This window comes from Falco rusticolus, chromosome 1 (genome assembly GCF_015220075.1).
Source record: "Falco rusticolus isolate bFalRus1 chromosome 1, bFalRus1.pri, whole genome shotgun sequence".
NCBI lineage: Eukaryota > Metazoa > Chordata > Aves > Falconiformes > Falconidae > Falco > Falco rusticolus.
The window spans coordinates 26,879,861-26,987,723 of NC_051187.1; the positions used below are offsets into that span (position 1 = coordinate 26,879,861).

Consider the following 107,863-nt stretch of genomic DNA (forward strand, 5'->3'; position numbering starts at 1 on the left):
TAACTTAAGACACCATCCTGAGCAAGGGCATTGCATTTCAGTCACTCCAACACAGGGTAAAGAAGGTTAAATACGTGTAGCAATGGCAGGCTTTAGAAGTTAAAGCTACAAGGAAAAAGAGATTTCCATCTTGGTAATAGTATGACTTCAATGAGTCTTAAAGATTCAGTCCTCTTTCTGATACTGAGTTTGCACAGGCAAAGTCTAGTTCTATTCCTCTGGCAAATATTCAGATATCCAACATTACCACTTAGAAAAAAAAAGGAGAAAGCTGTTGCAATGTGCATATACTCATGCATGCATGCATGTCATGCTCTGGAAAGCTGGCCAACACCTTGCAGTGACTGGAGAAAAATAATCCAACAGCAAAGCATGAACAATTTCTCAGAGACCTACACCTTTTAAGCCAAAAAGCACTTTCAGAGAAGCATATATAAGCAGGATTGAGCTCCAATAGGAGAGCAGCAGCCATAATACAGAAGTACCAGTTGAAAGCTGGCATCAGCCAACACGGACAGGCTGAAATTCCAGAAAATGTTTTCCAAATAATGCTGGCTATAAAAGTGACTACAAAGTTTGCACTGAAATGGGAGACAGCATCCTTCCGCACTGGAGTTGTGGGCGAGGATGCTGAGTAATGAGGATTTCTGTCCTCACGCGATGCACTAACATGACCTTCTCTTCCTCCAGTTGCCTATTTCTGGACAACTGAAGACAAATGAGTTTCCACACTGGACTGCAAAATGGCACATGACTGTGAGCTTGTTACCCCACAACATGGGTAAGATGTGACACACGGAGGTTGGACTGTGACCATGCTTGCATGTGTTGCAGCAGATTGGCATGGCTGGGGGGCTGACTGCCCAATACGCTTGTTTTTAAATCACTCCCCTCTGCTACTTGCTTGTTATCAACAAGGCTCCAGGCAGGGCTGTCTATCCTTTTCCCCTCTGCTACGTACACGCTCTCTTTGCACTCATTTAAGGAAGACATCAAGCCCTCAGTGCCTATTGGTTTCCTTCTAACAGGGAAACAGCAATGAAGCAAGGGGTGTGCGCATGTGTGTATACACATGCACGCATGCACAGCTACACAAGGCCAAAGCTGGCAACAGCATGGGAGTGATGCTGGCATTCCCAAGTATTCCACAGACTGGGTAGCAGCACTGTTTCCATCAGGCTTAAAGGAAAGTATCATTGTCATTCTAACCTCCCACCATCTGCAAACACCACTGCTACTAGTGCTTAACTTCCCTTTCACATCTCTAAGTAAGCCCCTTGCGGCAGTGCTGAGCTGAACCCAGGCCCCTCCAGCATCTCTCTGGGGACAGAAATAATCCAAAACCACTTGCTCCCCACAGTGAACAAAGGTCATTATTTTGACAAATTAGTTACATCTCTCTCAGTCAGCAACGGCGACTCTGAATTATTCAGCATGCATCTGTCTTTTTCCCTTACAAAAATGGCTTGTAAAGCAATAAGTGTATTTCAACTGAACCACTTCTTAAAGATTTAAGACAGTTTATGTTCACTCTAATGCCCCTTGAAGTCAATGGGAGTCTTTCATTTATTTTCATTTATTTAGTTTCATTAAATTTGCAGATGATGCCAAGCTGGGATGAGTTGTAAGTACTTTGGAAACCAGGATTAGAATTCAAAATTATCTTGATAGTGTAGAAAATGGTCTAAAAGAAACAGATGCAGTTCAAGAAAGGCAAGAGAAAAGTATAAAGTTTGATATAAAAAATTAAGTATAGGATGGGGAAAGACTGGCCTGGTGCCAGCAGTGAACAAAAGGATTTGAAGTAGAAAGGATCAGAAACTCTCCAACTCTAGGGATCACTGAGAACTGGAAGACAGCAGGATTAGCATCTGCAGTAATTTTTAAGACCTGCTTAGACAAATGACTGTCAGGAACGCTGTCCATAGCTGCTGGATGAATTGTTCATTTCAGCTCAGTTTGAAAATTTCAGCGATTTTTAAGCCATATATTCAGGTATGTAATATGCAACTTCTCCTGTCTGTTGTCCATGCATACTATCTACAGGAAATGCTGCTTTCAGCGTAGAAAGGGAAACAAGCATTCCATCTTTGTTCCTCAGATTCAATATTGATCACAAGAGCAAAAGCATGTCCTGATGTACTGGAAAATATATTTTGCACACTAACAGAGAACACAATGCAACCCATGTGAAAGCCACCACTTAAAGGTCTTCTGAATTTCTAAGACAGGAGACGAAAGCAGACTGCAGTGTTCAGCACCCTTTCTGATGACCTGGAGTGAACTAAAGTCTTTGTAGCAACATAATTTATGTTGCTAGAATGCAATTAAGTAAGTTTGCAGTACAAAAAGTAAATGTTACTTCATACTTCCTTCTTTCCTTATGAGATGTGATAAAATGCTAAATGTATTATTCTCACCTGTATTTGTAGCAACAATGGTGATAATTTACATTACTTTGTCAGGTATTCTGACCCACAAGACAAGCCATTGCCTGACAATTGATTGCATTTCATTAAATCAAGAAAATTCAAGGAAAAAACATATTAAAGAGATGGGAGCAAAGGCATACTGTTTTCCACATACAGCTCAACAAAGGTTTGATTTAAGACCAGTTGAATTATTATGGATCAAAACTGTTTCATTTCTGTGTCTTTCTTTGTTCTGTAAAATAACATAATAACAACAATGATGATGATGGTGAAAATTTTATATTTGAACTTTTCCTATTATCTAATAGTGTCTCAGCATTTTGCAACCAATAACACTTTGTAAAGCACATCATAGTGAAGTCTCAGTGTTTATGATGTAAACCATATGATGTCCATGTGTGCATTTTTTCATATAAATACGTATCTATATAGTATATATATTTTTCATATAAATACGTATCTGTATAGTATAGATATTATTATCCTCATTGTGCAAATGCCAGAATGAAATGTTTATGAAGCTTTCCGATGGTCCCAAAGTGCTGGAGAATGCTATCTGCAAATGCTATCTGGGGCTAGAAAGGAAGTCTTATTACTCTAAGGTTTGAGAATAACCAACCAGACCATGAAAGCCTGCTATACTTAGCATAAATAGGAAAGGCAGGCCACAGACTATCTCCTCTCACAGACATATTCTAGACAAAAGAAAAAAAATAATGAAACAAAATCCACACTCATGGAATAGATAAAAGTTCAGGTGAGGACAGAAGAGATGCAGCTTCTATTTCATATCTGCCCATAAAAGGTTTGTTTTCCGCTCACTTTGTTCATTTATTAATGTCTTATTCACAGCTGTTTAGACTGTCACAGGACAGTCTCTGATACAGAACTGCAGTTCCTGGTCATTGAGACTTGGTGCTGTTGGGAGATGTAGATCCTACATTAATATAAATGTACTAAAAGAGACATAATAAACATGGTAACAGTGAATGTCTGTCTCATGTCTATAGCTCTTACAATGAAGAAGACAACAGGGCAGATGTATAGGATTTAGGCTATGATGTGCTTGGGGCTAATAGCAAAGGAAAGACAGCTTTTAAAACACGCTGAGGGTCAGTGTAAGATTAGAAAAAAATTGGCTTTTCTCACCATCAACAAAGAGAATGCCAAATTGTGCTCTAGCTCTCAGCCTGTTGGGCCTGTTGCAGCTAGCAGGGTTATGCGGCAGTGCAGTCTAGGTGCCATTGGGTCTTCTGGTGAAGAGAGTTATCTTTGCTGCTAACCTGAGCCTACACGTCTCCTTAGCTTCCTTTCACCTTCAAAGAAATGACATGAGGAACACTTTCAATCAAACATTCAGAAGCTGATTTCAGTGAGGATGGGGAATCAAAGGTGGAGGATAATCTGAAAGCATTTTGTAAGATTTTAGCTGCTTGTTCCCCATTGACTCTTATAGGAGTCACACTGCTTTGCTCTTCCAAATGCTTTCACACTCTTTCCACACTTAAAAGCACTTGTACCATATATCTGTTTACTGTTAAATCGAGGTGAGTCCTGGACTATCTTCAAACAATCAACAAGAAAGAATAGCCAGACTATGAAAGAGACTCCACCGGAATATACACTGTCCTGTTGTGTTGGTGGGTCTTGCTTGTTCTCAGTGTTTAGGAACTGGTGATGTTAATAATAACTGCACAACTGATACAGAAGTCCTGGTGCAGCTGTATTTCACATTAAGACACCAGGGTACGGAAGCTACAGGAATGAGCAGATGTGGGTCTGTGTACTCAGTAGCTGGATCTCTTGCAGCTAACTCCTATTAAAAGCCTATGATGAACCCTGGACACTCGATGGAAGAACTGTACAAGTCAGCAGCTTGCCTCTCCCAGCCCAGGCTGGAAGAAGCAGAGCAGCTCCATGCCTGCATTCTGGATGTAGGCAACAAAGACATGAAGAGAAAACAGATGAAGCCATGAGGAAGTCTTTTAATCTGGATCTGCCCTTGTAATTGGAAAAATGGCCTAACTAGATAGCTAAATATTCCCGGTTTGCACATCAATGCAGGGGTTCTCAAAGACACTAGAAGGACCTGGGAACAGAGGCCCCAAATGATCAGATGTGGACATCAAATTCAGCTAGTTCATGCTGAAAATCCCCCTCTGGGAGTCAGGATTACACCACAGACAAAGGGTGGGTGACTACTCTTGTGTCTAGCTCATTACAGGTTTTAAACTCAGAAGCATAAGAAAGGGACTTTTGAAGACCTGGATTTGCATCGTTCTGCAGTACCCTGGAGAAATCTCCACCTCCTTTCAAAGACAGATATACCCACCTCCAAAGAAACCTTTATGAAAATATGTAACAGAATTGTTGAGCAGCAGTGTCACTTACTGATGCAGTGCTCAGAGACATGCTACATCTTCACTACTCCCTGAAAGAGTAGCTGCTGTTACTTACATATGAGCTGGCAGAAATAAACCTTCTAAAATAAAAGACCTCCTCTCAAAAATAGCACATACGGTATCGGGGAGCAGAAAGGGGAATTAGCAGAGTTCTACATTCAGTTATTGTTATTTATTTGAACGAGACAGGTGACAGAGCCTTAGTCCTGGACCATCTCTCATTCTGCTACAAATCACACAAATTCACAGCCACAAGCCTAAGACCAACAAATTATTACAACAAGCCTCAGGCACTGACTCCTCGTTCTTGACTGACTCATGCCTAAGTAAGCTTAGAATCAGAGCAGAGACATCTGTCCAAGGGATGCAGGCTGTTTTCTGAAAAGCAGTGCCTCCAGAAGTACTGCCACAGCACCGGCTGATCTTCAGCACTTCTCTTTGCAGGTACAGCTCAGGAGCAAGGAATAAAGCTGGCAAAGAAAGCGCATTTCATGAGGCTGGTGCTTTTTAGTACAGCAATGAGTATGCACATTTGTGAACTAGAGTAGAGGTCTGAGTCCCTCACATACACCTACTTGAAAGAACAGAGTAATTTTCCTTACTTTTTAGCAGGATGCCAAGATGACTTCTTTTCTTAAGCTTAAGAAATCCCCAGGAAGTTTAGTGGAAGTTTTTATAGCAAGGCTCTTCAGGAATTGCTAGTTCAGGAGTTAGGTGGATACATGGGTGTTTCACTTCTTTACAGGGAATGGAAGTAACACAACAGTGCAGCCTGTCAGATCTTCTCTGATATGTCACAGATAGACTTGCTCTTCTTTTGTAAAGACCTCATGGCCAAACCCCAGGAACACTCATGTATTCAGTGTCAATGCAGTGCCAGACATACTCAGCCTTTAGTGCTTCACTTGTACTGATTCGCAAGTTCCCCCACATAAGCGTACCCTGGCCTACCATGCAGACACCTGGAGCAGCTGGGCAGCTGCCCCATCTCCTCTCGGTTTCTAGACAACACGAAGAAACCGCACAGGTCCAACTGTATGCAGAGTTCCCTATATTAATGTCACTGGCAGCTCACGGTGGTTTCATCCTTCACACTCACCAGTGGGCTGAGTAGACAACTCATGATAAGGGCTAAATATTACTGCAATTGTACTGAGCTCAACCTGATACTGCAATTGCAACTGCTCATAAACTTACCCTGTTTTATTTATAACAGAGCAGAGACTGGGCTTATTTGGTATCTCTCGATAATCATCCACTTGTCATTGTGACTTCCAAGCAGCAGGTTGCAAAGTCCACTGGTGTCCCATCACTCTCCTCCCTTTTCCTGCTGGAAGCCCACCTATGCCATCACTCAGCTGTGCTCAATTTCAAGACCACCTATGAAAAAAGTTGCATTTATCTGATGATTGCCACTCATCCATTCTAAGGGAGAGTAAGGCTGAGAAAGAGGGAGCACTTCTTTGTGTGGTATGGCATTCTGTGGCCTCCACAAAGCCTTCTAAACTTCTCCAAGATTTATTTACTGTGAGATTTTTAGGTGAGTTATTTAACTCCTTATTTCCCAGTCAGGCGAATAAGGGTTGTCTGCATCAGGAAGACGCTATGAGAGGCTTGCTAAGATTATTCTGATTTTTTTTCAGACACCGAGGTGATCCTCACCATGCAAAATCATGTTATAGAAAGAGAAATGCTAATTACAGCAGATGTATAGTTGCCTCCCTGGGCTCCTCTGCTGTGTCTCACCCAGTCTCTGTGTATGTATATGCATATTTCAGTGGGCTGAGATACAGCAGTTAAGAGGAGGCTCCCAGATCCTTTTTATTTGTTTGAAAAGCAGGACTCCACTTAACAGAGGGAGAAGGAAAATGAAAGATGTAATATTTACAAAAGAACTATGATTGCTGCAAAATCTCAGTGTATAGTTGGTTATTCATGCCTACAGCACTGCTGGAGACAAAGCTGCACTTCAAGCTTCTTGGCTTCCATGGTTTTTTTCATAAAGCAGTACTAAAAAAGACTTGTTCTTTCACCCACAGATATTGAGAGGAGATCTTAGCGCAGTTTCATCTGGATCTTTGAGTCTTCCTCCCTCAGGCATGTAAAGACAAGGCAGATTATAATTTCTTTGCACTTACAGATAGATATGTGTGAATCCTGAAAGGCTTTCACAAGCTAAAATAAATCTTTCCACATTAGCAGACACTTAGATGGAGATGTCACTCACATGGCACCTGTGTATGTCCTACCTGCTTTTTATGTACAACACACCATCCACAGAAGTAGCCTGGCCAACTCATTTCACCAGCAGTGCTTTCTTCCAAATCCTCATAGCTGCCTAGCATGTGTATGTTGCTATTTAGGCTCTCTGGATTACAATTTCTCATTCCCATATCTATTTGTAAATCTTCTGGCAAAATTTCTGAGCAAAGATAATTTTCAAATGGATCTATGTAAGCTGCTTCCTCTTTTGCGCAGCTTCTTAATAGACTCTGTGTACTGCAGAAGCATGTTCCCTTGTAATGTTATTCCTCATAGAATTAAAAATTTCATCTACTTTAAGTAAATCTGGCTGCTTCAGCTAAAAGTTGTGTAGCCTTAGGGATTCTTTATCAGATGAGCAGATTATCTTTTTTAACACCTTGAGGTTTTGACTTTCATATCTTCCATGAAATCAATCTCCCTTTCATGATTTATATTTATGCCAATGGCCAATTTTATTAAAACTCTCTCTTCTGCTTTCTCAATTTCTCCTGTTATTCTTTTTTGGGCCTATAATATCATTTCAGTGGCTAACTCATAGGTTGTCACTTTACATTTACAAACTGAAAAATGAATGTGCATTATTTATTTTTATGAAAATCCATGATAGCTAACGCACTGATTCAATTTCTACCAAAAAGCTTTATGTTTGATTTCATTATAGCTGGCCTCTAAACTCCATCCCTACAAACAAACTTTTACATCTATATTTACATATTGGTGTCATTACAATTCTTTTATCTCCCTGTCCCAATGACTTCAGAAGCTATAATGGATTTAGGTGTGAGTTTGGTTAGCAACTGCTTTTTTCTGTATTTCAGGCTACATTTCACATGAAAGGAAAAAATATTACTCTAACAAATGAAAGACTTGATGTAACCCCAAAAAAGCCCTAGGCTAGCTAAATAAGTGTTTAGTGGAACAGACACTTAAGACTGGGAGACCATGGTGGTGCCCCGTTCCCTAGGAAGCTGGCATTCATTTTATCCCAGTTTATATCTTCATAACAAACCCACTCTCAGTAGTCTGCCTCTGTTTTACAATGATACCAGTGCAGGCAGAACTGGACTATTTTCAGCAGGCTTTTTCCTTATTTTCCTTCTTTGATGAGGAGGGAGTATCTCCAAGTATCATCAGAGGTATATTCAGGTCAGTTTTGGTCCCCTGGCTCTGGCCTACCTGCACTCCTGTCATGCTATCAAGAGGAAAGCAAACATATGAGGCTTTTCCACTTACAGATAACTGGTCAATGCAGTGTCAGCTTCTGACTGAGTTGGAGGTGTTCACATGTCATGGTTTAACCCCAGCCAGCAACCAAGCACCATGCAGCTGCTTGCTCACTCCCCCTCACCCAGAAGGAAGGATGGGAAGGAGAATCAGAAAGGAATGTAAAACTCAACAATGACCAGTGACCTTAAAACACATTGAAAACCTCAGCCTTACAATCTTTTTTTTTTTTTTCCTAATCCTTCACTGGATCCTTTTACTAAAAAAAAAAACAATAGAGGAAAAAACAGACCGGACAAAGATAATTATTACCAAATCTGGGGATGTCCATTGCAAAATAAGGGGTAACTTATGGCACTAAAGGATTGACATTGTCTTGACATAATGTATCAACCTCTGGCAAAGGCATATGATTAAACATAACTGTTTTTAACCTACAAGTCTGTAAACAGCTGATCATTTCACTCTTGACAGTGTGTAAAGCAGATAACTCATCTTTTGCTGATGAGTGAGTGGGAAAGAGACCAACCCCTTCCATGGTGGATCCCCCCTCCAGCAGCACAATAACAGCTTATTAATTTGTCTCCTGTGCTGTTAAGTCCTCTCCCAGCTAATGTGCTTCTGGGATCATCTTTATTCATGTCCCCTAGTAATTTCTGATCTATCTTTTCTACCGTTTTCCTGTGTTGGGCACACTTTATGACATTCAATGTCTTATTTTATGCACTCAAGTTTTCTGAGAGCCTTGACTGCAAGCAAACAACCAACCAGCCCATGAAGGCAACTCTTATCAGTAATTAGCCCTGCTGGAGATGAGATAATAACTGTCAGATCTGGATACTACAAAGTACAAGATGAGGTTACACGTACCTACGTACAGCTATCCTAGCAGCATGAGTTCCAAAGAAGTAAGTATCAATGCATGCAGCCCAGCTGAATCTACTTAGAGGAGAGACAGCAGGAGGTGAGATTAGACACACACATTGCTTAACCTGGGAACAAAGGGCAGAATTCGGAGAACTACTTGCCAAGGTCTTCAAAAATTAGTATAGTACATATACAACTGTATTGCCAAAGGGGCTGCTTCTTATCCTGTCTGCAGGCCTGTTTGAATTCCTTGTGATGAAATTCTCAGCCCTAGGGAAACAGTTGCTTTCAAGATTCGTTACAAGCTTAAAACTCAGCTCAGCATCATCAAAATGTGTGAAGAACTTTCAAGGAAACATGGGCTGACATGGCTGTGGCACTGAAACAGCTAAAATTGGCTCTGGCTGATCTTTGCTTTCACCATTAATCTGATGCCAAACTAAACCATCCAGCGATGGTTGGAGCTGTGCTTAGACACAGAAAAAAAACCAAAACAAAACCAATAAGGAATAAACTTTCTCTTCTTTTCATCAAATAAAGTGTAGAGCAATCCTATTACCTACACTGGGTTAACTCTGGATTTTCAGTGGCAGAAATGAGATCAAGTCATTAGCAGAAATTGCATGCATGCATATGAGACTGGCCCTGATTTTTTCTTTTAGTGACAGTTGAGTGCAATTAATGTAATGCTTACAGACAATGCATTAAACATACTTTAGTACACATCTATTGTGCCTTTAGATGCTTAGTCACCAGGGCAAATGATACTTTCCTTCATTACTGAAGTTTCACTTCTCCCTGTCTGGCTTTTTAGTAGAATGAAATGGAGCATGTAATAGAATGTCATGTTCACAGGTTTTGTTTTGATATCAGCTGCAGGTCTGCACAAAATCTCAAAGACTACAACAACTTTTCACAGGCTCCCAAATGCTGAAAGAAATTGCTGAAGGCACTCAAATCCTGAAGTCTAAAGAAGATGTCCTAAATTTACTCAAAAAAAATCCTTTACAGCTGCAAAATAATTGCCTACTTGCAAATGATCAGGTTATTTTTAATAGTTATTATATGGAAGAGATTATAGAAGTTGGGAGAAAACATCAGCTTTCTATAATACCCACCTGCTCTAAATACACAGTTACACTTTCAACTAAAACTGAAGAGCCATAAAGGCCAGTTTTTGTAGGTGATTAGGTTTCTAATTCCCAATTAAATTAATTGGGTTTGAATGCCCAAATAGCTTCAGAAATCAGGCTTATCATCCAATAACCAGTTAAACAAGGTGATGCTGCAAAACAAAGCTGAAACAGGAAAGCTGTTCAGCATTTCTATGGGTAGCTGATGTGGGAAAAGCAATAGCACTGGTGTCACCTACAAATACAACACGCATGCCAGTCTTAGAAAAGGCAATAGACAAGATCCTGTCACATGTAAAGCATAAGAACTACTACAGGTAAATATTTTTGTTAATAAACTGGACTCGGGTAACATCTTGTATTCTGAGATCTCAAAGCACTTTTCAGGTGTGTTTTACTTGTTTACTTTCTTAGCTCTTGGAAATCCTTCAGAAGTACTACATCAATTTTATAAGTAACTGCAAAGAGAACAAGTAAATGGGTAGCCAAAAGTCACTATGAAAAGCTAGGGAAGAGCTGAGAGCACAAGCCAGGACTATGTTGCACTCGACAGAATGAAACAATGCAAAAACATCTGCCTCGGAACATATTCACTCTTAGGTATTTAAGGATAGCAATTTTTAAAATTTGATTATGCCACACCAAAAACATCTCTGGAAAAGGACAAATTGATCTTTCATAGGATACATTTGCTCTGCCCAAGCTGACATAGCTCCCTAAGTGGAAGTTGAGCACTTCTGCAAATCTTAAATAAGGAACTGCAGCATCTAGACATGCAACCAATGGTGTTCATAAGACATTAGGATACCACTAGATGTTTTATTTTCTCAAAGCTGTCAGAAAAGTTTAGCAATGGGACTGATATAAGAAGGCTAAAAACTGGCAACCCAAAGGGTATAGTAAGGGCAGAAACACAAGAGAAAAATATTTAAGACACAGGAAGCACAGGAAAAAAGCAAAAGCAACAGCAACAGACAGTATGGAACAGCTGGATAGCCACTACAGGAGAACCACAGGTGTGAGAGACAAGGCTGAGTTAAGATGATTTGTGTGGGCTGCATATTCACGTCGCTGAACGTTAGTGACAACGGCAGTGACAACAGCAGCTAACAGAGTCAAGCACTGGAGAGAGGAGTCTATCCAAAGGTGGACACATCACTTCCCATCCCTTGTCTTTACGTTCATTTTCCTGCACATACATGGACGGGAAGAGAGACATGATAACCTGCTCTGTGGATACAGATATTTCACCATTACAGCAGTAGCAGGACACTGATCTGCAAGATTCCTTGCTGAATTCAGAACTGCTCTGGCCCGCACTCAGAAATTCAAGTTCCGCTCTGCATGGTACCAAGAAAACTTGTCACCCTCCAGATTTGTGTTTACGTTTCTTCTCTCCTTATTAATTAATCCTTGGTCTAGTAAATAGTGAGCATGATTATCAGCCTAAAGCAGAATAGAAAAATAATTTGAGAAGTACCCTGTCTCAGTGGATCAGCCACAAAGATCTGAAATTTACCTTGCCTAAGTCAATTCATTTAGCCTGTGGCCTGATGTACGAAGTCCTTGCCTTTTAAGCTTCAGGCAAAGAGGGTTACATGCTCGCCTCAAGAAGGTCCTAGAAATTAATGCAAAATGGTCCAGACAGTGGATGAAAGGGAAGAAATCTTCAGTCAGCAGACCTGCACAGACTCTGTTACATAAGAAATCTAGAAATATTTCTAAATCCTTACTCAGCCACTAATACTTTATCATGATGGTAATTTTTATGTGCTGTGATTAAGTTAAATTTAACAGGAGTGCTTCCTAAAAAGTCTGTGCTCTGCCCTAGTTAGGGTTGTGTTTATTATTAACAATCATAATGATGTTGCTTGGATAGTACATTTTATGTAAAGACCTCAATGCATTTATCAAGGATTTAGTGTTAATGCTCTTTATCTGTCAAGGTAATTCAGAACCATTATACATCTTATGTACGTGTCTATGCTGAGACAGATCAAATAAATGACATGCCAAAGATCACAACAGCACACCGATGTCACAGCTGAAAGCATATGCCAGAGCCCACGCTATAACCAGCACATTTCAATGCAGCATCTGTAAACCCATCCAATGGGTTATCCAATTGTTACCCAATCTTATTAAGGCAGAGGCAAATGAAATGAAAATCAAGTGTCACACACTGTATGTATACTGAGACCTAATTAGAATATGTAACGCCCCAGACCCCAGCCCAGGTTTAACCACTAGAGCATACTTCCTTTCTTCATTAGCAATGAAGAAGAGAGAACTCAACATGATTACCAGTTTGGCATCATGATGTCCTTCTGACCTCTTAGCCTCCCTAACACTCCCTTCTCCTTCATATATGTATGCCCTAAGTAAGCCCTTTGTTCTTCCAATTGCCTCTGAGAGCTCTAGGAGTCCTCCAAGTATCCCACAGCTAAGACTCATGATATTTCAGATTTGACCAGCAGTTTCTTGACTAACACCAAGATCACTAGCCTCATCTTCAGCTAATATTAACCAATATAGTACTGATACAGTCCCGAGATCTAGGCATATTAAGTCAGCTGAAAATATCATCATGTGTATTTTTATTTTAATAAGACCAATCCCTTCCATAGCTAACACAGTATCTGGGAAGTCCTGCAAATGATAAGCAAAAAATAATGTAGTGGCTATGCTGTATATGTCCAGAAAAATCTTAAATTGGGCTGAGAAGACAGTAACATATATGGCCTATCGTAACTTCTTACTGTGTGGTAACAAAGCAACACAGTTTTGTGTCATGATCTGGAGGATGGCTTAGAGCAGGCACAAAGAGCTATAAATACCATATCTTCTAAAAGAAAGCAGCAGACGCCACTAGAACTGAAGAACACGAAGTGCCTTAAAGCTAGAGGAACTTCTTAAGAGAAAGAATCACAATTTATAATCATTAATGCATGTCCATGTTTTGCAGACAGGTGCCATCGGATGATACAAGCCAAATGTACCTTTCCTTTATATGTATAACATGTGCTTCAGTCACATACTGCTGCCCTAGCCCAGCGGCAGAAAAAAATAATTTCCCTTTGTATTCAGCTTGTCTGTTCCTTACTTCCTCGGCACGTTTTTTCTAGACATCAGCCAGCCTCTTTTCATTGAGTTGATGGAGTGTTTCTCAATATGGGGATTCAGTGTTGGGTTTTGAAAGCAGCTGAAAACAGTAAGGTGATTTTGACATTCCTACATGGGTGTCTTTTGCTGTACAAATCTGACGCTCAGAAACATGTGAGCCACTTGAAGATCTTCTTCACTACAGTTTCTGAGCATATTCACTAGGAAGATACACAGGCACAGGGGCCAGGATAAGCCTTTTACATGGAGGGGATCAGACTAATGATGTGACAGCATGGGAATGCCTGTGCAAAGCTGTAATTTCACATGTCATTTAAGAGAATACACAACAGAAAGAAACACTCCTGGCCACCTCTCACCCCCAGCTACTGATTCCCACTCCAGTGTCACTTTCCCAGTGGTGGCATCTGAAATGAACTCGGTCAGGGAGCAACGAGCTGAGCAGGCAGACAGCTCATTCACCAAAAAAACCTGATTCATTTTCACTCATGTGCACTCATGGCCAGCAGAAAGACAGTGATGGCAGCTCTGTATCAGTTAATTTTAAACACTCGCACAATTACACCTTAGCAATTGTTTAACGTATTAGGGACATTAATTGGCTGGGTTCAGCAAATTATTAAATCTGCTCACTCAGATCCCCTTTGGCATCACGGTTTGGATATTGGTCAGATTTTGCCTCATTCTTTTAATGGATATAGAAATATTCCTCTCAATAAAGGAATGGAAACACTTAGAGAAAGAGATTATCATCCCTGGCTCTACAAGAACACATATTGTTTCCCATTAAACACAAAGAGACAGATTTCTGGGTATCTTCTATAGAATTGTGAGGAAGTCTCAATTCAGGAATTATGTGATTTTTTCCATTACAGAGAAGTATTGTATCTCATAAGCTTATAGTCTTTCATAAATATAAACTGTTGTCAACAGCAACTGCAGCAGTCACACTGGGATTTTCAGTATGGATGATTACAAAGAGGAAAACAGCTCCACAAAAACCTTGTTACTTCTCAATATTCACATCAGAATTATGAATTAGCAAAATATGAAAAAGAAAAATCCAGTAACTTCAACAGCTTTAGGTGAGTTTCAGATGATTCCTGGGAGATGCAGGATGGCTATATCAGTTCTACATTCAGAACTCATCTTTGCCATGCCTGCTCTTCATACCAGAGAGGGATTAAAATTGTTCCTGCTCCCTTTATAACCAACATCAACAGTACAGGGACTGAATTCAGGAGTTATTATTACAACTTTTTTTTTTTTTGATAGTGCATTTTTCTGAGTTTGTCCTGTCTCCGGATTACTAGAACAGATCAGAAAAAGTATTTTCTTTTTCACTGTGGCTTCATCCTAAAGTGAAAAGTTCAGAAAAAATCTATTATCAGGAATACTGAAACTGAGTGGAAATGACAGGACATGATTTCATCATTTTCTATCAAAAAGAAATGTTTAGACACCACAGAAAATAAAAACATTTATTTGCTGACTTAAATGTTTGTTTCAAGACAGATCAAAATTATTTGGGATGGAAAAAGGCAGTTCAGCTGGTGAGAGAAAGCACATTATATTGTGGAAAACCATGGCATTAACTCGATCTTCACCAAACCCTCAAGGCAGAGATTTTCTCATTATAAAATTCAGACCTACACAACCATATTCTATGTTAGCGTTCAATCTAGACAAAATCCCATTTGCTGATGGGAAAGTATTTTCTTTGAAATTGAACAAACTATGCTGACTACATCTGCTTTTTCCTTCTATTTGGATCCTCTGAACCCTGAGAGAGCAAAACCCATGTGACAACCTCAAAGAATGTGATACTGCACATTCTGGTTAGCTAGTTTAATAGAAACAGGAGCTTGCTCTTCCTTGTTCTTCCTCCTCCCCCACTTTGCTTTGCCCACACTGCAAGATGGTTTCTCCTCCTTCTGTCCTCCTTTCTCCCTCCACTAATTCACTGGAGCAAGCACCAGGAAAGCATGAATACTTGGCTCAAATCACTCTTAGCTTGTCTTAAGCTTGAGAGACCACAGGGAAAACGGGACTCTTCATACTCCCTTGTTTCAAACTTTTGTGTATCTTTGCAGTACCTCCATTTTGGGGGCCCATGCCTTTGACCTGCAGCTGTGTTTTCTTTTCCAGTTGAAAGCTGGAACTGAAAACTAGTGTAATCACACATACCTAAGGACGATTTGTAAAAAAATTATCAAATGGACTGCCACTAGCAATATGGTTGTGGAATCTGCAGCACTGTGAAACTGCCAACGCTAAACTAAGGAGCAGATAAAATCCTGGACTCCCAATTATCTTCTCCCTTTGAGTTTTACTCTGTCACTCCACTGACATTAGAAGACTTCCATTTTTCCCTGAAGTGCACCAGTGTAAGGAGGAAAAGAAACAGCTGTTAAAAGTTTAATGTTTTAAAACACTGCCTGCTTCAGGCTATTTAAAATGCTCTGACACTTCAGTTTTTGTAAAGTCTGTCACTTGATTAAAAATAAGTGATTTTACCACTGATAAAACCACACTAAGTGTTAATAGTCTGCAGTAATGTTTTACAAATTGCCAAGTTGCATTGTCATCCCCTCTTAGTACAACCCAAAAAGAACAGAACAAAGCAGCTACCCACCCGTCGCAATAACTTCCTATCACTTAGCTGTGGCTGGAGCAGTCTGGCTTTGCAACTCTACAGCTGCTTGATAAACAGCAAGCAGGGATAAAGCATTACTGCTTCACTGCTCACGCAGAGCCAGAAAGATGAGACTCTGCAGAGGACAAGCACAAATGCCTGGCAATCATCCCACAGCCAGAACTGGTTGCAGAGCTCTGGGAAATGGCAATTCAGAGCGAGAGGCCACGCTGTAACATCCTGCACTGCCTCTGCCTGTGGGACACTGCTCCACAGCTCTGTGGTCAGTCCTAGGATGTGCAAAGGAGACCAGAAGTAACAACTCCCCTTTCACACCATCTGCCTCAGGAGTTCGCTTGTAATACAGACACAAGTTAGTATGCCTGCTTCTCATTTGCATTCATACCTAAGCTCTAAGAAAAGTATACAATGCTCTAGAAGGAAATAAGCTAAACGTATTCTGTTAGAAAAGTATGCAATTTTGGATAACACACAGATTCTGAACACACAATTCACAGTATAATATTAAAAAAGGGGCAGAGGAACACTGTATCCTGTTCCCTGCATTGGCACCATTCATCATGCAACTTCTGGCAAGTGGCTTCTGGACAGAGCGGAGGATATATTGGAGCTAACTGATCAAACAAAATGAACTTAAAGGTGCTTTCATCTCAGGGCAACCAAAATGCAGATTTTCAATTAACTCATCAGTTTGAAAACCCAGAGCATTGGAAGAGACTTTTAGGCTTTGTTGAGCCTTGAAAAAATGGACATTTTGAAATGGCATTGTCTTTTCAAAATGAAGGATTAAAAGATGTTGATTTTTCCTTTCCCCTCATCCTTGATTTAAATCATCTTGAGAATTTAATCCACCTCATCAGTTCATCAAAAAAAGTCTGCTCACCAATCTCCCTCTTTTTCATGAGGTCATTAGGAGTTTTAGCATCTACCTCAGTGGTCAGAACTTCTTCATAGCACTTAGGAAACCCTCACCTTACCTTTTCTGTGTCTCAGATTCCTCATTTGTGAAACAGAGCCTATAACATGCCTCCATTTTTTAGCATGGTTACTCTGTCTTGGTGGACTGAATCATTTCGATAATGATCATTCAATAAAAATATTGTTTCAATGGACTAAATTATGTCCTGATTTATTCAACCGAGTTCATGTAGACACAGCCTGGCAGAAAACAAGTTGGTGTGGATTTTGGTCCAGCTCTTTAAAGTCTTTTGAAGTCTAAGATGAAAGAAGTGAGTAATAAATGTGGCTCCTGAAATTAAAAGAAGAATGAAGTATACTAATTCTGCAAGGAGAATGAGCTTAAGCTCATCATTAATCAACACCAAAAAAACAGGAGTAAAATCTAAGCCACGAAGACATAATCAATCTGTTAGATGCTACCTGACTGATGCACTGAAAAACAGCAACAGTAAAGGCACAATGTAACCTTAATCTTTATATTTCAATGAGCATTTTAAGCACACTTGTTCTTCTACTTTATATTCACCACCCTAATGCCCAGAGAACAGAATCTCTAATTACTGTTGCATGCTGAAAGCAGGCCAGTGATTATGTATCTTTATCTTCATTACATAAGATGTCTGAATAAGACTTGGTCTGAAACAGAGCAGGTAAACTGTAAACTTGAGGACACATTTTCAATTAAGATCTCACTTTAAACCGGCGACTCATTTTAATGCTGCTGAAACCTGCCTTCCTACTGCAGAAGAGTGAACTCTAGGGGGATGTTTACAGTAGCCCTGACTGTCTGACTAGCAATTTCCTATTTTGACATAGGGCCTACCATTAGCCTCACTGTGCAGCGGTGCATATATATATATATATATGAGTATATGAATATTAAATGCACAAGACTTTATTGGTATATTCATATACTTACAATTAATGACAGAGATACACTTAAGCAGTACTACCACTTTAACCTCTTTACCAGGGTTATAGCTGAGCATATTGTATACTAAACCACTACAGATTTGTATCAGACAAAACTATTGCACAAATATCCAATGAACATGCCAAATTATTCTTATAAACCAAAACTTCAGGAGACAAAACTGATCTTTTAAAATATCTTCCAAATTATATATTTGCTTTCAAATCTTTTTCCAGTTCTTTGGAAAAACTAAGAAGTTAGTTAATGAGTTAGCGAGTGAAGACTTAGTCCATTAAATTCCACAACACAAGGACCCCAAATAATTCCTTTCTGTTTTTAAATCTAGACCCAGTCCAAGATTTTGTTATATTTGGCAGATTTACCAGATTTGAAAGGGCTTCATAGAAGAAAAAATAAAATAAATAAATAAATAAATAAATAGAAATTCCCTATTAAGACAGACAGAAAGACACTATGAATCAGAAAACACCGTATACCTATTCAGATAAATAGAAATCCAAAGTAGTAGATTCTAAAAGGGAAACAAGAAAACGCTGGACTTTGAAACTGCTTGTGTTCATCTTGTGTGTAAGAAATTATCATGAAGAAATTACTTATAACAAGTCCAAGGAGTGTAAAAATTGCAAATTTTTGACAAAAAAACCCCAACTTGTTTAAAGATAGCTCAAGAAAGATAATTTAAGCCTATACTCAGCTCTACTCTTCAAATTCCCTATCCCAAGTTATCACTCCCTCTGTGACATAAAGGTACTAAACCTGCAGGTATGTCTCAAACTCTGAGCAGTTTCCCACGACAGTGCTTACACTCATCTTTGCCTATAATGGCAAAAAACCTCCACTAGGAAGAATCTGTTTCAGCTAATGGGGCCCAGGGAGGCTTGCTTTGGAGTGAAATACCACCTTCAGCTGTTTGAATCAAAATTACAATGAACTGATATAACAGGGAGAAAACTTAGCAATCCAGTCAACTTTACGCTAAGGCAAATTTCACAAAGGCCGAGTCCTCAATATGATGTAGTTCACAAAAGTTAATGGGATAACATGATTTCCAGCAGCTGGAGGGGTGGCATTTGTAATCATGTTGTGACATGCAGGTTATTTTAAAAAAATTCGATTTTAACTTCTATTTGTAGCCATGTCTCTCATTTCCTCTTCTCAAGTGACAGCCACAGCTGAGTTTGTGGAAAGATAAAAGCTGCTGTAGACAAGCCAACATTTCTGTCACTATGCTGGAGTACTTTCGACCATTATCTCCCACAATCACCACTGCTGACTGTGTCCTTCCACTATCATTAACAGGTGTTGACAGTTAACCAAAGAATATCCAGGACGTCTTACAAGCTTTTACTAGTAACACTGGTACAAGCTGAAAGCCTTCAAGAAGCAGCCATTTTCCTGATGGTCCTGCCTGACCCTAACATTTCAGTAATAAAAAGGCACTTAAAGGCGTGTCTGCAAGTTCTGTCCTCACCACTGGCTAGAAAAATACACACTGTGAGTCAAAACTAAGAGTAGCAGCATATTATTGCCTTCCATTTATCTTTCAAGGCAATTCAGGCTCTAGAGCTGTTATACAGAGTAATTCTACTGGCCAAGTGTCTTACCCAGTAGTTCCCAGTCCATGACTGCAGGCCATTATGTTTCCTGTGAGACACTCTAGTAGCAAATGTGACCAAAGAAAATTCCAAATTCAAAGCTAATGTTGTTTGCAATATACTACTGGGTCAGTACAAAGAAAAGACCCAGACTTTTGAGTCATACAGCTCCTGTTCCAATGTGGCAAACCAGAGTAACTACCTCTTTCTCAAAAAGATCAGTCACAGTCCCATCATCTTCCACAGAGATCACTTTGACAGGGACAGCCACTGTTTTCCCAGTTAGAATAGCTGTATTCAGGATCTCTGCTTCCTAAGAGACCAAAAAAAGCCCCCTTTAGTTATTATATATTGCTATTAATTCATTAGCACCACCTAGATTCAGTTGTACTTCAATTTCTAATGGCTATTCCAAGAACTGTTCAAGTGCACGTGTCAGAAAAGACCAATTTCCTGGAAGCAAACTCACAGTTTGGATTCAGGGCTGTTAAGATATTTGTCATGCCTTAATTACTGTTTCATGAATGCTCATGAAATGTCAGAGCAAATGAACACCCAAGGAATGTCCCTGCACCACATACACAAGATGTACCTTGCAATAGTGAAATCTCCATCCCGAGGAGCTCACTAATGAATGATCTTGCTGATCACATAAAAATAATGTCTTAAGTCTTGCTATTTTACCCACAAAACTGTTTTCTGAAAGATTTTTTTACAAATACTGAAATTCTATGATGCTATTGGACAAATACTGACAACATTTAGACCACAGAAATACTGTATAATTGTTAGGGCACAAGTTGGGATCGAGGGCAGTCAGAAATCCGCTTTGCCCCAGATCTCCTGGGTGATCATTTACAAGTCCCTGCAGTGGGTGGTGTCTTCTGCAATATGCACACTTTCTAACTTCCAGCCTGTGGACAGCCTGCACAGCAATAATAGCTGCTACAACAGCCCCATGATAGCACCTTAAACCATCTGACATGCAGGGTGTGCTCTTGCACAGCCTCTGACTGGACCTTTGGTTGGGTGCTCAGGCTGGCCATGTGTATGGAAGCCACTGTAAGAGGCAGGCTTTAGGCTGCACCACCATTCTGGTCCTGAGTAGGCGACTACATTCACCACAGGACTGTGAGGAATTGGACTGTCGCCAGGTCTTCTAGGACTTATCCTGGCTCTTGCTGGGAAATGGTGGGCAAGCACTTGTTCACAGCTGTTCCTTTACCTTTAAATAAGGTTCATGCAAAAGAAGGAAGGGTGCTGAGAAGGGCCCAGACTCTTTGAACTGAATGAGCTCTGCAGTGACCTGTGTCTCTGGTACATCACTATTGTGGTGATTATCGCAAAATGCATTCCTTCTGCTTGATTTACTACTTCTAATTTAGAAGAGCATGAGATTAAACAGTGCTCTTAGTTACCTGGGTGTCACATCAGTCTTCACACAGCAGATATCACTGGCATGAGATACACAGAGAGCAAAAACTGAGGCCTGAATCATTCCACTCCTAATTGCAAGATACTGCTCATTCCTGCAAGGGTCTCTGAGCTTTTCAGAACTGTGCCTGTGAATCGCAAACTATCCTGTAGAATACGAGGCTCTTTATTTCAGCTGGCTCTTGTGAAATAAAGGCTTCCAAAGCCCCCCAAGTGCTAACTTCTCATTATCTAAATAGCTCATGCTATGAGCCTCTGAGACTGACCTGATTTTACTTGTGGAAGACAACAAAGTGGGAGATTGAAACCAAGTTACCAGAAGATGATGACTCCCCCACTACCTCTTGAGCTATTGAGGAGAAGCTGAGATTTCTCTCATCTAAAGGCTACAGATAAAAAAGACCGTTTCCTACTACTTAAAGAAACAGAGACACTTTACTCAGACTCAAAGCAATATTTAAGAAAGAAAAAAACCCTCCTGATCTTTTGCTAGCTGCTTTGCTAATGTTGCTGCATCCTCATCACAATCTTTAGGGGAGGGTGAAATGAGTTTTCACAAAAAGAGAACCGAAGAAGAAAATCCCTCAGCACAAAACCCCTTCAGATATTTTGAAATTATAATTCATACAAAGGTGAGAATATCTGCCTGTACTGTAAGGCTGTTCTGTCTTGAGTGCACATTTGTTCTCAGTAGAGAATATATTATTCAGGCAACTGAGAACTCAGAAAGATTTGCAATTAAGTTTCCAGGTTCTTTTATTGTTTTCACATCTGGGCTTCCCAGCAAAGTTACTACATGCTGGTTATTTAGATACATTTGCCACTCTCCTGTAGGCTTCACATAGCTGCAAAATGGGGGTACCTTGACAGAATAAGTGCTTTTAAGCAACCACTATAATTACAGAATCCAGGCACTAGGTCCTGATTTTGCAAACACTTGGGCATGAATCTCATTTCATTGGGACTATGTCAGGCCATACCATACACCTAGCTACTTGCACCTTGTACCAAGCTGAAAAGACCTGCTGCCCCAAACAGGAACGGCCTCCTTCCTTCAGTTGATACATTACAGTATGACCCTTGCAATTACTTTACAAAGCAATAATAACCAAGCCTTTGAAACAGTGGTGATTAATGAGGTCTGCTTACCAACAGCAAATGTAATTTCCCCTGGTAAGAGCTAGTAACTGAGAATGATTCTCACAAGCTTCATGAATTTCTTTTGAAATTCTGAATTTTCCCAGTGCTACCTGTGGCTATTCTGAATACAGGCTGCACCCTAACATACCTGTTACCTGCCCCTTTATGGAAACGCATGCAAACCCAGGCTACCCAGTACACCAGTTGTTTCACTGTCACTAATCTGTTTTCCAGCTCAGATACCTTTTTAAAAGTGTGTGCATAGCACAACTAATCCACAGGGGATTTCTGCATGTCCAGAGTCTCAGCTGGCTTCAGAGCTCAGTAATATGGTCTCAGGTCCTGCCCAAGAGCTTTCTGTCTAGCTTTCTGGCTACAGTCTGACATACCTGCATTTAACCCAATTGTGCGACTAATCACAGTAACTTTAATGAGGGTACTTAAATACAAGGAGAGGAGTGTATTGATACCTGATGCTAAGCTAAGGAAGCAAATTCCTGTGCTGTCCCTATCCAAAATCAAAGAACCTGGATTCAAAGTTTTATAGTTTTTGTCTTTTTCCATGTTCTAGACCTATGTTCAGGAACAAAGTATTTCCAGAGCTGTGCGCTGTCCGTACCACCGCAATGCACAGCATGTAACAGTATTGCTGATTCTCAGGCAGTCATAAAAACCTCCAAAACAATTTTTGCCCTCTCTATCTCCAAAAGCAGTGAGGGAAGTTGGGGGCAACAAGTAATGGCTGGAGTTCATACAAATGTCTGTGCCGATCTTCCAACTTTCTGTCAGCAACTACTTGTTCAGGCCCAGGAAAACAAATCCACCCAATACCTCTCTAAAGCAAAATAAAGGCAAAGCAAGCTGGCAATGGCCCGAAGTTATGCTAATCTATACTAGAATAACTGAACTGTACATTCTGTTTGCAGAGTTTTCCATACCTGTACATGTATGGACTTGGAGGGTGACTTCTTTAGGCAGCTGGTTTGCACCTCACCCTTGAACATAGGGGCATATTAGCTATTTACACCAATTTACACAGCAGGGGCAGGGTAAAATGCTTCTTCAGTCATTTAATGGCTAGAAGGGGTTTAATGTTCCCCTGGTGAAAGCATATAGAAATTACTTCAGTTTGAGGAAACAAACACAATACTTATTAAGCTATACAGAGATTTATCATTCCTAGTCTCAGCATGAAAAAGTTATAAATCTAGTTACTGATTTAAAAGTGTTGCTTTTTGCTGCTAATGTGATTAAGGAATCTTCTGAAGAAATACTATCTCCTTTATCCGTAACTAACATAGATTATAGGAGATATGAAGTCAGAGCATTGCAAGATAGGAATAGTTATGGCTTTTGCAAAGATATAGCCAAATATTGTAATGGCTAAAAGTTGATTCCCTGAGAAGCTATTAAAAAAGATGTTGAATGTTCTGTAACTATTACATAGCATATCTCTATAATCTCACACACACACACACACACAAATAATAAAATGAAATAATAATCAGAGAAAAACAATTTTCTCTGTCTAATAGAAATAGAAGATCAGGTAATCTTTATTCTGAAATTGCTATCATGTTAAAAAAAATAGCAATACCTTTAAAGAAGATTCTGGGGTAAGCGTTCTTTGCCTACTGAAGAGATTCATATTGAATAACTGAGCATATTAAGCCCTCCAGCAGAAACATATTCAGAAGATGTACACAGTAAGCAGCTATTTAAGTAGAAATGCAGAAGTGAATACCTATTAATTTTTTCAATTTTAATTGGTAGCTTCCCTGCAATTTAATTTCCCTTCAGACATCTTTTGCCTCATAATTTCTGGGGTGAAAGCAAGGAATTTAACATCGTCTTTATAAATCTTAAGGAATTTCTTTTTCTTCCCCTAGTTCTTTCCGTATACACAATATTTCCTAATGTTTGCATTAATAATGACTTCTAGAAGAGATAAATAAATGACAAACTCATGCCTAGCTTTTTGTCCCCACATCAGATTTACGTGACAAAGTTTAGCACCAACTGTCCGCATTCTTTTCCAAAAGCACTTTAGCATGATTCAGCACATCATTTTAATGCTGAATCCCTGTTAGCCCTCACAAACTCCACAACACTACAAGCAGCAGAGAGCAAGGTGCTGGCTTGTTTTCACAAGACTTGCAGACATGATTCCTCAAAAGAACCTGGACTGATCAGCAGCTCAGTGTGCCCATGTGCTCCCCCCGCACCTTCTGCTTAAACAATAGCCACAGGTGGCGGTCCTGATGGCTGCAGCTGGCTGAAGCTGAACTCTGGGGAGACAGACAGCAACACAATAGCTAAGGGTCATAAATCTTGCTCAGCAGCTGAGGGCTAGTTGAGCATGCACCAACTGAAACAGGGCTGGTACGCAAATCCGACTACAAGTCGGTCACCTCACTCCATAAACAGTGGAGAGACCAGGGCCTGTTGAGCTCTCCTCTATGGCAGTGGGCTGCATACCAGGATCTCCCCTTGAATAGAGACGCCTCTCAAGGTCACTCCTCGTGGCCGAGAGAATCCTTATCGCATCAGATACTCGGTAAGCAAATTGGGAATAAAAGCACTGAAACTCTGAAATCTCAGCGAAGTGACAGAAAGGACTGACTGCGCAAACATAATCCTTTAGATGTAAACTGTCAACTGTGTCTGGGATTAAGTCTGGATCCAGCTGCACCTGCACTCCCCTCTGAGTAGGAGTTCAGAACACAAGGGGGTTCTTTCTGAACCTCATGACTCAACGGGAGAGTCTCCCTGACCATTTTATCTGACCCTGTCCTCTGTGCATTAAATGCTCAACTGTACCTTGCCATGGAATCTTGTTACATCGCCGTCACATTTACCACTGAACTCTGTTAACTCACTGTCTTGTATCAATAAAATACATCAATGCTTCTGTCTTGCTAGTGAAGTGCACCACTCCATCCACGACACTCATGCCCCTTCAGGAGAAGTACTTGTCCTACTACAATACACATGGTGGAAAAAATATTAAAAAGTCCCCACAACACTGTAATACATGCTCTATAAGCACAACAGATCTCCAGTTACATTTTTTATTATAGTAGTGGAATATATTTTTGCAGGCTAAATAGCAAACCTGTAAAATCAAACATTTTCCTTTCTGTTTTCAATAGGCTTCAATTGGCTTTTGGGTTTACTATGTACAGACTGCAATAGGGAAGAGAATAAAATTATCATTGAAATCTCCTGAAGTCCAGGGCATGCCATCAAATAAGAATGGATAGCTGCCTGAAAATCCATGCCATTTGGCACTCATGTAATATCCTATATTTTCCTCTTTTTTTTTCCTTTCTATTAATCAACCTTGTAAGGCATTAAACCAGCATACCACCTTGAATCTTTTCACTATTTTAAAAAGGCCTACATTTTCCTCCTCTTCAGCTAGCAGCCATCTTATTTTCTCATTATCAGAGAATCCATGCTTCAGTCATGCATAACTAATTTCAAATCTTATTTAGCATCAAGTCTCAGAATTAAGAAGCTAAGTAACAGCTGTTTAATTAACTCCTTAAGCTGATTAGAAAGCATTACAGAAATCCCCCCAAGGAAGAGTTTAACTGTCAAGAGAGCCTAAGGCCACATTAATGCTTCTGTTTAAATTTAGTAAGCTTCTAAACCAATAAAATCTAAATGCTTGACATCCTCATGGATGTGGTCAAATTCTGCTTTTTTCCTCATGTTACCACTGCAAGGACCGGAAACAAAACTAGCAACACAGAAAGGATTTCATAAGTCAGAAAGCAGCAGCTGAACAATAAAGCAAATAGATGAATCTCTCCCAAGGAGCTGCCGAGTTCACACTATCTAACACTTGATTATACTGGATTAGTACTCGATGCTGGAGTAAAGCTGAGCTTGCCCTTAAATGCAGAGTCTTCTCCCAGCTTCTGGTTGCAAGTGCAAAGGTTTGTTCATTGGTTCTTAAATCCACCTTTAATGATAAGATTATGGAAGCTGAAGTACAAGTTTTAGAAGCAGCTGGTAGAGCTAGATACATGGTGGCTCAGAGAAACTGAAAATGCTCCAAAGCAGATTTCCTCAGTTGTAGTACACTATTTTCAGAGCTCTGAGCTTGCAAAAAGCTTGAAATAAATAAAATATATTTCTAATTTCTTTATTTGCCCTGTGGTTTCCAAGCCTTTAGGATGCACTGAAAAAACCTGAAAAATTAGCTACAATTATCATAGGTCCAAAGGATTAAAAGAACTGTGGCCAGAATTAACACAAAATAATGTGTGAGTCCTTTAATATAAAGCATGCACAAGTTGAAATACTGCAAGTATGAGAAACGATGGTGAAACCTGAATGCAAAAATGTAAAAATACTGATATGAACTTCAAAGTTAGCTGTTTGGTTTAATGTGTGCACCTTTCATTCTGAAGAGTGAAATCTGAGGTCACTGGGAATGGGAGAGAGGAGAGGGATATAAAAGCAAATTAATCACATTTAATTTAAGCACTTGCTACTTAATCAGTTTCCTTTGTTCCTCAGTACAGGCAGGAGAGCTCCATAATCAGATGTGCTGAGAGAGCGTTAAAAAGGAGCATCAACAGAAACCCAAATTTGTGTTTCTCTGATTGTATCTACCTGCTGACTCCTAGTCTTCCACACAGCTGCTAGAGAGGGAAAAATGGATTATTTTCCACTATATTTTATATATTATTTCCACTATATTATTTTCACACTATAAAAATGTGATTGCAAAACCATTGTTTAGAAAGAAACGGGTGGCAGAATCAATGTCTAAATAAATTTTTCATTCTTTCTTCTTCAATCTGTGATGGATTGAGAAGTTTAGACTGTCATGCAATGGAGGTGACTTATCTTCAGCCACACTCTCACGCCTCCACTGGGGCAGAATTAGTGCTTATGGAGTGAGCAGACTTGGCAAGGATAAACAGTGAAACAAAACCTCATCTTCATATAAAGCACAGCAATCACAATTTTCCAGTCAAAAACAGAGATCAGCCAATGACTGGTTTACGCTCAAGGGAAAAAGCAATGGGATAATCACAGAGACTGACTGCCCCTCCTACTGTCACACACAAGGCATTCAGGAAAAATACCTAATTATATTTAATCTGAGAGTTAACTTCTGCAAAGCCTTTGAGCTATTTTGTATTCTTGGTAACAAACTTTCATCTCTGCATAGACAGAATCTATCAGTTCTAAGTCTGAGGGGGAGAAAAGAAAAGCTAAATATTTAAGACAGTGCTGTGTGTATTAAATAGGGAGAGAAGAGCAATATGACAGGTAGGTGTTACAAAGGAAAACTGCGATTATTAATAAGATGACCAGCAGTGAGAGGCTTCTCATTACACAGCCTGTGATGTTCAGTAGAAAGCTCAAGAAGGAAAGAAATACATCTTTGAGGCAAAATCCAGGTGCTACTGTAGCGGCCTTGGTGAAGTGAGGCTGCCGTTCAGGCTTGTAAATTCCCTTGTTTCACATTTGTATGTTGTTACGACTAGGCAATCCTGGTTTGTGGACAGTGCCAGGATGTAATTCCACGTCTTTAAGTAACAAAAAAGCCAGGAAATAAATTACCCAATTCAAAGAGAGAGAAAAATGCCTTTGCCTGTTGAAACACTTTCCTTACCTTTGTCTGTCTCATGTATCTAGACTGGAATTGCGCAAAACTAGGATCTTCTGTTTTGGGGGGTGGGGGTGTGTGTGTGTGTGGTATTTGTGTAGTGTCCATTCCATGGTTCAGATCTGAGGTCAAGCTTCTGAACCAGCTAACAATAGGTAACAGTTTTCTTGAAGGTGAAACATGTCCAACACAACGACAAATGCAAGAACAAAGTCAGGATGATAGATAGGACGTTGCCTCTGTTTTCGGTGCCAGCTGCTTTTTACAGCCCCGCTACTGTGATAAAGGCACACAAGGTTTTAATGTTCTTAACAGTGACTTCACAGAGCAGAACTGTGTCATTTTAAGCCTGTACCCTCTGCTAACGATTTCTGGGAGCAGGCAGCACACAGGCAAACTACCTAGAGAAGGTAATGAACTATTTAGCAATGGGACAGTTTGTAACGTTACCAGTAAGCTACCCAAGCCGTATGGGATCCCCTTTACACTCAGGTAGCTAAGGAGTCAAATCCTCCCATGGGAGTTTACTTTTTTCCAGCTGTAGAGTCAATGCAAATTTAAATTTGTCTCAGGTTTAAAATGACAAAGTCCCTTTACTGCTTTGATGTCTAACATTTAGGAATTGTGTTAGCATACCTTTGGCAAGCCCCCCTTTGCTGTTCTGGCGGTTTGCAGTGCTAAGTAGGCTAACATGATCCCACGGAACTGTCATGCACCTTCACTGCTTATCAAATTTGGTCAGAGAGCTATGAAGTCTGTGAATTGTCAGGGTGCGGTTCTTCAGAGAAATTGCTAATTAATTCACAGGCTCCAGACTGTAACTCCATGAAGCTGCATGTGCATGCTTGACTTTGGTCTCTAGACAGGCCGCTTTAGCTGATAGTCAACAAGGTTTATTCTTAAAATCAAACAAATAAACTTTGGGCAGATTTCTTCTCTGCTTTTCCTAAGCAGGCTGCCAGCACTTTTAGACATAATTGCAGGAGGGAAAGGCATGTCTGATTGTCAGAGGAAGACCTTTCAGAAAAGCAGAGCGGGGAGATCTGGCCTAAGGTACATGGATACACTGTGTCTGAGGCCACTGAATTGCTGAGACCAGGCAGACTGGTAGCGACATGTCATGCAAAATTAGCTAAACCCAATCAAAATTTCACACATGAGGTCAGTATCTCAGCTCCTGGATTGATGTACCAGCATGAAGCCTCCTTTGATTCTCAGGCCTGCAGTTAGGAAGCGTAATGCAGAGGTTTGGTGCCTGCAGGGTTTTGGAGCTCTGTAAGCAGTGGACTATGGGATGTAATGTAGGGGTTTCCAGCAAAAAAATTAAAGCTCTAGGATATCACTTCAAAGAAAAGATGCCAGTGAGACTCTAGCAATGCAATTTAGCAGAGTAAATATTTGGTGTGATGTGTAGCAGAGCCAGAACGAGTGGGTCAAACTGACTTCACTTTCATGGAGGGAAGCATTAAAAATCCCAGAACAAATCACTGGCCTTGTTCAACATGGTTTGGAGTTGTTTGGGTTTTTTTCTTTTCTTTCTTCCACAGCTTGCTGTTGTCATTCCCAGGCTCTATTCTGAGCTGCACATGAATCCTTCCTGTCTTCCACAACAGCTAACCCCCCGGTGCTTGGTGGTCTAAAGGGGATGCTAAGGGACATGGCTGGGGAACCCTTTCCCCATCTGCCATACAGCTCCTTGAGGCCTGGCCAACAAGGAGAGGATTAGAGCAACCCTTAGCATTCAGAAATATCCAGTAGAGAAATCTGACAGACTTTTTTCTGTCTTTCCAGAGCCAGAGCATGACAAAATGCACGTTGTTCCCTGCCTGCACACTCTGTTCCTCTGTCCCTCAGGCAGCCGCTGCTGCCCTGGGATGTGTGACGGGGCATGGCCAGGGCTCTGTACCACCACGCGCTCCCTCCTGCCCCAGTCCTCACTGTCTGCTCTGGCCACAGCCATCTTTCTGCACTGTCACAGCCAGCAGGTGACAAGTTGGGAGAAGCTGAGGCTGGGAAGGGTGGGAGATGGGAGCGGGAAGGAATCTGCAGCAAGGAATGGAGGAAGGGGACGGGAAAGCAGGGAGACTGTCACAGCTCCTCCTGGGAAGGTGGGCTGCTGGCTAAAGAAAGTACGGGAAAGGTGCTGTCCCCCCTTCACTTTGTTAACGGATACAGGACTTTGCAAATTTCTATATAATACATCACATGCAGCAAATGTTGCAATGGATGCTGGGCACAGCTGATAACTGAAGCTGTTGTTTTAGCAGAGATCTCCCTGCTCACATACGCTGCTCTTGCTGCTCTCATACTCCATCATGTGTTCTCTCCCTCCCACATAATCACATGTGGGATGAAGCCTGTTTCTGCACTGACCAGAACTATTTATACTATAGATTTGGAATGCATAAACAAGTCAATGATCACAGTAGCTACATCAACTTCCTTGGAAAAAATATTTCTAAGCACTAATCACAGAGGTATAAATGATGTGTTTTTATGTTACTGGGGAACAAGCTTTCTGTAAAAGGCTTCCCCAGACTCAGGCTGTGGGGGACTTGGGCCCTGCTGGAGTCCTCTGAAACAAGCAAAACAGATGGAACAAAAGGAAGTTCAATGTTTTCTTTTCTGAATAGGTTTAGATTTTCCCATTGTTGTACCAACAAACAAATGCACACCTAAAAACAACTTCAGTATCATCATGTAACGTGTGACAATACATCTGCCAAGTCTGTCTGGCAGTGCTTTACGCAGAATTTTGTTCATACTTGGAAGCCCTGCTGTAAAATATTCAATTACTTTCACATGCCAAACTATCACCATAAGTCTGGCTTGGAGACTCGTGTTTCCTTTGTCAGCCACATGTAGACACTGACCTACCTGAGGCCTGACTGATGTGGGCAGAAGCGCAGATGCTTCCTTATTACGGATATCCACAGTAGACTCTCCTCCTCTGCTGCTGCCTTGATGAGCACCAAATGCATAGCACCTCCTTAGTCTTTTAGACCTCAGGATCCTCATAACCCAGGCACACAATGCAAACGTCTCATTTTCACCTCATAATCTGTGATGTTTTTGCCCCATCTTACCTAGCTGCTCTATTATCTCCTACAATTTCCCCAGCTTTTAATGTCTACCAGTCACTTCCTTCACCAGAGACATCCACAGGGTCAGTTTCTTCACAACCCTCTTTAAAATTCAGCCCTGCCATAGTGACGATGGGATATTGCAGGTCTCGAAGAGACATATTTGTTCCTTTCCTCCCATCTCTCACAACTTTGGTTTAACTCTGTGAGATCAAGCAAGCCCTGTCAGCAAAACACGTAAATCAAGGTATACATATGGTGTTTATAAATACAGAGAAAGATTCAGTTCCCTCCACGTCTACAAAGTGCTTCTCTGAGAGGAATGCCACTTAGCGTTGTCTACAATAACAACAATCCTAATACATTTATCAACTCTAACTTCATTTTCACATCATTTTTAAAAGTTCTGCTCTCACCCTTGCCGTTTTCCAGAGGTAAAAGCGGGGAAGCAGCAAGCTTGGGAGAGTTGCTTAAGCCTCCACACAGAGCCACTGGCAAAGCCAGGAGCAATCCCTGGAGCGCTACCATGCCATTTCCCCTGCTGCACATGGAAAATCCTGATAGCAACATAGATGATGCACCAAGCATGGTGGGAAGACAAGGAGGAAATGATGCAGTGGACAATGAGAAAAGAGCAGATTTGCAAGGATGAAATCTGCCCCAATGTGGCAATTAATGTAAGCTCCCATGGCAGAGCCAGAGTTCAAGGGTCAAACTAGTTTTTTGTATTTCTAAAGAGAGAAAAGAGGGTTTGTAAGGAACAAAAGAACTCACGTTCTCCTGGTCACTGTGCAGAGGAGAAGTAACTGAGCTGCCCATTCAAAAGTTTCCTTAAAGACTGGCCTTTGGTAGTTTTCATAGCACGTTCATATTTAGGAATGTCAAGCAATAAGCAGACTGAGCTAAACTGGGACCATCCCAGGGGTCCTGGAAATCTGCCTCAAACCCAAGAATTCATTCATGAGCAGACTAACAGCAGAGCAGCGGGGAAGCCTGCAGCCAATGGGCTCTGCTGGGGTAGCAATTAGCTCTTCATTTGAGCTTTGAACAGAAACACAAAAATAAAAAAAAGGGACATTCAGAAAAAACACGATGTTCCAGCTCCCATATGGCAAATGGGGCCAAAGCCTGCTCTGAGACACGTGACCATGACATGTGCGAGGACATCATAACGCCCAGGACAGGATTTGGGTCACAGTATGTCCTTAGAAAAAATCCATGCAGTGACTGGATAAGGACACTGGTCCCTGCCTGTAGTGGTTGCAGAGGATGTACTACCCTCATGCCCCTGGGGGTAAACTTACCCATTCGCTGTTACCATTTGCTGAGAAGGGCATTAACACTGTATTTCTAGGAACAAAAGCAGGCAAGTGTCATTTATCCACATGTACCTTTGGTTAGAACACTGCCACACCTACAGCTGAGGAACCCAACACTTCATCTCTTTGCAAGAAAATGTAGATATTTTTTTTTCATATAACAAAGCAACCAAAATTATATTTCCAAGCACCTCCCTGATTACAGGTTCCATGCCCACAGAGGTATTTTGGTGCCTGGATTTCTGTGGCACTGCTGATTCAGAACCTTTTCTGTGTGACTAGCCTGTGACAACAACTACTGCCAGATCCTTTGCAGATATAAATGGGTGCAACTTTGCTGATCTTGAAGATATGCCAAGAAATTGATCCATACATTTATTACCTGTCATACATAAAGGCTATAGTGCTGGGCAGTGTAAGAATCTGAATGAAGATAAAATCTTTTTACGTCTGATGAAGCAGGCAGAGAAAGAAAGTAGTGAGTCTGCAAGCTCTGCTTTCATCATTTAGCTTTTGCGGATTTGTGACAAACTTTTTTCTGCAGGAATCTGAACTGATACACACTTACATAAGTAGTTAAAAATTAATACCAATTGGGAAATAAAATCCTTAACAGTACAACAGAAAAGCAATAAATTTTAAAAGTAGTGAGAGAGAAATATGATCAGAAATGCTTTACAATAGAAAAAAAATTAATAACAGAGAAAAAGAGTGGCTGGACATTTGTAAAGCTGGTTGTAGCAGATTGAAAACAGGGAATCCACAGAGCCATTAGAAAAAAGACATGAAGAGTCTTGTAATAATATCCTGGGGAACATGCATGCTGCAGATTCAATGCCTTTAAGATTATATTTTACATTCTGCAACTATTGTTTAATGTCTAATCCTTCTGGAACGATTGGTAGAGAACTTGCATTACTGTCAGTCCAATGTCCTCAAGAAAATAAATCTGGACTTGACATCAAATTACGTGTTTTGTACCCAGGACATTTGGAGTATTTTCCTAATCTGATGTATACAGAGATCTGAAGCCAATAATTCTTCTGATGTTGGTTTAAGAGTAACAGCCTCCTTTCCTTCTTTCAGCTTCTTCTCATTTTAAATACAAGAAAATAATCATATGAAAAAAGCACTATATTAAGAACTAGTCACTCTATAACAGTCATGCTGATAATAAATTCTGTTATTTGTAGTGTTAGATTACTAAAGGAGACTGTTTCCAAGGTCAAACATCTAGAAAGGCCTGGGACTCATACTGCATCTGATGACTTCAACAGCAAAATTCTCACCGATTTTAATGAGTGTAAACCTGACGACTAACAGACCATGTATCTTACTGACATATGATAGTCCATAACCTTAACAAAATGAGGAAAAAAAAATTATCTCAAGGTCCTAGCCTTTTTTTCTAAATTTTGAAAATTAAGAAAAATATGCTTGAGGGATGAGTTTTTTCCAGATAACTTGTTCAGACGTAAGTTTACAGTTAGGAAGGAAGGGAAAGGTACTGAACCTTTTATCAATAGTTTATAAAGCGCTTGATCTGATTAATAACTGCCTCCAGATGCCAACACTGAGCCTGGTGTGGCCATTTATCAGCTTGTTACCAGCTATACAGACTGCCTCTAGACAATCACTCCTGTGGGACCCAAGTCGATAAACGGCTGCAGTAGGTTAGGTACTGGTTTGTGACAAGCTTATTTTTTGGGTTAAAAAAGAAGAAAACCTTTAGATGACAGAATAAAAGCTTGGTTCTTCTTCAAGGTGCCACCAGACATAGGGGACTGAAATAATCTTACTTTTGCTTTTATTTGTTTGGCTTTCCTGTTTGCTCAAAATTTACTACAAGCTAGGGGCCCTGCAGTCAAAAGCTGCACAAATCTCCTGACGTACCTTGATAAAACGATAGTTTTGCTCAACAAAAGCCTGTTTTCAAGAATCACAGTTAGTGTGATGGCTTGCACTGACTTCAGTGAGATCTGGTTTGAGCAGAGTTGGTAACTTACGAGTGGTTAGATGGTAACCACAATCTCCCCATCATTCAATGCTGCTTTCATGCCTTTCTGCTTTCTACATTAGGAATTTCCCCCAATGTCCCCAGCACTTCAACTCCTTCTTCTTAAAAGCCAAATGAATCTTTTTGCTTTCCCTCTCTCTAGCCTCCTTCAACTATTTGTTGTTCACGTGTAGGACAGCTGAGAAGGGCCCCAAAAGGGCCATAAAGGTGATGCAAGAAAAGATGACTGAGAGAGGCTATAAGAGAGATCCATGCGATGGATGATCAGTAGTCTGGTGAAAGGGAGCCAAGACTGGAGATTCATAGTCTCGCACCACAAAAGGGGAAAGTCATCACATGGCAGGCATCAAAACAAACAGAAGACGATGTTTTTCCACATAATGTAGCTGATTGAGGAAGTTAATTGCCATGGAAAAGAGGAAAGTTTTCATGGACTGATCTCCATGACTATTTAAAAAGCAATTAAATAAATTAATGGAAGAAAGAACTAGATGCTGTGATACACACCCTTGAAAGCAGCTCACTTTGCTCTTAGATCACTCCACAGCATCTGCCATCAGCCACTGTTGGACACGGGGAAATGGATCAGAAAAACCTTTGGCCTTAGCCAGTGTGATTCTCTAGATAGAAACCATATTCTAGTTACTGTAACTGTACTTTAAAAGCAGAATTAAAACTTCTTCCCACAGAATTGTTCTTCTATTGTCTTACTTTCAGAAACTCATTTTATGGAGTTGAAGAATTGTACTGGTTAATGGAATGGATTTGGGCATTAGTGGAAAATACAAGCCCTCGATATCCAACATTAAATTATTCCTGATTAATTCTTTTATGGGCTTGGACTTGCAACTGATTTAATACTCTTGGATAATGACTTCTATTGTAACTGTGTCTTTGATTTTTAATTAACCTTACAAAGCTTCTAATTCAAATCTAATATTACCTTTGTCAACACTGTCAACTCTGTTTAGAGATTCTGTTCACATTAAACTCTCATGCTCAGACCTAAAAGTCTGCTTTTCTGTAACTGTGTGAACAGACTTCACATGAAGTTTATTTGTTCTACATAATCATCTACAAAAATGTCGTGTTCAGCATCCTGAACACTGCTGTCTGCCAAGTAACTGCATTGTCTTAGCACTACTGCTCTCATACCACCTCACCTAACTCACATGACTCCCCGATACCAACTTGGCAGGTCATGTCAGTAAGTCTCCTGATCTTTAGCTGCTTCACTGGAGCTACTGACATGGTTTAAGTTAGGACATGCACAGAGCTTCATCTGTTACTGGGGGCAAGAACTTCATCTCTGTTCCTGACCAATGAAAATCTGGAATAGCTCTCTCTGTAATACTTTATGATTGTGCTGAGATAATGACACTGATACAGTGATAAGTATGATAACTTTATTTTTGTTCTCTGGCCAGAGAGAAGCTTCTCCTGCAAGAGGCTTTATGACAAAAAATACCAGTAACCTACGGACTCCATTTGCTTGGGAGCAGATGAATTTTTGACAAGACTGTGTCCTGGCTGTAGCAGCATCACACATTTGTCGCAAGACTATGGGACAAGCCCAAGCACAACATTTTCAAATTTATGTGCCATTATTGACCTAAATCCATATTTATAGACCTAGTTAAGTGACTTTATTCCATTAAAATTCTATATAGGTGAGCTGCCTGGGAATTGTGTGTTCAGCATTTTCAGTGATCAAGCTGGATATGACTTTAGGTGTCATACTTGAGCCATTCACACCACAATTAGATCCTTGCTTTGAAAATGTCAGTTTTTCTACTTTAACTTCTTGTAATTAGATACACATTTGCCTATGGAGAGAAGATACTGACAGTACTTAAAAACTCCCTTGAAATCATTGTTTGGATAAAGGGTGAGACATAATATGTAAATTGCAAAGTGCCAGCATCACTTTGAAAACTCTCACTTTGTGACAAATTCTATCTGCACATGCATTTTTCAAACCCCAGCCCTGTTATGTTTCAGGGATCCCTTAAAATCTGTGCATTTTCTGCCTGCTGCTAGTCAGCCTGACTGTAGCACCTCTGCCACCCATCACTGTAATTTCTAGAACAGCTCGCAGGGTCACCCAGTACTCTCTTTTTATCTTGGGGGTCAAGCACACCCCACAGTGCTCCCAGGCCAGTAACAAGGATCTGAACTGAGTCCTGAATGATCATCTACCATTTGACAACTTGTTTCACTATTGCAGCATGACCAGAGAAGCTTCACAAGAGAGGCATGTGTCACTCTTTCCGACACAGACGGGTACGGGTCTGATACCACCCAACACAGCTGCTCTGACAGGCTGCCATCTCTTTCAGCCAGAAGTTAAACAGTCCCTGCAAAATCCCAAAAGCTGTCTTTCAAGTGGTTTCCATTTGACTCCAAAAGATACAAAATCTCCTTTTAATTAGTGTAAGGCTTAATGGAAAAGGTTGGTAAAGCTACCTATAACAAAATGGAATGCTTTTTTCATTACTTACCATTTCTACAAAGGTTCGCCTTAAGAGTATTAAACACTGTCCTGTTTGACCTGCTAGTTAAATACCAACTCTACAGAGCAAAAGCAATTGGCACCTCATCTTTTGCATTCACTATATTCAGCTCTACTAGATTTGGAAGGTTTTTCATACTAATTTTTAGGCCTTTCAGAGGACTGGGATTATACCGAAGGGCTTTTTTGCCTGTAATGCCTAATGCATTACATTAAATGGTATAGATTTTTATTTTAGGGAGGAAGAATTCACAGTTTTGTAATCAATGCCATATGCTGGGATTTTCCAGTCTACTTTGCTGTTTATGATACCATCTCTCTTACAGATAGAGGTTCAGAACAAGTTTAAGGAACAGGGCAGCAATTATCAAGTGTGTAAGCAAAGGAAGAAGAGGTGACCTAGACGCTGACTCCTATTTCAGCCACATATATCCTGAAAGGCCTGAGGAATTGTTATGAAGTCTAAGCTTCTCAATTCCCTGTGTTTAGCAGAAGGATCATAATTCCCTGGCCTTGTAGGGTATTATGTAACTGTAATGAAATTCACTGTGATGAGGCACATCTGAAAAATATGTATTTGATGACCTAAGTACGTAGGTGCTAGTGAAAGTCAATTCTCACAAATGTTAAACAGTTTCTGAGAATACATGAAGATCTGGCAGAATTTCTAGAGACTTTTTGAAGCTTTCAACTACTTTCCCATTAGGATTTCCAAAGGAGTTCAACTGAGAATCAAAAGCTTTGCAGAAAAACGTAACAAAACTGAGAACACAAGAATGATGTGCTGCTGCTCTGCCTCCACTGGCTGGCACCTCAATGAACTAAAATTGGGAACATCAGGTCTCAAGCTGTGCCCTGATTCTGCCCAGTCACTGAACTGCTTCTGCACCTGCCTGCATCCCAGCGAAAAGGTTAACGAAACCAAGAAAATGGAGCCTAAGAAAATAATTATGATGTGCTTGAGGAAATATGGAAATAACCATGAGCTGCTGCACGTAACAGACTTTTTGAAATCAAATTATTTGTATTCAAATATGTGCAAAATCAATGATCATTTTTGGTTTTGATCAGCTCAGCCTGTTCTTTGGGGAAATCAATTTGATGCTCTGGGTGTAAACATTCTTTCAAAATGCTTACCATAAAGCAATGTTTTCCTTCTGCTCTCCTTGGCACCAGAGCAATTTTGAAAGCATTCCCATTGATAACACAAACAAAACAGACAGACCACTTCATCAGAAGGATCAGAAATTGCAATCAGAGAAGTAACACTTAAAATACAATTTAATCTACATTCAACTCACCACCTGGTCTTTTCCAGGCCATGTGTGGGTGGTCTGCAGAGACTTTAAGAAGGAACAGATATATTTATGACTGCTAAAGACTACAGGTAGCTTTAGATAAAAGGTGGTTTGCTAAGCTACTGACCCAGACCAAAGTGAACGCAAAGATCAGTGCCAGAAGCTCATTTACAATGAACTGATTTACAAGTGTTGTATAGAGAGAGTTAACAGGAATGCCTTTGATTGTAACAGAAATAGGACTGCTTAAAATAATGTGTTGTTTCTGTGTGTAACTCTGAGATGAACCGACAGTCATTTGAAGTCCACACTGCTAACTCATCGTTGCTTGTTACCATGTTAAAAGCCTAGAAAGGTGAAGGAAGCAGGGATGGGATACCTGCCACCTCATTCAGACTCTAGGCACCACACAAATAATCATTTCATGCCTCTGTTACAAATGCCAGCTTCTTAAGGAAGGGCATGGTTGTTTCTCATCCAGCCCAAGGTGCTGGGGTGATTTAGCATCAAAGACATTTCATGAACTAGTGCCAGCCAGCGCATCGTGGTTTAACCCCAGCCAGCAACTAAGCCCCACACAATTGTTTGCTCACTACCCTCCCAGTGGGATGGGAGAGAGAGCTGGAAGAGTAAAAGTGAGAAAACTGGTGGGCTGAGATAAAGACAGTTTAATAGGTAAAGCAGAAGCCGCACACACAAGCAAAACAAAACAAGGAATCCATTCGCTACTTCCCATCAGCAGGCAGGCATTCAGCCATCTCCACGAAAGCAGGGCTCCATCATGCAAACACACAGTTGCTGTGGAACTGATATTCTTATCTTTCATATATGTAATTTCTTGGCTGTAACATTACATCAGTGCTTACTGCAAAACTGCTGACATGCCTTGAGCTGTCACAGCAGCATGAGGAAGGCAGTGACAGTTGCTGCGTGCAACAGTATGTGCTAGTCAGGGCTTTTAAAAACTGTAATTCACCTCTGCCTATGAAATCAAACAAAGCTTGCATATTTGCTGCAGCACCTTTACTTGTTCACACGAGATTTTCAAAGTTAGCGTGAATCCCAGGGGCATGCTTCTGCTCTCCACTTTTTGGGATTTCTTCATCTAGAGAGTGCAAACAGTATGGAGTTATCAGCAGGACTGAAAAAGCCAAGATGAGTTTGGTGTTAAATAGCAGGACGGGGGACACGCGATGTGGCAGGCTGACCCTGGCTGGCCACAGCCTGACTGCACAGCAGGGCCAGCCCTGAGACATCCCTCATCAGTGACTGGATTGCTCTCCGGTGGGAGTGGAGATGTCTCTACAACCTCTTAATAAAAGCACAGCTGTGCTGAAACAAGTCATCACTTAATGTACTCACCCGTCCACCTCCCAAATGAAGGTGTATAGGCAACATGTTTCTCTGGAAATGATGTGCTCAGGGCATCAGGTTTTCTTATCCCATCCTTTCATGGCATCACCTTTAAAAACCACCAAGAAAAGGTCAGTTGTGGTGTTGGCTTGGGAGATTCCCGTGCCTGCGGGAAGTCAGGAATTCACAGTAGTAAGTACCTCTTTGGACACAGACTTTCCTGACATGTCCCCCGCCTTCAGACATCTCCCAGGACCCCGAGCAGCATGTACAGGTGCAGGGAGGAAAAGAATGCCAGGGAACAGACCAGAGACACTGGGGGGAGGCAGCGGGTAGAAAAAAAGAAGAAAGCCTAAAAAGAGACAGATACAGATGAGAACAGAGATGTAAAGGGAAAACCAGCCCTGGGCTGCAAGACAGAGACGGAAGATGAAGAAAAGAGAAGTAGAGGGAGTAGGACAAAAGCAGAGAGAGTAAAAGAGAAGGGAACAGCAGAATGAGAGATAAAGGCAGAAGGGAAGAGGGAGCAGGACAGAAGAATAGGATGGAGAGCTAGGGAATCAAAACATGATGGGTTTGCATGGCAAGGTTTGGGGAGGAGGAGGAAGAGGAGGAGAAAGAAGAAGAAATGACGTGTGATCAACTGACAGCAGCTGTCGTTCCCCATCCCCTGCGGGGAAGAGACAGGGAAATCGGGAGTAAAGTTAAGCCCAGTAGAAGTGGGGGCTGGAGGGAAGGTGTTTTGAAGATTTGCTTTTCCTGCTCATTCTCCTGCTCTGACTTGACTGCTAATCAATCGCACTGATTTCCCCAGGTTAAGTCTGTTTTGCCCACGGAGGTAATAGCGGAGTGACCTCCCCATCCTTGTGCCGACTCGTGAGCTTTTTGTTACAGGGGGGGGAGCGGTAAGAGCAGCTTCGGTCCAGTCCGGATCCCCCGCCCCCCCCCCCCAAAATCACAGCAGCACAGGGAAGGGAAGGCGGGGCAGAGGAGGGGCAGGGGGGGCCTGGGACACACAAGAGGGGAGACAGGGTCCCACGGACCAGGACTCACCACAGCTCTCGCTTTTGGTACCGCTGTGAAAATGTTCAGACGCGTCTTTCCCCCTCTCTCCTCCCTCCCTCCCGCAGAACGCCGGCCGCTCGGCTCCCCCACCCCGGTAACCCCCGGGTGTCTCACAGCTCTTCCTCGCAAGACGCGGCCTCCCGGACACGGCGCGTCGCTCCCTCGCGCACCGGGGGCCGCCCCACCCCGCGGGTGACACACGGACCCCGCGGGTGACACACGGACCCCGCTGTGCACGCTGGCACCCGGCTGCTGCGGGCTGCGGGGCTGGTCCCCCCCCACCGCAGGGCTAGGCCCTCTGTGTCCGCAGCAGGAGGCAGCTGCTGGCCGCCCGCCCTCGGGTTCCTTCTCCTTCGCCTCTCCCCGGCCGGCCCAGCTCCTGCCCACACCGGGCCGTGCCCCCCGGTCCCCTCCCGCACCCGCGCCGCGTGGGGCGAGGCCGGGCAGGGACAACCCCCGCCAGCCCGAGGCGGCGCGACCCCGGCAGAGGGACAGAAGCACAAGTGACCGTGACCGGCGCCGCTCGGCCCTGCCCGGAGCCGCTCCTGCCGCAGGCCCTTCCGAGCGGCAGCGGGGGTCCGGCTGGCAGCGGGGGTCCGGCTGCCGCCGCCACGGCAGCGCCGGGGGCACCTGGGGCTGGGGCCCGGCTGCGGGGGCGATGCGGCTGCGGGGGCGATGCTGCAGCAGGGGCGATGCTGCAGCAGGGGCGATGCTGCAGCGGGGGCGATGCTGCAGCGGGGGCGATGCTGCAGCGGGGGCAGCGGCACGGGGCGAGCGGGGCCGCGGCAGACTCGAAGGGTCTGGCGAGCTGGCGAGGCGCCGGCGCCCGGGAGGCGGCCTCCTGCTTCCCCGCCTCCCTCCCCTCAACCCCCGGACCCTCCGGGGCCGCCCGCACCCGGCGCGCCGCCATGCTGCTCCTGCACCGCGCACGCCGCGGGCCCAGCAGTTCTGCGCGCCGAGCGCCAGTCGGCACCGTGCTCGGGGGGCGGCTGCGGCGGCTCCTCACTGGGCGGCAGCGACGGTACCGCAGTGCCGGTGCTGCGGGGCGGCAGCGGGGAGCCGGGCGGCGCCCGAGCTGCAGCACCGGCTACCTGCCGCTGGCGTTGTCACTAAGAGTGCGACCGTCGGAGACCTGCCGGCCTATAGAGGGCGACCTCCGGAGGACTATGTTCGGTTCTGCCCAGTCGGTCCGCTCGGCTGAGATCGGCTCTGTTCGGCTCGGTAGGGCTCTGCTCGGTTCGGCTCGGCTGAGATCGGCTCTGCTCTGTTCGGCTCGGCTCGACTGGGCTCGGCTCCTCTGTGGTCGGGTCGGATCGATTCGGCTCGGAACCGTTCGGCTAGGCTCGGCTCGTTCGGCTCCGCTCGGCTGAGATCGTTTGTGAGCGACTCTCTTCGGCTCGGCGGCAATCCACTCGTTTCGGCTGGGATCGGATCGGCTCCTTTCGGTTCGGATCGGTCGAGATCGATTCTATTCGGTGTGGCTCGATACTGTTCGACTGAGATCGGCTCTGCTCAGCTCCGTTCGACGCGGCTGGGATCGACTTGGCTCGGCTCCGTTCGACTCGGCTGAGATCGGCTCTGTTCGGCATAGCTCGGCTCCGTTCAGTAGGTCTCGGCCCGGCTCGCCTCGGCCGGGATCGGATCGTCCCTTTTCGGATCGGGTCCTACCGATTCTGTTCGGTTCTGCTCGTTTCGCTTCGGTTCGTATCCGATCGGCTTGGATCGGCTCGGATGAGATCGCCTCAGTTCGCTTTGGCTCGCTCGGCTCCCCTCGGCTCAGACCGTTTCTGTTCGGCTTGGCTGAAATGGTTTCGGTTGGAGTCGCTTCTGCTCGGCTCGGCTGGGATCTGTTGTCTACGGCTCGGCCGGGCCGGGCTCGGCGCAGTGCCAGGCCTCTGCGGTGTGACCGGGCTGCGGTGTGACCGGGCGGCGGGGCAGGGCAGCGGTGGCGGGACAAAGCCATCCCCCTGGGCGCAGGAAGGACAGCGGTATCGGTCTGCCCTGCCCGGGAGTGGCTGCCCGGCACGGGACTGGTGCCTCGGCCCACCCTTGCACCGGCACCGGGCAGGCTGCTAACGGTCCCCGGCTGCCGACCCCGAGCGCGCTCCCGCCGGTTCTGGGGGCTGGAAGGAGTGTTCCCCCCAGGCAGATGGGCACAGGTCCACGCGGGGCGTTCACCTTCCTCTGCAGCACTGAGCACAGCTTCTTGCCAGGGCTCCTCACGGCTGCTTCTGGCCAGCGGTTCCCTGCAGTTGCAGGACCAGGAGACCAGCTGTGCCCTCCATCCCTCCGCCTCTCTTCCCTGCGCCAGGCTGGCGGGGGAACCTCAAGGACATCTGTGCATTAGGTCACCTGGGGGTCCTCTGCCCTGTGCAGAACCTGGCCTGCCTGGGAAAGCTGTGGGCATGATGCTGCATCAGGCAGGAGCTGCCCCTTGCCGCCCGGCTGTGCACGCAGTACGAGTACCGCACTGGGCTCCTCTGCCAGAGCTGCTGTGTGCCCCAGTGACCACCCGCAGCTAAGGACCTGGCCTCTCAGATAGAGCACTGTCACTGATGGAAACATGAGTGAAATAAGAACTATGCCTTGTCACAACTGCTCCACATTTGAATAATAAGGTTTGTGCAATAGAAATTAGGAAGACCACACCAGTACATAACCCTGACTTACATCTGTGCAGGATGGAGGTGTGCTGCAATGCTCATGGGGCTCCTCCCGGGTTTTCTTTTGTGCTTCCCAGTAAAAATAGCTAGCTCTGCTTTGACAATGGTGTGAATCCAAGAGAGACCTATGGAAGTCTGACCTTGATCCTGCCTGCCTGGAGAACCTTTGGCACAGAGCACAGAAGACATGACCATCGGCCCCAGAGGGTGGGAGATTACAGGGTGACTGTGTGTGGTCTGGCCACAGTGGTAAAGGCAGTCCCAAGGTTTAAGAGCTTGTGAAACTGCCCTGGCCCTTCAAGTTGACTGACATGAACACCAGGATGAATTAAAGCAACATTGCTGGTGCTGTGAGTATCCAAAATACAAACAAGCCACTTTCTGAGCAGCACTTGCCCTTTCTTCTGGGATTACTCCAACAGCACATTTCTGAAAGATCAGCTGCATTTGCTGCCCTGTAACTCCAGTTTTCTAGGCCACGTCACTCCCCGTCCACGGGCTCCCTCTGCTGCTCACAACATTTTGGTGCTACTGCAGAGTCACCATCCCTGACAGCAGCACAAGCACAGGACACCATCTTTGGCCAGGGACAATGAAGCTCTGGAGTCCCAGTCCCCTTCATGCAATCCCTTGTGTTGGCCTTGTCTCCAGGCCCTAGGGCTCGCTCCTTAAATAGCTGCTCTATGTTACTGCCCTGCTCTGTCACTACTGTCACTCTTTAACACCCTTGGACACAGCTGGCCTCATCCTGCTGCTGGTAAACATCTGCAGCTTCTTCTCTGGGGGCTCCATGTTGTGGCTGTTCCTGACACTCACCCTCTGTAGAAAGTGCTGTAGAGATTGTGTGCCTGTGTCTATCTGCCTTGTTTCTAGGCTGGACCTACAAATGGGAACCACAACAATCATTTTGTTGGACTAAGCCAGGAGAAGCCCAGGGTCTGGTTGCACCTGACTCAGCTCTAGTGGGAAGGAGAAATCCCCTGGGGCCCAAGGCCAATTGCATTTGGCTCCTTCCTTTACCAAAACTAGGGAAACTACTTTTATCAGGAGCTATGCAGGGTTCAAGGAGGAAATCTCAAGTCTTTAGGCTTGCTCTGCACTTGCTACCCCTTTGCTGAGCCATATGATGATGTTGATGTGACATGGATGGCTGTGGTCCAGGGCAGACAGGCTGCAGCCTTGCCAGCAGAAGGACCAGACAGGGCTGCTCTGCTCCAGGTGGATCTGGCTGCACCAGGGCAGTTGGGGTTGGCCCCAGTTCTGTCCACGCTGGGAGTAATGCAGACACACATGCTGTGACTTGTTAGCCTTAGTCTGCAAATTAATGATTCACCTAGCACAATACAACACAAAGCTGTAGGTACCCAAACCTCCTCATCAGTTGTGGAGGCTCGCAGTCAGAGCCAACATGCACAATGTTAAGCAAACCTGAAGCATGCAGGAATTTTTTTTCTTGTCAGGCTGCTTTGGTCCTTCATGTCATTTCCAAAAAGATGAAAATACCATCACATGGTTTACTTTGGACAGCAAAAAAAGGGAAACTTTCCAGAAATGCCCCAACTGTGACCTTTTCTACTATCCAGCTTGCCAGCCCACATGATTTCAGCCAAGCCTCAACACATGCTGACAAGTGGGTCCCTGCTTCTGAGCTGCTGTTCCTTATGTTGTCGGTCAACCCAGGTCCTGCTGACTCATCACTTACCCGACCTTCACCTGGAAGTGCAGTGATATGTATCAGCCAGGTACTAGATCCTGCTTGCAGACCTGCTTCCTTCTAGGTAGTTCCCATAATTTAAAGGCAGGCATTCACCAGGGCAGTAAAACCAGCTGCCTCCCAGATACACAATGGCACTGAGAATTGCCTAGGGGTTCAGGGAAAACAGAAAATGGTGGGAATTTCCTCCTAGCATCAGTATCTGACCTCTTACAAAGAACTTGTGTGTGTTGGGGATGTTTTGGGGTAGTTTCCATCTTTGTTTTTCTTATGCCTTGGGTCTTTCTGTATTTTGTTCTAGCCATGGCTGTTTAACAGAGAGCATAGTTGGTTATTGCTGGAAGCCACTCCAGAAGCCCAGCACACCTCCTTGCTGAGGGTGGAGATTGTCTAGTCCCCAGCTCAAGCAAGGTCGCTTAGACCAGGCTGCCCAGGACCTTCAGGGTGTTCCTTAACCCTTGAGAAAGACCTCAAGGAGGTTGCACTCTCAGCTGGAGACCTGGGGCAGGAGAGGACTCCTGTGAGCTGCAGGACCTGCAGATGAACGTGGAGCCTGATCTGACTCCCCATCATCTCCGCAGCCAAGACCTTCACTGAAAATAGCTGATAGAGCCAGCCCAGCTTCTGCACTGAGAGCAATTGCAAGAGGGAAGATATTTCCCTCTCTTTAACCCCTTCCCCCATAAACTTATATTAGAAAATATATTCTAGAGGGATGGCCCTTTCCTTAAGGAGCTCCAGGTACATGCCACATCCCAACCTCAGCGCAGCCTCCCCAGGGTGTGGAGCTGGGCATGTGGGCCTGGCTGTGCAGGCAGAGTGTGCCCTACCTTTCCTCACCCAGGGTGGGCTGAGCACCCATGGACACCAGTGCAACTCTAGCCTGAATCACTGCTCTCCCATAGAACCAGGGCTGCAGGGCACCTGAAAGGCAAGCCCACCACCTTGGCCTCTTGTCCCAGGTGGCAGCCAGGGAGCAGACAGATGCCAAACAGCCTGACTCCATAAGCCAGTGCTGCTGGCTGATGGAAAGACTGAGCTCTGCTCCTGCCAGCCCAGTCTTTCTGATCCAGCAGGCTGGGGAAGAGGTGCTGGGGGCAATCCTGGCTGCTGTGTGCTGAGGGTGCCCACAGGAGTGTGACAGGGTGGACTTGGCATGGGGTCTCTGTTCCAAAAAAGGGGACCCAGGTAGGACAAAGATGTGACATGGAAGCATGGCTTGACCCAGGCTCTCCTATGTAGAGGCAGGTGACAGATGTGGTGGCACCCAGGCAGAGGCCATGTCAGCTGCCAGCTGGGGAGTACCAACCCACCGTATCTTGTCAGGGGATGGAGGGACTTGTGGGCAGAGTGGGCATTTCTTCCAGAGCCCAGTGCTCCCCCACTGCAGGCTCAGTGGTGCCCCAAGCACTGCAGCAGCACAGGCAGAGCAAGCCCTTGGCATCGCAGCCCTACGCTGGCCTTGCCTGCAACCTTGAGCCACATCAGCAGAGCCATGCGTGGGGCTGCATGGTGCTGCCATCAGGGCAGGCAGTGCAGGGCTCAGCCCCACACCCTGGCTGGCTGGACCCCAGCCTCACCTCAGCAGCCAGCAGCAGGGCAGAAGTCACCTGGTTAGACAGTGAGGTGCTGTGTGGCATGGGGCCAGCCATGCCCCCACCACCAGCTGCTTGGAGGGTGAAGGCCAAAGCACTGGGTGTCCCTCCTTGTCCCTTGTTAACTTCCAGACAAACCTAAACTGGATTCTGAGTCTGTGATGCACTCACACACTTGGCAGCCAAGGCTGCACTGTGCTGCTAGTGTGGGGCTCTCCCCGCGGGGCCCCCATGGGGCTGCAAGCACAGCCCTATAGCATGGGGCAGCCCCAAGTGTGCTGGGGGTGCAAGGGCACAGCCCGGGCATGGGGCAGCTCTAGGACACACTGGGAGTGCAATGGATAGCACAGTGCAGTGTGGCAGAGCCTGCAGCAGGACGCCAGTGTGGTTCCCAGTGGAGTGGCTCAAGGCTGGTTCTCTCCTGGGGCTGGGGTATCCCCTAGCAAAGCCCTTTCCCAGTGCTGGCATGCCAGCCCCCATCCCACTTGGTGAACAAAGCCTCCAGGGTGGAAATGTCCTTCCATGGGAAGGGGCCACACAAGCCTAGAGGTGGCCCCACAAGGTGACACAGCAGCTGGGAGATCTTTGTGACACCTCAGGTGATGTCATGGGTGGCACATACCAGCCATATCACAGCTGCAGAGTGGACTTTGCACTGTCTCTGGTGTTGGCCTCTGTCCACGCTGTTAGGGAAATCCTGATGAGGTAAAATAAGGCTCCACTGCTGAACCCTGTCTGCCAGCTCCTGGCTGCCCTGCAGCACTCCTGGGGGTGTGGGGCTCCACAAACTGTCCCCCCTGACCCTCTGACATGCAGAACCCCAGCAGGGCAGAGCATCATCCTGAGAAAGTAAATAAAGCCCAGGGTGGTTCTGGAAGCATGAGCTGCACCAGAGGAATCACAGAATCATGGAATGGTCAGGGTTGGAAGGGACCTCTAGAGATCCTCTAGTCCAAGGGTCCTCAAAATACGGCCCGCGGGCTGGATATGGCCCCCAGGGTCCTCAATCCAGCCCCCCAGTATTTACAGAACCCCTCCGCCCCCCCCCCCCCACCGCCGGGGGTTGTGGGGGGAAACCAAGCAGCCACAGATGACCTCCTGCCACTTCATCCGTGCGCCAGCCCCCTGTTTAAAAAGTTTGAGGACCCCTGCTCTAGTCCAACCCCCTGCTAAAGTAGGTTCACCTGGAGCAGGTTGCACGGAGTCGTGTCCAGGCTGATTTTGAATGTCTCCAGGGAAGGAGACTCCACAGCCTCTCTGGGCAGCCTGTCCCAGTGCGCTGTCACTCTCAAAGGAAATAAATTCTTCATACTTGGAAGGAACTTCTTGTTTTTCAATTTGTGCCCATTGTCCCTTGTCCTGTCACAGGTCACCACTGAAAAGAGCCAGGCCCCATTCTCAACACTCGCCCTTAGGATACTTTTATATATTGACAAGATCCCCTCTCAGTCTTCTCCAGGCTGAACAGCCCCAGTTCTCTCAGGCTTTCCTCACAAGGGAGATGCTCCAGTCCCTCCATCATCTTCATAGCCTTCGCTGGGCCCTCTCCAGTAGCTCTCTGTCTCTCTTGAACTGGGGAGCCCAGCACTGGACACAGCACTCCAGATGTGGCCTCACCAGGGCAGAGTAGAGGTGGAGGATCACCTCCCTCAACCTGCTGGCCACACTCCTCCACATGCCCCCCAGGATCCCATTGGCCGCCTTGGCCCCGAGGGCACACTGCTGGCCCATGGGCAACTGGCTACCCACCAGCATTCCCAGGTCCTTCTCCTCAGAGCTTCCCCCCAGCAGGCCAGCCCCAGCCTGTGCTGGTTCAGGGGGCTATTCCTCCCTGGGTGCAGGACCCTACACTGGCCTTTGCTGAACTTTGTGAGGTTTCTCTCAGCCAAACTCTCCAGCCTGCACAGGTCTGGCTGAACAGCAGCGCAGCCTCTGGTGCACCAGCCGCTCCTCCCAGTTCTGTATCATCTGCAGACTTGCTGGGGGCACTCTGTGCCTTCAGCCAGGTCGGTGATGAATAAGTTGAACAGGACTGGACCCACTACTGACCCTGGGGAACACCGTGAGATACAGGCCTCCAGGCAGGCTCTGCACTGCTGATAGCAGCCCTCTGAGCTCTGCCATTCTGCCAGGTCTCAACCCACCTCACTGTCCTCTCATGCAACCCACCCTTCCTGAGCTTACCTGTGAGGATGTTATGGGACACAGTGTCAAAAGCCTTGCTCAGGTCAAAGTAGACGACATCCACTGCTCTCCCCTCATCTACCCAGCCAGTCATTGCATCACAAAAGGCTATCAGGTTGGTCAGGTGTGATTTCCCCTTGGTGAATCCATGTTGACTGTTCCTGATGTCTTTCTTTTCCTCCACATTCTGCGAGATGACCTCCAGCATGAGCTGTTCCATCACTTTTCCAGGGATGGAAGTGTGGCTGCCTGGCTTGTAGTTACCTGGGTCTTCCCCCTTGCCCTTTTTTAAGACTGGAGTGACACTGGCTTTCCTCCTGTGCTCAGGCACCTCTCCTATTCTCCATGACCTTTCAAAGATGATGGAGACTGGTTTGGCCATAACACCTGCCAGGTCCCTCAGCGCTCAGGGGTGCATCCCATCAGGGCCCAATGGATTTGTGGGTGTCAGGTTTACTTAAGTGATCTCTAACCTGTTCCTCCCTGGCCAAGAGAAAGTCTGCCTTTCTGCAGACTTTCGCTCTTGCCTCCAGGCTCTGGGAAACCTGAAGGCCAGCCTTGGCAGTGAACACTGAAGCAATGAAAGCATTCAGCAACTCCACCTTCTCTGTATCCTTGATCAGCAGGGCACCCACCTCATTCAGCAGTGGGCCCACATTTTCCCTACTCATCCTTTTCCTGACAATGTACTTGAAGAAGTCCTTCTTGTTGTCCTTTACATCCTTCACCAGATTTAATTCCAAACAGACCAGTGCGTGGACAGAGGGTGCGCGGGACGGTGTGCCCGCGGCAGGGGGCAAACAGATACCGGGGTGCGGGGTGCTCAGGCGGAGCAGCCGGGGCAAGGGGCGCACGGGAGGCGGGTGCCCGGCTGGGAGGTCCCGGCTGTTGCCTCGCGGGGCGGGGCCGACGCGGCCCAATCAGCGCCGGGTGCGGACTTAGGCGGGGCGGGGCGGCGCGGGGCGCTACGTGACCTTCCTGGGCGGCACCGGCACCGGCACCGGCACCCTGTGGTGCGGAGCCGGAGACTCGGCGGGGAGCGCCAGCGAGCTGTGTACGGTCGCGGGCGGTCGCGCTGTATCCCGGCGGGCGGGCCGTGCTGCCCGCAGGTCTCTTCCGCGGCCCCGACCGGTGCTGCCGGGAGCACGACCGGTGCTCGGCACAGATCGCGGCGCTGCCCGCAACTATCATCTGCACATCGTCTCGCGCTGCGATGCCAGGTGCGCCGGCGGCCGGGCGGGAGGCAGTCATGGGGGGCTGCTGCGCTGCTCACCGCCTCCGGCCGCCCCGCAGGTTCCGGCAGTGCCTGCTGGCCCTCAGCGACACCGTTTCCAACATTATCGGCGTCACCTTCTTCAACCTGGTGGAGGTGTCGTGCTTCGTGCTGGAGGAGAGCGAGGCGTGTTTCCAGTGGCACTGGTGGGGAGGGTGAGTGTCCCAGGGGGTGCTTCCCCCCACCCCCCGCCTCAGCTTGCTGTTGCAGCCCTGTGGCTTGGTACTGTCTACTGCTGTGCAGCCCTGAGCATGCCCTGCCTGGCTGCAGGGGAGTGCAGCTTGATCACTGCAGGGCCTCATGGCTTGTGGTGTCCCCAGGTGTGAGCATTATGGTACAGTACCCTGGGCCAGGATGGTGCAGCAGAGTCGGTACCACTACAGCCTGCCCACGGAGGAGATGCACAGCCCTGCTGTGCAGCCCCCAGGCAAGGGAAGGAAGTCTTCTAGAGCAGGGCTAAAGCTGCTGCGACAGCGACTGGGGCAAAACTCCAAGCTCTGCCAGGCACGGAGACCTGCTACAGGCCAGCAGTCGTGGGGCCCAGGTATCTCGGCCCCCGCCATGGACAAAGCTGAGCCCACAACCAGGTACCTAGCAGCTAAGTGGGGGCTGGCGCGCAGCTCCGCAACAGCAATGACCATGTTGGAACAGGACCTTGCTGGAGGAAGGCGAGCACCAGGAGGAGCACAGCAAGGGGCTGGGGGCTCAGCACACCCTGCCTGCACGGCCTGCCCTCAAGATGGTACCATCCAATCCCACCCGGCCACAGAGCAGCATGGCACCACCCTGGTGTCTGCTGTGGGGGCACATGGGCAGCAGGGTGACTCTGTGCTGGGGGCAGAGTGTGCACCACAGCCAAGGTGTCCTGAGGCCTCAGCCTGCTGAGGTTGTGTGCTGGGGATGCCCCTCACTGCCCTGCTGTCCTCAAACCCAGGCAGCATCTGCAGGTGCTACAAGCACCTGGATAAGTGTGAGTACCAGATCACGCCCTGCCAGGTGAAGTACCAGCTGCATAACATGGACACCCAGACACTCTTCCACTGCAACTGCACTCACATGTCCAGAAGGAAAAGGCAGGGCTTTTCCCACCATCACAGGGCACTGTATGCAGATAGGTTGGGGTCAGATGAGGTGGGACCGCTCCCCCTCCTGTGCCTGCAGGCTGGCATGGTTCCTGTGCAGGGCAAGTAACCTAAGTGATGTGGAGGTGCCGGTCTTGGCTGACCACATTGCCATGGACTGCTTTGTTCTGGAGCCACCCACTGCCTGCAGCCTGGGTGAGGAGGGGTCACAGCACAAGTAAGTGTGGAGTGTCAAAGGTATGTGGCCTGTGTGGGACTTCCTACCCTACATGGGCAGGAGGGTATGCCCTGGCAGGGCTGGGTGCTGACCTGCAAGCTTCACATGAAGCTGGCATTGCAAGCACTACCCCCTGCCCTGCTGTGCCATGAGCAGGGCTGGCATGGAAGGCAGTGGATGCTAGTGCTGTGGTGTTAATGCTGATGCTGACAGCTTTGCTTCTCTGGCAGCTGTATCACAGCAACCCAGGCTGTGCTAGTACCTGCACAGCATCTCAAAAAGACCTTGAGGTGCTGGGGTCCTCTACATGTGACCTCCAAGGCTGAGCGTCTAGGCTGGAAGACACAGGACAGTGGTGGCACACTCTATAAGCGATGCCTGCAGCTGGCCTTGGAACAGAAGCTGGCCACTTGGCACCATGCAGTACCTCAATGACACCCAAAAAGCTCTGCCTTATGTGGGGAGGAAGACTTGCTGTGGAGCTGCATGATGTCTGGTCCTTGAGACAAAGGATGGCACTGAGCATGGCTGCTGGCATGAGTGTGTGGAGCTGGAAGGCCATAGCTGGAGTGGGTGGAGGCAGAGGAACTAAAGGGACTGAAGCATCAAAGCAAGGAGAAAGGAATAGGAGACCCTGGGAAAGGCAAAACCTCACCCTCTTCCTTCCCTGTTGTAGGAGGGGATGCTCTGAGCATTGGATCCCCCAGTCCCCACAAGTCACTTCTGAATTTGTGACCCTTCAGCGGGGGGGGGGGGGGGGGGGGGGGGGGGGGAACGGGACACACTGAGGAGTGATCCTGACCCCCTTCCCTAGGGAGGCCTGGTGTCAGCCCTGGAGTGAGGTGGGGGACAGCAGCCAGGGACAGGCCCAGGACCCTGCCCTGGGAGTCAGTCCCTAGGTGTAGCAGAAGATAAATAAAGGGTGGTCTGAGCATGGTGTGTGTGGTGCTGGGCCTGCTGGCCCCAGTTCATGCTGGACCCCCACCCCCTGTAGTAAGCACAGTGCAGCTGAGGTGGGCAGGATGGTTTATTCTGTTGCTTGCACTACATCCAAGGCTGAGGCACAGTGGTAGCAGCAGGGAATGAGCAAGCTTCAGTCTCAGGGGTACCATGGGGTGGTCCTGACTATGCCCATCACCATTGCTGCCAGAGCTCTGGCCTGGCCTCCTGTCCCCCCTCGGGTGCAAGGCCAGCACTCCTCCCATAGGCCTGAAGGGTCTTGCACTTTCAGTTTCACAAGGGGGCCCCTGCCCTGTGCTTGGCCAGCCTTGCCCTCCCCTGCGCACCTCTCAGCCCTACCAGGTCCAGGGCAGCAGCTCAGGCTGGGAGAGGGGAGGCCCCTAGCTGCCAGGCACACAACAGGGGTGAGGAGAGATTGCAATAAATAAGGCAGAGGGGTGTCTCAGCAGAAGAGGGGCAAAGGAAAGCACACAACAAGCACACTACAGGGAGGTGGGAAGGGGGCCACAGCCTCAACGGCCCATGGTAGAGCTACAGCTGTCCAGCTCCTGGGGGCTGCTCCCCTCCTTTGGGGAGGTGCTGCAGCCTGGAGGGCTGGTGGGGCTCATCCTCTGGCAGGGGTAGCCCTGGTCCACACTCTCCCTTCGCCGACCCATGGCCTGGTCGATCATCTCCAGGCGAAGTGCAGGCAGCAGGCCTAGGTTCCTGGGATCAGCCCTGGCCAGGGGGTTATCAGCAGAGAAACGCCAGGGGCCACCCTGCTCCCGCACAGTCTGGTAGAAGGAGCTGCTCTCCTGGCTGTCAGCTGCCCGCCCTAGCTCCTTGGCTTTGGCTCCACGGCAGCCCCGCTCCTCCTGGGGCAGGTGGATGGTAGGGACGTCCCCAGGGAGGCCGTGGCGGCTCTGGGGTGAGGGGCTGCGGCTTGTACCCCTGTCCCGGCTTGATGGCCGCAGGATGAGGCCCTGGAACTTGGCCAAGCTAGGGCTTCGGCTCCGGTGCCGTTTCATCTTGCCCGGGCTAGGGCTACGGGATTTGGGGGCCAGTAGGACAAGCGTGCTGTCATCTTCCTCTTCTGAGCTGCTGCCTGAGCTGTCCGTGGGGCTGCTGCCCTCCTCTGACCTGGGCAGGGAGATCTGCACCCCTGTATCAGCACTAGTGGCTGATCCTCACAGGGGTGAGGGGCACTACAGCAGCTGGCCTCCTCTAGCCAAGCATCCCTATACCCATCCCTCCTGCCTCCCTCACCCTTGCCTCTTGGCTGGGCTGACCTGGAAAGGCTCAGTTACACCAGCAATGCTGCTGGAGGCGTTGCTGTAGTATCCAAGGATGTACTCGCCCTTCCCCTTGGGCAGCGCTTCCTCTGAGAAGATCACCTGCAGCACAGACTGCTGATGGGTACCAGGGCTGGGCACTAGGGTACCACCTCCCAGCAGAGCACCCCAGGCCCAGCCAAGAGCTGAAATCTCTGACACCAGCACATCAGGCCTGCCCAAGGCTCAGCCCAACGCAGTAAGGAAGAAGCCTCCTGACCCATCAGGGGCAGCAAAAGGGCCATTGTCCCCCCCACACTGGGGCATGCATGCCCAGTGAGACAGCAGGGCTGGCCCCAGCTCACCTGTGCACACAGCTGCTTCTCTAGACAACGCTCTCCATCATCACTCCTGGCCCAGACATATGACACATAGTCTTTAGGATGCCGAAAGCCCACCTGTGTGCATGTACATGGGAGAGCACAGTTGAGTAGTGCTGAGCAGGGCTGATGTTCCCCCATCACCCACACCCAGCCTTAGCTATCCTCTCACCCAACCCCCTCTCCTTGCACAGGGAAACCAAGAGCTGCCTCACACCCACCCAGCAGTGCCAGGCTTGGGACCCAGAGAGTAGGGGGAAAAGGGAACTGCTGGATCTGAGCCTCCTGAAACAGGGCCAAGCCCTGCTAACTGCCAGGGCTTCCCAGGGGAAGAGAGAGTGCAGAGCAGAGGTCCATGCCACGCACTCCTGTCTGCTGGTGAAGGGTAGCTCAGAAAGGGCCCTACAGTGTTGTGTGACACCCCCCACTCCCTCCAGCCCCAGAAGCCCCCAAGCCCCTACCCGATAGAGTCCTATCCAGTCCCAGGAGCTCCGGTGGAAGCCAGCAGCCATCTTGTACCTGACAACTGCTTGCTCAGGCCTGCTCCATTCATCAGCCACATAAATCTCAACTGGGGGCTTGTCTGCCTTGGAAGCAAACTGTCAGAGACATACATGGTGAGCAAGGGCATGCCAAAAGAGAGCTGCCCCTGCTGTCCAGGGCACCGGTATAAGGTTAGGCCCTCAGGCGGACACCAACAGCAGCCCCCAGCCACAGTGGCAAGACAGCCAAGCTTGCCAAACAAAAATAAAATAAGCCCTGCACACACTAGCTGGACATCTCACCCTTGTAGCTCCTGTCTTGTGTGCCCATTGGCCCTGGACAGCACTCACCTGCACTGCAAAGATGGCAGCTACTGGCTTGTGGTCACTGACTGTGTACTCCATGTGGCTGCAGTAGCAGAGCTGGCTCACTGACAGGACACCCCGGCTGGGCCGGCGCCCGCCTGCACCAAGCCCAACACCAGGAGATTTGATCTTCCAGAGGATGCGGTCAGTCCAGGCAGGTTTTCGTTTCTTGGCACTGCAGGGCACAGAGGGGCATCTCTTGCCTGGCAGGGGGCAGTGGGCTCCACCCCAAGCAGCCTCCCCCTGCACTACGGCACGCGCGGGCAGGGGATGCGGCTCATCTTGGCACACAGCTCAGTGTGGCTGCAGGGACAGACCTGCACTAGCACCAGCACAACAGTTGCATCTCAGCCTGCTGTCCCCAGTCCAGCCCAGGCCCATCCCAACACTGCTCCTCCCATCCACCTGCACTGGCATAAGCCCCTGCCCTGCTGGCACCAGCACCCACCCTGGCTCTGAGCCCCACCACTCCCACATCCCTCAGCCATGCCACCCACATGCTTGAACTCTGCTTTCCTACCTGCTGTCATACTTGTTGGTGCCTACATCAAACTTGAAGGTGGGTGGAAAGTTCAGGGGTCCCTCCTGAAAGCCACTGAGGACAGGCCAGGTGCTCTTGGCAATGTTCAACTGCGGGAAAGACAGCAGGTTGGGGAACAGACCAGCCTCCAAGGCTAGAGGCCTCTGCAAGCCTCTGAGGCCCCTCCATCCCCAGCACACAGTCATCCCTGCCCCACTGCTGCCAGCCCCACACTGCTCACAGGGTTTGTCCATGCCATGCCAGAAGTTAAGTGCATGGACCAAATAACCCCAGCTCCTTCTAGCACAGTAATAAAGGAAGTGTGTGCCCAGCTCTCATGAAGACCATCCTGAGACTGCACTGCCCCTTCCCCACAAAGCCAGGGCCCTTTTTGCCCCATGGGCAGCAAGGGGACATGCCCTGTCCCACAGCTGCATGGGCAGTTTTGGCAAGAGCCAAACACCATTCAGGGCTTGACCAAGGTTTGGCTTGGCCCAGCCCTCTCACCTGGTCCTTCTCCCAGAGCTGGCTCAGGATGTTGCTGTCAATGGCATACTTCACAAAGCGGATGTCCAGGCTCTCAATGCGGAAGTTGAGGTCTCCAAACCAGAACACGAGGCTGGGGATGAAAGGGAGGGTGACAGGGTAGAAGAGCTAAGGCTACTGGAGCCAGGCAGCACAGGAGGGGGAAAACCATCCCCAGCCTGTGGATGGCCTCAGCCTACAGCTGAGTGCTCTCAGGAGCACCAGTGCAGGTCAGCATTCAGCCAACAGCCCTGCCAGCTGCCAGCCGTGCCTGAATTCCTCAGGTAGGACCAAGCACCATTAACCCAATGGGCCTGACTTCCCTGGGCAGAAACTGAGGGTGGAAGTTTCCACTGTGAGGTACCTACTGGAGATAGAACTGCACAGCCAAGACACTGGGGCAGACCCAGGCCCTCCACCTCACCAGTCCCAAACCCCAACAGCACCAGTACGGCAGGAGTTGCACCAGGCCTGGGTATGACCCAGGGGAGACCAAGGAACCCTCTTAACACCTCTTCCACCATGCTGGGTACCCCACTGCGTCACAGGACAATTTTGCTGTTCTGCAGGCAAGACCCCATCTCCAAGCTGTGCTGGGATTTGGGGGACAGAACCCAGACCCATCTGGAGGGGGTCAAGGACTGAGGCTGGCACTAGAGCCCTGGCCCAGATTGGGGAAGAAAGTGGTGAGGTACGCACTCATGGTCCAGGATGCCGCTGGCCGCATGCCCCTCAAACTGCTGCATATGCAGTATGGTGGCAAAGTCCTCCTTGCGCTGCTCCGCCTTCTCCAGATGTGCTGGCAGGTGGCAGTTCAGGAAGCAGACCATGTGGCCGAAGATGGAGAGACGAATGCTCACCCCACCCTTGTTGCCCTGCACCAAGAGGATCCCATGACTCCTTGGGAAGCCAACCCCTTGCCACCTCCCCCGGGGCCACACTCACCCAGTAGCCTCCCAGCCCTGTCCTTGTGCAGTCTGTCTGGATGTCCTGGAGGAAGGGGAGGTGGTAGTACTTGGCAAATACCAGTAGTATCACACCTTGCATCCGCACCGTGCTGACCTGGAATAGGAGCAGAGGCTGAAGCAAGAACCTGTAGGTGTAGGGAGAGCTCCCCCAACCTGCAGGCCACAGGGGCACCACCACCATCCTCTGCACAACACCCACCTTGCAGATGACTAACAGCACATTTAGTTCAGAGATCTATGCACACCCTCTCAAATACTGAGAGCTGAGGTAAGCCCAGCAGTGCTAAGGCTCACCTATAGTCTGGGACAAGTGCCCTAGGGAGCAGAACCTGCCCTGGAACCCACAAACTACTGCCAAGAGCACAGTCTTGTTACAACCCACATTCACCTCCTCACCCTGGTGCAATGCAGCAAGCAACAAGAAACATCCCCAAAGCACCACAGGGAAAGCCTAAGGTCAGGAAAGGGAGCAGTGTGGCATAAGCTAGACTGCATGCTGCTGAGACATACCACTAGCCCTCAGGTCAGCTCCTACACACTGGATGGCTGCAGGCTGCCCCTCCGGCAGTCTGTCCCTGCAGCTGGCTCTCCCACCACACCTCCTCCCTCTGTCCTTGCAGTCCAGCTCTCTCATCCTGCGGGGTCCACCTGCCTGGCAGGCAGGGGGAACACCAGCTGCCCAGTCCCTTTGGGACCTCCTTACCAGGATGAAGTGGAAGGGGCTCAGCACATCCATGAAGAGCTCACTCCACTGATCTGTGAAGAGGGCATCCTTCAGGCGCTTGTTTATCTTTGAGTTCACTTCTTGCAGCCTGGGAGGAAAAGAACAGGTCCCTCAGCCACACCAGGAAGCGTCTGTGTCCCAGCCAGCAAGAGCTCCCTGGGAGAGGTGCCAAAGCACAGTGCTGGGGAGCGGGGCCAGGGCAGAAAGGTTCAAGGGAGGACCCTGGGTTTAGAACACAAACCAGCCATACCTTTGCTTCAGTGATGCTGGGCCATGTGCTAGCAGAAGGCACAAGTAGCCCTGAACCCATGAGGCCTTGGCCCTTTTTAAAGCAGGAGCAGTTGAGCTGCACAGGGGCTGGGCAGCAGTCTAAAGCCTATCTGCAGGTGCAAGAGGGGCTTACAGGACATTTCGGCTGCACTGGTCTCTACAGAGAAGCAAGTCTCACTGGTACTTCAGCACAGGGTGTCCAGATGCATCCTAGCCATCAAGCTCAGAGCAGCAGCAAACAGAAGGTTAATAGTGCTCCTCCCAGCTCAGCAATTAGTGAAGAGAGGGAAGGAGAACATCCACAGAGAATGGCAGAATCAGGAAATTTCTTGCCCAAAAATACCAAGTGTGAAGGGCACAAAAACACAGGTCAGAGGAAGCACACAGCCAGGCAGAGATGCCCTGGAGGTGGGGAGCAGCAGGACACCCTGCCCCAGCAAGTCCCTTGCTGTCGGCTGTACCCCCTACCCCATACATCCAGGCTCAGGTCTGACTCCACAGCCCCATCCTGCTTGCCCACAAGGCCAAGGGGACCAGTACACTGATCCCAACAGAGCATTGTAGCTCCAGCTTTAGCTTCAGCCTTACACCACTTTCTCCCAGCAGCAAGGAGCACTGGCAAAGTCCCTGGGAGCCTCCTGGAGGCAGATCCAGCTCTCTTACCTCACACCCACAAGCAGAGGCTGCTTCTCACTCCCCATACAAAGGCAGCACGCCCCTGGTCCTTAGCAGGAATACACACACACCACAGCAAGCCTCGAGGGACCAGTCTGCCTTTAGACTCTGGCAGAGCTTGCCTTGCCAGCAACACCAATAAAGCCTTACCGCACCAATGTGGCTCTGCCTTGCCAGCAAGTAAGTATTGCCAGGGGCACAGAGCCAATACAGCTGTGAAAGAACAGCAGATCAGTGCCCTTGAGGCCTGCATACCATGGGCAAAAGCCAAGATGAGGAAAACACTCTCAGGAGACTCTGGCAGGCAAGTTAAATGCTTCTACAGACCTGACCCCAGGACTACCAGGGCTCATGGCAAAAGCAGCACTTGCCAAGCCTGGCTCTGCATGGCATAGCCAGCTACAGGCTCTTCCGGGGTTCAAGGCTATTCAGGATTCAAGGGTTTCAGTACTTCTTAGCACTCCCATCTTACTAGGAGCCAACTCTTCATCGCCTTTTGTGATGTTTTACTGTTTGCAATGCACACATCGCTCCCTGCCCACCATGTCTCAGGGAGGCTGGGGCTGCAGCTCTTCTATTCCCCACCCCCCAGGGCTATGGGCATCCCCCAAAAAAGGATGTGGTGGGGCAGGGGAGGGGGCCCTGCACCTCACCCTCTTACCCAATGGCGATCATGTCTGCATCATTTGTCTCGCCCGTGTTGAGGTGCAGCAAAGATGTTACATCATTCGGGGGCATGGCTGTGCCCACATTCCAGGTGACCACTGTGATGCTTGGGAGGACAAAAGAAGAACAAGCTAACACTGGGGCTCAGAGGGTTCCCTGTCCCTCCCATTCAGCCTCCAGCTGCACAAAGGAAGCTTTCTGCCTGCAACAGAAGCGGCCACAGCTAAAGCTTAGACAGGGCACGTACACCAGGTCCTTAACTTCCATTTGAGGGAGACAGGCCCTTGCCTCGGAATTCTCCCAGGGTCTGCACTCCAGCACATGGCAAGCCCCGCTGCAACCCAAGCCCCAGTGAAGTTCTAGAAACCAGCACAAAGAGCCCTCATTTTCATCACCACCAACTGACACAGGCAGGCTGGCACAGCACGCAGCCTGCGAGACAAGGTGTCCCCAGAAAACCACTTCCCCTCCCTTCCCCAGGAATCGTGCATCCCTTGGGCTCCTGGGGAAAACAACCCAGACCTCAGCCCCCAGACTCTGCCCTAAAGCACAGCCAGCCTCAAAGGCCACAGACAGCACTGCATGTGACAGCAGCTCTGCAAGCCCCAGCGGCACTGTCCTTCACCAGTGCAAAATCATCATCAGTCACAACACATTAATGCTGTTACGCAGCATGCACCAGCAGCCCGCGGGCTCTTTCAGCAGCACTAGGACAAGTCTTGGTCACAGAGGGCACGTTTCAACAGTGAGGGCCAGCAGTGCCACATCATTTCCAGAGCTTGATGACAGCGGAGGCAGATGGCACCTGCTTCACAGCCCGCACCTCCGCCACACCACTTCGCACAGCGCCCACTGCCCCCAGCACTGCCTGCACAGGCAGCAGGCACCGCTCGCCCTCCCCTCCACCTCGAGCCCCGTTTGTTCCCAGCCCCTCACCCCTGACCTCCTCCAGCTGAGCACCATCCGCAGCAGAAAGGAAGGATGGATGGAGCAACCCCAGCCCACAAGAGGCTTCACAGCAAGGCCAGCCTCAGCCCGGCATTGCTCCCCCCACTCCCCCGCGCAGCGACAACCGCTCACCGGAACGAGCCGTCCTCCGGGGCTCCCGCCGAGCAGCCGAGGGGCGCGCCGCAGGGCTGGCTGGGGCCCGGCAGGCCGAGCGACCGCCCGAGGTGGGACAGCTCGTCCGGCTCGGGCTTGGGCAGGGCTGCCCAGCCGCCGGCGATGAACTCGCTGGAGACGGCTTTGGGCAGGCCGGCAGCCCGGGGCGAGGAGCCCGCCCAGGCCGAGATGTGGTCGCTGGACTCGGCCTTGGGGAGCATCTCCCTCCGCTCGGCGGGCGGCGGCTTCCCGGGGCCGGGGTGCTCCGGGGCGCGGAGCTCGGGGAAGGCGGGCCGGCTGGGCGCCGGGCCGGAGGCTGCCGGGGACGGCGCGCCAGGGCGGGCCGAGGGGGCTCCCGGGCTGGGGGGCAGCAGGGCTGGCAGCGGGAAGGCGAGGGGCCCACCGTGCGCCTCAGGCTGGGCCCGGCCCACCTCCAGCGGCAGGGGCTGGGCCGCCCGGCCCGGGACCCGGTCCTCGGGCCCACCGCGCTGAGCGCCCCCGGACCGCGGGCAGCCGAAGGGGAAGGGGTCGCAGCCGGCGTCCGGCCGGGAGCTCCTGCGGGCTGCAGGGACGCTGCTGCCGCCGCCAAGGAAAAGCGGCGCCGCCGGAGCCCCGCCGTCGGGCGAGGGCCGGACCGACCCCCGGGGGCCGAAGGGCACCGGCCGCACAGGGGGGGAGGTAGCGGGCGCGGGGCTCCGCGGGGGGCCGGGCCGGGGCCCCGAGGCAGCGGCTGAGCCCTGGTCTGCGCTGCCGCGCCGGGCCGGCTCCATAGGCAGGAGGCCCAAAGGCGCAGCCGCGGCGCCAGCCCGGCCCCGCCCGCACTCACCTTGCGCCCCGGCCCGGCCCCGCCCCGCCCCGCCCTGTCCGGCCACGCCCCCCACGCCCCCGCCACCTGCGCCGCACCTTAAAGGCGCAGGAGCGGCGAGTGCGATGGCGCCGCCTCGCACGCGCGCACCTGCCGCCGCCCCGCCCTGCGCACGTGACGGCCTGTGCCCCGCCTCCTCCTCGCCCCCCCCCCCCCTCCCCGCGCCGGCGCTGGGATGGAGCGTGCGGCGACACCGGGCGCTGGGGGGGGGGAGGGGCGCCCCTGCGCGTGCACGACGGCCCTTGCAAGTGTGTATCTGCCCTTATGCGTGCACGTCTAGCCGTGCATGTGCATACCTACCCTTGCCACGTGCACACCTGGCCTTTCATGTGTGCATCTTCACTTCTGCGTGCACACCTGCTCTCCTGTGTGTGTGCATATGTTTGTTTTTGTGTGCGCGACTGTGTCCACTCCAGTGTGACTGTTGTGTCATCGTGCATGTGTGCACTGTTGTGGGTGTGTTTGTAGTTGTCAGTGCACATGCACACTCGGGGCAGCTGCATCAGGTGCTGCCTGTGCAGCTGCAGGTGTACCTGTGCACAGTGCTGCACCTGTGTGCAGCGGTGCTGGCTGCTCAGGTGCAGCTGTTTGTGCAGGCAGGTGTGACAGTGTGCAGGGGTGTGCTTTGGGTGCATACACACCTGTGTGTGCCTGAAGGAGAGGGGGGACCTGATGACACAGGGCATGGCAAGGACGAGGGTCCCAGACCCCTCCTACACCTCAGCCTCTGCCAGCAGGACTGGCCCTGAGGAGCTGCCAAGCCCAGGGAAGGACGGAGCACGATGGCAAGTGGATCTTGGCAGAAAAGCACCAGGTCCCTGGGCCCTGATGGGATGGTGTCACTGTCCACTCAGTGGACTCGTGATGGTTCATTAACTATGATCTCAAAGCGCAAAAATCAAGAAGACCACGCCAAGGGGTTATGCTTCAATTAAACAGCACAATTTTATTGTTTGCCTGTAAAGCGGCGTGCGATAGGTAGAAAGACAGAAAGTGAATAAAAGGTAAAGTAAAAAGAAAAGAGGATTATAGCTACCACCACAGGTCCAAGGCATCCCTATGGTCCCAGGCCCAGGCAGCATCCCGCCGGTCCTTCCAATCGTTGTGATCCTTGGTGGGGAAGATCTCCAAAGTTCAGTTTCTAAGAAGGCATCTTTTTATGCCAAGCAACACACCTTGCTCTTCCTCTGGTCCATGGACTTCCGCCAGTCTCCACCCTCTTGAGCCAGGTTATCTTGCCCCAGAGGCGGGTAGCTTCAGACCAGGAGGCGTGTTCTTGTATTATTCTCAATAACGTGTCATTAATCGTGGCAACTGGGAGAGGACTGGAGGAGAGCAAATGTCACTCCTCTCTTCAGGAAGGGCTCAAGGGAGCAGCTGGGGAACTAGAGGCGGGTCACCCTCACTCCCTGCCTGGGAAGGGGATGGAGCAGCTAGCCCTGGGAACCATTGTCAGGCACACGGACAACATGAAACTGATCGTGAGGAGTCAGCACAGTTTCACTGAGGGGAAGTCCTGCTTGGCCAACCTGGCCACCTTCTGTGATGAAGCGAGTGGCCTGGCAGATGGAGAGCAGTGGCCGTTGTCTACCTGGACTTCAGGAAGGCCTTTGACACCGCTTCCCATCAGATCCACCTAGAGAAGTTGCTGATGTATGGGCTGGATGAGCAAATGTTGAGGTGATCTGAAAACTGCCTGAATGGCTGGATCCAGAGGGTGGTGGTGTAGTGTCGTAAGGTCTAGTCGGAGGCCAGTAACTAGTGGTGTACACCAGGGGTCAGTACTGGGTCCAGTCCTGTTTAACATCGCCATTACTGACGTGGATGATGGGACAGAGTGCACCCTCAGCAAGTTTGCAGATGACACCCAACTGGGAGGAGCAGTTGATATACCAGGAGGTTGTGCATCCATCCAGAGGGACCCAGACAGGCTGGAGAAATGGACTGGCAGGAACCTTATGAAGTTCAACCAGGCAAAGTGCAAAGTCCTTCCCCTGGGGAGGAACAAACCCTGGCACCAGGACGTGCTGGGGGCTGCCTGGCTGGAAAGCAGCTCTGCAGAAAAGGCCCTGGGGATCCTGGTGGACACCATTCAGTGTGTTCATGGGTCACAGAAGGTGAATGATGTCCTTGGCTGTGACAGCAGTGTTGTCAGCAGGTCAAGGTAGGTCAAGGAGGCACCAGTGAGGCTACCCCTGGAGTCCTGTGTCCAGTGCTGGGCTCCCAAGAGCAAGTCCAAGAGGCATGGGCATACTGGAGGGAGTCCAATAAAAGGCCACAAAGGTGATGGACTGGAGCATCTTTCCCATGAGGAAAGTAGGAGAACTGGGACTCTCCAGCCTGGAGCAGAGGAAGCTCAGGGTGGGGACCTCATAAATCTACATAAACACCTGCAGGGAGGGTGCAGAGAGGACAGACCCTGGCTCTTGTCATTGGTGCCCAGTGGCAGAACCAGAGGCCATAGGTACAGACTCGAACACAGGAGGTTCCCTCTGCACATCAGGAAACACTTTTTCCCTGTGAAGGTGACAAAGCCCTGGCACAGGTTGCCCAGGGAGGTTGTGGAGTCTCATACCTTGGGGATACTCAGCACCTGACTGGACACGGACCTGGGCAACCAGCCACAGCATGGACCAGCTGGGCCCCAGAGCTACCCCAGCCTCAGCCAGGTTGACATCCTGTGGTTCTCTAACCAGTGGCATGTGCAAGTGTGCAGGTATTTTGCATGTATGGGGTGTGTGTGTGCAGGGGTGCACACAATTTTGTGCACACATAGCCGTGTGCGCATTCAGTTGCATGTGCATGCTGTCAGGGTGCGCAGCATGTGCGTGTGCATGCTGGGCAGATGTGTAGAGCTTTGTGTGTGCGCACACACTGTTGCATGTGACTGCATGTGCTGGTGTATGTGTGTTTCTGTGTGCTGCTGTGTATGCTGATGTACCTGGGCGCAGGCATGCTGTGAGCAGTTGTGTGGGGATAGCTGTGTACATGCAGTTGCACTGTCTATAGCTGTGTGTACATAGAGCTCTGTGCATGCAGTTGTACATGCAGAAGAGTGCATGAGTGTGCACAGCTATGTGTGTGTGCAGCTGCGTGCCATTGTGTGCATGCACAACAGACAGCTGTACATGCATGCACTGTCCTGAATGTCACCGTGTTTGCAGTGTCTGCCTATGCTCATGTTTGCATTCTCTGCAGGGGTGGGGGGGCGTGTTTGCAGTTCGCGGAGGGGGCTGCAGCCTGTGTGTGCATTCACAGTCTGCGATGCGCATGTTTGCAGTGCAGTGCGCACGTGTGCCCATGAGTGTGTGTTTGCAGTGTGCATGCGCATGTCTGTGGTGCGGGTGGGTTTGCGGCACTCACGGCACGCGTGTGTGCAGCATGTGTGTGCGCTATGTGCACTCGTGGCACGTGTGTGCAGTGTCAGTGTGCGTGCCATGGTGCGCGCAGGGCGTGTGTGCGCACGGGGAGTTTGTGATGCGCTCACGGTACCTGTGCGGCCGGTGCATGCCCATGGCGCGTGAGACGCGGTGCACGCGTGCCGCAGGGGGCGCGCGTGTACGCGGCGCGTGTGCCTGGGCGTGCCGTCGCGCTGCGCCTGCGCGGGTGCGCACATCTCGTGGGTGCGCAGCGTGCTCGCGCTCGACTGCGGCCGCCCGCCGTGCGCGCGCCCGCGGGGGCGGGGGTCCCCGCGCGCGAGGCCCGTGACGTGGCGGCGCGATGCTGCGGGCTCTGGCGCTCGCGCTGCTGGCGGCGGCGCTGGCGGCGGGGGGCGGCCCGGGACCCCCCCGGCTCCGCGGGGCCGAGCTGCGGGACCTGGCGCGGGGCAAGGTGGAGGTGAGCACGGGGCGGGCGGCGGGGGCTGCGCGCGCGGCGCGACGGCGCCGGACTGACGGGGTGTCTCCTCCCGCAGACCTGCGGCGGGTGACGGCTGAACCGCCTGCGAGAGGTAGGTGCTGGGGGCCGGGGCCGGGACGGGGGTGGCGGCGGCGAGGGCCGCCCCGCCGCTGAGCCGGGACGGGCCGCGCCGCCCGCTGTGCCCGCAGGTGAAGGCCTTCGTCACCCAGGACATCCCCCTCTAGTACCCGCCAGCAGCCCGCGGCAGCCCCCTCGGTGCGCATCCCGGGGTGGGCGGGATAGGACGGGACAGGGTGGGGGGCAGGGCGGGACGGGCTGGGGGACAGGGCAGGACGGGTCGGGACACGAGATAGGGCGGGACGGGCTGGGGGACAGGGCGGGACGGGCTGGGGGACAGGGCAGGACGGGACACGGGATAGGACGGGACGGGCTGGGGGACGGCGGGACGGGTTGGAGGACAGGGTGGCAGGATGGGACGGGACACGAGGTGGGACGGGCTGGGGGACAGGGTGGGACGGGCTGGGGACAGGGCAGGACGGGATGGGACACGAGATAGGACGGGACGGGCTGGGGGACAGTGTGGGATGGGATGGGGGACAGGGTGGGGCAGGCGAGGATGGGGACAGAGGATGCAATAGGACGGGATGGGGCGGAGGACGGGACGGGATGCAGTGAAGGGCAGGGTGAAACAGGATGAGGGATGAAAGGGGATTGGATGAGGCATGGAGGACAGGGTGGTTGGGATGTGATGGAGGATGAGATGGGATGGGAGGGAATGGGATGTGACAGAGGACAGAATGAGATGGGGGACTGCATAGGCCTGCCCGGTACTGTCTGCTCCTTAATGCACCACCCAGCCATAACCTGGAGATGAAGCACTTGCCTGGTGCTGACCCCGAGCTTGTGCTCCTCAGTCACCGATACAAGGAACTGGAGGTGAATGGGCAACATGGCACACACTGCCACAGCAGGGTCTGGGTGGCTTGTGGCCCACAGGCACCAGGCTGCAATCCCTGTCTGTGTGCAGAGAATCCCCCTGAGCGACATGACCCGGGAGGAGATCAACCAGCTGGTGCAGGAGCTGGGCTTCTACCGCAAGGAGACACCTGATGCCCCTGTGCCTGAGGAGTTCCAGTTTGCCCCTGCCAGGCCTCTGCCCACACTGCCACCCCCCCAACCTTCTGCTGTTGACAGCAAGACTTCACCCGAACGTGACATGGGAGAACACCCAGACCTCTAGCAAGGGGTGCTGTGCCCAGGAGAGGGTCCCGCAGCCAGTCCTCAGCACATGGAGACAAGGGCATTACAGCACCAGGGCACAGTGCTATGGACTGGTGAAGGTGCCCCTGCAGTTGCTTGGTGCTATGTAGCCTCTGCCCCAAGGATGCCCTGAGCAGCTCCAGCCTTGAGCAGGGGTTTCCTGGGCATTGCAGACATCCTAGGGGTCCCGTGTGCCTGTTTTTGTCCTCCCTCCCCTGCAGCCCAGCATCCCTGGCTGGTCGGGGGAAGCAGTGTTCTCTGTGCACCCTCACCATGCCCCAAGGTTTAGCTGATTCCTGGCGCTGGGCAGCGGTATCCTACCTGTGTGGACAGGATGAAACCCTCAGCAGAAAGCCACAGGTGCTGAGGGTAGATGTGCTGAGTCCTGGAGGTGGGAGAGCTGCCCCCAGGGGGCCTTTACATCCCAGCAGGGTCATCTCGTATTGAGCCTCCATTAAAGCCCTTGAGTACAACTGGCTGCACTGTGTTGTCTTTCCAGGGAGTCCTTGGTGGGGTCCATTCCACACTGCTCTGTACTGGGAGGAGCTAGGTGCTCCAATGCTGCTTGCAGAGGCAAGAGCAGATGGCAGGGTGACAGCCGCCACTGGTGAGCCAATAAACCATCCCACAGACCATCCGTGCTATTGCTGTGCCACCCCCCTCCCTGGTGTGATGGCTGGGCCACCACCTGGTGGGTTAGCCTGGGATGAGCCACTCTTGCAGGGCATGGGAACTGGTGCAAGCCCACAAGGGGGTCCTGCAGCAGCGAGTCCAAGGCCAGTGGCTGCACTGGCCCAGTGAGGACATCCAGTCCTCGGCTGGGGAAGGGAGCAGGGTGCAGCTGCACTGTCTGCAGACCTGGCTCTGTGCAGCCTTGGTGGCAGCATGGGGTCTTCTTGTGCCAGGACTGAGGATTGCAAACCAACAGCCCTTGGTCAGGGTGGGATGCTGACAGTGCTCCTTGGCTCTGGGCATCCTTCCTGAGCAGGAGAAACAGCATGTGCCTTGCATCCTCCCAGGCTGGGTGAGCAGTAGGCCTGCAGGCAGAGGGGTCCAGGAGTGGGCAGGGCTGCCAGCACTCCCCCAGGCACTGTGGTGCACACTGCACTGGTGGCACAAAGTAGCAACGTGGCTGGGAAGAAGAACCTGAGGCAGAGACATTAACCTACAGAATAAACCTTTATTGTCTGGCTGGTGTTGGTACATGTGTCAACGCAGGTGTAGAGAGGGTGACAGAGCAGGGAGCAGCGCTGAGCACGCGGTGCCAAGCTGGGGAGGTGAGCAGGGGCTGCTGTCCCAGCTCACTCTTTGGGCTCCTTGCTCCCCTGGGATCTCTTACCTCCCCACCTGCTCTCCAGCACATGGGTACTGCAGCCCCCCAGGGTGCATGAGTGCAGTGGGAAGCAGGGTGTCAGCACATGGCCATGAAGCTGTCCCCAGGGAGGTGGCACCAAGCAGGGCCAGCTGTGGGGAGAGGGACTTCCTTACAGGGGGCCAAGGAGAACCACTCACAGGTGCGCTACCTGTAGGATGCGCTGTGACACTGGCTGAGGCTCAGCCTTTGACCCATGCCAGCCCTGGGCCCAAGGACACAGCCATGCCTGAGCCTCCCCAGAGACCCAGGGGTGCTGCCCGTGGCACAAACAACTCCTGGAGAACAAATAACTTAACACACTGGAGCACAGGAGGCAAGCCAAGCTGAGGAGCATCCCTGGCAGTGCCAGCCTTGCCCTGCCTTGTCCTGCCCACAGGGTCAGGCCACAGCCAGCGAGGGCAGAGGGAGCTTCAGCAAGGCAGAGGCATGGGGTTGCCCCAGTGGCAGAGCCCACCCCTCCACCCCCCCCCAGCGCTGGTACTGTGGCCCCCCAGGACCCTCCCAGGGCAGGCAGCTCCCCACCTGCTGGCAACCCTGAGGGCAGGGGGCAGCAGGATGGCAGGCAGGGCAGGCTCTAGCACTCTTTCTGCCGCATGCGCAACTCATGGCGACGCAGGTGGTTGTAGAGGGACTGCACATAGGTGAAGACGCACTTGGAGTCCGGCTTCTTCCCCATGATCATCATGTCTTCCACCTCCACCAGGGGCACGCAGTCCACCAGCGTCCTGCAGAGACGCAGCCCTCAGCACGGCCCTGGGCGGGCTGCCCTGCTGCAGGGACTGGGATAGGGGACTCACGCTGCCCAGGGCCTGCTGGTACTGAGCACTTCTGCCCTCAGTCCTGGTCAGCTCCTGCCCAGCCCTTGGCACCCACAGTCCAGGGAAGAGCACATGCTGCCTGCAACAGGGGCTGCCTGCATTTCTTGCCACCCTTGGTGCTCTCTGCCCCAGCTCTTGGTGCTGGCAGTCACCCACTACTGCTCAGGCTGTGCCCACCATCCTCCTCCTCCAGCTGATGCCAGTGCATTGCAGGGAGAAACCTGCCTGCCTGCTGGCATACATCCGTGCTGTGGCCCCAACACAAACCCCACTAGCTGGTCCAGGGAAGGACAAGGGGGGTCACAGTCACATGCTGCCCATCACTCCTGCTGCAAGCCCCAGCCCTGCTCTCCTGCATCCCGTCAGCCTACCAGCCCAGTTCCCATTCTCATCCTGGACCAGAGCCTGGGGGGGGTGCCTGCCCCAAGCACAGGATAGCACCACTGGCAGGCTGGGCACTGCCCAGGTTCGACCAGCTCAGTGGTGGCCTGTGCCTACCAGCTTCCAGTGCTAGGGTCTAGCCAGGGCCATGGCCAGCAGGTGCCAACCGTGGGGGGCCCTGACAGAGCAGCCATGGCTGCCCCCCGATCCCGGCAGCCTCTGGGCTCTGCAGTCACCCCTTCAGCAGAATGGCAGCCCTGCCCTCACTCTGCCTGCACCACCAACTCAGTGTCCTGGGCTACACATGCCATCTCTCCCCCAACTTGAGGGAGCTGCCAGCACAGCTTGGGTAGTCACTGCTACAGCCCAAGCGGGCATGGAAGGGAACTGGCCACCTCCATCCACCAAACTGGCCCTACCACCTTTCTGCTGGGGGCTAGTGGTAGTGGGGGTCCACAAGCTACCCTGCCACTGCTGCCACCCCTCCAACCCGGGTGCCTGCACCCCTGCCAGGCTGTGTGGCAGGTGTCAGCACCTATCAGGGGACAGACAGCACCAGAGCATCCCAGGCCGCTGTTGCCAAAAATGGCTGATGCAGCTCTAAGTGCTTGGGGCAGGGGCTGTGCCAGCACCTGGGGGCTGCTTGGCTCAAACTGGCAGCCCCCACTGATACCATGGCTGGTGCAGCTGCCACCCTCTGGCAGGGGCTCCGCCTCAGTGACAGGGTGGACTGGGCAGCTCTGAGCGCAAACAGGATCAGAAACCCAGGCTGCCACCCACCACCACCACATCCCCACAAGCCCTCTTCCCTGTCTCCCCAGGCTGCAGTAACCCCGCTGCACACCTTGGCCCTCCAGCACAGCCCACCCAACTGCACAGCTGAGGAGGAACCCTCCACAGCAGGTGCCAGCCCCCTGGGGAGCACCAGGTCCAAGGAGAGCACCCCAGCCTAGGGCTCTGCTGGGACCCTGCTCCTGTGCCCCACTGTCCCAGCTTTCCCACAGGGCCCCTGTTGCACTGAAGTTGATGGGCTCTGAGCCCACAGCCTGGTTGGCCCTGGCCCCACCTCGTGATTTGGCTGCCCTGAGAAGGCGGGAGGCTGTGTTCAGGGCCTTAGGAAAGCCCCCGCCTGAGCTCTAGAGGCCCCCTGCCAGCCCTGACTCAGGGAGTGATGGCAAAGCAACAGCAGCGCAAGGAGAGCGGCTCTGTCCTTATAAAGCCAGCATTTGGGCCCCGGTGTGCTGGTGCTGCGTGGAGCCCAGGGGAGCAATGGCTCCAGCGCCAGCTAGGATGCCCCTGAAGACAGACACAAACACTGCAAGACGAGGCAGGACCCAAGCCTTGAGTCACACTTTCCAGGCTCCCTGCTCCTGCCCATATATGAGCAGGCAGCACCGTGTGGGCAGGTCACCATCACCCATGCCTGGCCCTGCAGCAGCAGCTGCCGCTCCCCTCCCGCAGCCAGGGCTGGCAGCCCGCACACACCCCAGGGTGGGGGCAAGGAGGCAGCAAGTGCAAGCAATGATGCCAGGGCATCCTGGGGAGGGGCTCACTCACACCCAGGCAGCACAGCTCAGGCTGCTGCAGAGCACCCAGAGCGGCATCCCCCACAGCTAATCCCCTGGGTCAGGCTCAGCCAACGGGGAGGAAGAAGCCACAGCAGCACTGCTCCTGCTAGCGCTCTCCCTGTGGCTACAGAGCCAACAGCCCCGCAGGGTGACACAGCCCCCCCCTTCCCCAAATCCCCATGGGCGCTATTCTGGAACCTCTACCCCTCTCCTGACAACACCTTGGCCTCACTGGTTGACACCGCCAGGACTCACCCCTCACCCACCGGCATCCCCCAGCCTCTTGCCCCAGCTGCAGCAGCTGCTCCCTGACCAAGCAGCAGCTCTGAGGCACGGGGAGATATTTGGAGGGGAAGGTTCTCACCATCGCTCCCAGGGGGGTGAAAATGGGCTACGACTTTTTGGTTTTTACCAGCCCCTTCTGGACCAGGCAGCGATAGAATTCCTGAATGTATGTGTACACACACTTCCAATCTGGCTCGCGCATCCGGACCATGTCCTCCACGTCCAGCAACTGTGGACAGTCCGCGTGCTTCCTGGGGGCAGGGAGAGAGAGGGGCAAGCCAGTGACCGCAGCCCAGTCGGGGAGGGGAGGAAGAGAGAAAACAAGAGACACAGATCAATGCAGTTCCCGTCCCTCCCCCGGGCAGATGCTGCTCTGCTCTTGCATGCTCTGGGGTGCGCAATGCAGGGGCAGGAGGGCTCCAGGCACCGCCACGCCAAGGCCATTCAGTGAGATTGGGGGGGCACAAGCAAGGGAGGGGGAGGGCGGGTGAGCAGCGTGGAGAGGCGTGAGGTCCAGAGAGAAGGACAGACAAAGGCAGAGGAGGAGTGAAGTGTCTGGTGCGCCAGGTGCTCAGGGAGCGGGTTCCAGAGCAGAGTGGCGCTCTATATAGCCCCTATATAGACCTGCTGGGAGGATGGGGTGGCAAGCCCAGTCCTCCTGCCCAGCTCCACTTGGAACCCCACAGCACAGTCCTGGTGCAGGAAGCTCGGGAGAAGACGCTCACAAGAGCTGGAGGAGGAGGAGGGACAAGAGGGCACCTGGCTTCCAGGCCGGAGGGATCAACGGCGCTCTCAAGTCCATGCCAGGTTCCCCAATTAAGGCAAAAAGTCCATTATCGGGAGCACCAAGAGCCAGGCACATGGCCCCTTCTTGCTCCACTGAACAGCACCACAGCACCCAGGGAGCTTGCAGGAGCTCCCAGCTCACACCACCACCCTGGGCACCGGCTAGGTTGGGATCCCCACCTGCCCAGCCCTGCCCCTGGGCAGGGTGCAGGAGGGGAGGAGGAGTGGGGGGGAGAGAGACAGAAGGAAGGAGAGAGGGGCTGGCTGCCAGCCCTCCAGCTGGATGCGCTCCCATCTCTCAGCACCCAGGAAAACCAGAAGCAAAAGGGGAAGGGAAGAGACTGAAGAAGCTGCAACGGCATTTGAGCCCCTACAACTGCAAAGGGAGGCACCTAGTACAAACAAACCCCACTCCCCAGGGGCTGTGGTCCCACACCCGGCACCCCAGGAGGGGATGTACTGCCTGTGGCTGGGTGGGCTTGGGAGACTGCTGCCCTGCCTTTGGGTGGTTGCTCTGCCCCACACCCAGGAAGCCCAGACCCCCATGCCCACCCTTGCCACCCAACTGGGCTGCACTGGCCTCGTGGCCCTGTCCACATAGCCACTGCTTTCCCATGGTGTCCAAACCCTGGTGCACAACACAAAGGGAGCAATACTGATGGGCACCCACCTCCAGCACCATCACCCTGCCCGTGCCCCTCCCTCACCCTGGGCAATGAGCAGGAGAGCTGCCCCAAGCCTGTGTGACTGCACAAGAGCTACATACTCTGCGGAGGAGAAGGCCACCTCAAAGTTGTGGCGGCGGTTCTGGGGTGTCAGCTGGCTGTAGTCAAACGCTTCAGGGAAGAAGTTGTGGACCAAGGCGCAGAAGGCCATGCCGTCACTCCAGCTGGACGAGAAGTTCTGGATGTCCACATGCTGCAGGAGCAGGAGAGTTAGTGAGGGGCAGATCGACCGGCCCCGGGGAGGGGGACTGAAGGTGGCACTCACCTCATAGCCCCGGGTCTTGGCTCTGCACCAGTCCAGCAACATCTGCTTGATGCTGTTGGCATTGGGCACGCCAAAGCTGGAGGACCGCTGCACAGCGGTACGTGCTGCCACAGGGTTTGGTGAGCTGCAGCAGAAGATGTGGGGTGTTATCTACGTGGCGCTCACTGCCCTGGCTGGCCTGTCCCCAGCCCAGCCTCACCTCCCACCCTCCTTCTGCAGCTTCTCCATCATGGCCTTGCGTGCCTGTGAGGCCGATGTCTTTGGCAGGCTCTGAGCTTTCATCAGCTCCTTCTTCTTCTCAGCCTGACGCCGCTCCAGTGCAGCCAGGCTGCTCTGCCTGGAGGCACTCTCGTCTTCACGGTCGAAGATACTGGGAGAGCAACAGATGAAGTTAAGAGGGGCTGCAGGCAGCCCAGGGAAGGGCATATGGTGGCCTTGGCCCATTGCCAGTCCTAGCACTTTGGAGACCTCCATGTCCCTGGGAGAGAAGGGGGGTGGGCTTAGTGTCCCCGGCTGGCAGACAAGTCTCCAGGCCCGTGGGGACCACTGGAGACAGCGAATGTGCTCCAGTGACCAGGAGCTTTGCAGACATTCCCACACAGGGACACTGCAAGCTGGGCAGAGAGGGTTTGTGCAAGCAGATGGCTGACAGGGACCATTTGGGGCTGGTTCTGGGGAGGCACCACCACTCACCTGCCAGTCTTCTTGGAAGAGGAGCTGTAGGATGATTTGGTTTGAACAAACGTGCTGTTGCCACCTATAGAGAGAGAAAGAGAGAGGCCTTGGGAGGGAGCCAACGGAGGCAGCACCAGGCAGGTGTGGGGGCTCTTCCCATGCCACAGGCAGCGACAGCTCAGCAGCAGTAGTGCCCCTGAGGTTACACCCCGAGGATGCCACAGGGAAAGGGCAGCAAAAGCTCTTACCATCTGATCTCTTCACGTAACTTGACTCCATGGTTGTGGTACGGGAGGTCTTGGTGCCATCATCTGCAGGGGGCAAGGCTATGGGATCAGCTGGGGCAGGGGGGCATCAGTACTCATTGACACCCACTGCTGCCCAGCACCCTCACATCAACGTAGTGCAACAGGGAGAAGTCCCACCAGGGTAGACAGAGGGGTACAGTTGGCACAGGCCCCGCCAGGCAGAGCAAGGAGCAGGGAGCTGGAGCATCCTTCAGCTCCCTACAGTGACTCTTGGCTTGAGCCACCCAGAGACTGGGAGAGCAAAGGTGTAGGGGACCAAGGTGCAGACAAGGCTCCTGCTACCCCAAGAGGATGGAGGATCAGGTGGGAAGAACCAGAGCAGATCCCTTAAAAGTTCCCCAGGCAGGCTCTGGACAAGCCAGAAGAGATACAGCAAAACACAGCCCTCAACCACGGTCCTACTTCTAGCACAGTCAAGCCAGACCCAGGACAAGCAGCAAAAGTAGCAGAGAGAAGCTGAGATGGTAGAGCACCAGGAAAGACTCTGCATGGCCTCCCGAAGGGCCAGCACACCAGCCATGCTGGGCAAGCAAACCCTGTGCCCCCCAGCCCAGCCCATACTAGACTGGACGAGACGCTCTGTCTTGGTGACGGTGCTGCGCGCCGAGCCATCGGCTGACTGTGTGCTCTGCGTGGTGGTGGTCTCTGTGGCATGGCCAGTCCTCCCTGCTGTAGCCTGGTTCCTCATCTCCTGCAGCTGCTGGTCCCGCTCCTTCTCCCGCTGGTCTGCAAAGGCAGGTAGGAGATGGTATCAGCAGTGAGAAGCAAGGGGGGTGGGCACAGTCCCTGCCACACCAGGGGTCCTGCCAGCTGCTGCCAGTCCACAACCAGTTCATAGGAAGGATGATGCCTTCAGCCTGGCACAACCAGGGATGCAGCAGAAGACTCAACACACCCTCCTGCTTCACCACAGCTGAATAGCCCTGCTCGAGCACCCTGCCAGCTTTACCTACAATGCCATTGCCAGAGACCCAACTTCTGCTGGGTTCACCATACTAAGTACCTCGCTTGCGCTGGCGCAGCTCCCGCATGGCATTTCGGATCAGTCGCCGCTCCTCAAAGTCTGTTGTCTGATCCAGCTGCAGGAGGAGGAGGTGGTCAGCATCACCCCTCTGCCACCAGCTCAGGGTCCCACCGCCTTCCCCCAGGAGCCCAGTGGCAGAGGAGGTACCATCTTATCCAGAACATCCTCATCCTCGATCCTGTTCAGCTCCTCGATGTTCAGCTTACGCCTTCTCTCCAGCTCCCTCACTTGGACCTTCTCCATGCCATTGGGCAGCTCTGGCTCCAGCCTTGGTGCCTGGGGCTGCTCCACCACCTCTGGCTCCATCTACAAGGATAGGACTGTGCAACTGAACCTGCACCAGCTTGGCCACCCTGCACGCAGCTCAGGGTCCAGGGTCCCCATCACCCTGACACTTGCCCAGTGCCGCTTGCAGCAGTGACCCTGGAGAAGACATGCCACATGCGACAAAACAGCTCACAGCCAGTGGGGTACCATGGGCAACTGCAGCGACCAGGATAGGCAGGGAAATGCAATGTGCCCCCCTGCAGCACTGCCTGCCCCAGGAGGGCATGACAGTGTCTGACCTGCTCCCAGTCTGGTTGCTTAAACATCCCCAGATACTCCCCACACCCCATCACCACAGCCGCCGGGGCCCTCCAGCAGGCAGGGTCTGCTCTGGTGCTGCAGGCTGGGCAGCACCTGGTGCCCAGCAGCAGGAAAGGTGCTGGCAAGGCCAGTGTGTGCTGTCAGCGGCACAAGGGATTTCCAGGGAATTAAGGGACTTAGCAGAGAAAAGATCTTGCGCAGGAGATCAAGAGCCTCCCCCGTGTCCCTGCTCAGGATCTAGGCCAGCTTGGCCCCTAACAGAGCAAAGCCAGGACACCAAGTCCTTTTCAGCACGACCCCCCAGCAATGCACAGCAGGCAGTGGGCCAGGCCCGGAATAGGGCACGGAGGCAGCAGAGAGGAGGTGCCAGCATGGGACTGGAGCAACCCTGCCACGCACCTGGCCCCATCCTCTGTCCTGCTGCCCTGGCTCTGCATCTGGTCCACCACAAAGCTGCTGGCCGGTGACACTGGCCATGTGCCACCACCTGCACCTCACCATTGCTGTGTGCGGGCAGGGGTGGGACAGCTGCGGGAAGCCCGCCTGCCGGGCCAGCGTGCCAGCAGCACAGAACAGGTGGGTGCCGTTTGCAGCAAGCCCAAATGGCAGCAGATCCCAGTGACACTGCATCACCATGCACCGCAGCCACAGTTCCACCTTGTGCCAGCAGCTTCACCTTGGCTCCAGGCACCCTCAGGACCCCTACGGGCCGGTGCCAGCCTCTCACCCCCCTGCCAGGCGCTGCCGTGGGGCAGAGCTGCCTGCACTCACGCCACTGTTGCTCTGGGAGAGGTGTGGGGCCGATTGCTGGCGCATGCTGGAAAAAGCAGGCGGATGAGCCACGGGGTCACCAGGCTCCTCAATGCCCTCAAAGGATGTGCAAGGGTCCAGTGCTTCCAGGAAGAGGGTGCTGAGGTCCTCCCCGGGGGGCTCCTGCAGCCGCAGCCACAGCACCAGCAGGTCGAGGCGGTGGCTCAGGCGTGCCAGCTCTGCCCGCAGCTCCAGGTGCTCCTCCTCCAGCGCCCGCAGCGCCAGCACCAGAGGCTGCACCCGCCACAGCACCTGCTCCAGCTGCCCCTCCACCACCACCCAGAAAGCCCCCAGCTCCTGCCGCAGCTCCACCAGCTCAGCCGCTCTGGCCTGCGCCAGCCTCTCCAGGCTAACCCCTGGCATGGCAGCAGTGCCGGTCCAGCAGGCGTTGTGGCAAGCCCCTCAGCTGTCCTCCACCCTTTATAGGGGCTCTGGGTGCACCACCCCCATCTGGAGGCCGGCACAGCAGGGCTCCACGCCTGCTGGGCTATTCTTGTCACAGTGGCTGGGGGTCCTGTGCAGGGGTACCGAGGCAGGCACAGACACTTGGCAGCATTTCCAGCCCTGGAGCCAGGTGGCTCAGTGAGGGGGAGCCCTGACAAGCGGCCCCCCCAGCCCCAGACGGCTGCCAGTGCCCCCGAGTGCCAGCTTAGCATGGCCGGGGGGCACAGCACATGGGTTAGAGCCCCCATGTGGGATCAGCCCAAGGCCATCATTGTGTCGGATGTGCTCCAGGGCTGGGGACCACTCACGCCATGTGCGCTTTCGTCCGAGCACCCTCCTGCTCCTGGCTTGCATCACCCACAACACACCAACATCTCCAGCCCCAAGCTGGCGCCAGGGCCCCAGCCACGATTTTTGGGGGCCTCCATCCCATTCCCCCTGTGCTGCCTGATGAGTACCCCAGGGGTGCAGATCCCTGCACAATGGGCACAGGCAGCACCCCACCAGTGAGAGGACATGCCGCAGCAGTCACTGTCCCCAGATCCCACACCCCGCTGGTCCCTCTGACCAAGCCCTACCTGGCAGGGCTGCCAGCACCACTACCGCTGCTGCTGCCGCCTCCTCGTCCTCCCTGCCCACTGGGATCACACCTGGAGGCTGTGTCTCCCGCTGGGCAGCTGATGGGTCCCAATGCCCCCACCCCACCAGGCAGCACCGCTAATACCTTAATGAGAGCTGACGGGCTGCTCAGGCCAAGCCTGCCCAAGCACATTAATGAGGGGAAGTCACCCTCTGCAGGCAGCGAGCTGCCCGCAGGCAGCAGGGCCTGCCAATTAGTGCAGGCAGCACTTGAAAGCAGCCTTGCCAGGCTGTGGGTGCTACCTGCTTCATGCCAGTAAGGGCTGAGCCGAGGACGGAGCAAGACAGCGGAGCCAGGGCTACCAGTGGTGCCATGCCACTGGCAATGTCACGTAGGTAGAGGCAGCTGGGAGAGCCAAGCGCATGCAGGGCCACAAGCAAGGCAGCGCTGCACTTGACATCCCTGCTCCTGCCAAGGCTGCATGCATGAGCGCCTCGCATTACCCTAGATGGCCAGGAGCAGATAAAAGCACTTGAACGGGGCTGCCTCCCGTGTACACCCAGCTCCGCCACCCAGGGTGGGGGGAGGGCTGCGTGTGCATCCCTCTCCCCCCCCCAAACAGAGCAGAGGGTTTCAGTTTGGGGGTTTTCTTTGTTGTTGTTTTTGTTGGGTTTTTTGGTTGGTGTTTTCTTTTTTTTTCCAGTCACACCCAAGAATCCCACCTGGGCCAGGCGGGCTGGGGCTGCTGCTGACTGCAGTGCAGGAGCAGGCAGGACCCCAGCCCACAGCTCCAGGGTAGATCAGAGACTCTCAGGGAACCTCCCCTGGGGCAGGGACCCCAGCGCCATGACCAAGGTCCATTGCCAGGAGGGAAAATAGAGGGATGGGTGGCAATTGATTTTTCCCCGAGCTGCTCCCACACTAAAGGGTGTTTAAAACAGAGGGAGACCCACAAATGGCTCCCAGCCCACCTCTCCCCCTGGCACCCTGAGAGTCTGCATACATGGCACAGTCCAGGGCACTGGGGACTCATGTGGCTAGGACTGTGGGTCTACACATGGACCTCAGGGTCTCTTTGTAAAAAGGAAAACAGGCACAGCCTCTGGACTGTACCACCAGTGCCAACCCACCCAACCTAGTCACTGCTCCCCACCCCAAGCCCAGAAGCCCCCAAGTATGAGCCCATGGCACCCAGCCCTTCTGGGCACTCACCTTGGTGACATTGCTGCTGATGCTGCAGAGGCTGCTGACGCTGCTGGGGACAGTGGTGATGCGGATAGGGGTGCTGCGCAGCCCCAGGGTCACCTCTACAAGAGGAGCAAGAGGCACACAGGGTTTGCTGCAGCCCCAGCCTGGCAGGTTCAGCTCCACACCTGAGGAGCGGCTCTGGACAGGCTGCCTGGCTGCAGCACGCACCCTGCCTCAGCAGTGGGCATTGAACTCTGGCACAGGGGAAGGGCTCAGAGTACAACCAAGGGACAAGGAAACCAGGCCACTTTCCCACCCTGGCTCATCCTCCTCCCCCCATGAAAGGGTACTTTCCAGTGCTCCAGCTGGAGCCAAGACCCCCTTGGTGCAAGGGATGGGCCCAGCATCCTGAGCCAGCCACATCCACAGGCAGGCAGGGCCAGATCAGACACTGCGCAGCAGCAGGGGTGGGACAGTGCAGGACAGCATGGAATTCCCTGGACCAGCAGGTCAGTGGGGACAGTGGATGGGGCAGGCCTGCAGGGGTTGGGCAGGGGGCTGGGAAAGGACCCAGAGCATGAATGTGGCAGGAGAGCAGGGAGAGTGACAGGCTGCAGGGCCAGTACTGAGATGCCCCGAGCAGGCTGAGTGTCCCTGCCAAAGGGTGAGGGCTGCCAGGCACACTTCTGCCCATGGTCCCTGCTCTTCTGGCAGTGCAGATGCTCAGCCTCCAGCACCCAAATGCCAGCGCTTCTGCTCACATGTCCCATCAATGCCTGCCTGGCCTATCACTACCCAACCTGCTCATTGCTGCTCATCTCCCTGCTGGTCTCCACCTGCTCACTGGTGCCTGCTGCTCTGCCAGTGCCCAACTGCCCACTGGCACCCATTTGCTCCACTGCCCACATCATCCTGCTGGGAGCACTGTCCCACATTGCTTATGGCTCTGCCAGTGTCCACCTGCCTGCTGTTGCCCACTGTCCCTATGGTGCCTGCCTCCCAAATGTGGGCCCACCTGCCCACCTTTCCCAGTCCTACCTCCCTGAATGATGCCACTCAGGCCCGCCATCCCTACGGTGCACCGCTGCGCAGCTCATCTTCCCCACCCCGTCCTCAGAACAGGGGCTCTCTGCCCCTGCCACCCACCCTGGCTGTCTCCCGAGGGACACCACCTGCCTGCACCACCCCGTCTCCCCCGCCCCACCCACCCACCCGGTGCCCCAGCCGCTGGTCGCCCCTGCACAGTGCCCACCTGCCCGCTGGCTGCCGGGGGTGCCCCTGCCGCTGGTCGCCCCTGCACGGTGCCCACCTGCCCGCTGGCTGCCGGGGGTGGCCACGACGCAGGGTGCGAGGGGCCGCACGCGCCCATCCTTGATCTCGATGGTGAAGCAGGTCTTCATGCCGTCGAGGCCGGGGCGAGGACTGGCAGAGACCGTGGCCGGACGCCGCTCTGCGCCTCCGCCGCCGCTGCCCCGCGCGTTTTGAGCGGTCCCCGGCGGTGCCGTGCGGGGCCCCCGCTGCCATTGGCCGGGCCCGGCCCGCCCCCCCGCGCCGCCCGCCCCCGCCGGGGTGAAGCGCTGGGCGCGTTCCCGCACCGAGGCGGCCCGCGGCAGGGACGCGGCGGGGCTGGGCTCTGGGGGGGGGGGGGGGGGGGGGGGGGAACGGACACGGGACAAGCATGGTGGGGTCACCGGTGGTGCGGCGACCCCACCAGGCATGCTGCGCCCCTGGGTGCCCAGACCGTGCGTGGGGGCACAACCCCCCTCCAGTGCCCTGCCACCACGCACATGCCTCATGTGCCTCGGTGCTAACGCAATGCATGCTGCCCGCCCCCCCCCCGCCCCCCATGCTGCCCTTCCCTCCAAGCTCCGGCCCCCCTGCTTCCACTGGGGCCTTGGCTGCTTGTGGACACGGGTGGGGAAGGGTGGATGCTGGGGAGGGGAGGGGGGACAGGGGCAAGAAAGCAGGTGGGCAGCCAGCACGGCTCAGCCAGCAGCAACCAGCAGTGTCCTGCCACTGCAGAGCTCCGTGCCTCCCCAGGCTCTCCCACCACTGGGAAGCAGAGAGAGCAGAGGCAGCTCCCACTGGGACCTTACCTGTGCGGCCAGCCAAACGCAGACAGGAGGGCGCTTGCTCCAGCTGGTGAGTGTTCAGGCAGACCGGGGTCCCTGCTACGTCCCGGGTGGTCACTGCTACTTGGGAAGGGCCAGGCCAGATATGCAAGGGGAGCAGAGGGTGAGCAAGGCACAGGGTGCTGTTGCCATCCCTGCCCTCTACCACATCCCCCCTCCAAGTCTCTGGGGCCCCTCTCTCTGTCATCCCACACTCTCCAGAGCATAATGCCAACATCCACCACTGCTCAGAGGCTACCGCGCACCGCAGGCAGCTGGTTCTGCCCTGCAGTGCCAAACTACACTGCAGAGGAGAGCAAGGCAGATGTTGGGGTACCCACACCCCAGCATGTCAGTGAGTGGTACCTGGGGTCTGTGCTGGAAGATTGGGATCGCTCTTGCACCCACCAGGCCCTGGCATAGCAGGGCCAGCCCTGCATTGCCTCTGGAGGGGAAGGTGAGGGGGCCCAGTGGCTCAGCCCCTGCCTGGGGGCACCCAGGGTGCAGGCAGGCACTGAGCAGGCAGTGCTCTGGCCTGGGGCCAGAGTTGCTGATACCCAAGTTTGCAAGGGGCAGGGGGGGCCTCAGCCTCTCCCCAGTACCCAGATTTCAGCCCCTAGGTGAGACAAGGAGAGTCAGATACTGTATGCTTCCCTCTGCCCTGGTGCTGCAGCCCACCACCCACCAGCATCTCCCCAAGGTTTCTGCCTTCCCAGATGACAGCAGCCCCTCAGGGCTTCTTGGAAGAAGGGGATCTCCACCAGCAAGGGTGGCTGCAAGTGGGAACCCTGACCCTGGGGACAAAGAGCTGCCTTCTGGCCCTCCCCCCCCCCACCCTCCTGTTCTCCCAGCACAGCCATGGGGATGGTTTTCCCAGCAGTAGGAAGAGGGCAGCTGCTGGCCACTGTGATCCCTCAAGGCTCCAGGGAGGAGTAAGGTGCTTGGCCCTGGCCTGGCCAGTGAGCATAGCTCCAGGGGGGTCAGGGTCAGCAGACACATGACTCCTAGCCTTATTGGGACAAAGAATGCAAAAGGCCAGGGTTTGCTGCCTGCACGGATTCCCTTTCATGGCCCTGCTGCTGCCCAGCCTGGAGCTGAAGGATTGGTAAACAGCCCGCCTGGCACCCTGCTCTTCCCTGGCACCCTGCTCTTCCGGCACCCAGCTGGGGCAGGCACTGTCACTGCACAGCTGGGTGGCAAATGGCCACTGGCTGTGGATGGCCCTTGGCCTGGCCATGTCCTGCCCTCACATTCCTGTCCCAGTTGCATAGACTTAAATCACATCCCCAGGGCTGACTCCTTTTCCTGCACTGCCGGGATGCATGTGCCACAGGGCAGGGGGGCAGTGGAGGTGGACATGACACAGGCACAGCCCCAGCACTCCCTCCCTGTGGGGCTACACTTACCCACTGATGCCTCCCCACACCTTCTGGTTGGCTCTGGCACCTGACCATGCACCCCAACACCGAGCTGCAGGGACTGAAAGGGGCAAAGCAGTCAGCTGAGGAGAGCACACCCTCCCCCCCAGCCTTCCCTCCCACCACCCGGCTGCCTTCACCTGCAGGGCTGCCAGCCCCTAGTGAAAAAGGCAGTGGCAGCCCTGGACCATGCTGCCAGCTCCGTACCTGGCTGCCAGCACTGGGCTGCTCCACCTGGTGGCTTTGCCCTCCACCAGGCTCCTGGGCTGTGGCAGGGCTGCCGGGTCTCCCTTCCTTCCAAGCTGCCTGGTGCTGCCCCTTGGGCTGGGCTGCATCCAGGGAGCACAGCTGGCCCTGCGCCGGCTCCTTGCCACCATCTTCAGGCTCCAGACCAGGCTCCTGGGCCGGCTGCAGCTCCAGGACCACAAGGGTCCCCAAGACCACAGCTGCAGGAGAGAGAAGAGGCTCTGCATGGGGAGAAGCCTGTGGCTACCTGCAGGACATCCCTGTGGCTACCTGCAGAGCATCCTGGCTCCCATGGCCCCGCCAGGTGCTCAGCTCCCCTGCCCACACCTTTGGGAGATGTGGTACTGCCCTCTCCATCCTCCTGCCCACAGCTGGCCCTGGCACTGCTCCAGCCCCAGGCACGCACCCAAGACAGAGCTTTGGCACTGGCATTCACAGGGACTCACCCTGGGTGCTGGGTTTCTGGGGGTCTCCCGCCTGCTGTCTGCATAGCTCCTGCATCCCAGCTGGGACATTCTCCCGCTCCACCATGTCATCTTGCCTGTGGGCCTGGGAAAAAGCAGGGTGTGAGCGGGGCCAGCCCCACTCTGGTCTCTAACCAGGTCACCCTGTCCCACCCCTGCCACCCAGCCAGGGATATGCTGCAGGCCGTGGCCTCTTCCCATGCCACCCAGGTCCCTACTGGCATGTTGCCAGGGATGGACAAACCGCTCCCTGCCCAGGGTTTGCTGCAGGAGGCTGGTAGTGAGACAAGTGTCCCCACACCCTGCTGCCTCCACCAGGCAGGGAGATGCTATATCCACTGAAGTAGGGGCCCAAACCCTGTGCAACCCTACAGCTCCTGGTACTCCTCTGCATGGGGCTGATAAGCACCAGGGCATGGAGCAAGGAGCTGGCTCTGGGGTCCCTCTGTGGCCCCGGCCACAAGTACACCAGCCTTGTCCAGCATGGCTGCCAGGAGGGGAAAACAGACCCTGTCTAGTGCCCCTGAGGCAAGGATCACCCAGTTTTGCATCACCCTGTCCCTGCCCCGCAGCACCAGCAGCTCTGCTCAGCAAATGACGTGATCCTCTGTGCACAGGACCACATGCAGGTGACAGGCATGTCGCCAACATATGCTTGAGCAGGACCAGGCATGGTGTTCTGTTGTCACCAGCCAGACCACAGGGTGCCACAGTCCTGGCTGTGCCAGTGCCTCTAGGAACACTGTGGGCTCCAGGCACCGATGGCCCTGGAGTCAGAGTGAGAGGTTGAGAGCAACCCATACCCTGAAAAAGCACAGGGAAACCAAGACCCAAACCCAGGCACCACTGCAGCTGCCGTTTAAGGGAAATGGCCTTGGGTTTGGATCAATCAGCCAGAGTGCAACAGCCCCGCCAGCTGCTCGGGAGATGTCCCAGCACGGCCAGGACTGGGGGCAACATGCCAGCACATCCGGATGGGGAAGGCAGACAGTGCTGAAAGGTGGCACAGGGCCATGGTCCTCCCTGCAGACACTTGCCATGGCCCCAGGGTAGGCAGAAGTGGAAGCTGGGGTGAATGGAGGCAGATGTGGGGACCTACACCTTCCTGCTTGGCTGTGGTTATAACCAATTCTTCTCCCTTCCCCACCCTCTCCTGCAAAGGGCAACCTCACATGGTGTCCCTGCAGCGATTGCCTACCACCACAAGAGCCACAGTCCCCTGTGGGGTCACCACTGCTGCATAGGAAACCCAGGCATGTGCCATTCCTTTCAGCCCTGCACACCAGCTCAGATTTCCCCCACCCAGAGAGCCCCCACCATGGCTGGTGGGCACCAGCCTTGCTCCAGAGTGAGCCCCAGCACCTCAAGAGCCAGCAGGAACCAGCATGGGGAGGGGGATGGGAGGGATCATGGTTTCTGCCTGTGCAAGGGGATTGATGCAGGCAGCTGCTTGCATGCAGGATGAGTGGCTGACATCTCCAAACAGCACCATTGCCAGAGCCACAGCAGGAAGGGGTGCACCAAGCACACTGAGGGGTCTCACAGACCACTCCCCCACAGCACTCACACCCAGGCTGCATCCTCAGGGAGAAGCCTGGACACCCAGACTTGAGCCCCCAGCTTACCACCACTGCAGCCACACTGGCACAGCCCAGCTGCATCCCCCAGGCCCCCAGCTCCACCTCCCCAGTTCCCTCAGGTGGTGTGCCTGACATGCCTGGGAGTTTGTGCCACAGGCAGGCTGGCACAAGAGCCCAGGGAGGTTTTCAGTAGTTCTATCCCCCCAGCAGCACCCTGCACACTCACCACTGAGCCTTTGGCCTCCTGGGCAGGGGGCTGCTCTGCAGCACCCCTGTGGCCACTGTCTTCTGGCCCAGCCAGCACCGGCTGCTCTGCATCATCCTGCTGGCTGGTGTCCCCACTCCTAGATGTAGCCAGGGGCTCAGCACTGCCCTTGTCATGGCTCTCCCCACTCACATCCAGGGCTGGCAGCTCAGTATCACCCCTCTGGCTGTTCTTCCCACTGTCAGCTAGGGCTGGTGTTTCAGCATCATCCCTCCGGCTGCTTTTTGCATCCCCAGGCACTGCAGGAGGCTCTCTGCTGTCCCTTCGGCTGCTCTGTGTGTTCCCAGCCAGGGTTGCAGCTGGATTGGAAGCAAAGGCAGTGTTTAGGAAGCTGCCCATGTCACAGGCTCACCAGGGCAGCTGCTCTGGGACCCAAGGATGGTGCCTCACCTTCAATCTCCTCAGCCCGCAGCTTGCGGATGGCAGCTCGAATCAGCTTGCGCTCCTCATACTCACCTGCTGCCCGCAGCTGCAAGAAGGAAAGACCCAGGAGAGAAGCAGAGTCAGCCCCGGCACACAGTCAGCCCCGGCACACAGTCAGCCCCGGCACACAGTCAGCCCCGGCACACAGTCAGCCCCGGCACACAGTCAGCCCCGGCACACAGTCGCTCACCAGTTTTGTCAGTTCCTCCACATCAGTGATGGCTTCAAGCTGCTGGGACAAGGCAGCCAGGGCTGCCTGCTGCTTCTCCTCCAGGCACTGGGACCTGCGCAGGGGCGAGAACAGCCAGAAGGGAGCTGCCATGGGTACTCAGAAGCAAAGTCCTCTCGTAGGCAGCCAGCAAATACAGGCAATGGGCACCTCCCACGCACCAAACAGCTTGGCGCCGGGCTGCTCCCACCCACCCAACTCTGTTCAAGCCACAGTGGGGACAACGCTTGGCCCCTGGAGCAAAGTGAGACCCCGGCCCCAGTTCATAAACTCACCGCGGCCAGTTCTCTTTGTCGTCCTGTCGGTGGCTGCCACGCTCTGGGCGGAAGCGTTTGGATGCCAGCGCCTCCTCGTCCCGCTCCAGCTCCTGCCGCTGCAGCTCCCTGATGGCTGAGCGGATGCGGCGCCGCTCAGTCAGGTCCAGCGTTGCCTCCAGCTGGGTGTGACAGGGCAGGGCTCAGCACTGGCACCAGTGGCTGTGGCCCCCCAGTTCAGTCCTGGTACCGCCCTCCGCTGGGCTGCTGTGGCTGCCCACACACCATACAATGGGGCCGTCTGTCTGTCTGGGCCCACGCATACACTGCCCGGCACTGCCTGGCCCTGCAGGGAGCGGGCACAGCTCCCCCCGGGGGGCAGGATGCTGAGACCAGCCATGGCAAAGAGGGGCTGTCATGGTGGCATCCAGACCTCTAGGCATGCGAGGGGCAAGGAGACGGGGCACATGGCATAAATGCCCATTGGTGGTCCATGCAGCCTCCATGGGTTGGTTCGCTGCAGCCCTGCCTCCCAATGCCATCAGCACAGGGATGAGCCGCTCCACGCAAGGTGGGTGAGACAGCAGAGTGGGACAGCAGAGTCTGTTCCCCTCCCACCCCCACAGCCCCCAGGAGGTGTTGATTTGGAGGGTCCCAGCACCCCACTGAGGAGAGGTGCCCCTCACCCCCCCTGCAGCCCTACCTACCCTCACCCAGTACTAGGGGATGGCAGGCAGCTCTCAGAGCCAATCCATGAGCAGGATCTGTCCTAAATCAAAGTCCAACCCTCTGTATGTAGGAAGCGTGGCCACGACCCCCCCTACAGCCCACCCATGAACATCTCATGGGTGCTTCTCAGCCCACACAAGGCCATGTGCCAGGACCTGGCACAGGCACCCTGAGCTGCTTCCCCTCTTCCAGATCAGGTCCCCAGCCCCTGTCCTGCCACAGGCCCAAATGCTTTGAGGGGGCCATGCACAGGCCCCTCCCAAGCTGAAGAGGGGCAGAAGGCAGCCAAATCTGCAGGGAAAGGCCAGCCAGGGCAGGCACAGCCCCACTGTCCTCCCATCATCCTGCTGTGGGACATCAGGACTGAGCCCAGGAGGCAATTTCCCATGGAGCTCATTAAAAATAAACCCTGTGACCCCCAGCAGCTGCTGTCAGCAACAAGCCCCAGCATGCTGGGAGCAGCTGCAGCTACGCCATGGCACAAGAACATCAGACCCCTCCCTCCCAGTCCCACAGGCCACCACCAGGCCACCCATCCGGGCTCTTCAGGTTCCGCTGCAGTGAGAATCCAGGGCTGGTCCCTCAGCTGTACCCAGGCTGAAGAGTGCTGAGGGCCCCAATCCACCACCCACCCACAGAACCCCCCTTCACAGAGCCCCCACAAAGACATTGCCTTTCACCTTGGCTGCTTGGGGTTTGGGGACCAGGGGAGGATATTTCCATCCCAGTGAACCCAGCCCGTGCCAGCCAGGGGCATTATCCTTCCCCAGATGGATGCTTGGCAGGAAACCCTAGCACAGGGGTCCTCAAACTACAGCCCACGGGCCGGATACAGCCCCCCAGGGTCCTCAATGCGGCCCCCAGTATTTACAGACCCCCCCCGCCAGGGGTTGGTGGGGGGAAACGAAGCAGCCGCAGATGACCTCCTGCCACTTCATCCGCACGCCGGCCCCCTGTTTAAAAAGTTTGAGGACCCCTGCCCTAGCAGGATGCTTGGCAGCTGGGACCACCGACCCCTGGGGCAGCTCCTCCATGCCAACCCAGCACTGAAAATGCACGCAACTGCAAGGGCATGCTCCCTCCCACTCTGGCAGCCCCCCCCCCCCCCCCCACTGGCTGGCAGTGCCATCCCTCCCAGCATGCTGCGCCACTTTTCACATCCCACAGCAGCATGTGTCTGCCTCCTGGTCAGAGCTGGGGCTGCAGGCCCCCGAGCTCTTATCCAGAGCTGGCATCTCTGCCAGTGCAAGGGCAAGGAAGCAGCTGGGAAGAGCAGGAGCCACTGCATTGCCAGGGCAGGGGGATGTCAGGAAGGAAACCAGCCCCTTTGTCCACATGGGCCTCCCATTTCCCGTTTGCACTGGGCCTGCCTGCCCAGGGCAGCCGTCTGCACCCTGGGGATGCTGCCACAGGCAGGGATGCTGGCTTCCAGGAGAAAGGCGTAAGATGGGGCCCTTCCTGATCCAGCAGAGACAGTGGACACCCTGGCTGACCGGGAAGCCCAGCTCCACAGTGCACAACAGTGGCAGCAATGGGGGTGGCAGCAATGGGCTGGGGGAGCAACAGAACCCGGTCCAGCCCAAAACAAGGGGCTGGAGGTGGAGGCCCCATGGCAAGCATGGCTCTCCCCACAGCCATGCAAAGGCCTTGAGGACAGAAAAACACTACTCTGTCACATGCTAGGAGGCCAAAGCCCTGGTCCTTCCCTAAATAAGCTGCTGGTGTTGCATGGCTTGTCTCCAGCAGCTGGGTCAGAGCAATGAGGAGGGGGGCAGCAGCTGCAGAAGCCAGAAGTGCAAGGAAGGGGGGGGGGGGGGCGGCAGGCATGATGGGGTACCCACCCCACACATCCCAGAGCAGGGGGAACCCTGGCACCCCCGTGCTACATGACACCTGTCTATCAGCTCCAAGGTCTGCCCTGCACAGGAGGCTCCAGCTGGGACCTGACCTGCACCCAGGTCCTGGAAGTCTTCTCCCCACAGGAGAAATGGCAGCAGAGCAGGAGAAAGAGCCTTGTCCCAAGCCCACGTCAGCAGGGAGCCAGGATGAGGCAAATGAGTGGCTTTGGAGGCTCCATGGCCAGCAGCAAGGGGAAGTGTGCCGGAAACCACAGCTGGATCCAGGGGTGGGGAGGGTCTGAGAGGCCCAACCCTGCTGGCATGGGCAGGCCCAGGGATCAGCACATGCCAGAGCCCCACCAGCCCTGCCCAGCCAACGGCAAATTAGTGGTTATGAGCAAACGCCTGCCTCAGCACACACACAACATGGCTTTGTGAAAAGGGTGCTGGCAAGGCACCCATCAGCTGCTTTCCTGATGATGCTCAAGCAGAGCAGTGTTCAGAGCCCCAGCACAGCTGGCAGATCCTCCAGGAGGGCTAATTACTGCCCTGCATCCATTTGGTTCCCAGAGCAGCTGAGCACAGAGCACTTGGGAAGGCTGGAGCCCGGCCACTGGCAAACTGCTCTGGGAACAGGACCCAGGCACATCAAACACCTCCTGCAGCCCCAGACTTTGCTGTCACTTTTGGAAGGAGCCACAGAGAGTGTGGCTTCCTCCTGAGCAGAGGAAATCAGGAAGGATTGCTGGGTGACAGGGACATAGCAGAGATGCAATGCTCCTTGGGGTCATTGAAGCCTTTCCCAAAGGCCACCAGGTATAAGAAGGGGAGCTCATGGCTGTGACTTTCCCAGCTCAAGCCTGCCCTGTCTCTGCCTGCAAGGGGATTTGCATCCTGCCTGTCTAATTAACCACACTGAGAACTGGAGGGGCTGGGAGAGGCAAGCAGTCCCCAGCCTGGGCCAGCAGAACACAGCCTGGAGCTCGGCACAGCCCTGAGCAAATAATCCCCTGCTTCCAGACACTCAGCTAAGGGCCACCTGGCAGCAGCACCCAACCCACATTGTCCACTGCAGCTCCCCCCCGGGCTCCTCCAGACCTTTGGTCATCTTCATGCTGCATCACAAGTTCATCCCAACTGGTCTCCCCAGGACTGGGGTAGCAGCAGGCAGCTGGGGGGTGAAACCACGTGGATGCCTGTGGGAGGCAGATGGGGGGCAGAGGCTCCCCAGCAGCTCTCAGCCCAGCCACAGTTCTGACAAGGGGGCTGCAGGAACCTGCTCACATCCCCCAGCCTCCTTCCTCCAGGACCCGCAGGGATCTCACATACTGTTGCCAAGGTCTCACTTGCTCTGGGAGAGAGGAGGAGAAGCAACCTGGAGCAGAAGGCTGCAGAGAGCAGAGGGAAAGGGAGGAAGCGGTGGGAGAGGCAGTTTTCCCTTATATGGGCTAATCCTCTTCCAGCTGAGTGGAGCCAAAACCTAACCAGAAAGAAAAATAATTCCTTCCCTGCCTCACGTCATCTTGGAGCAGGCTTTCCCCAGCCCATGCCACAGAGGCACAGGGAGATCCGAGCCATGAGACCGGTGCTCTGGGGACACAAAGCCCCAGTGGGTCAAAGACAAAGCCCTGGGGAGAAGCGGTGCTTGCTGCTCGGGTGAGATCCACCTTTCCAGGCTGCTGGAGACCCAACCGCACTACAGACCTGGCACCCACCCCATCACTGCTCCTGGGGCTCCTTCTCAGTCCAGGAACAGCGGCTGGGACATGACTGAGCTAAAGCACTGGCCGGACAGGGAGAAACCCAGACCACCCATCCCCACACTCCAGGGCCCTCCATTGACCCCAACAGGACCTCACAGAGAGCGGTGGGCTCCTCGGGCCACCACCAACGGGCAGGTCTGCGCACTGCCACCCAGAGCGGGCTGAAGGTGGCCCATCGAGGGGCTCTGGCAGCCCCGTGCAGACCCCCTGCCCATGGCACAGCGCCGCTCCCGCCCCCCGCCCGCGCCGCGGCACCCCGACTCTTTCCTGTTCCCGCAGACGTGCCTTCCCGGCTGACTCAGCTTCCTGCCGCAGCCCTTCCCAGCCGGGCCAGACCACCCCGCGCTCAGCCCCGGCACCCAGCAAGCCCCCTGCCCCGACCCCCGGGGCTGGGGGCAGGCAGCAGGGCTGCCCGAAGCAGGGCAAGCGTTTTGTAGGTCTTGCCGGTGCAAAAGCCCTGACTGAGCAGGTCACAGTCCAGCACCCGGGGTCCCACCTTTGGGACACAAAGGCGCTCGTCTCGTCCCGTCCCCCCCCCCGAGCCTACGCAGCCCCGGCAGCCGCGAGGCCGGGCTCGGCTCTGACTCCCGAAGAAATAAACGGAGCAGGAAAGCGGCTCGACCGTCGCTGCAGCAGCCGCCACACACGGAGATGCTCAGCCACGCGGGCAGGGCACGGGGCGCAGCTGCTGGCACAGGCCAGCCCCGGGCAGCACGGCAGCGGAGAGCCGGGCCAGAGGCAGCCGGCACCGGTAGCGCGGTGAGCTGTTAACGGAGGCGGCCGGAGAGAACGTCCCGGGCGGGAGCCGCCGGCCAAGGGGACGGGGCCAGCACACTCAGATGCAGCCTGAGCGCGGGTGCGAGCGCAGCGCCGAGGCCACCAAGCAGCGGGGCCAGAGCCTGCGGCGTCCCTGGGCAGGACGGGGCCGTGCTAGAGCTGCCCTGCGCCCAGAGCTCCGGCCCAAGACAGCTCGGGCCCCTCCGGTGCTGCTCTCCGGCCCCACCAAGCACTGCGGCGGGTCCTGGCCAGCGGCCCCCGTCATCCCCCAGGCTGAGGGGCGGCGGCAGCTCCGGCACCTACGGAAGGCGCGGCCTGGCCCACGATACGGCTAAGCCTCCGGGGCCAGCCCGGCTGCCAGCCCTGCCCGCGCCCCAGCCAGCCACCGCTCGCCCGGCCTCGACGGGGCGCCGGGCACCGCCGGGCACACTCCGGCCCGTGCCCCCGGGAGCCGCCACGAGCCAGCAAAGGCTGCGGGCAGCCGACCCGCCGCGGGGACTCACCAGCTTCCGCAGCGCTCCCTCGTCCATGCCGAGAAGGTTCTCCTGGGACATCCCGGGGCCGTGTCACCGCTGCCGGCCGGGACTCGGCGGCGAGCCGAGACAACAAAGAGCGCTCGGCTCGGCTCCGCTCGCTTTAGGTCCGGCCCGGGCCGGCCCGCACTCCCCACAGCCCTGCGGCCGCCCGCGGATTCCCGCCAACGCGCCCCGCCCCGCCCGGCGCCCGCCGCCACCATTGGCTCTCCGCGCCGGGCGGGACGGCACGGCCCCACCCCCGCTCCGCCCCCCCGCGCAGGGGTAGCGCCACCCCCGTGGCCGCCGAGAGGGGGTCCGGGCCGGGGTGGGGGGCTCGGGGGGGTCCCGGGCCCGTGCGGCCGGGTCGCCGCACCGGGCACTCCGGGCTTCTCCACACGCAGCCGCGGGTGCACCCCTGTCCGCGCCGGTCCCGTGCGGAGAGCCCGGGCCTGGGCCGGCGCGGGGTCACGGTGCAGCGGACCGCTCCCCCGTCGCTCCCCGTCGCGACAGCGTCCGGCAACACCTGTACGTGCGTGTCGCGCTGCCGGCACGGCGGCCCTGCGCGCGCAGCCCTTCCTGCCGGTGCGGAGGGGCCGGGGGTGGGGGAGGGCGGCCCCCCCAGCCTGGGCCAGCTTGGCAGAGCCTGCAGCCCAGGCCGGCTCCATCCATCCACCCCCCAGTCTATCTGTGCCCCTGCCCGCAGGAGAGGGGGCCGCACCCGCTCGCGAGGTGCCGGGAGGTGGGGGGGGGGGGCGGAGAGCTGCCCTGGGGGAGGCTGCACCATGAGGGGCACCCCTGCACTTCTGAGTGGCTTGCTTTAGCCTTTTCCTGACGCCTCCACAATATTAATTTCCAGGGTACTGCCAGAGCCCCCCACCCTGCAAAAGCTGCTTGGGGACATGGTTGTGTTGCCTTCCATGGTCTGTCCCAGTGCTTGCTTGCACTCAGGAGCTGCTTGCAGTGTCCTCAGCCCTTCCTGGCCCTACACCATCCTGCAGGATGCCGGTTTGGCCCTTGCCTCTCTCAGCCCGACCTCTGCTGCCACTCACTCACAGTGAGCTCCCTCTCCCAGCCAGGGGTGGGAGCAACAGGGGATATAGGGGTTTAGGGCTGTACAGGTATAATATATATGCTCCTCTGGGCAACCATCCAGTCCCAGATGGCAGTGCCATAAGGGTGGCCAAGCCTGTGTGTCAGGGCGAAGGAAGGATCCCGTAGAGACCCTGAGCTCCCCACCTGTGAGGCTGCAGCCCCACTCGGCTTTGTGGGGCTTAGTCTTGTTTCTGGACAAAGGCCAGGAGCACTCCCTGGAAAGGACCAAGCCTGGCTTGCTCCTGCGATCGCCTGGAGGTGGTGTGGGTGCTGCAGAGCAGGCAAGCCGCCACCTGCTTCCAGCTTCTGGGAGAGGGGGCGAGGAGCTGCCTCCCTGCTCTGCCCGGCAGCCTGGAAACCAATGGGCTTCCCCCGAGCAGGTCACTGAGATCCAGTTCACTGCTCTCCTGGGAGTTTCCAGCTCTCTGGAGAGGTGCATGGGATGGAGCAGGACTGCAGCCTCCTCTGCCACGAGGGAAGACCCACCACTGCAGGCCAGAAAAATGGGGTATGGTGGAGGTGCCTAGAGGCTCCAGCAGTTTCCATGCCAGGGTACGGCTGGTTCAGACGTCCTACTCCAGGCCTGTTTGATAGTGTGGGTCTCCAGCTGGGCTGGCATCCCAGAACCCTCTGCTCCCTGCTCCACTTGACTCCCTGGCAGCTCTCTGCTCTCCAGCCCTGAGCAGCATTGGGCTCTGCTGGAGCACAAAGGCATCTTCCCAAGTAACTGTGCTAAAGCCAACACTTACAAGCACTGTGCTGCCCAACAGGTCCTTCCTATCCCTCTGCTAGCCTCAGGAGTGACACAACATCCCCTTGCTGGATGAGCCCTCTGCTGCTGCTGGGCTGCTGCGCACTGCACAGAGGTTTCCACTGCCTGCAGCTCTGCTCATTATTACACAGCCCTTTGGCTGAGGTTGTGGCTGGGGAGCAGGTACCAGGCAAACACCCAGCCCTAGGCAATCAGGCAGCACAGCTGGCAGAAGCTCTCCTTTCTTTGGGGGGTGTGTGGGGCCCCAACTGGCAACCTTGAGCTGGTGGGTATGCAACTGGTTTGCCCCCCAGCCCCTCTGCCAGTGGGCTGGCAGCATTGATGTTGGGCTTCCTGCACAAAGCACCCAGCTGCAGAGGCATACTGAGCCATGCTGATAAAGCAGCTTTGGATGCACAGCTGTCAGCATGTGCAGTGGTATTTATCCTGCCACTGCTCCTGCAAGTATTCACTTCTACTGGTTTCCTTTACCCCAGGTAATGACCTAGCCACATCCTCGCAGACCCACCTCAAAGCACCAGTGCAGCAGGGGGCCACAGCCCTGCTCTGCTCCACGAAGCATCCTGCTGGGGCTCCCCAGGGTGGTGAGGTGTGTGTGCACCCAGCCAAGCGCACCCTTGGGAAAGCAGACCTCCTTATTCCTGTGAAAGTGGAGCGAGGAGAGATTTACAAAACCCTCAGGGAGCACAGGGACTTGGGCTCCAGGCCTGGCTCTGGGGAGAGCAGGGAGGGCTGTGGGCATGCACAGGTGAGGGTGTGATCTCACCCGCTTGCAGAAATCACAGGGTTGCTGTCATGTGCCAGTGTAGGTGGGCAGATTGCCAAGCAGGCGGGACAAACCTGCACCAGGGACCAGGGGCCTGGGGCTCCCTGACCTTTGGGTTCCCTTTGCAGATATGTAATGGTAGATACCAGTGATGGAATTTTATTGTACCAGCTTGTGTCTGGGACTGGTCTGGCCCAGAGGTTGGGGACACCTGCCTGACTCAAGAGTAGGACAATGCACACCAGGATGGGGACCTGGCTGCAGCACCAGGGAAGGAGAGTTCAGTTTCTTTTGAGCCTGTGGCCTTTCCCCTGGGCATGGCAGCAGAGAGAAGTACAGGGGCAGTCATTACCACTCTGCTGTCCTGCCAGTGCCACCCTGGCAGTGCAGGGCTGCACAGGCTGCTGGAGACCTGGCCACATGTTGAGGAGGGTCCTGGAACCCCTCTCGCCACCCTCCTTCCACTTGCTTCAGCAACACGGAGTTTTCCCAGCCTTGTCCCTCCTCTCCTGGGAACACCTGACACTCACAAACCTGTGTTGCTCCTGCTCACCCCACACCCAGCACTTTGTGACCACTCCCAAGGTCACAGATCAGCTGGACCTGCTGGCCCCATCTCCTGGAGGAAGTCAGGGAGATGAGACCTGCCACCCCAGGGGGATGCTTCGTCCAGGCACACACGCCTGGCTGACAAAAGCAGCTGGACATGCTCAGGGAGGAGGAGGGGGGGAGGACGAGGAGGATAGCTGCACCATGCTGTTTGCCCATGGCAAGCACACGTGTAGCCTGACGCTGCCACTCCTCTGTGTGCTGACACCAGGGCAGCTCCTGTGGAGCACCCTGCTATTATAAACAGTGATGTCATGCTGGCTGGTTTTTGGGGCTCCCAGACCCGCTACCCAGGGCACTCCATGGTGGAGGGCCCTGGTGGCACCCAGCTCCCACGCAGGGGAAAAGCTCCTCTGAATCCCTGGGCTGCGAGAGCAGCAGGGGTCTCAGTGCCTCCTCCTCCTCCTCCTCTCCCTCCTGGGGACTACAGCATTGGTTATGAGGATGTGCCAAGATCTCTCCAGTCAGCAAGTCCCTGGGCACCACGTAGCTGGGTTAGGGCTGAGACTGGCATAAAGACAGGCAGCAGGACCTGGGGGTGGATGTAGTGCTGTTCCCCCATCCCCCAGAGAGGGCGCAGGACCTGGTGGGTGCATCCTACAGAGATGTGGCAGGACAAGGGATGGGTGGAGGGCTGCCCCCCAGCTCCCCCCCTGGAGTGTGGATGGAGACTGGGCAGGGCAGGGTGGATGGCACGGACACACACATGGGAGGGTGCCTGTGAAGTGGTGGGACAAGCAGTGCAGTCAGAGCTGGGAGATGGCAGCAGCATGGCAGCTCTGCCGCGGCCAGACCAGCCCTAGGACCATCCGCCTGCACAGAACTGGTGAACTGTTGCTGTTTGCTTAGGACAGTGCACTTGTGCCTAAGCATGTGTCCCCATTTCTCAGCTGTGACTCACATCCTGCTGGAAGCCAGGGCAGGATCAGGTGTGATGGATTCCTCACATCCTCTGCTGGCATGGGCACTGGGCAACCTCCTGCCTGCCCTGGGGGTGCTGCATCACTTGGGATGGAAAGGAGCCCTGTGACAAGGAAAATCTCACTTCTGGCATGCCACACTGCCTGTGGAGGAGCAATGCTGTTGCAGGCACCAAGGACACCAGCTGTCATACCTGGATGGCACATACAGGAACCAGCATGCAGAAAGCATGCGCTGCTTCTCTATGAACTAGAAGCAATTTGCGCCAATTGTGGATCTCCAGGGCTGTATCTGTTGTGTCTCTCTACCTGCACACAATGGGCAGGTTGGTCCATGCGTCTCCAGGCTCTGGTCTGTCTGCTCATGCTGCCCACAGAGGTGTGTGTGCACTGGACTAAGGTTGGGTGTGCGTGGCAGGGGGCTGTGGAGTGAGGGCATGGTGAGGGTTGGCATGTGCTGCACATCTTGCTGTGCCAGGGGCCTCACTCTGCACTGGTGCCACACTGCAAATGTAAGCAACTGCTGGCAAGTGCCCAGGGGGCTCAGCCTGCACAGGCCACATACCTGCACTCCTTGGCAGGAGCCTCCTGCAGAGGGAGGACCTTGTGCTGCACACGCACATGCTAAGTCACCCAGTGTGCCCTCTGCCATCACAGTGCCTGCCCTGGTCCGACTCATGTCCTGCTGCAGGGGCTGCAGCACCCGGGCACTGAGCTTCTTCCCTGCCACAGCCTTGGCTAGCAGGAGTTAAACCCCATATGAGTGAATCCATTGCCTGGATTTTTCCCTCTGCTCACCTTTGGCCCTTGCCCTGTGCAGAGTCCCCTGGGGATCCTGTGAAGTAAGCACAGCCTGTCCCACTCCATGATCTGCCAAAGGAGCCAGAAAAGGGTGCAGCAGAACTGTGTGGACCGCTCTGCCAGGGCGTCCTGCAGCACCACATCCAGCATGGCAGCCTGGTTCTGCCCTTTGCTGCAGTGCCTCTGACGCTGACTGTTCCTCTCTGGGGACCTCTTGGTGATGAATCCACCTTGCCTATGTCCCCAGGAAGGAGAGGTGAGGGAAACGCTGTCAGTCTCCAGTGCTGCAGGGGCCCAGCAGCTCAGGGATGGATGACGGCACTGCACAGCACCCTGCAGTGCAGGATGCAGCCTCAGGAAGGACACAATGTCTGTTGGGAGCAGATGGAGCTCAGAGGCAGAGACTGGAGCAGAGCTGGCATCTGCTCAGGACACGGCCCCTGAGGTTGCAGCCTACTCCCTGGAAGTGGGCCTGGGGTCTGTGGTGCCTAAGAATGGTCAGGGCCTTGGTGTCAGCATCTCCAGTGCTGGCAGGACCACCAGCCTGTGAGGAAGTGTGGGCACCTCCTTTCCCTGCTGTATGTTGGCATTTCCAGAGAGATCTGCCCATGGCAACACGACATGCCCAGGCTGAGCACATTCTCTGTCCTGACTGCACAGCTGCCACTGCTGGGTGTCCGCAGAAGCACTCTGTGGCCTTGCTCCCCGCAGTGCTGGCATTTGAGCTTGCTGCGGAGCTGCAGCCTTGCACAGCCAGTGCTGCTAGGCTGCAGAGCTTCCCCCTCCAGCCTGCACAGAACCCCAAATGTCACTTGTCTGCCTCTCCTCCTTCCTCCAAGGGGTTGTAGTCCTCCCAGAGTATGGGGGCACTGACCCACATGTCTCTCACCCTGCTGTGCCTTGCACTTAGAGCAGCTGTAGGAACCAGGACCCAGGGAGACCATGGCTCCTGGCCATCTCACAAGCCCCGCTTGGAGCTGGAAACACCTCAGTGCTTTCAGACCAGAGGAAGGCTCCAGCGCTGGGAGCTTGCATGAGGTGCTGGCTGTGTGTGGCAGGGAGGGAGGGAGGCTGCTTCAGTATTTCCACAGGCAGGACATTCCTATGAGGTGACCGATCCCTCCCCAGCACCAGCACCCGCACCCCTGGCTTTCCAGTTTCTTTGTCACAGAGTGAACATAGCTATTTTTTCCCTTTTTGGGACACCTCTAGAACCCATAAATCACAATGCTGAGATCTGCTGTGGCCAAGAAAGGAGGAGTTTGGAAAAAGGATGGGGGTTCAGGAAAGATGCCCCTCCTGGTAACTTATCGCTAAAACCCAGGCTCCAGACACCCCCAAACATGGCAGTCCTTCCAGGGGCTTCCAAGAAGACCTCACAGCTGCCACCTGCATCTCCGAGGTCCTTGCCTGTCAGTTAGGGGTTTTGGACATCACAATGCTGAATCAGTTCTTCAAACTGCCCCCAAAACTGGCTTAATTCACAAGCTGTGTGCAAAGAACAGGATGACTCTTATTGCAGGGATGGGTTTGGGGAAGGTCCTCAGGGTCACTGGGACTACAGGAGAGACACAAAAGCAGCTCTGCTGTGCCACAGGCAAGGCCAAACAGTCCTGCGCAGGGGTGGCCAAACCACCTGGATTCCCCAAGTCCTCTCTGCAGCCTTGTACCACAGCAAACAGACCACTTGTCTGAGAGCAGCAAAACTGCCTGTGCCGAGAAAGACAGAGTAGCAAGCCCACGGCTAATCTGGAGGTCCTGCACAGCTCACTCTCACAGGCAGGCTGCAGACAGCCTCAACAAGGGGCACAACGTCTCCTCCAGGATTGGGGAGCTGGAGACAAGCCTACTCCTGCAAACAGCCCCAGAGGGACTGCGGGTAGGTGCACAGCCCAGGCAGGTCCCCTTGTGCCTCATCGCTCAGTGGCTGCTCTCTTGTGGGCCCCTGGCAGCGTGGAAACAGCATCACAAGCACCAATGCCACATTGCTCAAAGAACTCTGGAAGCTTTAACGTTATGGAAAACCTGTAAGAGACCAGTCCTGGCATTTGCTAATGTGCTGACAGAGGGTTGTTGGGTGTGCTGTACCCAGTAGGTCATGTCCTGCCACTTGGTGCAAGGCTTGGTTGTGCACCACATCTCTGGGCTTCCCTCAGCCTGCCGGTCTGTGATGGCTGACCCACAGCCCAGGACTATCATGTCCTTAAGGACCAAGAGGATAGGCCTTGTTGCTCTGCTGCTCTCTGGTGACAGCTCTGGTTGCTTCAGCACCTGTTGCAGCCTGTCCCAGGCCCTTCTGTCTCATTCACCATTGTCTCGTTTGTCAAACTATTTCAATAGCAGGCTCTTTTCTGATCATATTTTCTCCTTACATTCATTTGGTTCTCCACTAGGACAGTCACAAGGAATTAAGAAAACTTGGCAGAATATTTCTGACTGTGCGCATGCTCTTCAGGGCCACTCCTCCCCAGGACCATCCTCCCCCGCTCCTGCAGCTTGGTGCTTCTTGCACTACATGAGTCTCACAGGCTCACTGGGAAGAGACGTTTCTTGGCAACACTGTACCTGCTGTGTGCAAAACATCAAATGTTTTCCTAGTTGTAATAAATCTCACTAGTTAATATTCTTATTATTTTTATAGTTGCTCATAGACTTTTCTCTGATGCATAGCTGGCTTGACTACTAACATCCTTCTGTTCACCCCCTTGCTTTGCACAAGCTCAAATATGAAAGCTGTAGGTTGGAGACCAGGATGGAGACCATCTGTGCAGGGAGCAAACAGTCTTTATGCCAGGGTTGGCTTCGTTTCTACTTGTCTGGTCTAGACAGCTTACATAAGAAAGAACTGAATAGCTGCCTGGTCAGGAGTCTTCCCCGCCCAGCTGTGGCTCTGCCAAGTCTTGCACTGGACTCTTAATCCTTGTCTGTATGTCTAGTCTGCTGCAGGCAGGCTGAGCTATGTTGCATTGAAATGCCCTGTCCACACACAAAAAGATTGCTAGCACACCACTTTGTATTTCATAAATGGTCTCAAATTCACTTTGGAGATGGAAGGTCAATTTATCTACTGCAAAGCTGGTACGAACAGATCCTTATCCCCCAGCAATGCTCCCACCAGCACCCCATGTGGCTCTGCTGGCTCCCTGGCTTGCTACGACATGCTTTCCTACCCTTTCCTTTTCTGGAGATCATTCTTCTAAGTTCCCGCTTCAGTTGCTAAATTGGGGTCATCTGCAGCTCCAGTGTGTGTGGATGTTCCAAACCAGCACTGTACTCCTTGTGACTCAGTTACAGCTGACCGTTGTACTCCAGTCCAAGAGCAGATCCTGCGCTTCAGGGACTGCTGAGCTTCTGTTCCATTTACTTAGGCTGTAAACAACTCAGATGCAGATGAGCACATGAGTTCTTCACTGCCACTGCACTGCATGTGGTTGCAGCCAGCTGCTGGTGCCCCAACAGCACTGCAGCCAGCTGCGTGCTCTCCAGCTCAGCTAGTGACATGAACATTGGCTGCAGAGTGCATCCAGTGGTCCTGAGGCTGGCCATGCTGCTGGGGCTCAGACCCCATCCTGGCCGGACCCCCTGGCCTTCCTGCTCTTGAGTCTTGGGGGCTCTTCACTCTCCTTCAATATAAAGGCTCTGCCCAGAAGGGTACCGTTTCTCCATCCTTTTTCATCATACCATGGGAATGGAAGAGCAGCTGCCTCCTGTTTGTGGCATTCTGCAGTCTCTCTGACTTCCTGCCTCTGCCACCATCACCTTTCAAAGATCCAGTGCCAAAAGCCTTAGTGAGGAGAGACTGTTACATGCAATAGATCTCCCTTAAATAAGTTACTGGAGGTGACTGTGAAGTAATTTAAAAATTTATCTTCCATCCAAAGCAAAAGAGTGAGAAGGGTTTCTCTGGCACTGGGCAGAGGAGCAACAAACTTCCCTGCAGGAACACCAGCCTTCCCAGCATCAGATGACTCATAGCACCCTCCAAGGCCGATGGACTTCTCCTAGGTGTATTTCCAGTTTTACTCGCAAAAGCCACTGGGGATTTTACATTCATAGTTTTAAATGTTGCAGTTTGCTCTTTTGAGGAGTTTTGCTATCTTGACATCCCCACAGATACCTCTTGAACACCAACCACCTTTCACAGCAAAATGCACTGTAGCAAGAAATGTGTGACTGACAGCTATCACCCACCACTACACAATTTCTTCTATCTGCTCATTGGCATAATGGCACATGCAGAAATCTTACAATAACTGTAGGGAACAGAGACAGTGGATTGTTTTGACATTGATAATGTGCAGGTGTGGCCTTGCTTTGAATATGTGCAGCTGTGATCCTGCAGCAAAGAGGTAAATAACTTTGAGGGATTATGAGAAGAAACCCAGATGAGACAGAAACAAAGGAGGAATGTGATCTCACCTCTAGAAGATAAGGAAGAGTAGCCTATAGTGAACAGCGGCTGGGTGTATGGACAATACAGTTTGACCAATAGTAAAGCTTTTAGCAGGGTGCATACAGAGTATGAACTTAGAAAAGCTGTAACTAACTAACAATAAATGTCTTTGCTTCACAATCCTTGCAAAATCTGTGCCTTGTACGCCACAAATAACCTTTCACAAAAGCTCTGACATTTCTCACAAGTTTTGCCCACATTTGGAGGCCCCTCATGCAGTGTCTGGTCCCTCAGGGCAGCTGCTCTGCCAGCCACCCAAAATATGGCCTGTTCCTGTCTCCACTGTAGCAACTGTGATGCAAGATACAAAAAAACAGCCCTCACAAAGCAAAGCTTCTCCTGATTCCTTTGCAGTGTTTACCATTCATTCTTACACATGTATATGCCTTTGCCATCCTGCAAATCAACAGGTTGCTGTTACAAGCTTCTTTCTCTTCCCCCAGTACCTGTTACAGTTTCCTGGGCCCAGGCACACATGGAAAAGTGAACCTAGCAGAATGATGAAAGCTATCAGCAACAGTAATTGAGACCATAATATGCATCAAAGTCTCCAGCCGATGTTACAAAACCTCTTCCACAATTCTTAAGATGCTATGGACTTTCCTACCCACCCCATTTAAATACAGTGGGTACTTCCAGATGAGTCACTTAAGAGGCACCACAGAACAAATACCGCCCTATACTTTTGGTCCTGCTGGAAGCAATGAAAGTAGGCAGCTAGTTCCACCAACCACCACATGCAATTAAGGACACCATCACTCCAGATCCCCTTAACAACTACACACCATGCCTAGCCTGGTGGCCCTATGAAGGACATGGCCCCTCAGGGGCAGCAGGGATCTCTAGCTAGTCCAGAATTCACTAGCTACAGCTCAGCAGCAGGCTGGGATGGTGGACTCTTAGCTGTGTGCTTCTTTGTTCTGGGCAAAGGTTGCCCCAACACACTGCACACTGCTGCTCCAAAGCCTGAACCGTCGGGCCTCCTGTCCCTGCATCTTTCTCCTTGTTTCAGGGAAGAGCTCGCCCAAAAGATGTCCAACTCCTATCAGCTATCAGTACTCCTAAAAGCAAGCTGTCCTTCACTTGTCTGCATGCCTGGGAGCTGGTGCCTGCTCATTCCAAGAGCCACAGCCTGGCACCCTGACCTCAACTCTGCCATGGGCTCAGGAGAGGGGAGAGCAGGGCCAGCCCCACATATGCTCCAATGGGAGTCCTGCAAAAGTGGGGCCCTCAGCACCCTCGGCACAGGCTTGCATACATCTCTGCCTGCTGTATCTCTGGACCATGAAACCAGCACACAGCAGATCCCTGGGTGTAAGGTAGGATTATTTCTCCGCAGCAGGAATCATGCCTGAAACCCTTTCAGCTCTACAAAATCGCTGACACCCTTGCCAAACCAGAGGGAAGGCAAGAACCCTCCACAAGCTGTTCAGCTTTGCAGAGCCTCAAGCCCCAGATGTGGCACACAGTCCACACTGCCTGCTCCCCACCACTCTGTGGTCTCCTCATGCTGCATGAGCTCTGAGATCGTGTAGCCTCTCTTGCAGGGGCACCTTGTACCTGGCAAATGCCCTGTCCCTGCACAGCCAGCACAGGTGGGACAGGGAAGCTCAGCTTTTGCCACCAAGTTGTCCCATCCTCATGTGCACACTCATCTTCCTTGCCATCAGTGGAAAAGCCTGTCAGATGAAAAGCTATCTTTCAGGATTAACCAAGGATAAATTGTAGTTTCTCCCCCTTGCTAGGCAGTAGCTGGATTAAGGCCTTAGTCATGTCTAAACAGATGGCAGAGTAGGGGGAAGCCCTCATCATGCCCAGAGCTTGAACTGCGTAATCAGCAAAGAATCAGATCTCTGCGAGTGGGGCAAGATTGTCTGTCTGAGAGCAAAATATTTAGATTCTGTGGAATATCGGCCAATTACAATATTTTTCTTCAAATAAAACATTAGAATACTGAAATAAATATTTGAAAACACAGTATACCAAAGCCTTGAGTCATTCCTGATGCAAAAGTCTTCCCTCATTTTTGTGGCAGCTTCCTCACATAGGGTTTTGAGCCAGGATGGCTTCTGGTGGTGCTGAGGCACTGGCAGGTCTGGTGGCACATATGCTTGCTGTCTGGAAATGCTGAAGCTCCTCCTGGCAAGGGTCAACTCCCAGTTTGAGCCGAATGCCTGCATGTGCTGTGGAATCTGTTGTGGGGTCTGTGAGGAGAAGTACTGCCTTGAATTCAAAAAGACACTGCCAGCAGCAGCCTGGGGAAGGGCCTGTGGGCAGCTCTCTCTGAGGCGTGAGGAGCAGGCATTCTGTGACGTTCTCTGTTCTCCAGTTCTTTGTATGGAAGACTGCAGACAATGTGGACACCAGTGAGATTCCTTAGGTCTTTTCCGAGATTCAGATGAGCTGAGATGTTAATCTGAGACACACTCGCTGTGGACATCATCAAAGAACTTGTTCAGTGATGCTGGGGGCTGCATCCTGTCCCCCTGGCTGCAGAAGCAAGGCAAACCCACCTATAATGTCACAGCAGATTTACTGTCCTTCTCCTGACTGCATCTGATCTGATGTCCACCCTGGCCTCAAACAGCCCTAACCACATTGTTTGCTTTGTCCTCTATTTTGCCCCCATTTCCCCCTGCCATATGAACAACACTGCATCCCAGTTCTTTCCCCCTCCCACCTGCTCACCCACAGGCTCAAGTTTTGGTGATTTTGCACCCTTGTTCAGCAACCACAGCCTTGGTGAGCAATCCCATTCAGGCAGCACTGCCTTTAGGTACTCCCCATCCAGCGAAGGTCTGACACTTACCTCTCAACTCTTTGGTTGTTTCTTGCTCTGTTTGCTTAGCCTGCGGTGAGGGCTGGCCCCACTTTAGCCTCTCCACTCTCTGCAGCACCAGGCAATCACCCCTCCACTCAACCTCAGGCCAGGGCCAGCCATCTGCCCGCAACTTTGCATTGATGTCATTAATGCTGCATTTTCCTGCATTTCAACTGCTGCCACAGCTGCTGCAGCATCTAAGCTGTCTTTCAGTGCAGACTGGAGGCAAGTCTCTTTTACACTGGCTTTCACATACCCACTACCCCACATGCCTGTAGGAAACGTGCCACTACCACACTCCTTGTAAGTCTATGGATACTTTGCTCTTCCTTGTCAGGTCAGGTTAGGTGGGAAGTGGAGAGAGAAAGAGTTTGGGCAAGGCACACAGGCAAAGCCACCTTTACTGAGAAAAGGTCTTTATCTTTTTAAAATATTTAGGCTCATGTGAAAAAAGAACACGTACTACCCAAATGATCATTACTGCAGGACAGAGCCAGACCCCATGAAGAAGGGGAGCTGAAGATGCATTGAACAGGCATAGTGACGTCTCCACACATGCTCCAAATTCGGCACTGATGGGGTTACATGGCTGCTGAGGACTGGTCAAACCATCACATGAGATGATCCTGATATGTGCTGATAAAACCCTTCCCAAGTTGTTTTCTCTTAATGAAAATAATGATGTCTGGATGAAAGATCTGAACAACAAGAACAACTTCAGGGTGAAGTTGCTGAAAAAAATGCCATTGCTCCACAGCTTCATTTTTTTTCTGCCTCCCAAGAACCGCTCCTGACAGCCCCTGCTCAGGCTAGGGACAGTCTCTGGAGCTGTGTACTGACACACTGCTGACTGACAGCTTTCTGCTACAGTCTGCTGCTACAGTACTTTTGCTCCTCACAACATCTCTTGCCTTAACGTTTGCAACTGTCAGACTGATGAGCTTCCTGCAAACCATCACATGCCAGAGAAGATGCTATGCATCTGTGAAGTTCCCCTCGTTCTCTCCCACCAAGGCAGCCGAGCCTGTCTTCTTCGCTGTCAACTTCACATAATGCAGAAGGGCAGTCCAGGGTTCTGGTGTACCTTGTATATGTCTACACCTAAAGTTAGGGAAGATGAACACCTCCAGAGATGACAAAAGATGTTTAACATATGGTAGCATTCACAGCACATACTAGAGAGGCAGTTATCTATTGCCAGTCATCACTGAGAGATATTTTAATGGGAAGAAATCTGTAGAGCCTTGCTCCCTCCCTAGCACTTCCCAAGCGTGTTCTGTACCAGATGTAGCCATAGAGCTGTTTATCTCTTCATTCATGTCACAATTGCATTTACTCAGATGCTACTTCTCAGAGGAACCCACACGTGAGACTTCTATAAGCTTTTCACTACAAGATCATGTTTCCAGTTGTTTGCAAGTCTGCCAAACTGAAATTACTTGAGCTGCCCATGTTAGGCACATCCGCCAGGCTGGTTTACAAATACAGTCTGAACAAAACCACACAGGTAACATAGTCCACACATTTCAAATAATGAGACATGGAAATCTATTTACTCTTGAACAAAAATAAATTCTGCTACTTTAGTCACCTTGTTAAACCACCTGCATGGCTTCTCCTGTTAGTAGAGGCCACTAAAACCGTCATGCAATCACAGCTTAGAAAGAAAGAAGCCTCCAGGCGTGGGTCCTTTTCAGCATCCCTGTGGAAAACTATCCAACTTAGGATGTTCATGCCATTTGTAACTCTTCTGAGTTTGTCAGCTAAATTCTTTAAAGAAGCCACCATCACTCCTCTCCTACTAGCTTCTCACAGGCTCTTCTTGCTCACAAAGACAGAAAGTATTTTCTGCCTGAGGTGGTGAAGTAATGTTATACTGGATATTTTGTATTTTTTCATTTATTTTTCATTCCATTCTTTGCTTAGTTCACTAATCAAAGCTGAACTCAGGACAGGGGAAGCCTGACTGACAGTGGAGGATCCTCACCATCCACCATTCTGCTGACAGTTTCATGGTTCTCACTTCAAGATGTCTCCTTGCTCTCATCTATTCTTACCCTTTCCATTCTCCTGCAAATTCATTTACAAAGTCACTTCTGACAGCCAGTATCTCACTGAGAATGGTATCTAGACCAAAATAATGAATTCAAATCCACGGTGTGGCCTTCCCTGGAGACAAAGAAGCAAGAGGTTGACACGTGGCACTATGGAAAATGTGCCTGAACTTTTATGCCAGCGACTCCCATACATGTTTAGGTACTCACATTTGAACATCTCGGTCTGCATGTCTTGTAAGGACGGACTCACTGACTACTCATTAAATAACTGCTCCAGAGAGAAGAAAGGTGGGATTTAGGTCTCCTGGCACAGGAGAAAAAGACACTTCATGAAGAGCGGTTTCATTTAATGACTCTTTTGCATTTAGTCAGCAAATTGCTCTGCTACTTGACATGAATGACGGAAAGACTGAACAGATGTGACTGTGAAGACAAGAAACAAGTCTACCCCAGGTCACATAAGGCAGAACTCCTTACCAGGAAGCCCCAGGGGGAAAACAAGTCCTTCTAAATTCTTTATGGCTTGTATTCTTGTATTGTATTGAGTCAACCCTGAGATTCAACTCACACCCAAGAAAAGGCAGAATGTTTTGATGAATAATGCAGCTCTTCTCTGTGAATGAGGCAGTCATGCTCCACCTAAAGAAGAAACCTTAAGTTTTTTTGAAGAAGTAGCGTATTTCATGGCAGGGAGTTTCCATTCTGTACAAGGAGCTAACTGGAGTACTTCATGTAGCACAGCCAGTGAGTGGCACAATGTGAAGGAATGAACCAAAAATCTGTGAGCCAACATAATGATTTCACAGGGAAGGTACTCTGAAACTCCTTCTATAAATTCAGGGCAATGGAAAAGAGATCCATGCCACTTAGGTTACTGGGGCCTGTAATTGCCCAGCAATTTTTAAAGAAAAGTATCTCTAAAGTGAATGCTCAGACCTAGAACTTCAGCAACTTCTGTCACGTGTACAGAAGACCTTGTACCCAAAGACAGTGTTGGATGCTATTTTAAGGAAGGACTAGTAAGCCATCAAGAATTTATTTTCCACCACCTGCAGTGATTATTTCACTCTGATAGTGAAAACCTCATTTATACAATGCAAAGGTTTACATTTCCATAAACACAGAATACAGCTACTAACAGTTAAATCAGGAAACCTCACAGAAGTCTGGAAAAGACACTTTGCTACACTCATGGCACTTGTCTGGTGCAGAATATTGTAGTCCTTAACAATATGGTGACCCACTGGCTTGGAAGTTCAGCTTCTTAAAAATCATGAGAGAAAAAGAGTAGTCGTTGATTCAAGGCCCACACAGGTGGTAGCAGCAGTCATCTCCCAAGTTTCAGAACAAGGGCCACAAACTCTTCAACAACCTCAGGCTATGGCCCAGACTCCAGTGGAAAAAGGCTTAGCAAAATACTACACTAGACTAAGGACCCAGCAAACACTACAGAGGACTGCATGGGAACTGTCACTCCCCAACCTAGAAACACAAAATTTGACCAGTGTGCAATCGAAAGACTAGATTTACAAGGGGATTTGTGGATTATTTCAGAGTAAGAAACTCAGCCATGTGCTAAAGAAGAGCAGAACAGTTTGCCTGAAGCTCCACATGGGCTGGCTGGACAAACCACTAATTCAAAGGTAATTTATCAGGAAAGTTAAGTGCACCAGCGCAAACTGCTGCTTTCTGCTGCAACAAGAGCCCCTCAAGAGTGAGAAGATATTGCCTCTGACACTTAAGAAGTCAGACTTGTTCTGCTCATTCACATAAGATGGCTGCAGAGACCCTGGTGCTGAACAGGAACTCGGGGAAAATGGTGCAGGTAGCAGATGGGGGCTTGGGGGGTGTGTGTGGGGGGTGGGGAAGGAAGGAAGTTGCCTATCATAATCAATATAACAGAGATTTAGAACAATTAAAACAAGTTTAGAGAGTTTCCAAGACAAAAAAAAATTGCCCCAAAAGAGGGTAAATGTCAATCTGCAGCAGGAAGACTTCCATCTCAAAAGCACTGAGGAATTCAGCGGTTTGCACCACCAGCACACATGCAAAAAGAGTGTATCATATCTCCATCCACTGACACAGACAGGTTCCCTCCAAAGAATAGCTCTGCTGTGGCCAAGGCAGAGCTGTGGCATGAAGCTGTTTTTCAAAAGGTAAATTAATTTTATTACTCCTTGGGATAATGTCTGGCAGCTCAGAGGGCCGGTGAACAATGACACAATCCTTTCAAGACCTGGGCAAGAGAGACCAAAGAGCAGAAGTCAGAAACAAATCTGAAACCTACTTCAGAACGGCTATGGAAAGAGTAAGAATTAAATTTTCATTTCACTTTTGTCAAAGAAAATGAAAAAGACATGGAATTCACCACCATCAAATAGTGAGATGGAAAAAAATAATTTCCTGTCTGGGAATGGCCAAATAAAATGAAACTACAATGTACTGGTCTTCACTGAAGGGCCAGATGGAAAGGAGTGGCATTCAGCCAGCCAGTGCTAGGAGCAGGTCAGATCCTATGGAAGGAGCAGGTCAGATCCCATGGGACCAGCAGGAAGGTGTCCAACTGCTCTGTTCCAGCGCAGTGCAGTACTCTGCTGATGTTGTCAACCTCCCCAATGTCAGGAAAGGAATACTGGTTCCTCCATGAAGCTAAGACGATGAGACAAAGTTTCTGTTAGGAAAAGAGGAGATGCCCAGAGTACTGAAGAGGGGGCAAGGCTAATACGATGCACAAGTTCAGGTTCATGTTCCTTAGGAACACATATCTAGGTAGTTACTTTGCCTTTACACTGATGGGATTTATATTGCTTTTGAACTTCTGATACTGACTGCAATATGGTGAAATAAAAGCTGAGCACAATAGATGATGCTACAACCTTTAGAAGACTCAAGTAGATAGGTTAGATTCTGCCATAAAATGTAATGACACCTTAACACAGATGCTCCCAGTAATTTTTCTAATTCTTTCATGCAGCTTTGATGTTCTACTGTTCATAGCTTCTCAGAGATAAGGCCTAAAAGAGTCACTGCGCATACATGTGCAGTGACTTGATGACTACATATGTACACAGAGCAATTCCCATCAGCAGGAACGATGT

The 107,863-nt window shown here is 52.3% G+C and overlaps 4 protein-coding genes across 9 annotated transcripts; 1 reads left to right on the plus strand and 3 right to left on the minus strand.

Annotated features, from left to right (window-relative positions):
- Positions 1 to 39,580: 39,580 nt before the first annotated feature.
- LOC119154182 (translation initiation factor IF-2-like) lies at positions 39,581 to 49,851 on the minus strand. Its single transcript, XM_037401465.1, has 4 exons — positions 49,570 to 49,851; positions 49,128 to 49,322; positions 40,433 to 41,392; positions 39,581 to 39,731 (listed from the first exon to the last, which is right to left on the minus strand). Exons 1-4 carry the CDS (start codon positions 49,849 to 49,851, stop codon positions 39,618 to 39,620), a joined length of 1,551 nt encoding a protein of 516 aa, XP_037257362.1. The 3' UTR covers positions 39,581 to 39,617.
- A 2,342-nt stretch (positions 49,852 to 52,193) lies between these two features.
- Positions 52,194 to 61,016, minus strand: INPP5J (inositol polyphosphate-5-phosphatase J). 3 transcript variants are annotated; one of them, XM_037375227.1, is made up of 13 exons: positions 60,039 to 61,011; positions 58,954 to 59,064; positions 57,598 to 57,669; positions 57,327 to 57,435; positions 56,601 to 56,717; positions 56,355 to 56,530; positions 55,638 to 55,749; positions 55,131 to 55,240; positions 54,596 to 54,785; positions 54,224 to 54,361; positions 53,748 to 53,840; positions 53,401 to 53,505; positions 52,194 to 53,265 (listed from the first exon to the last, which is right to left on the minus strand). In XM_037375227.1, the coding sequence occupies exons 1-13, from the start codon at positions 60,827 to 60,829 to the stop codon at positions 52,645 to 52,647; spliced, it is 2,745 nt and encodes a 914-aa protein (XP_037231124.1). In that variant the 5' UTR covers positions 60,830 to 61,011; the 3' UTR covers positions 52,194 to 52,644. The 3 variants fall into 3 exon arrangements, with proteins under 3 accessions (XP_037231124.1, XP_037231125.1, XP_037231126.1); XM_037375229.1 differs by having other exon boundaries at positions 53,013 to 53,291; positions 60,039 to 61,016; XM_037375228.1 differs by lacking the exon at positions 57,598 to 57,669 and having other exon boundaries at positions 60,039 to 61,010.
- Positions 61,017 to 64,592: 3,576 nt separating this feature from the next.
- On the plus strand, positions 64,593 to 66,515 carry SELENOM (selenoprotein M). The gene is made up of 5 exons (XM_037375234.1): positions 64,593 to 64,761; positions 64,838 to 64,873; positions 64,971 to 65,005; positions 65,640 to 65,718; positions 65,810 to 66,515. Exons 1-5 carry the CDS (start codon positions 64,645 to 64,647, stop codon positions 66,020 to 66,022), a joined length of 480 nt encoding a protein of 159 aa, XP_037231131.1. The 5' UTR covers positions 64,593 to 64,644; the 3' UTR covers positions 66,023 to 66,515.
- A 687-nt stretch (positions 66,516 to 67,202) lies between these two features.
- Positions 67,203 to 90,651, minus strand: SMTN (smoothelin). 4 transcript variants are annotated; one of them, XM_037375231.1, is made up of 21 exons: positions 90,463 to 90,651; positions 84,874 to 85,034; positions 84,560 to 84,653; positions 84,337 to 84,415; positions 83,908 to 84,245; positions 82,084 to 82,186; positions 81,599 to 81,837; positions 81,380 to 81,452; positions 79,959 to 80,057; positions 79,115 to 79,495; positions 77,887 to 77,981; positions 74,400 to 74,558; positions 74,232 to 74,307; positions 73,790 to 73,954; positions 73,169 to 73,231; positions 72,939 to 73,002; positions 72,445 to 72,615; positions 72,246 to 72,369; positions 72,022 to 72,173; positions 70,549 to 70,720; positions 67,203 to 68,142 (listed from the first exon to the last, which is right to left on the minus strand). In XM_037375231.1, exons 1-20 carry the CDS (start codon positions 90,511 to 90,513, stop codon positions 70,576 to 70,578), a joined length of 2,832 nt encoding a protein of 943 aa, XP_037231128.1. In that variant the 5' UTR covers positions 90,514 to 90,651; the 3' UTR covers positions 67,203 to 68,142; positions 70,549 to 70,575. The 4 variants fall into 4 exon arrangements, with proteins under 4 accessions (XP_037231128.1, XP_037231129.1, XP_037231130.1 ...); XM_037375232.1 differs by having other exon boundaries at positions 67,203 to 70,720; positions 79,959 to 80,054; XM_037375233.1 differs by having other exon boundaries at positions 67,203 to 70,720; positions 79,172 to 79,495.
- Positions 90,652 to 107,863: the final 17,212 nt, after the last annotated feature.

Excerpts from the sequence above, each read along its gene's own strand:
- LOC119154182 (XM_037401465.1), bottom strand. The coding sequence starts at position 49,851 with ATGACTGCCTCCCGCCCGGCCGCCGGCGCACCTGGCATCGCAGCGCGA. Across the intron at positions 41,393-49,127 it reads AGGTTTCCCAGAGCCTGGAG|AACTGCTGGGCCCGCGGCGT; the intron begins GCAAGAGCGAAA and ends CTCGGCGCGCAG. Across the intron at positions 39,732-40,432 it reads TACCAAAAGCGAGAGCTGTG|GCTTTCTTCTTTTTTTCTAC; the intron begins GTGAGTCCTGGT and ends GTCTCTTTTTAG.
- INPP5J (XM_037375227.1), bottom strand. The coding sequence starts at position 60,829 with ATGGAGCCGGCCCGGCGCGGCAGCGCAGACCAGGGCTCAGCCGCTGCC. Across the intron at positions 57,436-57,597 it reads CCAGCATCACTGAAGCAAAG|GCTGCAAGAAGTGAACTCAA; the intron begins GTATGGCTGGTT and ends TTTTCCTCCCAG. Across the intron at positions 55,241-55,637 it reads AGCTCTGGGAGAAGGACCAG|TTGAACATTGCCAAGAGCAC; the intron begins GTGAGAGGGCTG and ends TCTTTCCCGCAG.
- SMTN (XM_037375231.1), bottom strand. The coding sequence starts at position 90,513 with ATGTCCCAGGAGAACCTTCTCGGCATGGACGAGGGAGCGCTGCGGAAG. Across the intron at positions 85,035-90,462 it reads AGGGAGCGCTGCGGAAGCTG|CTGGAGGCAACGCTGGACCT; the intron begins GTGAGTCCCCGC and ends TGTCACACCCAG. Across the intron at positions 80,058-81,379 it reads GTGTGGGGAGGCATCAGTGG|TAGCAGTGACCACCCGGGAC; the intron begins GTAAGTGTAGCC and ends GCCCTTCCCAAG.